A 144179-nucleotide genomic window follows, 5' to 3' on the forward strand; every position below is an offset into this window, starting at 1 on the left:
AGGAAAGAGGGACACATTAATGAAGAGTCTTATAGGTCTGGCTTATGGACCTATAGGAAGTATAAGATTTTCTGAGCCTGATATCACGTGATGGACTTATTCCTGAAAACTTGAGAAGTATTTGGGGAGTAACAAAATAGTAGGTCATCTATATGCTGCATTCATTGAATCTGGATTTGAAAGCAGAGGGGGAACTCTGTCTTCCTTTGTAAATGCATGTGAAATTCATGTTACAGAAATTCCTATGAGATGCGTAAGTAACTTCAAAACAGTTTCCATTCTTTCTTCCTTTGGGACTTAGAAGCTGAGTTCTGGGGGATGGTTTGGTGATCACTTTCAGCATAAATAATCAAGATCTTCTGGCCATTCCAGGGTTGAGAGAAGGGGACAGGCCATAATCAAGTTCCCACCAGGGGAAGGAATTATAGCTAGTGACTGCAACCAGGGCATCAAGTGAGGGAAATTATGAGCACAGTATTGTAAAGGGAGCTTGGCCCCTATCTACAATGAATTGTACACTCCAGAACCCATGATATTTCAATGATGGGAGTGACTTCGTGTGGTACCACAAACAGAGGTTAAGGAAGAATGGCCCTTCTATGGGGATATGTGGAGTGTGGCACTCAGATAATAACACTGATCACTAGAATCTCCTAACCAGGAAGATGGCAATCCAGTTTGTCTAATCTCCCCAAGAGTTGAGAGGACCAGGACTAATATATTTTGGTTATGGAAGTTGGAGCAGAAATTTCTTCTCATTTTGCAAAGCAGAGTATGAAAAGACTAAGTGGCTAGACATGAATTGATTCTCCTCCTACAAGTATGTTGAACAAAAGCAGTAAAAAAGCAATACACACTAATGAGAACTTAATCTGAAGGCTACCTTAAAAAGTGGATAGGGATGCAGATTCCACGTGTACCAGTTGGCTGTAAATTGCATTTTGCAAAAGAAATTTGACACCAAGATTCTGAGGAAGAAAACTGTCTCAGGGTGGTTAGCCTGAGATAAAAAAAAAATTGGTGTTGGAGAAGCTAATGCCACTTTTGCTCTCAAAGGGAAAAAATAGAGCTATAGTCTATGCCAGGAGTTTTTCCTATCATATAAGCTAAGAACAGAACTTCCCAAATGTTGTACCCATCAAGGATCATTCCATTTATAAATCCCTTAGATATAGTCCATGGAAAAGTGATGTTCTCTTCTCTGAACAAAGCCCTTGGTACAATATTGATTCAAACCTGAACTTTAAAGGTTTCTTTAGGTCATACAGGGGATAGAGCATTGGACTTAGAATCAGGTAGACTCATGTTCATGAGTTCAAATCCGGCTTCAGAGGCTTATTTACTGGGTGACCCTGGGTGAGTCCCTTAACCCTGATTACTTCAGTTTTCTGATCTGTAAAATGAGCTGGAGAAGGAAATGGCAAAGCACTCTAGTATCTTTGCCAAGAAAACCCCAAATATAGTCATGAACTGTAAGACATGACTGAAAAGGTCTCAAAAAGAACACTAACAGTTTATGAAGTTGATCTTTTCAAACTATACTTGGTTCAAGTTTTTTTATGATTTAAAGCTTTATTAATGTTCTATTTTTAGATTACAAACATTTATTTACACATTATTCTCACTTCATGAGAGGATTCATAACAAAATAAAACAAGTGAAATGATTAATAGAGTGACCTCATCTGAAAGGACAGGTGACATTTCACATTGGTAGCACCTCCACCTCTAGAAATTCATCACATCTGTCAGGAGAGTATGTTTCATGTGGAATCACAAATGGTCATTGAACGGATCATAGGTCTTACAGCTTTTTAAGGTGTCTATTTTTGCAGTGTTATATATATTTCTGCTGGTCCTGCTCATTTCCTTCATCAGTTTCTAAGAGTCCTCAAAATTGTTTATATTTTTATAATATTGATGTTATAATATAAATTGTTTTTTTTGTCTCTGTTTGCTTCATCTGGCAACAATGCACATAAGCATTTGCATGTATTTTTGAGAAAATTTATTTCCTCATTTCTTACAATACAATACTATTCCATCACATTTATATACTACAACTTATTTAGCAGTTCTTCAGTTTATGGGCATCCCTTGTGGTTGCTAGTTTGTTTTTTTTGGGACAACAAAAAGCTCTTCCAAATATTTGCATACATATAGGGCCTTTTTATCTTTCTTTGATCTCTTTTGTGTGTAGGTCTAGAGGTGGTATAGCTGGGTCAAAGGGCATGAACTGCTCAGTAACTTTTGTATATAATTCCAGATTGCTTTCCAGAATGCTTGTCCCATTCAGAGCTCCACCAACAGTGCATCAATACCTGTTTTCCACAACACTTTGTTCATTTTAGTCATAATTTTTTCATTTTAATAATTATTTTCATAATTTTTACCTTTTTTCAATTGAGGAAAAACTGAAGTTAAATGAAAAATGCAAACTAGTTCCTCTGAGACTTTGAATGGCAAGAGAACCAGTACCAAAGTATGCCACCAATCAAGGATGATAGACCGGCTGCCAAGGTTGCCAGGTACACTGATACTCCCTTGTACTTACCTGCAAGTTGTCTGTATCAATTCTATCATTTCATGGCATCAATATTAATTCAAGTTATGACATTAGCTGGTCCAATATCCATAACAGATAGTATTAAAACAGTGATAACTAGTATGGAGTGAATGGGGATTTGTTCCAGGGCACCAACATGGTTAGTGGGAAAGGGAGTGGGGTTCATCTTCCTCCATAGAGTAACTTCTCTCCCATTCCCACTAGACTCTATCCACAATGTACAACCACCTAATACTCTTAGGATCCTAACACTACGAAACCCTTGTCCAGGGATTCTCTCATTGGCCCCTCTCCCCCAACACACTCTAGGAGTCAAATCTCCCACTGTGGATGAACTGTCTTTTCTTTCACCTCCCTCCCACCCCCATATACCTCAGATAGCCTTTCTTTTTATACCATAGGAAAATAAAGATTCCTTGTTATAGCCATTGTGTATACTATAAATTGTTTTTAACCCTATGAGATACTGCAGGGAATTACCCCTGAAGATGATGGCACCCCCTTCCCAGCCCAGGTAGTGCAATATTAGATTCATTGTCTGAGTCCTAGTAGGTATAATCTCATCTTAAATTCCTTCAAAGGAGAGCTCAGGAATTTAGATTGAGCTTTTAAAGTAGTATTTATTCAATTTGCTGCCCCCCTCTTTCCTGGCAGGCTGGAGGTGGCTACCTTACTTAGGGAGTCCGAAGAGCTGAACACCTTATTCTTCTGTGGCATCAGCCATAACAGCCAGCTATACAGTGAGGGAGGGGATGAAAAGGCAAAGAGGGGGTACAGAGGATGGCGATAATGATTTGACCAATATCATTTACCTGCTTCCTCAAATCAAAATGAAAGCCACGTTCGATAAATACCCTCCTTTGAGATCTTATTCCAGAAATAAAAGAATAATAGGACTATGTACCCATCCAGGAAGGATGGGAACGCTAAGTCTGAGGGAACGCACCTTTACTAAAAGCACAGAATCTGTAGTCTCTATCCCAGCTGGATACAACTTGCTTTTGTCTGGCCTAGCAGCTTGGAAAGAATTACCAACCAATTTTGAAAAAGCCAGGGGAATTAATAATTTCATGAAAATGCATTTATTAGGTACTTGCTGTGTGCCAGGCACTGCAGATAAAAATACAAAAGTGAAATAGTCCCTTAAGGAATGGACATTCTTTTAAAACATTTTATTATTATCTTTTGTTTTTACATAACTTACATTTCCCATTAATCCTTCCTCCTTCCCCTCTCAGAAGGAGCATCACTACGTTTGTGGTACAGAATTTTCAAAAACAAGCAAAAATTATTTCAGAGAAAATGAAAGAATAAATAGAAAGAATATGATATTTTATACAGTATTCCATTCCTTGGGTTCTTCACCTCTTCAAAGAAATTGGAGAGATGTCTTTTCATAGCTATTCTCAGGGACCAAACTTAGTTATTATAACTTCATAGAATCAAGTTTCAGATATGGGTGGGGCCAGCTTAGACAGTTATCCCACCTCACTTAAAGTTAATGACTGGATAGCGGGTTGTGGTGTTACATTCTTATAATCCATGTTACCAGGGAAGGCTGAGGCAAGTGGATCATTTGAACTTGTAGGGGGATTCTGAGATGCAGCAGGGCTAAAACTGATTGGATGTCCATACTAAGTCTGGCACCATTATGGGAAGCCCCAAAGACGAAGGGGCTACCTGGTTGCCTTAGGAAGGACAAACCAGCTCAGGACAAACAGAACAAGTTGAAATTCCTATGCATTTCTATGCCTTGTATGCACTCAGCCAGCAGCTGGCATAAATGGCCAATGCACTTCCCTCTTGGACTTGTAAGGATGGTTCAGTCTCAAAGAAAAAATGACAATTTGCTACTTCTAATGCTGTAACTATGTGAGAGTGTATATTGATTGATCACTAGATGTGAACAAGGTCTGACACCTCTGCTGAATCAATAAATTAATCATAGGCTTTAGATTACATGTAAAACATCCTTGATTATTTAGATGTCATTGAAAGTCATAGGATGAACTGGAGTGATATTACATTGGAAGTCTATTTGTTTGGTTGAAAAACATTGTTATACCTTGTGGGGCTTGTTATAAAATCACCATGATAGCTAGAATTGGGATTGGAATGTCTGCTGATGGATTGGAAAAAGTAGAGACCTCAAGAGATGATCTAGAAAGAATAACAACACAGGGACAACAAATAGGAAAAAAAAAAGAAATAGTGAGATTAAGTTCTGACAGAGAAAGGAGAAATCAAAGATGACCATTGATTCAACAGGCATTTTGGAGAAGATTTGTTATCATAAAGCATCTTTTGAATCCATTTCCTCAAGGAGTGAAGGAATTTCTAAGAAAAGTTCTACTTTTTCCCAATTTTATCCATTTGGTGCCTATCTATAATATGCTTTATTTACTTCTTTACCCAAATGTTCCACATGAATTTTGTCTCAACAATAAAGAAACTAGGGGTTAGCTAGAGAGAGCAAAATAACCAAACCCCAACTCTAAATGTTAGAAATTTTCCTGACTGAGGACTGAGCAATTGCCTTTGTACTACTGGTTTTTCCTTTAATATAAGTTCCTTTAAGCAGCAGAGAGGAAAACAATACCAACCTGTAGGGGCATTATGCTGTAGCTAGTATACATTTTAATAGATTATAGCTGATTGGATCTCTAGAGACAAAGGGAAGAAGGGAGGGATGGTTGAAAGAATAGTGATGACTATCTCTGGTCTCCAGCACTAACACCCCCCACAGTGATAGCCATATCTACTGCTATTACATGCATATTATTTTCCAGATCTTACATTATATAAATTCATATAAATCTTGGTATGTTTCAAGGGAAGCTCCATGTATTCATGGAGCTAAATTCATAGAAAGAGACAGCAAATATGCTGAAATGTTTACTAGAATATTGAGTTTTGTTCTGGGGAATCAAAGGGATGAGGAGTTAAAGGAATGGTTCTATAGGTGTCCACTGTTACCATCTTTCCAGAAGCAACATTAGCATTGATTTTATTTCTTTTTCAGAGCAAAAAGTGAAAGCAAAGTGAGTAAGGGTATAAGAGGAAAGGCTGTTGGGAGTAGGATATATGTTGGGTACCAGTAGAGATTGAAAGATATCCAGATGGATATAAAGAATGGTCATAGTCAACCAGGATGGGAGACAGAGTCTAGTCTGGCTGGTGCAATTCTAGGCATGTTGAGCAGAGATAAGGGGAAGGAGGCAGTAGAAAGGCAGATTTGCAGATATACAAATATTTTTAAGATGAATGGATTAAAATATGGTCTGGGGCCAGCTAGATATGGTCAGTTAGATGATATTTAACTCATTTTCTAATCAAGCAGTTGGCAATACCCCTACTAAATGAGAAGATGAATAAATTGTCCAGATGATATGGTTCAGATCCAGGGGATAGGAAAAAAAATAGGAGTAGGCCCAAGCTAGAATTTCCTAACAACTCAAAGCTCTCCAAATATTGAATTGGTTGCCTTGAGGGAGGCAATGAATTCCTTATAATAGGAGTAAAATCCATGGTTCCAAGGTCATCTTTTGGAAGCACAGAGGCATGAGGAAAATGCCAGAAAAAAAACTACCTCCTATCCTGGGACTAAAGTTCATGTTTTGGATTTTCTGTTTGCAAGTCACTCTTATTGGCTCTTTCTGACTTTCTGGACTTTAGAAATATGCAGGCTTGTTCAGGGTGCGAAGCCAAGAAGCCAGCTGGAAAGCAGGGACTTGCTTAAGTTGCCGCCTAAATCCCTCCAAACACCTGTAAAAATGTCTCTGAATAAATTCTAGAGTAGCACAACCAACAAAATAGTAGAGGGAAACAGGTATCCACCCCAGGAGAGCCTGGATGGTTGCTAGGAAGGGTCTATCAAGCAGTGTTGAGAGCAGGGGGCTGCCCCGTGGGCCAGGCTAGAACAGACCAGATCCTGAGTCAGCCAGCCTGAAGAGGCCTTGGGGCCATGAAACAGTGAGGTGTGGCAGTTACCAGACTTTTCAACCCACAAACACCAAAGAACAAGTTGGGGGAAACTGTGGGATCAAGTTCAGAGCTGTCAGGCCGCCAACTCTGGGGGGAGAGGAAGTGGTGCAGTGGTGGCCATAGCAGCAGCAAGAAGCTCCTGAGGCTGCCTCTAGAACACCAGCATCAGCGGCTTCATGAGTCCCTGGCTTACACTGTGGGAGGAATCTAGCAGCAAATCAGAGCGGGAGTACAAGGAACACTTTGTGGGCACAAAGGCAGATTCTCTTGCAGTTCCCTGCTCCGATATGTATTGTGGTCCTGGTTGGCGGTTCTTGTGGGAGGAGGAGCATGCTGTGACAGGGCCTGGGGTGACTGTGGAATAGACGAAGCTCTGAAAAAAAGCAGTGTTTGGACCCTAAAGCTTGGGACAAAGTACTCTCTACTCTACAAGCAGTCATATCCAGATAAAAAAATTCAAGGGTCAAGTAGTTGGCTGGGAACATGAACAGGTAGTGAAAATGAACTCTGACTCAATCTCAAATTCTAGATTCCTTTTCTGGTGACTAAGAAGACTAAAACATACATCCAGAAGAAGTCAACAAAGTTGTGGAGCTTACATCAAAAGCTTCCAAGAAAAATATGAACTGGGCTCAGACCATGGAAGAGTTCAAAAAGGATTTGGAAAAGCAAATTGGGAAGAGAAATGAGAGTGATGCGAAAAAACCATGAAAAACAAGTCAATGACTTGCTAAAGGAGACCCAATAAAATACTGAAGAAAATAACGCCTTAAAAAATAGACTAACCCAAATGTCAAAAGAGCTCCAAAAAGCCACTGAGGAGAAGAATGCCTTGAAAGGCAGAATTAGCCAAATGGAAAGGGAGGTCCAAAAGACCACTGAAGAAAATACCAACTTAAAAATTAGATTGGAGCAAGTGGAAGCTAGTGACTACATGAGAAAACAAGATATTATAAAACCTAAACAAAGGAATGAAAAAATGGAAGACCATGTGAAATATCTCATTGGAAAAACCACTGACCTGGAGAATAGATCCAGGAGAGACAATTTATAAATTATTGGACTACCTGAAAGCCATGATCAAAAACAGCCTAGATATCATCTTTCAAGAAATTATCAAGGAGGGAGAACTGCCCTGATATTCTAGAGCCAGAGGGTAAAATAGAAATTGAAAGAATCCACAGATTGCCTCCTCAGAAATATCCCAAAAAGAAAACTCTTAAGAATATTGTCACCAAATTCCAGAGTTTGCAGGACAAGGAGAAAATACTGCAAATAGCCAGAAAGAAACAATTTGAATATTGTGGAAACACAATCAGGATAACGCAAGATCTAGCAGCTTCTACATTAAGGGATTGGAGGGCTTGGAATATGATATTCCAGAGATCAAACGAGGTAGGATTAAAACCAAGAATCACCTACCCAGAAAAACTGAGTATCAAGCTCCAAGGCAAAATATGGATTTTCAATAAAATAAAGGACTTTTAAGCTTTCTCAATGAAAAGACTAGAGGTGAACAGAACATTTGACTTTCAAATACAAGAATCATGGGAAGCATGAAAAGGTACAAGAAAGAGAATTCATAAGGGACTTACTAAAGTTGAACTGTTATGTTTAAATTCCAAGATGATGTGTGCAATTCATGAGACCTTTTTCAGTTTTAGGGAAGTTGAAGGGAATATAGACAGAGGGCACACAGTGAGTTAAATATGAAGGGATGATATTGAAAAGAAATGAAATAAGTTTAAGGGGTGAGAGAGGTATATATTGAGAGAGGGAAAAAGGGAGAGATAGAATGGAATAAATTATCTCACACAAAAGTGGCAAGAAAAAGCAATTCTGTTGGAGGGGAAGAGGGGCAGGTGAGGGGGAATGAGTGAATCTTACTCTCATCAGATTTGACTTGAGGAGGGAATAACATACACACTTAATTGTGTATCTTACTCCACAGGAAAGTAAGGGGAAGGGAATAAAAAAGGGGGGATGATAGAAGGGAGGGCAGATGGGGGAGGTAATCAAAACTAAACACCTTTGAAAAGGGACAGGGTCAAGGAAAAAAACTGAATAAAGGGGGACTGGATAGGATGGAAGGAAATATAGTTAGCCTTTCACAACACCAGCATTGTGGAAGTGTTTTACATAATGATACATGTGTGATCTATGTTGAGTTGCTTGCCTTCCCAGAGAGGGTGGGTGGGAATGGAAGAGGGAAGAGAATTTGGACTCAAAGTTTTAAAAGAAGATGCTTAAAAAAAATTGGGTTTTTTGCACGCAGCTGGGAAACAAGATATTTAGGGAATACAGCATAGAAATCTATCCTGTCCTATAAGAAAGTAAGGGGAAAGGCGATGGGGGGAATGGGGTGAAAGAGGGGAGGGCTGACTGGGGAATGAGGTAATCAGAATACATGCCAGCTTGAAGAGGGGGGAGCATAGAAATGGGGAGAAGATTTGTAACTCAAAATCTTGTGGAAATCAATGTTGAAAACTAAATATTAAATTAAAACTAGAATATTAAAAATAAATGCTTCTTCAATTTATAGACTATATCAAATTGCTTACCATCTGGGAGGTGGGAGGGAAGGGAGGGATAGAATTTAGAACTCAAAACTTTTAAAAACATTTTAAAATTGTTTTAACATGTAATTAGTGAAAAGAAAATATTACATTTAAAACCTAAGCCAATAAATAAATGGAGGATTAAGAAGCAAAAAAAAAAATGAAATATGCAATGCTCCTCTCTGTCTTAACTTATTTCCAACAATTTGGCCTATTGTCTGCCTAGATCCTCAATAATTTCTAGTCCTTTCTTGCCAAGTTTTGCCTCCTTGTTACTTACAACACAGTATGACAAAGGCATTTCAAGCTGTATATTTCAAGATCACCACTGGAGAGAAACAGTGAAGAAAAGAAATATTCATCCTTCTAAGGAAGGGAACTAATAAGTGGTCACTATAATTACTTTCAGAAGCCCTATTTATTATGTTAGGTCTTAATGAATTGTGTAAATAACTTAGCCTAATAAAGTCAAACCTTATGTATCCTTTAGGACATTCCTATCAGGCATAATTAAAAAACACTGTTTGTGTGTATCCATACAACAGGAATCATGGGGGCAAAGCTGGCCTACTCTTCTAACAATCAGGAAAAAAAACATTGGAAAGCTGTCTGATGAATAGAACCAGCATTTAAAATGAATGCTGAGCCTTTGAATGAGAGCTTATACCTATATTTCTCCCTATTCTTATTCCTCTCTTTGAAATTCTGTTCCAGAGGAATACAGGTGCTCTCTTCATTTCTGTAAAGAGTATCTAAACTGGGAAAAAAAGAAAGCTTCCTTGATCCCACAGGAAGAAGTCACAGAATCACAGAATTTGAGAGTCAAAAAGAATCTCAGAGGCCATCTAGCTTCACTCACGGTTAAGAGGAGTGTCTCCTGTCACATAACTGAAAAATGGCCACCCTGTTTGTATCTGAAGATCTTTAATGAGGTGGAAGCCACTACCGCCCAAGGCAGCCCATTCCGCTAATGGATAGTTCTAACTGTTAAGAAGTTTTTCCAAACATTGAGATCAAAATCTCCTCTTTGCAGCTTCTGTCCATTGCTACTGACTTGATACCTTTTCTGCATGACACCCCTTCACATATTTGAACACAATTGCCATGTATTTTTTTTTCCTTCTTCCATCCCCAATTCTCCTGCAGATAAAGCATTCTTTTGATCAGTCATAAAATGAAATAGACTCAAGGTCCTCGTGATCTTAGTTGCCCTCCTCTGGACCCTTTCTACCATAAAAATGTTCTTTGTAAAGTGTATCACCCAGAACTGAACACAGAACTCTAGATATGGGATAATTATAAGGACTTTCAGCTAAGATGGCTGACTGGTAGATCACACACAAACACAATTCTCCTGCTCGTTCTTCAGTAATGTTTTAAAAAGATGGCCAGATTAAATAACAAACAAAGAATTCAAAGAGAAACATCAGTTTCTTTCTTCATTCTCCCCTCCCCAGCCCAACCTAAGGCCACACAAAAAAAGTGAGAAAGCATCGATACTAGAAGGAGTACCTTGACAAATAAATCAGTAAGAGAATAGGTAAGCAGACCTGAAACTTTTCTAAAGGAGAGCTGAAGAAAGAATCCTAAGGTAGAACTCATTACTTTGAGTATGGGATCTCCAAAGGAGACAGAAAATGAAATACTCCACCATCCAAGAGTGAAGGAGGGGGCAAAGTCTGGTCCTGGCACTATTTCAGTTTAGGAAATAAAGTTCGAAAAATAATTAAGAATGTGAAAGCATTACTGATAAAGAAATCTTATAGGCCAGAGATGTTCCAGAAACAAAGCCATAAGAAAAGAATAACTCCCCAACATTCATAAGCAAATACTAAATAAAAATCATAAACTTGACATACAGTCTACTGGAGTTTAGGGAATGAACATAGTGTGTTTAAAATAATCATATAATAAAATGAAAGCTCCACAGGAAAGAATGGGAAAGGAGATGAGAGCTCTGAGGGAAATAATTGGAAAGGAAATAAAGACAAATTCATTAAAGGCAACAAAGAATTGGACAGGGAGAGAAGTATTAAGTATGTATTGCTGCACAGTGGCTAAAACTTTGACATTGATCCACACTGTCAAAGAGGAATGGTCCCAATATATTGCATTATCTTGCTACTACTTTTGTTTAAATCAATGGATTGCCTTAATGGAGGCAATTCTAAAACTGCAGAACCCACAAAACAGCAGAGGGAAGCAGGGATCCAGCCCAGGACAGCCTGGATGGTCACTGGATGAGGTCTATTGAGCATGGAGCTGGGGGCAGAGGAGAGCTGAGCCCAGCTTGGGTGGCAGCAGGACCAACCAGACCAGGAGCCAGGTGGAACAGGCCCTAGAACCCTGAATCAGTGAGCTGTGGCAGTTGCCAGACTTCTCAACCCACAAACACTGAAGATAACAGAGAAAGTTAGTGGGAAAAGCTGTGGGAGACAGAGTTTGGGGTTCGGCCACCACCCCAGGAGCAGCGGGAGTGGTGCAGCTACAGAACTACAGCTGCAGTTACTTCTAGAGCCAGAGAGGAAAATAGAAATTGAAAGAATCTACAGATCACTTCCTCAAAAGATCACCTCCCAAAAAGAAAACTCCTATGTATGATACATGAGACCTCAGTATCATAGTAGCTGAAAGGAATATGCATATGTATGTGTATGCATATATGTATACATATGTGTGTGTCTATGTATGTACATGTGTAGGTATGTATATATATGTATAGACAGAGGGCACAGGGTAAGTTGAATATGAAGGGATGATATCTAAAAAATAAAATCAAATTAAGGGATAAGAGAGGAATATATTGAGAGAGGGAGAAAGGGAGAGATAGAATGGGGTAAATTATCTTACATAAAAGTGGCAAGAAAAAGCAGTTCTGTTGGAAGGGAAGAGGAGGCAGGTGAAAGTGAAGGAGTGAATCTTGCTCTCATCCGATTTGACCTGAGGAGGGAATACCATACACACTCAATTGGATATCTTACCCCACAGGAAAGAAGGAGGAAGAAGATAAAAAAGGGGGGATGATAGAAGGGAGGACAGATGGGGGAGAAAGTAATCAAAAACGAACACTTTCTAAAAGGTACAGGGTCAAGGGACAAAATTCAATAAAGGGGGATAGATTAGGAAGGAGCAAAACATGTTAACCTTTCACAACATGAGTATTGTGGAAGGGTTTTACATAATGATACTCATGAGGCCTATTTTGAATTGCTTGCCTTGTTAGGGAGGGTGGGTGGGGAGGGAAGGGGGGAGAGAATTTGGAACTCAAACTTTTAAAAACAGATGTTCAAAAACAACAATAAAAGATGTTTTTGCATGCAACTAGAAAATAAGATACACAGGCAATGGGGCATAGAAATTTATCTTGCCCTACCAGAGAAGAAGGGAAAGGAGGATGGGAGGGGAGTGGGGTGACAGATGGGAGGGCTGACTGGGGAATGGGGCAACCAGAATATATGCCATCTTGCAGTGGGTGGGAGGGTAGAAATGGGGAGAAAATTTGTAATTCAAACTCTTGTGAAAATCAATGCTGAAAACTAAATATATTAAATAAATTAAATATAAGAAAAAAGCAATTTAAGTACATAGGATTTAAAGCAATGCCATTTGTATTTTTAAAGTATTGCCTTGTTAAAACACATATGCTGTGTAATAAAATAAAATTTTAGGAGAAGAAAAAAAAAGTTTGACCGAGGCATAGATGGGGGAAGATACCAGTAGTAGTGCACTGGAAGTACAATCCATAAAATATACATCACCAGTATTGAGCATATCTCTCTCAAAATGCTTTCTTGATTGATGAAAAGTCTCGTGAAGAAGATAGAAGGGTGAAATAAGGGAAAAATATAGAAGGAAAAGAGAAAAGAAAATGAACAATTAACAAGTATGACTCTATGTGAATGAGACAAATTTAGCCACAAAATAGAGGAGGTTAGTAAAGTGGATTAGAAAACACAATTCCTAAATACTGAGTACATCCAAAAATACTTGTGTTTACAAGAAACACTTAAAACAAAAATTATGATGGAATATTAATATAAGGGTCTAGAAAAAAATCTACCATGCTTCTAGTACACTCAAAAGATCAGAGGTATGATCTCAGACAATAGTAAAAATAGAGTTGATTAAAAGAAATAAATAGGGAAATCACATTATGCCTAAAAGTACCATAGATAATAAATTACTCAATACCTGTGCATCAAATAGCATAGCATCTAAAAATATTTAAAAGGAAAATTAATCAATTTGTAGGAAAACAAAACTTTAAATCCACAATGATTGAGGATCTCAAAGGTATTCTCTTAGGCTTAGACAAATCTAAGAACAACAGGAAATAAGGCCCTAAATGTAATTTTAGAAGTACTAGGTATGATAGATCTCTGATAGCTATTGAATAGGAACAGAAATGAATATTCATATTTACCTGTGTGCAGCATTAAAAACAACCTGACCATATATTAGCTCATGGGAGCTTTATAAAATTATTTTTAATTATGTTTGGCATTCTGTCCACTCATCTACAAGTAAAATCTCAACACATTTCCATGATTTCCCTTGGTTCTAACTTAATAAACATAAATCACAGAATTATAGAGTTTATAGCTGGAAGGGACTGAAGAAATTATCTAACCTTATCATTTTCTTTTTACAAAGGAAGATGCTCTGAACTAGAGACTAATATGGGCATAAAATGAACACCCTAGTGTTTTGACTTGCTTCTCTTCATCTTACCAAATTTAAGAGATTTCTTGTCTTGGTCAGAAGATTTTCTCACAATCAATCTCCTTCCAGCCAAAACTGAATAATTCCCTTCAATATTAGTTATTTTAGTTTACTCCTTGAGGACCTGATAGGCTCACTCACAGTTAGAGCAGTAAGAGATCATGTTCATTATCTAGTCATTAGTCATATTTATTATTATTATCTAATGATCTAGTTCAGGGGTTAACCTTTTGATGTCATGAACCTCTTACATAATCTGGTGAACCTATGGACCTCTGTTAAGAATAATGTTTTTAAATAGGTAAATTAAAATACATAGAATTACAAAGGAAAGCAATTATATTGAAATAAAGATGTAATTGTTTTTGTATTGAGGTTCATAGACCTCTTAAATCTATACATACTCTTGGGTTCTCTAGACCAACTGTTCTAATCCAACTTCTTTCTTTCATAATCACTTACTACACATATTTTCTTTCTCACAGTATCAGAGAGAGATCAATGGTTCTTTTGAACTACAGTCTAGCAGGGACCTGAACACCTAGGTGTTCCCTCTATGATAGCCAACTCCATGTGAACAAATATACAAAGGGAACTGAATCATCCAAGTGATACTTAATATATCCACATAATGGAAAATTACAAGATCTAGATAAATCAAGTGCAAACTTATTTTGAATCTACATAAGGTATGGGTTTGCCATCTCATTTACATTCCTAATCTAGCATGAAAGTTTTTACCTCTTTTGTATTTTTAAGCCTGTTCCTAACTACCTACTCCCACCTCCAACTCTGAACTCTGATCACTCCCCAGAAAATGTTTTTGCATATGATCTAGAGCTTATCAATCAGCAGGAGGAATCTCTTCACCACTTATATATAGCTCACTCTTCTCCTTCATGCCTCTCATCTTTCCTACCTATTGAAACCCATTATTTGCTGTGAGCAGAGTCCTCACCCTTGGGCACCTTAATGACCCTCTGACTCTACCTTTATTTGCCATACTGATCAAGACCATTTCAACCTTCAGCTTTAGCACAGACAGGTAGTTTTGCTTATGAGAAAGGTATAACTTTTCAACAAAATCTCTAGAATAACAATGTAAAGTTATACTGGACCAGACACTTAACTGTGTCTTTTATTGATTCTGCCATCTGATGATCTTGAACAAATCATTTCCCCTTTTTTGGGCTCAGTTTCATTCATGGGATGACAAGGTTGACCTAGATGATCTCTACAATCCCTAGCAAATTTCAGTATTCTCTGATTTGGAGTATCCAAATGATTTAGACAAATGAACGAAATACTAATATGTAAATTTTCTAGCTAGTTTAGAAAGTATTTTTTCTTTTCTCTTTTCTCTGCCATTAGTGAGTTGCCTATTTCCCACTGCTTCTGTGATTGAGATTCCATTAATTTTATTTTAAAGTAGGGACTGGTTTGTTTTTAAGAGGCTCACTTTCTCAGATACTTATTCTGGCTTATCTCAAGACAGAAACAGTACCTTGACTTCCTTAAGTAGGACACTAATGAGCCTAGAAAGAGGTGGCCCACAGTGTCAGCTTTCTCAAACAACTACTACCTTAATAAAATCTCTTCTAGTAGAAAGTTATCTAATGGCAAGTTTCAAGCTGTATCAGGAAAAACAAAACAAACCCCAAAGACATAAAATTTAAAAACCCCAAGCCTAGTCCTCAGTTTTCTACAAAGATAACACTACATCTTTCTTAGTTTTATAATTGTTCTTGGTTGGAAATTAAAAGAAAAGAAAAACAAAATAAAGGAACCCTTACCCTGCACAGAAATAGCAGCAAGAGAGCAGAGGACCAGGAAAAGTAGCCACATCTCGTTGGGAGCACTGTGTTTCCAACTGCTTGATACAGGTATCTGAGTTGTCCTGCCGGGCTCCCTGTGCTGTGAGCTGCACAGGGCCTAGCTGACTAACTGGCTGGCTGGCTGACTGACAGATCTATAGCCCAAATGGGGCAAAAGCCAAATTAGTAAAAAATTATTTACTTTTTTTTTCCAAAGATCTTGGTGAGAGCCAGGGTTGGTTGGTTGAAACTCTACCCACAAATAACTTCTCTTCTTCATTTGTGTGGCTTTTATCCCAAAAACACTCAGATTACAGTCTCAACACCCACATCAGTACACAAGGTCAGGGTTATATAACTATGCACTATAACCCTGAAAACTAGTCTGGATTTTTGATCTTTCTCTGTGGCTCAGCATGAGAGTCAGCAGGGTCTGGAGGAAAGACAGTAAGCTAGGAGAAGTCTAGGGCTGATTCCCATGCCCATGTACACTTCCTGTCTGCATGACTTTATGTTATATGAACTCAATGAAAAGTGAAGTGAGGAGTGGGACATTTTTCTGTGCAATAACAGCAATGTTTCAATGATGATCAACTTAAAAGATCTGGCTACTCTGATGAATGAAATGATCCAAGACTGCTCCAAAGAGCCCATGATGAAAAAAAATGCTATTTAGAACAAGAGAGAACTACTGAACTTTGAGTGCAAATTGAAGTATAATTTTCTCTCTTCATTTTTTGCCTTTTTGTTATATGTTTAATATTTAAAGATATTTTACATGATTTTACACGTATAATCGTCATTTTGCTTGCCTTCTCAGTGTTTGGGATAGTAATGGAAGGAAGAAAATTTATAACTAAAAACTTAAAAAGAAAAGAATACCAAAAAGAATAAATATGTGTTTTATTTTTAGAAAAGCAAACCTCAAGAAATAAACAAAACAGAAAACAACTTATTGATAATGTAAATATACAAAAGTGAAGAAAGCCATGGAAGAAGAGAAGCAAAAAACAATAATGTTGTAAGAACACATAATCTCCATATACGTAAAACATGGGGATTTTGAAAGCAGGTTGGGTAAAAAAACTGAAAACCATAATGAAGAAAGATAATACAAGAAATTTTATAGAACTGAACACAGAAGACAAAGGACCAATTGAAAAAAATCCATGAAAAAAACCTATAAAAACGGCTCTGAACCAATTCTAGAACAGCAGAACCCACAAAATAGGAGAAGGACGCAGGGCTCCAGTCCAGGACAGCCTCGATGGTCTCTGGGTGAGGTCTATCCTGCACAGAGCAGGGAGCAGAGGGGAGCAGAGTGGAAGTAGAGCCCAACGTGGGCGGCATGGACCAACCAGACCAGGAGTCGGGCAGAGCGTGCCCCAGCGCCCTGAATCAGTGAGCTGCAGCAATTACGAGACTTCTCAACCCACAAAAACCAAAGAAAACAGAGAAGGTTAGTGGGAAAAGCTGCGGGAGTGGAAGGAGTTTGGGGTTCGGCCACCCCCTGGGGGCAGTGGACGTGGGGCAGCTACAGAACTAGAGTTGCAGTTGCTTCTGGCCCCAGGCACACCTGCTGGCAGGAATTAAGTGGCGGATCAGAGAAGGAGTGAAGAGCCTGCTGAAGATCTAAGTCCAGTCCGGGTGGGGGTTCTTGGGGAAGGAGGATTGCTGGTGTGGCAGAGCTGGCGCATCCTCCCAAGCTTGGAACATGGTTGTCTTAACTCTACAAGCAGTTATACCCCACTGAAAAACTGAAGGGTCAAGTTAGTTGTCTGGGAACATGGCCAGGCAGCGAAAACACACCCAGATTCAGTCTCAGACTTTGGAAGCTTTCTTTGGTGACAAAGAAGACCAAAACATACAGCCAGAAGAAGTCAACAAAGTCAAAGAGCCTACAACAAAAGCCTCCAAGAAAAACATGAACTGGTCTCAGGCCATGGAAGAGCTCAAAAAGGATTTGGCAAAGCAAGTTAGAGAAGTAGAGGAAAAATTGGGAAGAGAAATGAGAAGGATGCGAGAAAACCATGAGAAACAAGTCAATGACTTGCTAAAGGAGACCCAAAAAATACTGAAAAATATACTGAAGAAAACAACGCCTTAAAAAATAGACTAAGTCAAATGGCAAAAGAGATCCAAGAAGCCATAGAGGAGAAGAATGCATTGAAAGGCACAATTGTCCAAATGGAAAAGGAGGTCCAATAGACCACTGAATAAAAAACTACCTTAAAAAGGTGATTGGAGGCCAAGATGGTGGCTGGTAAGCAGGGACTAGAGTGAGCTCGGTACCGAGTCCCTCCAAAAACCTATAAAAAATGGCTCTGAATCAATTCTAGAACGGCAGAACCCACAGAACAGCAGAGGGTAGCAGGGCTCCAGCCCACGATAGCCTGGATGGTCTCTGGGTGAGGTCTATTCCACATGGAGCTGGGAGCTGGGAGCTGGGAGCTGGGAATGGAGTGGAGCAGAGCCCAGCCTGAGCAGCGTGGAACAACCAAACTTGGAGTCGGGCGGATGGGGTCCCTAGCACCCTGAATAAGTGAGCTGCGGCAGTTACCACACCCCTCCACCCACAAACACCAAAGACTGCAGAGAAGGGTAGTGGGAAAAGCTGCGGGAGTGGAAGGAGTTCGTGGTTCGGCTTCCAGCCCCGGGGGCAGCGGAGGTGGGGCAGCTACAGTTGCTGCTGCCTCTCGCCCCAGGCCCACCTGCTGGGAGGAATTAAGTGGAGGATCAGAGCAGAAGTGCACAGCCTGTTGAAGATCTAAGCCCAGCCTGGGCTGGGGGTTCTTGGGGAAGGAGTAGTGCTGGTGTGACAGAGCTGGCACCTCCCCCCCCAAATGTGGAACATTGAACTCGTTAGTCTACAAGCAGTCATACCCCACTGAAAAACTCAATGGTCAAGTTAGTTGGTTGGGAATATGGCCAGGCAGCGAAAGCATACCCAGATTCAGTCTTAGACTTTGGATTCCTTCTTTGGTGACAAAGAAGACCAAAACATACAGCCTAAAGAACACAACAAAGTCATAGGGCCCACAACAAAAGCCTCCAAGAAAAACATGAACTGGTCCCAGGCCATGGAAGAGTTCAAAAAGCATTTGGAAAAGCAAGTTAGAGAAGTAGAGGAAAAATTGGGAAGAGAAATGAGAAGGATGCAAGAAAACCATGAAAAACAAGTCAATGACTTGCTAAAGGAGACCCAAAAAATACTGAAAAATACACTGAAGAAAACAACACCTTAAAAAATAGACTAAGTTGAGCAATTCAACCTAGGCCACATGTGTATCATTATGTATAACCCTTCCATAATACTCATGTTGTGAAAGACTAACTACATTTTGCTCCTTCCCAACCCATCCCGCTTTATTGAATTTTCTCCCTTGACCCTGGCCCCTTTCCAAAGTGTTTGTTTTTGTTTACCTTCACCCCCATCTGCCCTCCCCTCCATCATCCCCCCCTTTTATTTTTTTTTTCTTCCTCCCTCTTCTTTCCTGTGGGGCGTAGAAATTTATCTTGCTCTACAAGAAAGGAAGGGAAAAGGAGATGAGAGGGGAGGGGGGTGATAGAGGGGAGGGCTGACTGGGGAACAGGGCAACCAGAATATACGCCATCTTGGAGTGGGGGGGGAGGGTAGAAATGGGGAGAAAATTTGTAATTCAAACTATTGTGAAAATCAATGCTGAAAACTAAATATGTCAAATAAATAAATTTAAATTAAAAAAAAATAGACTAAGTCAAATGGCAAAAGAGCTCCGAAAAGCCAATGAGGAGAAGAATGCCTTGAAAGGCAGAATTAGCCAAAGGGAAAAGGAGGTCCAAAAGATCACTGAAGAAAATACTACTTTAAAAATTAGATTGGAGCAAGTGAAAGCTAGTGACTTTATGAGAAATCAGGATATTATAAAACAGAAACAAAGGAATGAAAAAATGGAAAACAATGTGAAATATCTCTTTGGAAAAACCACTGACCTGGAAAATAGATCCAGGAGAGATAATTTAAAAATTATTGGACTACCTGAAAGCCATGATCAAAAAAAGAGCCTAGATACCATCTTTCAAGAAATTATCAAGGAGAACTGCCCTGATATTCTAGAGCCACAGGGCAAAATAGAAATTGAAAGAATTCATCAATCACCTCCTCAAATAGATCTCAAAAAGAAATCTTCTAGGAATATTGTCGCCAAATTCCAGAGCTCCCAGATCAAGGAGAAAATACTGCAAGCAGCCAGAAAGAAACAATTTGAGTATTGTGGAAACACAATCAGAATAACCCAAGATCTGGCAGCTTCTACATTAAGAGATCGAAGGGCTTGGAATGCGATGTTCTGGAGGTCAATGGAGCTAGGATTAAAACCTAGAATCACCTACCCAGCAAAACTGAGTATCATGTTCCAAGGCAAAATATGGACTTTCAGTAAAATAGAGGACTTTCAAGGTTTCTCAGTGAAAAGACCAGAACTGAATAGAAAATTTGTCTTTAAGACACAAGAATCCAGAGAAGTATGAAAAGGTAATCAAGAAACAGAAATTGCAAGGGACTTACTAAAGTTGAACTGTTTTGTTTACATTCCTACATGGAAAGATGATGTGTATGATTCATGAGACTTCAGTATTAGAGTAGCTGAAGGGAATATGCATATATATATATATATATATATATATATATATATATGTTTATATATATAAGTGAATTTGTATGTATGTCTATATCTATGTGTATATGTATGTATGTGTATGTATGTATATATATATATATGTGTGTGTATATATATATATATGTATGTAAAAGAGAGAGAGCAGACACAGGGTGAGTTGAAGATGAAGAGAAGATATCTAAAAGAAATAAAATGAAATTAAGGGATGAGAGAGGAACATATTGAGAGAGGGAGATAGGGAGATATAGAATGGTGTGATTATCTTGCATAAAGGTGGCAAGAGGAAGCAGTTCTGTGGGAGGAGGGGAGAGGGCAGGTGAGGGGGGAATGAGTGGACCTTGCTCTCATCAGATTTGGCCTGTTGAGGGAATACCATACATACTCAGTTGGGTATCTTACCCCACAGGAAAGAAGAGGGAGGAAGATAAAAAAAAATAAAAGGGGGGGATGATGGAGGGGAGGGCAGATGGGGGTGGAGGTAAACAAAATAAACACTTTGGAAAGGGGACAGGGTCAAGGGAGAAAATTCAATAAAGCAGGATGGGTTGGGAAGGAGCAAAATGTAGGTAGTCTTTCACAACATGAGTATTGTGGAAGGGTTATACATAATGATACACGTGTGGTCTAGGTTGAATTGCTCAACTTCTTAGGGAGGGTGTGTGGGAAAGGAAGAGGGGAGAGAATTTGGAACCCAAAGTTTTAAAAACAGATGTTCAAAAAAACCAAAAAAAATTTTTGCATGCAACTAAAAAATAAGATACACAGGCAATGGGGTGTAGAAATTTATGTTGCCCTACAAGAAAGGAAGGGAAAAGGGGATGAGAGGGGAGGGGGGTGATAGAGGGGAGGGCTGACTGGGGAACAAGGCAACCAGAATATATGCCATCTTGGAGTGGGGGGGAGGGTAGAAATGGGGAGAAAATTTGTAATTCAAACTGTTATGAAAATCAATGCTGAAAACCAAATATGTTAAATAAATAAATTTAAATTGGAATAAAAGAAAAAGAAACCCACAAAAAATGTGATTGGAGCAAGTGGAAGCTAGTGACTTTATGAGAAATCAAGATATGATAAAACAAAATGAAAGGAATGAAAAAATGGAAGACTATGTGAACTATCTCATTGGAAAAACCACTGACCTGGAAAGCAGATCCAGGAGAGATAACTTAAAAATTATTGGACTACCTGAAAGCCATGATCAAAAAAAGAGCCTAGATATCATCTTTCAAGAAATTATCAAGGAGAACTACCCTGATGTTTTAGAGCCACAGGGCAAAATAGAAATTGAAAGAATCTACCAATCGCCTCCTCAAATAGATCCCAAAAAGAAATCTCCTAGGAATATTGTCACCAAATTGCAGAGTTCCCTGACCAAGGAGAAAATACTGCAAGCAGCCAGAAAGAAACAATATGAGTATTGTGGAAACCCAATCAGAATACCCAAGATCTAGCAGCTTCTACATTAAGAGATTGAAGGGCTTGGGATACGATATTCCGGAGGTCAATGGAGCTAGGATTACAACCAAGAATCACCTACCCAGCAATACTGAGTATCATGCTCCTAGGCAAAATATGGATTTTTAACAAAATAAAGGACTATCAAGCTTTCTCAGTAAAAAGACCAGAGCTGAATAGAAAATTTGACTTTCAAACACAAGAATCAAGAGAATCATGAAAAGGTAATTAAGAAAAAGAACAAGAACAGAAATTGCAAGGGACTTATTAAAGTTGAACTGTTTTGTTTACATTCCTACATGGAAAGATGATGTGTATTATTCATGAGATCTCAGTATTAGGGTATCTGAAGGGAATATGCATATATATATATGTTTATGTATGTATATATATGTATATATGTATGTGTATATATGTATGTGTATATAAAAAAGGAGGGATGATAGAAGGGAGGGCAGATGGGGGTGGAGGTAACCAAAAACAAACACTTTCAAAAGGGGACAGGATCAAGGAAGAAAATTCAGTAAAGAGGGATAGGTTAGAAAGGAGCAAAATATAGTTAGTTTTTCACAACATGAGTATTGTAGAAGGGTTACACATAATGATATGAATGTGGCCTATGTTGAATTGCTTGACTTGTTAGGGAAGGTCAGTGGGAAGAGAAGAGGGGAGAGAATTTCGAACTCAAAGTTTTAAAAATAGATGTTCAGAAACAAAAAAAAAAGTTTGTGCGTGCAACTAGAAAATAAGATACACAGGCAATGGGGCATAGAAATTTATCTTGCCTTACAAGAAAGGAAGGGAAAAGGGGATGGGAGGTGAGTGGGGTGACAAAAGGAAGGGCTGACTGGGGAACAGAGGAACCAGAATATATGCCATCTTGGAGTGGGGGGGAAGGTAGAAATGGGGAGAAAATTTGTAATTCAAATTCTTGTGAAAATCAACGCTGAAAACTAAATATATTGAATTAAAAAAAATTAAAAATAAAAAAAAGAAAAAATCCGCATATTGATTTCAGGAAAAGCAAACAAAGAATGCTTCAAACTCAAAAGACACCACAATTTCTGTAAGCAATCAATAGAAAGGTCTTCAAATCCAAAAATATGGAATATGAATAGCTCATAATTATTTTGCACTTACAAGATACCACAGCAGTTAAAGAAATAATGTGTTGGACCAACTGTCAGGAAAGCTGCAGGTAAAATCCAGTCTCAGTCACTTGCTAGTTCGGTTGTACTTGGCAGGTCAATTAACCTTGGCCTCATTTTCTTCATCTTAACTAGAAATATGTTTAATCCTTTGAATGTGAAAGGCTGGCATTTGAGGATTGTCTAGGGCAAAAAAAGTACTAAGCACTGTACTTAATTTCCCTAACAGAAATACCTCATTGACCATTTCCTAAGTCTCTTCTTTCCTACTCTACCCTAAGATATTTAATTGTTGAACATTACTCAGAGTTTTGAACCACCTCCTATAGATTAAAGTCTAGAGCTCAGTTGATAATTCATTATCTTATTTATTATTGTGTTTTATAATCATTATTTTTGCTATGCTCCACAAACATGAGAGGAAGAGCTACATTCTTTGACCAGAGTTCTTGTAAAACTGTGGGTCATTCTTTTTTCTCTTCTTACTACTTAGAGTCATAAAATGTGTAGCTAAGAGGTCCTGAATGACAGAATAACAGAGTTGAAAATGACCCCACAAGTCATCTAATTCGCCCCAGCATGCATATGAATACTGATAACAGTATTCCAAACAAGTGATAAGTCAGTCTTCTCTTATTTTTAATTTAATATTTTTAGTTTTCAGCATTGATTTTCACAAGAGTTTGAATTACAAATTTTCTCCCCATTTCTACCCTCCCCCCACTCCAAGATGGCATATATTCTGATTGCCCCATTCCACCGTCAGCCCTTCCTTCTGTCACCCCACTTCACCCACCCCCTTTTCTCTTACTTTCTTCTAGGACAAGATAGAATCCTATGCCCCATTGCCTGTATATCTTGTTTCCTAGTTTCATGCAAAAACACTTTTTTGAACATCAGCTTTTAAAATTTTGAATTCCAAACTCATTCCCCTTTTCCCTCCCCACCCAACCTCCCTAAGAAGGCAAGCAATTCAACATAGGCCACATATCATTAAGCAAAACCCTGCCACAATACTCATGTCGTGAAAGACTAATTATATTTTGCTCCTTCCTATCCAATCCCCCTTTATTCAATTTTCTCCCTTGACCCTGTCCCTTTTCAAAAGTGTTTGCTTTTGATTACCTGCTCCCCCTATCAGCCCTGCTTTTTATTGTACCCCCTTTTTATTTCACTCCTTCTTTCTTGTTGGGTAAGATACCCAGTTGAGTGTGTGTGTTATTCGCTCCTCAGGTCAAATCCTATGAGAGCAAGATTCACTGATTCCCCCTCACCTGCCACCTCTTCACTTCCAACAGAACTGCTTTTTCTGGCCACTTTTATGTAAGATAATTGATCCCATTCTATCTTTCTCTTTTTTGCTCTCTCAATATATTCCTCTCTCATCCCTTAATTTAATTTTAGTTTTTAGATATCATCCCTTCATATTCAACTCACCCTGTGCCCTCTCTCTCTCTCTCTTCATATATATATATATATGTATATATATGTATATATATATATATATACATATATATATATGTATAGAGACAGACACACACACAAAGACGCACACACACGCATATATACAAATATGAATATATATATATATGTATATATATATTCATATATATGTGTATATACACATATTCCTTCAGACACCCTAATACTGAGGTCTTATGAATTATATGCATGATCTTTCCATGTAGGAATGTAAACAAAACAGTTCGACTTTAGTAAGTCCCTTATGATTTCTCTGTCTTGTTTATCCTTTCAATGCTTCTCTTGATTTTTGTGTTTGAAAGTCAAATTTTCTATTCAGCTCTGATCTTTTCATTGAGAAAGCTTGAAAGTCCTGTATTTTATTAAAAATCCATATTTTGTATTGGAGCATTATACTCAGTTTTACTAGGTAGGTGATTCTTGGTTTTAATCCTAGCTCCTTTGATCTCTGGAATATCATATTCCAAGTCCTTTGATCTCTTAAAGTAGAAGTTGCTAGATCTTGTATTATCCTGATTGTGTTTCCACAATACTCAAATTGTTTCTTTCTGGCTGCTTGCAGTATTTTCTCCTCCATCTAGGAGCTCTGGCATTTAGCAACAATATTCCTAGGAGTTTTCTTTTTGGGACCTTTTTCAGGAGGCAATCTGTGGATTTTTTCAATTTCTATTTTACCCTCTTGCTCTAGAATATCAGGGTAGCTCTCCCTCCTTGATAATTTCTTGAAAGATGATATCTAGGCTCTTTATTGATTATGGCTTTCAGGTAGTCTAACAATTTTTAAATTATCTCTACTGGATTCTTTTTCCATGTCAGTGGTTTTTCCAATGAGATATTTCACATGGTCTTCCATTTTTTCATTCCTTTGGTTCTGCTTCATCATATCTTGTTTTCTCGTAAAATCACTAGCTTCCACTTGCTCCAATCTAATTTTTAAGGTAATATTTTTTTCAGTGGTCTTTTGGACCTCCTTTCCCATTTGGCTAAATCTGCCTTTTAAAGCACTCTTCTCCTCACTGGCTTTTTGGAGGTGTTTTGCCGTTTGAGTTAGTCTATTTTTAAGGTGTTATTTTCTTTAGTATTTTTTTGGGGTCTCCTTTAGCAAGTCATTGACCTGTTTTTCATGGTTTTCTCACATCACTCTCATTTCTCTTCCCAATTTTTCCTCTCCTTCTCTAACTTGCTTTTCCAAATCCTTTTTGAGTTCTTCCATGGCCTGAGACCAGTTCATGTTTTTCTTGGAGGCTTTTGATGTAGGCTCTTTGGCTTTGTTGACTTCATCTTCCTGTATGTTTTCATCTTCTTTGTCACCAAAGAAAGCTTCCAAAGTCTGAGTCTGAATCTGAGAGCATTTTCGCTGCCTGCTTGACTACTTGACCCTTGAATTTTTTGTCGGGGTATGAATGCTTGTAGAGAGTACTTTGTCCCAAGCTTGAGGGGCTGTGCTGTTGTTTTCAGAGCTATTTCTACACAGCAAGCTCTGCCACAACAGCACTCCTTCTTCCCCAAAAACCGCCAAACAGGTCCATGACTCACATCTAAACAGGATCTGCACTCCTGCTCTGATCTGCCACTTTATTCCTCCCACCAGGTGGGCCTGGGGCTGGAAGTAACCACAGCTGTAGCTCTGTAGCTGCACCACCTCCACTGCTCTGGGGTGGTGGCCAAACCGTGAACTCCGTTCACTCTGTCCCCACAGCTTTTCCCTCTAACCTTCTTGTTGTCTTTATTGTTTCTGGGTTGAGAAGTCTGGTACCTGCCACAGCTGAGGGTGCTAGGGCCTCTAACACCTGGCTCCTGAGTCTGGTTCATCCAGGTGTGCCCCCAAGCTGGGCTCTGCTCTGCTCCCAGCTCTGTGTGATAGACCCTACCCAGAGACCATGCAAGCTGTCCTGGGCTGCAGCCCTGCTTCCCTCCACTATTCCGTGAGTTCTGCAGTTCTAGAATTTGTTCAGAGCTATTTTTATAGGTGTTTGGAGGGTCCTAGGGGAGAGCCCTAGGTAAGTCCCTGCTTTCTAGCCACCATCTTGCCTCTGCCCCCACTCAGAGTCTTCTCAAAGACCTCCAGGTAATGGAACTCATTATTTCCTGTAGTGGTGCTTTCTTTTTTTGTGTTAGTTGTCATTATTAGGAAATTCTCCCTTAAATCAAATCTAAATTTGCGACTTTGCAACTTCCATACATTGTTCTGAGTTCTGCTTTTGGCCAAGCAAAGTAAATCTACTCTTTATTTTCCAAATAGGAGGCTTGGTCTTCTTCTCTCTAGCTTACATATCCTCATTTCTTTCTACCAGTCATCATATGGCATGATCCTGATGCTCTTTACTATCTTATTTCTCCTCCTTTGGATTATTTCTAACCTATCAATATCTTATTATTATTATGCAGTGTCCAGTACCTAATTGATTTCAGGTATGATTTGACTAGGACAGAGACCAGTGAGCCATTTTCTTCACTAGTCCTGGTCATTATTCCTCTTAGATTTTGTTAGCTGTTTTGGTTGTCATTATATTTTCGACTTATGTTGACCTTTCAGGGCCCTACAACCTCAGATCTTTTTCAAATGAACTGCTATCCAGACAAAACAAACCAATTTTGTATCTTTAACACTGTTTTTTTTAACCTAAGTATGAAAATTTTCATTCATCTCTATTAAATTTAAAATAATTAAACATGGTTAAATGCTTTAAACTAAAAAGCTCTTTTTTTGGATTCTGATTCTGTTGTTCAAGTAACCTGCCAGATTTATATAATCTGAAAGACAAAGGTGCCTTTATGATTAATAAATTCATTGATAAAAAAAGTTAAACAGCAATAGAATGGAAACATAGCTGAGAAAAAAATTTTGCAATGAGTGTTTCTGATAAAGGTGTTATAGTCAAGATACATAAAGAAATAATTCAAATTTTTAAGAATAAAAGCCATTCTAAAAATAGATTATGATAAAAGCATATAAACAGAAAGCTTTAAAATTAAATCTATGGTATCAATGACAGCTGAAAAAATTCTCCAAATCTTTAATAATCAGAGAAATGAAGATTAAAGAAACTCTGAGTTTCTACCTTTCATTCATCAGGTTACCAATGATGACTTTCCCCCCACCACACACAAATTTAGAAAAAGTAAAAAAAAACTGAAAATGACCAAATTTGAAGGGGCTGTAGGAAAACAGGAACACAAATACACTATTGGTAAAGATATAAATTGATCTAGATGTTAAGGAAAGCAGTTTTGAACTAAGTTTAAATGGTCACTAAACTGTACACCCTCTTATCCAGCTATACAACTACAAGGTATATATCCCAAAGAGACCAAAGAAAGAAGGAGACAACCCATACATACAAAAACAGTTACAGGAGCATTTTCACCTACTAAGAACCTTGAAGCTAAGGGAGTGGCCCCTCTATTTGGGAAAGACTAAGCAAATATGAATATAATTAATATTACTGTACCATTAAGAAATTTCAAAATGGACAATTTCGGGAAAGGGCTATAGGAACTGATCCAGAGTGAAGTGAGCAGAATCAAGAAAACAATTCATAAAATAATAGTATAAAGGAAAAGAACTTTGAAAATGACAATAATTCTGATAATTGTAATGACATACTACAATTTGAGAGGACCAAAGATGAAGCATGCAAACTACTTCCTATCAGAGGAGTGATGAAGTCAAAATGCAGAATGAGATGTACACTTTTTGACGTGGACAATAAAGGATTTGCTTTCCTTGATTATGAGTATTTGTTACTAGTTGTTTTTTTTTTCCTTTGCTCGTTTTGTCTTTGTTTTATTTTGTTTGTTTGGCTCCCATCAGTCCCTTCATTGATCCTGTTCTTATCTGCTCAACAATTGCCACGTCTGTACCAAGGGGTAGAGAAAGAGAGAGACCCCTATGTTTCCTACCAGTGTCTTACCTTCCTCACCAAATGCAGCCAAAAAGGAGGAGGAAACTCAAAGACTAAAGTGCAAAGATTTTCAACATAGTATGCATCATAGATTGGGGCGGATGAAAACAAAGAACAGGTTTGGGTGGGTTGACAGTTACAATTGATCCCAAAGTTATAGGTGTGGGGTGGGAAAAAAAGTATCCGTCATGAGCAAGTCTGTAGAATGCATTCACCTTTGCCCAGGGGCTATTGAACACGTTTTATCTTTGCACAGACATTGCCAATTCTATCGAAGAAGGGCAAATGTTGTGAGCCACATGAGGAATATCTCAGTCCTAAAAATGTGACCCAAAAGGAGAGAAAACTGGCATGCTCACCCCAGTAGTAGTGGCTATGGTGAGTAGAAAAGACCTGCAGTTGGAGGGGGAGGAGAGAGAAAGAGGACTGGATTTTAAATGAATGAGTTTCCTTTTTCAAGAGAAGAGACAGAAGAAAAGTCTTAGATGTAGTACCTCTCACAAAGAGGAGTTGGTGAAGACACTTGCGACATCAAAACTAAGTGCAATAAGAAGGGAGCTCCTCTGCTTATAGGGGGAACAAAGCTATGAGGTCAGGGAAATAGGGTGCTGGACAGAACCCCAGCCAGCCACATTATCGTGTGTAGGCTGGGGGTGGTTGGAACTGATTGATGACCTCACATTTGGTTGGATATGGCTCATTCTCTTCCATCTCTGATAGCAGCTCCAGTGCCTGCTCCTCTTCTTCAGTGGAATAATGGCTCAGAAGGTTGGCAGCAGTGGTTAGGATGGAGGCCTTTCCTGCTCCTGCAACCAAACAGAAGCTGACAGCAAAGGCGGTGTAGACCTGGAAGCCATGGTACTTCTTGTGTTGCTGCTGCTGAGCCAGGATGAGCTCTGAAGCCCAATAGCAGAAGCCGATCACTGTGGCACACTAAAGAACTGTGAGGATGTGGGCGAAGGCATAGTGGCGGGTGATCTTCAGAGTGGGGTGCTCGAGACCAAAGACATCAATTAGAAAGGCAGAGAGGCTACACAGGATCCCCAAGAAGCAAAAGGAGTAGTAGCACTGTCTGGAGATTCATGTAGAAATCTTTGAGCAGGTCAGGGTCCACATACCCCAGCACGTCGGCCACTCCCAGCTTCTGGCAACAGCAGGTGCCCCCATGGATGTACAGCCAGGCCAGCTCAGCCAGCGCGGTGCACAAGGCAGTTATGGAGAGGGCTCCCGGCAGCGCCGAGGCCAGCCTAGGCTCTGGCTGCTTGGGCAGGGCGCTGCCCCCTGGGCCTCTCTGCCAGCGCTCACCAGAAAGCCCTGCGCCTCCTGGGGCGTACATGCCAAGAAGCCCGCCGGGCTGGGCCTGATCCTCTGTGACTGCTCATTCGCGGCTCGCGTGCTGCCTACCCTCGGGTGACCGTAAGCCTCTGATCGGGAGTCGCACCACGGAGCTCCGGGCTGTAACCTCCGCTCCCCACCCTGGCCCGCCCGCCAGTTTCCCCGGCAAAGCGCTTCTGGAGCCCGAGCGACCAACGCTTTGACTCTGCCAGAGCCCCGTCCACTTCTGTCTTCCTTCCTCTGCTCCCCCGCAAGCATACATTTTGCATTCGAAAGTGGCCAGCCCATCGGAGTTGCACTGTCCAAAGTAGAGTTTGAATGCTTGGCTGTTTAGTACAAAAAGGACCTCAGTGTCTGGTACTTATCCTGACAGGTGATCTTCAGAATCTTCCTAAGACAGTTCAAATGGAAGGGATTCAGTTTCCTGTCATGGTACTAGTAGACTGTCCAGGTTTCACAGGTATACAACAATGAGGTAACCACAACAGCTCTGTAGACCTTCAGTTTGGTAATCAGTCTAATACCTCTTCTCTCCTGTACTCTCCTTTGAAGCCTCCCAAACACTGAGCTAGCCTTGGACATGCATGCATCAGTCTCATTATCAATCTGTACCTCCCTGGAAAGTACACTACCAAGGGAAATGAACTTACTTACAGCATTCAGAACTTCTCCATTTGCTGTAGCTGATGGTTCCACATATGAATGGTGTGGTGGTGGCTGATGGAGCACCTGGGATTTCTTAGTGTTAATTGTTATGCCAAAGTTACCACAAACAGCAGAGAATTGATCCATACTTCATTGCATCTCAGCTTCAGAGGTTGCATTGAGTACACAATCATCTGCAAACAGAAAATCATGCACTAATACTCCCTCCACTTTGGTCTTGGCTTATAGTCTTTTCAAGTGGAAGAATTTACCATCAGTGTGGTAGCTGACCTTGGTGCCTGTGTTCATCCTCATTGAAAGCATTTGGGTAGGCCTGTACCACATACTGCCTGCCAGCTGTGGACAGCTTTGGTATGCCAAAAGCAGCCTATGGGCTATATGTAAAAGGGTGTCACCATGAGCAAAGTATAAGAGCAAGGAATAGTCTTCCTGATAGATCTATGGGGAGGGAAAGAATTCATAACAAAGCAAGAGCTAGAGAACCTTACAAAATGTAAAATAGATAATTTTGGTTATGTTATACTATGTTGTATTATATTACGTTACATTATATTATATTATATTATGATATTATATTATATTAATATTATAACTTTTTTTTTAATTAAATGGCTGTCTCTATCTTTAATATGTTTTGCACCTGCAAAGAATCACAGGTCTCTTTTTAGCAGATTCCTATTTTAATCTTATTGGAATTATTTAAAACATTCCCTTTCTTTTATTTTTTTTATTTTATTTTTTTTATTTTTTTTTTAATTTTTTTTTAATTTTTTTTTTATTTTTTTTCCCTTTACTTATTTTTAATTTACCACACACGGTTCAACATAGTTTTGAGTTCCAGTTTTTCTCCCCTCCCTCCCCCCTCCCTCCCCAAGACGGCATGAAGTCTCATATAACTGTCATGTATAACTTCGCATTGAATTAATTTATGCTCTAGTCAAGTCGTGGAGAAGAATTTTGACCAATGGAATGAATCATGAGAAAGAAGAAACAGAACCAAAAAACAAAACAAAACAAAAAAAACCCCAAAACCAAAAACAAAAGAGAAGCAGAAAAGGCGAGCATGTAGTGTGCCTCAGTCTGTATTCAAACTTCGCAGTTCTTTCTCTGAATGAAGATAGCATTCTCCATCGTGAGTCCCCTGGAGTTGTCCTTGCCCCTTTAGGTTGCTGAGAGAAGCGCAGTATGTCAGGGTTGGTCCTCACGGAATCCACATATCTGTGGCTGTGCACAACGTTCTCCTGGCTCTGCTCCGCTCACTCAGCATTATGTCGTGTAGGTTTTTCCAGGTTGTTATGAAGTCTGCATCATCCCCATTTCTTATGGCACAATAGTATTCCATCACCTTCATATACCACAGCTTGTTCAGCCATTCCCCAATTGATGGGCATCCCTTTGCTTTCCAATTCTTGGCTACCACAAAGAGAGCTGCTATAAATATTCTTGTACATATGGGTCCTTTTCCCGCTTGCGTGATTTCTTTGGGATACAACCCTAGAAGTGGTATTACTGGGTCAAAGGGTATGAACATTTCTATAGCCCTTTGGGCATAGTTCCACACCGCCCTCCAAAATGGCTGGATCAGCTCACAACTCCACCAGCAATGCAACAATGTTCCAATTTCCCCACATCCTTTCCAGCATTTATCATTCTCCTGATTTGTTATTTTAGCCAATCTGACAGGAGAGATGTGGTATCTAAGAGTTGTTTTGATTTGCATTTCTCTAATCAGCAGCGATCCAGAGCATTTTTCCATATGCCTGTAGATAGCTTTAATTTCTTCCTCTGAAAACTGCCTGTTCATATCCTTTGACCATTTCTCAATTGGGGAATGGCTTGTATTCCTATATATTTGGCTTAGCTCCCTGTATATTTTAGAAATGAGGCCTTTATCAGAGATACTAGTTGCAAAGATTTTCTCCCAATTTTCTGCTTCCCTCCTAATTCTTGTTGCATTGGCTTTTTCTGTACAAAAACATTTCAATTTGACATAATCAAAATTATCCATTTTGCATTTTGTAATGCTCTCTATCTCTTGTTGGGTCATGAATTCTTTACTTTTCCACAAATCTGATAAGTAAACTATTCCTTGCTTTCCCAAATTACTTAGAGTATCGACTTTTACTCCTAAATCATGAACCCATTTTGACTTTATTTTGGTATATGGTGTAAGATATTGGTCTATGCCCAGTTTTTGCCCTACCATTTTCCAATTTTCCCAACAGTTTTTGTGAAATAGTGAATTATTAGCCCAGAAACTGGCTTCTTTGGGTTTATCAAAGAGTAGATTGCTAAACAATATTATAACTTTTGCACAAACAAAATCAATGCAACCAAGATTAGAAGGAAAGGAGAAAGATGGGAAATAATTTTTACAGCAAGTTACTCTAATAGAGGCCTCATTTCTCAAGTATACAGAGAACTGAGTCAAATTCATAAGAATACAAGCCATTCTACAGTTGATAAATTGTCAAAGGACATGAACAGGAAGATTTTAGATGAAGAAATCAATGCTATTTTTAGGCATATGAAGAACTGCTCTAAATCAGTTTTGATTAGTGAAATGTAAATTAAAGTATCTCTGAGGTACCATCTCATACCTTTCAGATTGGTTAACATAACGGAAAATGAAAATTATAAATGCTAGCAATGTAGGAAAATTGAGGCACCAATGCACTATTGGCGGAGTTGTGAAGTGATCCAATCATTCTGGAGAGCAATTTGGAACCATGCATGAAGGACTGTAAAATTGTCCATACCCTTTCATCCAGTACTACTTCCACTTGGTCTGTATCCCAAAGAGATCATCAAAAAATGAGAAGGATCTACATGCACAAAAATATTTATATCAATCCTTTTTGTGGTAACAAAATATTAGAGATTGAGAAGATGCCCATCAATTGGAGAATGACTGGACAAGCTATGGTATATGAATGAAATGGAATACTATTGTGCAATAAGAAATGAACAGGTAGATTTCAGAAAATCTATCCACTATTTTTAGCCAAACATCTGATAAAACATCTTATACTCTTCTTGTGGAAAATATGGGGAGATGTAGACCAGATGACAATATAATTAGATTAATTTGGAACTGATTGACCAGACTCAGAGCATTTGCTCAATGTTTACTTGGCAGTAGATTTCCAGTGGAGTATCAGATCTGTGTCTTATTCTGTGCTACTCATTTTTTATCACTGATTTAGATAATGTGATATATGACAAGGATGTCAAATTTGCAGATGACCATAAGATAGGAGGGAAAGCTAGATGATAATCTGTATTGGGAATCAGGATGGGCTCTTAGCACTCAGTTCAACCAAGTGCCATTGAAGAGTTTGGCCTTGGTTTCCTTGACTAAATTAGAAGTCCTTGATGACCTCCTTGCCTCAAGGGAAAGCCTAGTTTACATGGGTTTGAGTGACATGTTTGTGACATCAGAGGTTTTTAGACCACATTGGTTTAAGTGGCATCTTTTTGACAATTTTAGGTCACATGGGTCCTAAGGGGAATTGCTAATTCCAGAGCCAATAGTAAGAGCTTAAGTTCTTGTCACTCAGATGATGTTTGATGATGACTAAAGAGTGCATAAAAAGAGAAGACAGAGCTATTTGCTTAGGGGCTCTCACTCTTGGTGGTGTGCTGATGTGGAAACTGTAGTTAAGAGGTCTGTCTGTTGATGTTTGTAATTTCTGTGTATTCACTCTGAAGTTCAGGGTGCTGGTTTTTCCCCTGAACTAAGTGAATGAATGATATTTGTGTACTGGATTAAAGTAAGATTGCTAAGCCCTTAGCATTGCTTTCCTTAGTAAAGCAGATCAAAAGAACCTGGGCTTGCAGCGTTCTGTGAGCTAGTTGTTGTTGCTAGCTAGATTGTTGAAACACAGTAAAGGATTCAAAAGATATGTTGAGAAGTTAAGCCATGGCACGCAATGCATTTAACAAAATGAAATTTAGTAGGGATAAATGCAAAGTCTTACAGTTGTTTTCAAAAATAAATTTCAGAATACAGTTTGGAGAAGGTATTTTCAGACAGCAATTGGTCTGCAAAAAGTCCCAGGACTTTTTACAAGATCAATAGAAGTTGACTGAATTATGCAGAAAACAAAAGCTAGTGCAATCTTGGACTGCACTAAGAGAGGCAAAGTTTGCAGGAATAGGGAGCTATACACTCATCAGACCTCTTCTAGAGTATTTTGTTCAGTTCTCCATGTTGTAGTTTACAAAGAGAATTGATGAATTGAAAGGCAGATAGAGGTATGCAACAATAGTTGTAAAAGATCTTAAGTCCATGTCACATAAAGATAAGTTGAAGATACTGGAGATGTTTAGTTTGCAAGAGATAGGATTCTGAAGGAGTATAATGACAGCTATGTTCACGTATATGAATAACTGGTAGAAAAGGACAGTACAATCTGAAACAAGTGGAAGTTACAAAGAAATCTTTTAGAAACCATGTCAGGAAAAACTTACTAATGAGAGCTGTTATTATGTTATACAAATTTATTGTGTTCAATATCAATAGCTCAGAGTCTAGTTCAGAAAATTCCGAATATTTAGAGAGGTTTGGTTCTCCTCATTTAAATATTTGCTTATTTCCAGCTGACCCCTAAGTTTTCTGTTTTAGTCAAAAATTGGTATATATAAAATTCTTACATAAAAGAAGTAAGCGGAATATATTACAGTCTCTGTTACTACACAGTCATGAGAAGAGGAAGTTGGGAAAAAAACAGATCTCTTTCCTTATTGTTCAAGAGTTGACCACAACTGATAGTTTCAGAGTCTTCCATCCTGGGGTAGCTAGGTGGCACAGTAGATAGACCACTGGCCTTGGAATCAGGAAGATTTGAGTTTATATTTGGAAGATATAATTACTAACTGTTCAACCCTAGGCAAGTCATTTTAATTTCTCCCTGCCTCAGTTTCCTAAACTAGAAAATGAGGTTAATTATAATAGCACCTCCCTCCCAAGTTTTGTGTAAGGATCAATTTAGATAATATTTGTAAAGTGTTTAGATCATAAGGAGGTACTAAATATGTTTTTAATCTTCCTTATTTCTTTTGAAATGTCTTTGAAATAGCCCTCCTCCATCTCTTTGCTCTCTGTGGCAATCCAATGTTTCTTTCACTCTTGGTTCAGCTTCTTCTGGATTTTGGCTGTTGCCCCTGTTCCAGATTCTTTCCAGCTAAGTTCATAGCCTGGGCTGGCCTAAGGAGACTGGATTCCCATTTCTGTTCCTCAGCTTTTGAAGTGTCTACACACACCTTTCTGTCCATGTTTCATAGACTATGTGTGCCCCTTTTAAAATTCCTGGGTATGACTCAAGTATACTTTGAATACTGTACTTGAGTACTTTGAAAGATGAAAAAGTCTGCATTGGATCTGTTATCCAACATTTTTGGTGATACTGGCCACAAAGTTTTAATTACTTTACCTGTGAGATTACACAAGGTAGCTTATCAGACAGTTTTGTTCCTATAAAAATATTAGCAAGTGATTTCCATTTATCCCTAAGGATTTTTATATTATAGATTCAATTTTCACATCCTTTAGAGTTTGTTAAGCATCCACAAAACCAGAAGGGCTGGGGTCAGTATTTTAGTCTATAGCACTTTTAATTTGTGATACTTAAATAATATTAAATAAATAGTATTTAATAATATTGAAATATTTAAAAAAATAAGTAAAATACAATATAATGTTTATATGTAGTTTTCTAATTTAGTATGTGGCCCATAAGGATCTTTATGTATGGCTTAGTGACCTTATTTCTATTTGAATTTGACACCACTGATGGAGACTGTACAGGTTAAAGGAAAAGTGGCACCCACCAGAGGAGAGAGTTAAGGATGCCTCTCATAAAGGGAAGCAGAGATTTCCCGACTGTCAAGGAACTTGAGTACAACACAGAGAAGTAGTTTGCTATTTTATTCCTTAGCTTTTGTTTGTTTGAGTTAATAAAACTTGTCCTGAAACCAATGCAAATACTCGATGCTTACAGGGGAAATGTGTTCATTTGGGGAGAGTTTTGAGTCAACAAGATGACCAGGGAATCCCTGGATGAGGTCAAAGTGAGACTCCCAAATTGGGCGAGGGCCCAAATCTCTGTCTCTCTCTTTCTCTGTCTTTGTGTCTATATCTCTCTGTCTCTCTTTTTCTCCTCATCAATGCATAGAGAAAATAATATCAAATATTTCATCAAGTTGATGTCTGTCCACACTGACATGCAGGACAACAGGTTTATGGTTTAGTAAAGAAAGGATTTCCTCTGTGGAACTCACTATGGTTATTATATTGCCCAAGAATGCTTGGGATAATGAAGGATAGCCAAGTTTAGACATTGCTGTGAAAAGGAAAGGAAGAATTAGGCAGAAAGGGTGTTGACAGCTCTACTTACAGAAAAGAGCAAGTTTTCTCTGACAGTGATCTTGTGAGGACAGACAGAAGTAAGGTGCCATTCATTACCCTGATTAAAAAAGGAGAACCTTATTTTAAGAACAAACACTGGTACTTTAGCAACATCTTCCTCACTCATCCTCCTTTAAAACAGCAACAAACAACAATGCTGGGAGTCCCTATCTCATCCATGTTCAAGTACAGGGGGCACTCACAGCCCCAATACCACTCGACCTTTGCTCTGTATTATTTCCATACCTGATCCTGGTCATGTAGTTTCACCATTGACTTAGCCCATTGTAGTACATCAGAGCTCATGAGATCAGCCAAGACTTTCCTCCCCAGTAACAGGGATTACAGGTGTGATACACCACTCATAGCCCTTTCTCTTATGGAAGTCATGTGGGAAAACTGTAGAAGGGCAATACTGTAGAAAGCAGTTTTTTTTGTTTATTTTTTGTTCAGGCAAAGATTAGACTAGATGGCCTCTAGGGACCCTTCCAACCTCGAGATTCTCTGACAACTCTGAGTTTAACACTTCAGCGGGCAATACTGGCCCAGGTAGAAGAGAGGAATAAGGTCGTAACTTTCAGTCCAGAATGAATGAATGTGGAGCTATTAGAACAGGCCAAAAATGTAATGAGCTACCTTGTGAGCTTCTCATCATTGGAAGTGTTCAAATAGAAATGGGGTGATATGAGTATGATATGATATAAATGATATGATATGACTTGTAGATGAGATTTCTGTACTGAGAAGGTCAAACTGGACAGTCCCTCATTACTCTAATGTTATATGATTCTAAGAGAATTATGCAGAGTTCTTTCTAGTTGTCTGCTACTAAAGTCATGGCTTTGGGCAAAGACATGTATGGAAAACTTTTTTTCCTTGAGGTTAATATATTTTAAAATTATTATAAAATTCTAGTTTGATACTGAGAAAGAAGATGAAATAAGATTTAACTTTGGTTCTTAGGACTTCTCAAAGAAAAAAAACTTGATAAAGTAATTGTGTTCTAATATTTTTCAAATTTGTATGAAAAGTAAGCATTAGTTTTTTTCTGCTACTAAAGTATAAATCACTTCTGTTTCCAACTGCTGAAACAGATTTCTTTCAAGGGTTGTGGTATAGAGGCCAGAGAATTAGATTTTGGTCAAAGGACAGATGTAAATCCAAATGGTGCTAATTGCTACATTTGTGACTTTGGGCATGCCATTTCATTTGTTTGAGAGGTTTTCAGTTGAACTGAAAGATTTCCAATATTTCTTCTAGGCCAAAAGAGGGATATGGAACACAGAAGTCCTCTAAATAGTCAGAGCAGGAATGCTGAGACTGAATGGTTTTATCATGTTTATTGAGATGTACACCAGATCACCTGTAAAAGGGGTGATTAAGAAGGGAGAATTTCCTGTAAGTATATTTCTAATTTGTTGATTTGTCTAATGGCTATTTTATCTATTTAAAATACTTACTTAAAAAGTAGCATTATAGATGTAGAGCTGGAAGGGATCTCAGGACCCCTCTGATCTGACCCTCTCATTTTATAGATGGAGAAACAGGTCCAGAGAAGTGAAGTGATTTTTTCAAGGTCACAGAAGTAGTAAATATCAGAGGTGAGATTTCAACCCTGGTCTTCTGATATAGGAGTCATTTTATTTCTAGTGAATTCTAAGTAAAGGCAATCAACATTCAAGTAGTATTTCTTAAATATCTATAGTGCCTAGAGCAGTAGATTGGGTTCAAAGAAAAAGATGTTTTAAGTAAAATATGGGCATATCCTCTTAGAGCCTACAGCATAGGAAGAGCATAAAACACAAATTCAAATAATGTTAATAAAGCAACATTATATAAAGGAATTAAAGAATCATGAAACAAAGAGCTATTTAGGGCCACGGGGCAGCAGGAGAGTTGGGTATATACTGAATTGTTTAGGTAAGGCTACTTAGAGGAGGTAATATTTCCTTTGAATTTTAAAAGACAGTTAAGAATTTAACAGAACAAGAAGGGGAGAAAAAATATATAGGTATAGGAATAAAGAAACAGAGCCAAGAGAGAGTCCATAATAACAATGATAATAACAGTAACAGTTGGTGATCCAAACATTCTGGAAAGTAATTTGGAACTATGACAGAAGGCTATAAAACTGTGCATACCACTAGTAAGTCTTTATCCCAAAGAGATGTTTTCTTTAAAAAAGGAAAAGGATATACTTGTACAAAAAATATTTATAGCAATTCTTTTTGTGGTGGCGAAGAATTAGAAACTGATGGGATGCCCATTAATTCGTGAATGGCTGAATGAGTTGTGGTATATGATTGTGATGGAATGCTATTGTGCTATAAGATGATGAGTAGGATGCTTTCAGAAAAACCCGGAAAGACTTACATGAACTGACGCAAAAGTGAACAGAACTAGGAGAACATTGTATACAGTAACAGCAGTATTGTACAATGATTAATTGTGAATGACTTAGCCATTCTCAATGATCTAAGAATTCACAATGAAAAATGCTGTCCACCTGCAGAGAAAGAACTGATGGAATATGGATGCATAACAAAGCATACTTTAAAAAAAAACAAAAAAATTCTTTATTTCACTTTTTTTTTGGGGGGGAGGAGGTCTGTGTTTTCTTTTATAACATGACTAATATGGTGGTATATTTTGCATTTCTGCACATGTATAACCTACATAAAATTGCTTGTCTCAATGTGGGTGGGGAGGTAAGAGGGGGGAGAGAATTTGGAACCCAAATTTTTAAAAAAATGAATGTTAAAAAAATTATGTGCAACTGGGAAAAAGTAAAATATTACATAAACCAGTTGGCATTTATTATAAGCATTATCTCATTTGATCCTTAAGTGGTAGGTACTATTATTGAGCCCATTTTACAAAGGAGGAAATAGACCCAAAGTGGTTAAGTGACCTGTCTAAGGTAATACAATTAGCAAGTATTTGAGGCAGAATTTAAACCTAGGTCTTCCTGGGACCTACACTAAAAACAACAACAACAAAAAACAAACAAACAAACAAAACTCTACTACAATACATTGCTTGTAACAATGGCACATTCAAAAAAATCAGTTGCTTACAATTAAACATATTAGCATATCAGATGTTATACTAATTATAATTGGGTTACTCTTGAAAGCATTGTTCAGACAGTCTAGGAAAGGATTATAAGCTCTCAAATAGCCTACCTGTTCGATTAATAAGATGTAGCCACCATCTAGAGGCCAAACAGAATAAATATGTATGAAGTGAGTTAATTGTTAAAAGAAAGCACAAGCTGAAACAAAGCTTGTTGTCCAAGGAAAGTATCCATTGCGAATTCAAATATGGCCTGAAACACTTAGTAGTTGTATGTTTCTGGGCAAGTCACTTAACCCTGTTTGCCTCAGTTTGTCATCTGTAAAATGAGCTGGAGAAGGAAATGGCAAACCACTCCAGGATCTCTGTCAAGAAAACCCCAAATAGGGTCACAGAGAGACACAACTGAAAAGCAACTTAACAACAATAACAAAATTGCAAATGTATACTTGTCCTTCCCATTGGAATATAAGTTCCTTACAAGTGGCGAATATTTCATATTTGTATCACTAGAGCTTATCATGGTGCCTGAATATGGTAGGCATTAGCAGACTTCTCACAGTATGAGCATAGTACAGAATTTGGGGTTTGGAGAGTCACCGATAGAGAGACACACAAAATGAAATGAGTCATTGACAGAGAAAAAGAGGCATTTTGTGATTGAAGTCAAGAGATTGGAACATAGCATTGGGGTAGTCCAGCTGCCTGAAGTTCTGGAGACAGAGTTGCTTCCTCTATCAGGGCCAGAAGGGACAATTGAAAGGTGCTGATGACATCTGAACTACCAGTGGTTGCTGACTTTGCACTCTGGAAAATATCCCTGCAGGAGTCCTCTAAAGATTTTTCCATAAGTTGATTGACATTGTCATTAAGGGCTGCTTTGGGTCCATATTTGAACTTATTCTGAATAAGCTACTCTTTGGATATATTCATGCAATTTTTCATCCATGCACTGAGCCAAAGTTTCTTTCCCTGTCAAATGAGGAGAGAGATAAATAGTGTGAAGGGACTGTGGCTTTGCCCCAGGAATACCAGCATTCCTTCAGAAACAAAAGTTTAGCATCTAATTATCAAGAATAATTAGTTAAACTAGGAAGCTATCAAAGGATTTTTCCCATTCTATATCTAAAGTGAGTTCCTCCTTAGGCCTATTGACATTCCAGGCACCTTTCCAATTCCTTTTCCCTGAGCAAACTTCCCAGCCTTACAATATCCCACCTACAGGGGCCAGTGACCTTGGCAATCTGCTGTCCGTCTTTCTCCTGTTCCCCAGCCCCACCAAATGTAGTGTGGGTCTGTCTCCCAGAGTTTTGTTTTTGTTCACTTGGGCATTTAGGAGTACATTTCTGTATTGTATGGTTCTACAAGTAAGCATGATAATCTCTGACCAATCTTAGTGAACTAGTACTCGAATTTGAAGAAAACAGAGGTAAAAGTATTTTAGAAAGTCATAAAACATAGAACAAATGCACCTAAATAACAAAAGGTTGTTCAGCTGCAAAGCCTTTGTCATGGGATGGGGTAGGCCCTTTTGGAGCTGAGAAAGATAAGAAAATAGTCTCTCTCTCTCTCTTTTTTTTTAATAACCCAACTCTTTATGGAGCATACATGGCCAGGTAGTGGATAACATCAAATGGAATAAGTGTAAAGTACCTTTTAAATCTTAAAAGTAATAAATATTAGCTATTGTTTTGTAGAGGCTAGGGGCATATTGTAGACATGGAATTAGGGAATCAAGAGTTCAAATCCAGGCTCAGATAACTTAGTAGCTATATGACTCTGGACATGTTCCTAAAACTCTCTGTGACTCAAATTTTTCTCCTGTAAACTTTGAATAATAATAGTACCTACCTGATAAGCTTATTGCGAAGATGAAATGAGATAATATTTGTGAAGAATTTTGCAAAACTTAAAGTGCTCTAAATGCTAATAGCACATAAATACAATTAATTCTAACGCAATCATGGGTTGTAAGATATGGGTACAAATAACTCTAATATAAGACACTCAGCAATCACTTGTTAAGAATTTATTATGTTCCAGGCATTGCACAACCTTTGGGGTTTAGAAAGGAAAGACAATGCAAACTTTCCTTGCCCTCAAAGGACTCATATTCTAAACAATCTAATCAAACTCACATTCTTGTTAGAGAGAGAACATATAGGTAACTATGAACATATATACTATGTACAGAGGAGATAGAAGATAATCACAGAGGAAAGTCACAAAGGTACCAAACTGTCTTTATACATAATTATACATAATTCAGAAATAAAAAGTCATTTGGTAATTATGATTAGGTGAAGAGTTCTTGACTAAAAATAAGTTATACAGAGAATCAAAAATGATAAAATAGACAATTTGATAGTGATAATCACTGATTATCTTCTTTATCAATATTGTCATTTTCTTTGATGAAATTTTTGTTTTTATTATTTGTTTGACCTATCTACCTATCCTTTAGAATTAAGGTGTTTCTTTTTTAAGTTTTGAATAGGTTAAGAATTTTTTTATGGCATCATGATCAATCAATGATTGGTGAGGTCTTTATACCCCAATATCTGGTCCACTTTTCCAAATGTATCATGTACAGCTGAGAAGTATGTAAATTCACTTGTATTCCAACTGCAATCATTTAAAAAGATTCATTTTCTCTAAGTTTTCTTTGGGTCCTTAATTGTTTTCTGGTTTATCTTTTGCTTAGATTTGTCTAGGTCTGTCTAGGGTATTTTTCTTTAGATCATTAAGGACACTCAATATTTTGCTTTCGGTGTCATTGTCTCTTTCCAATATAATTAACTTCTCCTTTGAGTATTCAGATGTTTGTTCTTAAGTGCATTACACATTAACTATTGATAGTAATTCACTATCTATGCTTTTATCATAATGCAATTCACCTGCTTGCCACTTTTTCTTTTTTTTCCTATATTTACTATAGCCTTTTCTGAGCTACCTTCATAATTGTTGCCTTTATTCTTATTTTTTACTATAACTGAATCATAATAGATTTTGCTCCTTCCCTTTGTTTTAGATTTATGCTAATCTTTGTATATTTCTTGTTAAAAATATTGTCAAATTCTATTTTCCAGTCTACTCTGCTGTCCTCTTCCACTTGTTGGTGAGTTAATCCATTCATGTTGTGTTATGACTGTTAATTGAATTGTTTTGTTTTTTATTTTCCTCAATCCTGTTTTTCTTTCTTTTGTATTTTCTCCCATTCTTTGCTCCCACCTTCCTCACTAGAAGAGAGGAAATTTGCTTGACATGTGGGATTTTATAAGTGAAATAACCTGTTTCCTCCCTTTTACAGATCTTCTCTTCTTTTTATTCTGCCTATAGGCTTTTTTTTCTTCCTTTCCTTTTAATTCCCACTTCATTTACCTCTTTTCAACATTGAAGACTGTTTTGCTTGGAATTATTTCTTTTCTTTCTGGCCCTTTCTCTTAGACTCTTTTCTTCCCCTTCTTTGTTGTGAGCCCCTCCTTTTTTTCTTTTGAGTTTAATGTATCCTGTATAGAGATTTGTATATATGTGTAGAGAGGGCAGTGTGTGTGTGTGTGTGTGTGTGTGTGTGTGTGTGTGTGCGCGTATTCAATCTTTCTTTATCTGTTTCAGTTGAAAGTGAAGTTCATGGACTGATCATTCCTTCCCACCTTTTGATCAATAGCAATTTATCAGATCAACTAAATAAAAATTTAAAAAACACACTAGGCCAAATGGTAAAATTATTATGTAATAACAATTTCCCTCCCTTTCTTCATCCTTTCCTCTCAAGTATAGTTCACTGTCCTTCTGTATCATGAAGACAATAAATGCAACATCTATGCCTCTATAGTTTGGAATCACAAAAAAGAGACTCTGTATAGAAGGCAGAAGTAAAATGTTTATTTAGACATCAGAGGATCAAATCCCAGAACAAATGACTCCAATCTGACCTGGTAGCGATTGTATTCCAAAACCAGTAAATCCACCTCATCATACAGCAAAGAACTTAAAGCACAATATCACAGCAGGGAGCCAAGTCTTACTATAACCTTTCCCCTGCTAGGGCCTTCCCATAAACACTCATGAATCCTAACTGTCTGCCTGTCTGCATCTTCTCTCCTTGCAGTTCTCAGAGTCTTTGCAGTCTTCTGGATATTCCAATCTCCAATCTCTTGATTCTATAGATTCTCAGTTCTTGGAAGCTTTCTGAGTTCTGTAGCTTACTAGTCTCTGAGCTCTTTACAGACTCTGAATTCTGTGGCTACCTTCTGGGTATAAATACATGCTTTTTAGGGCCCAAGGGCTTCATGCCTCTCCTGACCTAAGTAGTGAAAGAGTATGGGCCTGGGGCTTGGCAACCTAATAAATAAAGGGTGTAGGCCTGCCTACAATCAACCCTCTCCTAATCAAATTTCCCTTAAATGGCCTCACCTGAGCAGTTTCCTTTAACTAACTCCACCTGAAGCCTATTGAATTGGTGGGGAAGATCTTTAATCACATTAACACCACACATTCCTATTTTTTTCTTCTCTTAAGATCATTGAAACATAATAAAACCATCTACAGAATCCTCTGTCATTTTAATTTTTCTCAGTAACCCTTAAACATGTTGTTTCTGAAAAGACATTTATTTCTTCTTCTATTAACATATAAACAATTCATCCCCACATATTCCCTTTCAATTATACAAATATACATAACTTTCTCTTTTTCTTTTGGTGTCTATATTTCTATTTCCAACAAATGTCTACTGCAAGCCGTTGAAGCTGCCACCCCACCCTTTGTAACCTAGATGTCAGTGCTTCTCTGGTAACTATGAATTGTGATTTGATCAGACAAGGTCTGTGATGTTTGTAATTTGTGTTTATATTTGCCCTGAAGTTCAGGGACCTGATTTGTTCCCCCTGAACTAAGTGAATGCTATATGTTTGTTTGATTAAATTGAGATTGTCTACCCCCTAAAGTTGCTTTCACTAGAAAAGCAGATCAAAGAACCTGTGCTGGTGTCCCTTCCTGTGTGCTGTTGTTATTGGTCTTACACAGCCACAGTAGCTACTCTCACCACAGGCTCATGTGACTCAGGCTTCCATATGACTCAAGGGCTCTAAGCAGTTCATATAGGTCTACTAATGGATGGGAAAGACCTTCCTATAGCATTAACATTACAGACGCTCTCAGAAAAATCTGGAAAGACTTTATATGGACTGATGCCAAGTGAAATGTACTGTAAACAAAGTAACAGCAATATTGTGAGATGATCAGCTGTGAATGACTTAGCGATTCTAAGCAATACAATGATTCATGACAACTCTGAAGGCCTTCTGATGAAAAATGATATCCATCCCCAGAGAAAGAACTGATGGTGGCCCATTTAACGCTCCCTCTTGGTGTACATAGACCCCTCGGTCTCTGTTCTCTGAGCCCAGGGGAGGAAACCCCATCCAGAAACTCAACATGTCTATTTTGAAGATCCAAGCAAGAGAGATCTTCGACTCTTGTGGAAACCCCACTGTTGAAGTTGATCTCTACACTGAAAAAGGTCTCTTCCAAGCTGCTGGGCCCAGTGGGGCTTCTACTGGTATCCATGAGGCCCTGGAGCTCTGTGACAATGATAAGACCCACTACAAGGGGAAGGGTGTCTCAAAAGCGGTTGAGCACATCAATAAAACTATTGCCCCGACCCTGGTTAGCAAGAAAGTGAATGTTGTGGAGCAGGAGAAGATCGACAAATTGATGATAGAGATGGACAGCACTGAAAATAAATCTAAATTTGGTGCAAATGCCATATTGGGAGTGTCTCTGGCTGTTTATAAGGCTGGAGCTGCTGAGAAGAGTGTCTCCCTGTACCGCCATATTGCTGACCTTGCAGGCAATGCTGAAGTCATCCTTCCAGTTCCAGCCTTCAACGTGATCAACGGTGGCTCCCATGCTGGTAACAAGCTGGCCATGCAGGAGTTCATGATCCTCCCTGTTGGAGCAGCAAACTTTAAGGAGGCCATGTGCATTGGAGCTGAGGTCTACCACAACCTGAAGAGTGTGATTAAGCAGAAATATGGACAGGATGCCACCAATGTAGGGGATGAGGGTGGCTTTGCTCCTAATATCCTGGAGAATAAAGAAGCTCTGGACCTGCTAAAGTCTGCTATGAGTAAGGCTGGCTACACTGATAAGGTCGTAATTGGTATGGATGTTGCTGCCTCAGAATTCTTCCGATCTGGGAAATATGACTTGGACTTCAAGTCTCCTGATGATCCCAGCAGATACATCTCCCCTTCTGAGCTTGGGGACCTCTACAAGAGCTTCGTCAAGGACTATCCCGTGGTGTCTATTGAATATCCCTTTGACCAGGATGATTGGGGAGCTTGGAAGGATTTCACTGCTACTGCAGGCATCCAGGTGGTAGGGGATGATCTCACAGTGACCAATCCCAAGCGCATTAAAAAAGTTGTGAACGAGAAAGCCTGCAACTGCCTCCTCCTCAAAGTGAACCAGATTGGCTCCGTGACTGAATCTCTCCAGGCGTGCAAGCTGGCCCAGTCCAATGGCTGGGGAGTGATGGTTTCTCATCGTTCTGGGGAGACTGAAGATACCTTCATTGCAGACCTGGTGGTGGGCCTCTGCACTGGGCAGATCTAGACTGGTGCCCCCTGCCGATCTGAGCGTCTGGCCAAGTATAACCAGCTTCTCAGAATTGAGGAAGAGCTGGGCAGCAAGGCTAAATTTGCTGGAAGGAACTTCAGAAACCCTCAGGCCAAGTAAGCTCTGTGGCCAGGAGGCCTATGAGCTCGTAGGTGCCAGTCACCTCTGTAGAAGTCTGCTCCTGCCCTAAGAGTGAGCAGCACCAAGTACTAGACCAGTTTTGTTTTGGGTGCAGGGGCCTCTGCTGCTCAACTTCCCTCTCCCTTCCACCTTTCTGTGATGTTCTCACTGCTTTGTTAGGACTGTCTTACACCAGAGATGACCTGATGTTTGGTTCTCTGTCAGAAAACCCTTATCATCTTGTGACTGGGATAGAATCACCTGGTCTCACCCCCAACACTGGTGTTGATGTGTGGAGCCCTGTCCTTGTGATGCAGTCCTGATGAGCCCACAGGCCAGCTCCTTAGTGGCTTCTGTGTGCAGAATAAAAGTATTCAGTAACCCACTGGAAAAAAAAAAAGAACTGATGGTGTCTGAATACAGATAGAAGCATACTTTTTAAACTTTATTATTCTTGATTTTTTTCTGGTCTATGTTTTCTTTTACAACATGACTATTATGAATGTTTTGTATGACTATACATGTAATACTTATATTAAATTGCTTTTCCTTCTCCATGAGGAAGTAGGGTGGCAAGGGAAGAAGGGAGAACTTGAAGCTCAAAATTTTAAAAATGAATGCTTAACATTCTTTTTGCATGTAACTGGGGAAAAATAAAATACTGAATAAAAGCTTAAAAAAAAAGAAAATGTTAAAAAAAATTGAATGGTGAGGAAACAATGGTATAGGCAAGGCCTGATGGGTCCTAAGTATTATAGACTATACTAGGCTTCTCCTTTAAAAAAACTTCGGGCCTCTGCCTAGGGGCTCTTTCTTATTACCAAGTTCTGAGACTTTTGCTTACTGTAGGCTATGCATGTGGCCCTTCTCACTGCTGCTGGGCTCAGGGATTACTGCTGTGCTGGGCTTGTACCATAGACTTAAGGAGCTTGTTGGACTGGATTTCGCAGAAGGTTGTGTAATTCCACTGGTACCACATTGGATCTTGCCTGAAATACCCTGAGGCTACTTTCTCAGCTAGGTTAGGTCTGGGTTGGAGTCGGTTCGATCTGAGCCAGCCTCTGTTTCTTGGAGGTTTCCATTAGATCCAAGGGAATTCCTGAAGTCTACTCCCTCCCAAGCAGAGCTTTTATAAGCCAGTAGGTAGGCAATTAGGCCCCTGCCAGATATGAGCAGGAAGCATCATGATGGATCTGCATAGAAATCATCAATTGCTTTCCCCAAATCCCCCCAGAGTCTTGTGTAGGCTGGGACTGGATGTTTCAGAACTTAGGTTGGGAGTGCTATGACCACTCTGAAGGCTATTAGTAGGGTATGTGTTTGGGGGTGGGGTGGGGGTGTTAATCTGCCTGTGCTCTGTCCTCTGCTTGGTTCTCAATCTACACTGGTTGCTTATCTATCCTAGATTCTCTATAGAATTCTAGCTGTCTTTCCATGGATTCCTGGGTTGAGTGGGGGTATATAGCAGCAATGATTCCATCTATAGTCTAGTAGACTGCTGCCTCTCTAAGCACTCAATGAAGTGCTTGAGTGAAATCTGGAAGGTTCTTTAACCAAGCATGCCTCCATTTCTTCACAATCCTGGAATTTTGCACTGTTCTCTGTAACTCTATTATGAAACCTCCTTTAACTCCTCAAGCCATATGAATTGATTAAACATGAGGAAATATGCTCAACACATCAAGTAATAAGACATTACTTCATTTTGAGATTGTATCAAATCCCTATTGAATTGGCAAACATAATAAAAGATAATCAAATTCAGTGCTGGCATAGTGAAGACAAAAGACGTAAATTGCTACACAGTAATGTTGAGTTATGAATTGGTTCATCCCTTTTGAAAGTCATTATGGAATTAAACAGTGAAATTTAAAAAAAATGTTCAGTGGTCCCACTACTAGGACTACAAGCAGATGAGTTGGGACCTGTGATGTCATTGTTCTATGCCAGTGGTGTCAAGCTCAAGTAGAAATAGAGACCACGAGGGGGCGGAGCCAAGATGGCGGCTGGTAAGCACGGACTAGAGTGAGCTCCGTACCCGAGTCCCTCCAAAAACCTATAAAAATGGCTCTGAATCAATTCTAGAATGGCAGAACCCACAGAACAGCAGAGGGAAGCAGGGCTCCAGCCCAGGACAGCCCGGACAGTCTCTGGGTGAGCTCTATTCCACACGGAGCTGGGAGCTGGGAGCTGGGAGCTGGGAACGGAGTGGAGCAGAGCCCAGCCTGAGCGGCGTGGACGATCCAGTCCAGAAGCCGGGCGGAGGGGGCCCTAGCGCCCTGAATACGTGAGCAGTTACCAGACCCCTCGACCCACAAACACCAAAGACTGCGGAGAAGGTTAGTGGGAAAAGCTGCGGGAGTGGAAGGAGTTCGCGGTTCGGCTTCCAGCCCTGGGGGCAGCGGAGGTGGGGCAGCTACAGCTGTTGTTACTTCTGGCTCCAGGCCCACCTGGTGGGGGGAATTAAGTGGCGGATCACAGCAGGGGTGCACAGCCTGCCGAAGATCTGAGCCCAGTCTGGACTGGGGGTCCTTGGGGAAGGAGGAGTGCGGCTCTGACAGAGCTGGCACCTCCCCCCCAAACGTAGAACATAGAACTCTGTAATCTACAAGCAGTCACACCCCACTGAAAAACTCAAGGGTCAAGTTAGTTGGTTGGGAATATGGCCAGGACGCGAAAACGCGCCCAGATTCAGTCTCAGACTTTGGATTCTTTCTTTGGTGACAAAGAAGACCAAATCATACAGCCTAAAGAAGACAACAAAGTCATAGAGCCTACAACCAAAGCCTCCAAGAAAAACATGAACTGGCCCCAGACCATAGAAGAACTCAAAAAGGATTTGGAAAAGCAAGTTAGAGAAGTAGAGGAAAAATTGGGAAGAGAAATAAGAAGGATGCGAGAAAACCATGAAAAACAAGTCAATGACTTGCTAAAGGAGACCCAAAAAAATACTGAAAAATACACTGAAGAAAACAACACCTTACAAAATAGACTAACTCAAATGGCAAAAGAGCTCCAAAAAGCCAATGAGGAGAAGAATTCCTTGAAAGGCAGAATTAGCCAAATGGAAAAGGAGGTCCAAAAGACCACTGAAGAAAATACTACTTTAAAAATTAGATTGGAGCAAGTGGAAGCTAGTGACTTTATGAGAAATCAGGATATTATAAAACAGAACCAGAGGAATGAAAAAATGGAAGACAATGTGAAATTTCTCCTTGGAAAAACCACTGACCTGGAAAATAGATCCAGGAGAGATAATTTAAAAATTATTGGACTACCTGAAAGCCATGATCAAAAAAAGAGCCTAGATACCATCTTTCAGGAAATTATCAAGGAGAACTGCCCTGATATTCTAGAGCCACAGGGCAAAATAGAAATTGAAAGAATCCATCGATCGCCTCCGCAAATAGATCCCAAAAAGAAATCTCCTAGGAATATTGTTGCCAAATTCCAGAGCTCCCAGATCAAGGAGAAAATACTGCAAGCAGCCAGAAAGAAACAATTTGAATATTGTGGAAACCCAATCAGAATAACCCAAGATCTGGCAGCTTCTACATTAAGAGATCGAAGGGCTTGGAATGCGATATTCCGGAGGTCAATGGAGCTAGGATTAAAACCTAGAATCACCTACCCAGCAAAACTAAGTATCATGATCCAAGGCAAAATATGGACTTTCAATAAAATGGAGGACTTTCAAGCTTTCTCAGTGAAAAGACCAGAACTGAATAGAAAATTTGACTTTCAAACACAAGAATCAAGAGAAGCATGAAAAGGTAATCAAGAAATGGAAATTGCAAGGGACTTACTAAAGTTGAACTGTTTTGTTTACATTCCTACATGGAAAGATGATGAGTATGATTCATGAGACCTCAGTATTAGGGTAGTTGAAGGGAATATGCATATATATATATGCATATATATATGTTTATGTATATATATAAGTGAATGTGTATGTATGCATGTATCTATATGTATATGTATGTATGTGTATGTATGTGTATATATATATATATGTAAAAGAGAGAGAGCAGACACAGGGTGAGTTGAGGATGAAGGGAAGATAGCTAAAAGAAATAAAATGAAATTAAGGGATGAGAGAGTAACTTACTGAGAGAGGGAGATAGGGAGAGATAGAATGGGGTGGATTATCTCCCATAAAGGTGGCAAGAGGAAGCAGTTCTATGGGAGGAGGGGAGTGGGCAGGTGAGGGGGGAATGAGTGAACCTTGCTCTCATCAGATTTGGCCTGAGGGGGAATACCATACATAATCAGTTGGGTATCTTACCCCACAGGAAAGAAGAGGGAGGAAGATAAAAAAAAATAAAAATAAAAGGCAGGGGGATGATGGAGTGGAGGGCAGATGGGGGTGGAGGTAATCAAAACAAACACTTTGGAAAGGGGACAGGGTCAAGGAAGAAAATTCAATAAAGCGGGATGGGTTGGGAAGGAGCAAAATGTAGTTAGCCTTTCACAACATGAATATTGTGGAAGGGTTATACATAATAATACATGTGTGGCCTAGGTTGAATTGCTCAACTTCTTAGGGAGGGTGGGTGGGAAGGGAAGAGGGAAGGGAATTTGGAACTCAAAGTTTTAAAATCAGATGTTCAAAAACAAAAAAACCTTTTGTATGCAACTAAAAAATAAGATACACAGGCAATGGGGCGTAGAAATTTATCTTGCCCTACAAGAAAGGAAGGGAAAAGGGGATGAGAGGGGAGGGGGGTGATAGAGGGGAGGGCTGACTGGGGAACAGGGCAACCAGAATATACGCCATCTTGGAGTGGGGGGGAGGGCAGAAATGGGGAGAAAATTTGTAATCCAAACTGTTGTGAAAATCAATGCTGAAAACCAAATATGTTAAATAAATAAATTGCATTAAAAAAAAATAAAAAAAAAGAAATAGAGACCACTAAATGATTTAGTTTTAAAATGTATCATTATCTTTGTTTTATAATATTTTTATTTATTTGGTAAATATTTCCCAACTACATTTTAATTTAGTTTGGGTTGAACTTGGGTGTATTGTGGGGTACATGTACCATGTGGGCTGCACTTTTGACACCTCTAGTTGAGGCAACTGTCAGAGTGTGTGTTTCCTCTACTGATGTGTATTAGCAAGGCATGTATAACTTATAGATTTAGAGAGTTACTTGAAGCACTGGGAAGTTAAGTGACTGGCCTGTGGTTACACAGCCAGTATTTCTCATAATCAAGACTTGAATGTAGGTCATCTTAACTCAAAGGCCAGCTCCCTATTCATGATGTGAAACCTTCTGGAGATTCTTGATAGAGGAAAGAAAAAGACCTATCTGTAGAAAAAATATTCCATGAAATGATATTTGGATTAACATTTAAGAATTCAAAGACATATGGTAAGACTTAAATTGTTTCAGAATAAGGAAAAGCAGAACAGAAAACAATATATACTTTGACTACAATTAAGAAGACGACAAAAATAGTAACAGATTCTCCTTATACAACACATTAAATAAGGACAACAAAGAAAACCAAAAAAAACAAGAATAATATAGGAATTACTATAGCAATGTGCAGGTTATATATTTTTATCTTCTGAATTATATATATATATATATATACATATATATATATATATATATATATATATGTATATCCATATATGTCAAGAGAAGTTAAAATAAAATTTACATTAAAATCCTCACAAATACAAGAGGGGCAAAAGTGTAAGATGGGCAAAGGCGTAGACAGCAGTTAGTAGGAGAAGATTTATGGATTGTTCCAAGTGAACTGCAAGGTTAACATCATTTGGAAGTACTATACAGCAGTCAACAAGGGTAATATATTTGGAAGATAACAGTCTCACTGATCTTCCTATAGTCAGGTTAACTTTTGAAGTGTTGTGTTTAGTTATGGGTACTATACCACTGATAGGCTAGAACATGTCCAGAGAAGACTGTCCAGGGTGGTGAGGACCATTAAGGTTCTGTTATTAAAAATCTTTTGAAAAAACTGACCTTGTATGACCTATTATGTTGGCCTGAGTTTCCTCATCTGTGAAAGAGATAAAGTAATCTGCCTCAGTACCTCACAGGGTTGTGATAGAGATTAAACTTTGCAAGAGATATGGAAGTGCTTTAAAAAACTTGAAAGGGCCATGAGAGATTATTATTTCACTTTGGCCTATATCTATTTCAAGGTTTTCCATTCCATTCTGAATAAATGAAGCTTTGAGCAGTTGGGTAAGAGACCTGCCCCCAAACCAGTCTGGCCTGTCCATAGGACTTAAGGCCAATGCTTCAGAGAGACAGGTCCAATGTCTCAGATCTCATTTGGGCTATAGAATCATAGGATCATTGATTTAAAACTAGAAGGGACCACAGAGACAACATCATCAAAATCTCAATAATAATAATAATGGCTATCATTTATATAGTGCCCACTATGTATGAGGCATTATGCTAAATATTATCTCATTGGATTTTCACAACAGCTGTAGAATATAGGTGCTGTCATTATCCCAATAGTTGAGGAAACTAAATCAAATAGATGTTTAGGGACTTGCTCAAAGTCACACAGCTAGTAATTATCTGAGGCCAGATTTGAACAAAGGTGTTCCTGATTCTAAGCCCTGTGCTCTATCCACTGAACAATCTAGCTGCCTCAACTGTGCCATCTCTATCAACTCTCTCATTTTACAGAAGAGGAAACTACTAGACCACATAGTGATATAAAAAGATTAAGAGGGGCAGGGGCAGCTAGGTGGCGCAGTCAGTAGAGCACCGGCCCTGGAGTTAGGAGGACCTGAGTTCAAATCCGGCCTCAGACACTTGACACATGTACTAGCTGTGTGACCTTGGGCAAGTCACTTAACCCCAACTGCCCTGCCAAAAAGCAAAAAAAAAAAAAAAGATTAAGAGGGAATAGAACATTTAAATAACTACTGTATCTTAGAAAAAGAAATTGAAGAAGCCATCAATGAAGTCCCTAAGAAAAAATCCCCAGGACCAGACAGATTTGAAAGAGAATTCTACCAAATATTTAAGAAACAATTAATACCAATACTATATTAGCTATTTGAAAAAAAAATAGGTAAAGAAGGAGTACTACCAAATTGCTTTTATGACACAAATATGATTTTGATACCTAAGTCAGAGAGAACCAAAACAGAAAAAATACAAAACTATTTTGTTAATGAATATAGATGCAAAAATTTTAAACAATTAATACCAATACTATATAAGCTATTTGAAAAAAAAATAGGTAAAGAAGGAGTACTACCAAATTGCTTTTATGACACAAATATGATTTTGATACCTAAGTCAGAGAGAACCAAAACAGAAAAAATACAAAACTATTTTGTTAATGAATATAGATGCAAAAATTTTAAATAAAATTTAAAATCTCAAGGAAATTACATAACACAAAGATCATACTCTATGAACAGGTGAGATTTATACCAGGAATGCAGGGCTGGGTTAATATTAGAAAACTATCAGCATAATTGAACATATCAATAAGAAAAACAACAAAAATCATATGACTTTATCAATAATGAAGAATAAGCCTTTGACCAAATACAACACTCATTTTTAATAACACAAGAAAGCATAGGAAAAAATTCAACTTTTCTTAAAACATTTACTATTACCTGTCTAAACCAAGAGCAAGATTTATTTGTAACATGGATAAACTTGAAGCCTTTCCAGGAAGATCAGGGGTGAAGCAAGGATATCCATTATCACCACAGTTATTCAATAGTTGTATTAGAAATGATAGTTGTACCAATAAGAGAATAAAAATAAATTGATGGAATAAAAATAGGCACTGTGAAAACAAACTCTGAATTCAGATTAAAGCCTATTTTTAACTTTACTTTTCCCATAACTTGGCTAATATGGAAATATGTTTTGAATGACTTCAAATGTCTAATTGATATAAGGTTTCTTGCCTTCTCAAGGAAGAGGAAATGACAGGAGGGAGGGAGAGAATTTGGAACTCAAAATTTTTAAAAAATGTTAAAATTGTTTTACATGTAATTGGGAAATAATATTTTTTTAAAAAGTCTACTTGGGGGACACATTATATAAACATAAGTATAAACCTAACAATTTGAGTGGGGAGAATACACTACAAGGAGGCAGTATTTGACCTGAACCTTGAAAGGAGATATGGATACTAAAAAGCTAAAGTGGACATTTAATTCCTTTATGGCATGAAAGATTGTGCAAATGCACAGAAGTGGGCAATAGAATGGTAAGTTCAAGAAATTTCAATTAGAAGGTAAAGTACTTAAAGTGGAGTGATATGTAACAATCATATAAAAGTAGGCCTAGGGTCAGATTGCAAAGGACTTTAAATACCAATATGAAGAGTTTGTGCTTTATCCTACAAACAACAGTGAATCAATGAAAGGTTCTTGAGCAGTGTAACTTGCCTCTCTGTTAAGATTATTTTTGATAATTAAGAAAGATGACTTGTAGAGAAGGGAGAATTGAAGCTAAAAGTGTAGAAATGAATGAAAGAAAGAAAGTAAAAAGATTACTCTGTATAAAGCACTATGCTAAATCCTGGGGATTCATGTAGATAAGCAAGATATTCCCTGCTGTAAGGAGCTCACATTTTAATTGGGGCAAAAAAAATACAGGAAGTTCCAACTGCAAATAAGACAGAAAGGCCTTGTGATTCTTATAATAAGATAGCAAATGATTAGTTCTTTAATATCACTACCACTGGTAAAACTGAACTGTTTCTTATTGTGAAGCATTTAACAGAGGCGTGATGAGCAGATGAATTAGGCTGATGGCCATGGGAATGAAGAGAAAGAGACCAATGTTAAGAGATGCTTTATGGAAGCAAAATAAACAGTACTTGGTCACTGATTGGGTGTGAGGGTCGGTAAAGGGAACAGCAAATGTGAGGAGTGATTTGGGGGTTGCAAACCCAAATGACTGGAAAAGTGGCATTGACTATGAGAGGTAATGAATTTTATTTTAAGCATGTTGAATTTACACCTAAAAAACCCCATTAGAATATCTATCCCCATCCCAGGTCAAGTCCACAGAAACAATTCTGACTGTGATGGAAACATAAAAGTAGAGTTTGGAGGATGACTCATTTAGTCAACTTACCCACACATATCTGACTTCCTCTTTTTTAAAATTGTTATTATTTACTTAATATTTTTGGTTTTCAGCATTGATTTCCACAAGATTTTGAATTACAAATTTTTTACCCCATTTCTACCCTCCCCCAATATCTTCTGATTGTCCCATTCCCCAGTCAGCCCTCCCTTCTATCACCCCACTCCCCCCATCCACTTTTCTCTTACTTTCTTCTAGGGCAAAATGGATTTTTATTCCCCATTGCCTATATATCTTATTTCCTGGTTAAATGCAAAACAACTTTTTTTTTAACATCTGCTTTTAAAACTTTGAGTTCTAAATTCTCTCCCCTCTTCCCTCCCTACCCACCATCGCTAAGAAGGCAAGCAATTCAACGTAAGTCACACCTGTATCATTATGTAAAACCCTTCCACAATACTCATGTTGTGAAAGACTAACTGTATTTTGCTCCCTCCTATCCAGTCCCCCTCTATTCAGTTTTCTCCTTTGACCATGTCCCTTTTTGAAAGTGTTTGCTTTTGATTACCTCCTCCCCCTATCAGCCCTCTCTTGTATCATACCCCATTTTTCATCCCCTTCCTCCTTCTTTCCTGTGGAGTAAGCTAACAAATTGAGTGTGTGTTATTCCCCTCTCAAGTCAAATCCCATGAGAGCAAGATTCACTCATTCCCCCCCACCTGCCCCCTCTTCTCTTCCTATGAACTGCTTTTTCTTGCCACTTTCATGCAAGATAATTTACCCCATTCTTTATCTCCCTCTCTCAATATATTCCTCTCTCATCCCTTAGTTTGATTTTTTTTAGATATCATCCCTTCATATTCAGTTAACCTTGTACCCTCTGCCTACATATATATATATATATATATATATATATATATATATATATATATATATATATATATATATATATATATATATATATATATATATATATATATATATGTATATTCCCTTCAGATACCCTAATACTGAGGTCTCATGAATTATACACAACATCTTTCCACATAGGAATGTAAACAACACATTTCAACTTTAGTAAGTCCCTTATGATTACTCTTTCTTGTTTACCTTTTCACGCTTCTTATGTTTGAAAGTCAAATTTTCTATTCAGCTCTGGCCTTTTCACTGAGAAAGCTTGAAAGTACTCTATTTTCTTGAAAATCCATATTTTTCCTTGGAGCATGATATTCATTTTTTCTGGGTAGGTGATTCTTGGTTTTAATCCTAGTTCCATTGACCTCTGGAATATCATATTCCAAGCCCTTCGATCCCTTAGTGTAGAAGCTGCTAGATCTTGTCTTATCCTGATTGTGTTTCCACAATACTCAAATTGTTTCTTTATGGCTGCTTGCAGTATTTTCTCCTTGATTTGGGACCTCTGGAATTTGGCAACACTATTCCTAGGAGTTTGCTTTTGGGGATCTTTTTCGGGAAGCAATTGGTGGATTCTTTCCATTTCTATTTTACCCTCTGGTTCTAGAATATTAGGGCAGTTCTCCTTGATAATTTCTTGAAAGATGATACCTAGGCTCTTTTTTTGATCATGGCTTTCAGGTAGTCCAATAATTTTTAAATTGTCTCTCCTGGATCTATTTTCCAGGTCAGTGGTTCTTCCAATGAGGTATTTCACATTGTCTTCCATTTTTTCATTCCTTTGGTTCTGTTTTATAATACCTTGATTTCTCATAAAGTCACTAACTTTCACTTGCTCCTATGTAATTTTTAAGGTGGTATTTTCTTCAATGGTCTTTTGGACCTCCTTTTCCATTTGGCTAATTCTGCCTCTCAAGACATTCTGCTCCTCATTGGCTTTTTGGAGCTCTTTTGCCATTTGAGTTAGTCTATTTTAAGGTGTCATTTTCTTCAGTATTTTTTGGGGTCTCCTTTGGCAAGTCCTTGACTTGTTTTTAATGGTTTTCTCACATACTTCGCATTTCTCTTCCCAATTTTCCTCTACTTCTCTAACTTCCTTTTCTAAATCCTTTTTGAGCTCTTCCATGGCCTGAGGCCAATTCATGTTTTTCTTGGAGCCTTTTTATGTAGGCTCTTTGATTTTGTTGATTTCTTCTGACTGTATGTTTTGCTCTTTTTTGTCACCCTTAAAAGATTTCAAAGTCTGAGTCTGAATCTGGGTTCATTTTTGCTACCTATACATGTTCCTAGCCAACTACTTGACCCCTGAGCTTTTTGTCAGGGTATGACTGCTTGTAGAGTAGAGAGTAATTTGTCACCAACTTGAGGGGCTGCACTGCTATTTTCAGAGCTACTTCTATACAGCAAGCTCTGCCACAGCAGCGCTCTGCCTCCCCCAAGAACAGCCAACCCAGACTGTGACTCAGATCCAAGCAGGCTCTGCCCTCCTGCTTTGATCTGCCACTTAATTCCTCCCACCAGGTGGGCCTGGGTCCTGAAGTAACTGCAGCTCTAGCTCTAGAAGCAGCTTCAGATTGGCACCACCTCCACTGTCCCCAGAGCAGTGGCCGAACCGCAAACTCCTTTCACTTTGTCCCAGCAGCTTTTCCCACTAACCTTCTCTGTTGTTTTTGCTGTTTGTGGGTTGAGAAGTCTGTTAACTGTCACAGTTTACTGATTCAGGGTGCTATGCCTGTTCTGCCTAGCTCCCAGTCTCATTGGTCTTGGCGTGACCCAGGCTGGGCTCTGCTCTGGTCCACTCCCAGCTACTTGCAATAGACCATTCCCAGCAGCCATCCAGGCTGTTCTGGGATTGAGCCCTGCTTCCCTTTGTTATTTTGTGGGTTCTGAAGCTCTAGAATTTGTTCAGAGCCATTTTTATAGGTGTTTGGAGGGACCTGGCAGGGAGCTTAAGGGAGTCCCTGCTTTCCAGCTGCCATCTTGGCTCCACCCCCCCGTCTTCCTCTTCGATTCAATTCTCTCATGTTGCTCAACATACTCTTTAGTTGGAGCTCTTCCCAAGTAGAGAGTCAACTCAGTCAGCTCTGCTTTTACTGAGGCCTCTACTGGCCCTTTGTGTCTCCTTTGTTTTCTTCCTTTAACATTGACCTTATGAGCATCAAAGTATCCTCAAACATCTGCAAGTGCTTGTGAAAAACTAGCAGTGTATTCCATGGCAAATGTGGTTGCTGTTTCACCTAAGTTAACTTTCAAAACGGGCAGCCCCTTGGACACCATTATATTAGGGTAGATGAAATTATTTCTTCCCTGATGGAGTCACATATTATCCATGTTGCTGCAACCAAAGAGCATCGCTAGTCATTGATCACTTATTTTATTAATCACCAAAATGTTTTCCCAATGTTGGGTTAACAAACGGTGGTGCTAATAGAATTTTAAATGTAGTCTGCACAGGACTGCTCCCTAACCTGCGAATACTCAGAGATGCACAAACTTGGCCTAGAGATAGGAGTGCCAGTAATCAAGTTGAAGTTTAATTAATCAGTTTCAGAATGAGGAATTCTCTCTTTATGGGAGTAAAGGTACAGTTTATATACATAAATCGCAAGTAGGGAAGGGGAGGAGGTGGATTACAAAACAATCATTTCTAGGCCCTGAGTGTTTTCCCATGACAAGCCGATGAGTCCACAATACAGTTGTTCTGGAGTCCTGTGGGAACAGTATTGTTTTGAGTCTTCGGGGATCATTACTTGGTGGGGTGCAGGACCAAAGTTTTGTGCTGGGAACAGGTCCTACAGTCTTTGATTCTTTGATTTCCTTCACTTAGATGTACTCAGACACAGGAATTTGTTGATTTTGATAGTGTTGTCAAGGGTTTGATTGATCATTTCAAGCTGCATTGTAAGCTTCTGACTCCCAAGCCAGAAGAAGAAGGAATCTAAATTATTAGCATGTTCACTCCACATATCATATAGATTAATGTGAAAATCATAAATCCCTTCACATTGGACAGTAGTGTATCACCTCCAAAGGCCCAAGGAATTGTAACCTTATCCTTGGGGTCATTGTGGGTTTCCAGTGAAGCTTTGTGCATATATGCTCCAGAGGATGGAAATACCTTTTATTACTAGGCATAACATCAAAAATACATCCTGATATATTGTAAGTATTTAATAAATGTTTATTGATTAAAGAAAAATAGAAAAAAATATAAAATAGAAAGAAAAATAGTTATAGAAAGGAAAAATGAAGTAGAGGAATGGGAAGAATAGGAGGAAAAATAATAAGCAGAAAAAAGAAAGAAGAAAGACAGAAAGCTAAGCATCAGTGTGCTATAGTGATGGTAAGACCTGATGAGGGTCTGCAGTATGAGAGCTCTGTCTTTATATGTAGAGGGTTTGGGGGGGGGGTGGCTAGGACAGAAAGATAATACAGGAAAGAAAGAATAAGATAATGCATCATAAACAAGGAGTGATCCATATGACCTCAAAGGAGGTAAGTTGGATTGTAAGCAGATGGGACTATTTGCAGCTTTTGACTGTTTTACTTTGCATAATAAAGATTCTTTGTTGTAGCTTTGACAATCTCAACCTCCACATTATCCTTGAAAAGAAAGTAGTAGAGAGAATTCCTAATTGGAATACGGACTAAATCTTATTTTAAATATGGACTTATTTATTTCCATGGATAAGACTATAATCCTAGCATAGGAAGCAAGAGTCACAAATAAAGTGGATTTTGTTTAATACAACCCTAGGTAAACTCCACCCAAGGAAAACTGTTTCTTTCAAGCATTCTGAAAAGAAAGCAATTGTATAATGTCCCCTTGTGTAAGCACTCTTAACTCGTAATAATTGCCTAATGTGTTGAGGTTTGGCTGGTTCCATTTGTCCCCTCCACCTTCATGTTGAAAAGTTCTCCCACCACCAAATAACCAGACATCCATCTCAAGTCTGAAAGAAATTCTCATCAAATTTTGAAGAGGCTTCTTATGAAAGAGAAATGATTTTCAAATTATAACTCTGTGATCTCTCTTTTTGCTCCAACTGGCTTCTTTGCCAAGAGCTTAGTCCAATATGTCAATTCCTTCTCCTTTAGCTTTTTGGCTGTCTTCATGGTGGTGTCAATTTGAAGATACTCTTCATTCTGATCATACAAAGGCCACTTTAGTAGACCTTCACCATTCGGGTTTCTGGAAAAGTAACAAAAAAAATTTAAAAATACATTAATCATTTAAATGATGATGGTACTAGTTTTAAAAAAAAGGTAGGAGGTGAAGAACTCACTCTTCAGTCATACAAAGCCAAATTCCCTAGGATTGTGGCATTACTGTTGCTACCTTCTCAATTATACTTCAATTTCTCACATGATGCAATAAAGCAATAATCATCAACCATCTGTACTGATTATAAAACAGAAGAGTAAATCAGTGGAATAGAATTATAAACAACTGAACACAATAACTGAGTATTTGATAAACCCAAGAACATAAATTCATAAATTACTTGGGGACAAATTCCATATTTGACGGTGGAAAAGGTATGTGAGGGACAATTGTTTCCTTCCACTTCTGCTCAGTTAATGCAAATAAAAGATATAAGCAGAGTTGACAAAATGTTAATGTGTGAACAAGGTTCTAACACTTTCAAATCTGTTTCAGAAAAGTGAATACCTGTCTCTAATTGAAATGTAAGAGGCACCTATTTGCTGAGAAAAAATTGGCAGGGCTTTTTAGGTACATTAAAAGTCTGAGTTGCTAGCTCTGCAGTCCCACAAAGAACCTAACCCTTAAGAGATAATGGAGGCAGAGGGAGTAATTTCTTTCTCCTTTCCCACCTCTGACTAAGAGAAATAATTGCTTAGAAAGAGAGACTCCATCTAGTAGTTATAAAAATAACTTTAAGGAATTTTCAGACAAACAAAACAAAAAAATAAATTTTTAGGCCTATTTGATGGAGATTGACACAGAAACATTCTCTCAAGACTAGAAGGAACATGGACTAGCAGAACCTCTGGTAATGAGAGAGAGAGAGAGAGAGAGAGAGAGAGAGAGAGAGAGAGAGAGCACTTGTTAGAGACTCAAGATAGAATTAGTTCTGTATATTTAGAGCCATTCTTCAGTGAGAAATTTAGACTCTGGAAGTCAAGATGAGAAATTATGCTGTCTTGGGTATAATGAAGTGGATTGGGGTGATTTACAATAAGTGGAGGAGTTGGAACTTGGTAACAATTTGACAGGAGACTAAGGACTTCAGGACCTCATGGTCTTGGAGTAGTGTGACTAGCCTTATCCTTATGTATTCCCCATATGTGTGCCTCACTACCAATGGATTCTAAATTGATATCCATTCTTCCTACATAGGTTATGAATATTTTTGGGAAATTATGCCCCAAGTTCAAAGGGGGAATGTTTTGTAGCCACTCTTATCATGTGATCTTGTTAAATGCTTTTGTTTTAAAGCTAATTTTGTCTACTGGCTGATCATTATTTAGAAGTACACTGGGAAAAGGGGAGCCTATGAACTATACAGTTTTAAAATTTATAGCCTCAAAGGGTAGAGCCTGGAACCTCGGAATAGAAGGTGCCCTCTTGAAAACTAATCTGTGAGCACAAATTGGGAAGAGGCCCATAGGTGTTTTTTCAATAACAACAACAAAAAAATATTGGTTAAACTGGAAAGTAGCTTGGTAGAAATTACATCTAGATTAACAACTTCAATACTGTACACCTCAGCAAATTTAAAATGGATATATAAACCAAATATTTAAAATACCACTAATGATTAGTTAACTAGAAATGTTACCTTTCATAATTATGGCTAGGGGACAAATCCTTAGCTAAAAGATAAATGCAATCACAAAAGATGGACTAGGTTATATAAATGGCATGAAATTGAAAAGGTTTTGCATGAACAAAATTAATGCTAATAAGATAAGAATGGAAATGATCTGTTGGGAGAGGGGAACTTTGCATAAACTATCTTTGGTATGGGTCTGACAGCCAAGTTATTTTTTTTTCTTTTTTCTCTAGGATTTTGTTTTTTCCTAGTTACATGTAAAAACAATTCTTAACATTCGTTTTTAAAACAGAGTTCTGAATTCTCTCCCTTCATCCCACCCCATCCAACACCCCCACCAACTACATTGAGAAGGAAAGCAATTGGATATAGGTTATAATTGTGTAGTTGACACAAAACATTTCCCTAAAAACATAGCCCAAAATAAAAGAAAAACCCTGAAGTAAAATAATGTAAAAGACATATGTTTCAATCTGTATCCAGACACCATCAGTTCTTTCTCCAGGGACGGATAGCATTTTTCATCATAAATCCTTCAGAATTGTCTTGGATGATTGTATTGCTGAGAATAGCTAAGTCCTCTATTTCATATTACATTATTGCTGTTACTTTAAACACAGTACATTTCACTTTGCATCAGTTTGTGTAAGTCTCTTTAGGTTTTTCTGAGAGAATTCTGCTCATCATTTCCTATAGCACAATAGTATTTCATCACAATCATATACCACAATTTGTTCAGCCATTCCCCAGCTGATGGCCATCCCCTCAGTTTCCATTTCTTTGCCATCAGAAAAGAGCTCCAAATAAATATTTTTTCCATATATATCCTTTTCCTTTTTGTTTTTTTTTAATCTCCTTTGGGATATAGACCTAGTAGTGGTATTGATAGGTCAAAAGGTATACATGGTTTTATAGCCCTTTGGGTTTAGTTCCAGATTGCTCTACAGAATGGTTTAATCAGTTCACAACTTCACCAACAGTGCATCAATGTCTCAATTTTCCCAAATCCCTTCCACCATCTTTTTCCTTTTCTTTTCTGTTAGCCAATTTAACATGTATGAAGTAGTACCTCAAAATTGTTTTGATTTGCATTTCTACAATCAATGATGGGTTAGAGTATTTTTTCATATGGCTATAGATAGCTTTGATTACTTCATCTGAAAACTCCTATCTTTTCAGCATTTATCAGTCGGGGAATGCTTATTGGTTTTATAAATTTGACTCAGCTGTCTACATATTTGAGAAATTAGGCTTTTGTCAGAGAAACTTGCTTCAATTTTTTTTCACAGTTTCTATTGCTAACTGTATTTCCCTCCATTCTGTCTCCTCCCCATTAATTCTATTCTCTCTCTCCTTTTACTCTGTCCTTTCTCAAAAGGGTTTTGCTTCTGACTACCCCCTCCCAAATCTTCCCTCCCTTCTATTACTCTCCTCCTCTTCTCTTATCCCCATCCTCTTCTACTTTCCTGTAGGGTAAGATAGATTTCTATAATGAATATACTGTATATATTCTATAATGAATATATTGAATGCATATGTTACACTCTCTTTGAGCCAACTCTGTTGAGAATAAGGTTCACTCACTTCCCTTCACTTCTCCCATCTTCTGTAAAATCTTCATCTTGCTTCTTTTATGTAAGATAATTTACTCCTTCTCCCTTTCCCTTTCTTCCAATACATTCCTCTATCATCCCCTTAATTGAAAAAAAATTAGCTATCATCCCTTCATATTCAATTCACACCTGTGCCCTCTATCTATATATACTCATTCTATCTGCCCTAATAATGAAAATGTTCCTGTGGGTTGCAAGTATTATCTTCTCAGGAATACAGTCAGTTTAACCTTAGTAAGTCCTTTATGATTTCCCTTCCCTGTTTACCTTTTTACACTTTTCTTGAGCATTGCATTTGAAAGTCAAATTTTCTATTCAGTTCTAGTCTTTTCTTCAAGAATGCTTGAAATTCTTCTATTTCATTGGATATCCATTTTTTTTTTCATCTGAAGGATTGTATTCAGTTTTGCTGGGTAGGTGATTTTTCATTGTAATCCTAGCTCTTTGTCCTCCAGAACATCATATTGCAAGCTCTCCAGTCCTTTAATGTAGAAGCTGCTAAATCTTATGTTATTGACTGTGACTCCATGATAAACTGTTTCTTTCTGGCTGCTTGCAATATTTTCTCCTTGACCTGGGAATCCTGGGATTTGGTTATAATATTCCTGGGAGTTTTCATTTCAGCATCTCTTTGGAATCTCTTTCAGGAGGTGATGGGTAGATTCTTTCAATTTCTATTTCTATTTTACTCTCTAGTTCTAGAATATCAAGGCAGTCATCCTTGAGAATTTTGTGAAAGATGATTACAAAGCTCTTTTGTTTTTTGATTATGGCTTTCAGGTGGTCCAATCATTTTAAAATTATCTCTCCTGGCTCTATTTTTCAGGCCAGTTGTTTTTCCAATAAGGTGTTTCACATTGTTCTATTGTTTTCATTCTTTTGATTTGGATTTATTGTTTCTCAATTTCTCAAGGAGTCACTAACTTCTATTTGCTCAATTCTAATTTTTAAGGGATTATTTTCTTCAGTCAGCTTTTGGACCTCCTTTTCCATTTAGCCAGTTCTGCTCTTTAAGGCATAGGCTTTTTGGAACTTGTTTTTCAATTTGTTCTACTCTGTTTTTAAGGTGTTATTTTCTTCAGTATTATTTTTTCTGTGTCCTTTACCAAGCTGTTGACTCCATTTTTGTGATTTTATTGCATTCTTCTCATTTCTCTTCTACCTCTGTTACTTGAGCTTTAAAATCTTTTTTGAGCTCTTCCATGGCTTGAAACAAATTCATATTTTTCTCAGAGGATTTGGATGTAGTATCTTTGACTTTGTTATCATCTTCTGAGTGAATGTTTTCATCTTCTTCATCTCCATAATAACTTTCTATGGTCAGAATTTTTTTCTGTTGTTTCTCATTTTCCCAGCCTATTACTTGAATTTTAACTCTTGTTAAAGTAGGGCTCTTCTTCCAGGGTGGAGAGTACATTGTCACAAGCTTCTGTGATTCTGTGTAGCTTGTTTCAGAGATACTTCTAGGGACCTGTAAGTTCTCAGTTCTTCCAAGGTGGTATGATCTAAGGCAAACTGCTCTGGTCTTTGAACAATTGCAAGCTCTCTTTTCTACCTTGGAACTATGACAAAGTGGCTGCAAGCTCTGGTGTGCTAGTGCTCTTCCTCACCCTGGGATTGTCACCCAAGACTACAACTCAGATCTAAGCATGGGCAAAGCAACTGAGTCCTGCCTCTGTGCTAATCTCTTTGTGACCAGTTGTTTGACCTCCTTACTATCTGTAGGCTTAGAGCTCTGGAAGCAGCTGCTGCAACTGCTGATTCAGTGGCTCCCAAGGCCTCCACTTGTTTTGCTGGGGCCAGGGCTCTGTTGGTGTGGCATGTGTTGGACTGTGCTCCACTGTCACCCAGGTGCAACAGACTTTTCCTTTTGACCTTCTAAGTTGTCTTTGGCATCTGTGGGGTGAGGTCTGGAAACCACCACCACTGATTTAGTCACTCTGAGGCCTGCTCCTGGTTTTCTGGGGCCCTGTCTCCACTGGCATGGCCTGAGCTGGACTGTGCTCCTCTCTCACTCTGGTACAACAGACCTGTCCTGTGGAACTTCCAAGTTGTCTTTGGCTTGAAAATGTTTTCACTCCATCTTCTTGTGGGTTCTGCTGCTCTAGAATTTGCTTAGAGTCTTTATGTAAAGGTATTTGGAGGAGGTTGGGAGAGAACTCAGGCAAGTCCCTGGCTTTACTCTGCCATCTTGGCTCCACTTCTCAATAGCCAAGTTATATTAGAAAATAATGTAAATATATAAAATTTTTGTTATTCTCCAATAGAGTAATCTTCAAATAATATGGTTCTCAAAAGAAACTATTAACATCAGAAAATAGTGCTCCAAATTGCTCTTAAAGGAGAAACAAATATTTTTTAAAAATGAGGTTTTACCTCATACCTAATGTATCTACAAAGGTGACAAAGGACAAAAGAATAAACATTAAAGGGATTATGAAAAGACGGGCACACCAGTAATGCCCTCTTGGCAGAACCATGAATTGGTTTTACCATTACGGAAATTAATTTGTAGTTAGGAAAGCAGAATAAATTGTCCATACCCTTTGACACAGACAGCTCATTGCCAAGAATATACTCCAAGAATGTCAATGACAAATTATAAGAGGGCCCTTATATGTCAAAATGTTTAGAGTGAACTTTTTGTAGCAGTAAAGAAATAGGAATAAAGTAGATGCTCATATTGGGGATTGGTTACATGTGTTGTAGTATATGATGGGATATCACTGCATTAGAAGAGAAGAAATATGATTACAGAGAAGCATAGGAAGACTAATGTGAATTAATATAAAGTTAACACAACCAGGAAAATCACATGTACAATGACTACAATAAGAACATCTCAAAATTTTAATGAACAAGCTTGGCCCCAAAGAAGAAATATGAAAAGCTACCTCTTTCTGAATTATGAGATGGTATATGTAAAAATTCACATATGTCAGACTTATTTGGTGAGTAAATCAGTTATGATGAACTTTCTCCCCCAGTATACATGCAAACACACAAATATAAACATGCACGCACTTTTTAAAAATCTTTCATTAAGATAAGAGAATCTCTAGGAGAGGGAGGATGGAGGGATACATAATAGAAATGTAGGTGATAGGAGAAATAAAAGATAGTGGAAACATTTTGGGGAAAAAAGTTTCCATCTTCTCTGTTACTAGTCTTACCCATTCCGAGCAAAGTTGGCCCAATATTTCATCATTGTCCTGCTAAGCTGCTTCTCCTCTTCTGGGGAACTCTCTGAAAATTAGAGCAGAAGAAGGAATGCAACTAGATGTTAAGGATCAATACCTGTTATTCTTCGTGGTTCCCTACCATTTTTGCCTTCAGACTGTGCTTCCTTTAGGGAACTTTCCTATTCAAAAACTTCCAGTTTTCTATTTTACCCAGTGCCCACCCTAAGCAATGCTCTAATTTTTTTCCATGAAATTTAAAAATGGTTTTGATTTCTATGTATCCTACCTCCCAGGGGAATTTACTTATTATCAGGAGATAATAACTTAAAGAAATTTAATCCCCAGTGACAGCATTTTAAATACTAGTGAGTTTTTGGGAAGGATGCTGACAATATCTGATAAATATTATTTAGTAGCATAAGATTTTACAGCTTGTGGGAAGACCCATCTAGTCAAACCTCTTTATTTTACAGATTGGGAAGCTGAGGGACAGAGTTGTACAAGATCATACAAATATAAGTAGCAAAGCTGGGATTTGTCTATAGGTTCTCAAACCTCAAACCCATTGTTTTCGCTATGCCAAAATCCAACTTTGCATCTAAAACCGGAGTTTCCTTAGTACTAACATTCTACTTGAACATCTCTAATACATTGCTGCTACTAGAAATGGAAAAGAAAAGAAAAGAAAAAGGGAAAATGGGCTCAAATTTTCTTTCTAAATCTTCAAGAAGCCCCATGAAGCCAGCTAGCATGTACAATACTTGAATGGAAAAATGGAAAAAAAAATGGCGAAGCCTGATGGGAACAGGTAAAATTATGGGGCTGTAGTGTAAACCTCCAGAACACACATGGATTCTCTGATTCTGATACACAAAGTCTTTTTCAAAGTATGGCATCATGAGCTCTCCTAACATTTTTACCAAGGGCATGATCCAGTGGATAGGGCACTGAGACTCTGGTTAGGAAGACTCATCTTCTTAAATTCAAATCTGGCCTCAGATACTTACTGGTGATGTGACCATCAGCAAGTTGTTTAATCCTGTTCCTCATCTCTAATCAGTTCCTCATCTATAAAATAAGCTGGAGAAGGAAATGGCAAAACACTCTAGTATCTTTGCCAAGAAAACTTCAAATGGGTTTCCCCATTTGGAAAATGTCTGATGAAAAGTTGAACATGACTGAAACAACAGAGATGAACCTCATTGCCAACATATTTTAAAGCCGGGCAGTCATCCAAGGAAATCAAGGACTTAGAGCAGAGTTGTGTGGAATAATATTCTGCCTATAGATATGCTCTCAGATTATGCTATACTTCACAATGCATTCTAAATGGATACACAATTTAAATATTAAAAAGATAACATAACAAAAATTAGAAGATAAGCAAATCATATACCTTTCATACCTATAGATATGCGATGTATCTTTAACCAAACAGTGGATAGAGGCAATTACAAAAGATAAAATTGATTATTCTGATTATATGAAACTGAAATGCTTCTGCACTAACAGAATTAATGTGCCTTGAAAAAACAATGGAAATGGTTGAAAGGAGAAAAATATTTTTATTCAATTTCTCTGGTAAGCATTTGGTATTAAAGATATATAAATTACTAACAAATTATATATACATGCATATACATATGTGTATATGTATGTATATGTTATATATGTATTTATGTGTGTATATATACATATATATACACATATATATATATATGTATATATACATACATATATATGTATGCATTCCCCAGTAGATAAGTGATCAAAGAATATGGACAAACATTTCTCAAATGAAGAATTGCAAAGTTTTTACAGCTACATGAATGAATGCCCCAAATCACTAATATTAAGAGAGACATAAATAAAAGGAATCCTGAGGTTTCACCTCATACCCTGCAAATTGGCAAAGATAACAAAGAATGGAAATAATTAATGTTGGAGGATGATAGGCACACTATACATTGTTGGTGGAGCTGTGAATTGTTATAAATAAAGAATGCAATTTGGCATTATGGAAATAAAACTACTAATGTGTCCATGCCCTTTGACCTAGCTACTGCACTATAGAGAATACACCCCAAGGAAGCCATCAACAAGAACAAAGTCCACATATGTACGAAAACATTCATAGCAGTATCTTTGAGTGATACCAAAGAAATTGAAATAAAGTAAATGGACATTGATTAGGAAATGGCTAAAAAAAATTGTGGTACATGAACGTAATGGGATCCTACTCTGTTGTAAGAATTGACAAATGTGATGAATACATAGAAGCATGAAAAGACCCTCATGAGTTAAGATCTACATAAAGTTAACAGTGCCCTGGAAATCCCAATATACAAAATGGTTATAACAAGGTAAATAGAAAGAACAATCACTCCAAAAAAATGAATATGGAAAAATCCAAGGAAAATTCAAAAGAACTATGAGAGGACACTCATAATCCTCTCCTTTGCAGAGGAGGGAGGCCCACAGGTTCTGCACATTGAGCATGTTTTGGGACTTTTTCAATATATTGTGCTGATTATTCCCCTTTTTTATTTTTCAAAATATTATTTGTTACATAGACAGGTCTCAGGGAGGGGAAGATGCAGGAATACTGGGGAAAACTGCTGTGATATTTATAAAAAGACATGACTAAAAACATATTTTTTTAAAGAAATGAACTTGAAATCCTAGACTGTCTGAACTGGAAGGGGCCTCAGCTAGCATCTAGCCCAATCCACCTTGAACAAGAATAGCCTTTCCAACTCTCCTAACAAGTGGCCATATAGCTTTGACTTGAATAGCCAAGTAGTGGGGAACTCATTACCTTAATAGATAGAATAAGGATATTTTCGAACAGTCAAAATATTTCTTACATCAAATCAAAATCTACATCTATGTAACTTTTATCCATGATTCTTAATTTCACCCAACAAAACCAAGTCTACTTCCAAGTAGTAATCTTTTCTATAGTTGAAGATAGCTGGTATCATGGCCATGCAGTCTTCTCTTCATAATAACTTTCCTCAACTTTTTTCAACTATTCTCTTTCAGCATGGTCTCAAGTGGCTCCCCAGTCTATGTACTTTTCCTTCAATCACTATCACAGGATACTCCAGATGTAGTCTGACCAGTACTTAGGCAGAACTTGTGACCTTCCCAAATACTAGACCACTGTAAATGCAGCCTAGCATCACTTCCTACTGTAAATAAGGGGTCCTTACTCAGTTTTGACACCTTGTTGTTATATTTATGGGACTGGAAATCAAATGATGATAGTTCTAGTTCTATTTGTGTCACCAATCTTAACGGAATCACTTCGCCTGTTTCTTCATCTCTAAATTGGGTATAGTAAAATAAAGTTCTTTCTACCCAACAGGGCTGCTATGGTTATCGAAAGAGATAACAAGGAGGGAGACAGTTTGTTAAGTTAAAAGGGCTATGCAAAGGTTAATGATTAATTTCCAGAAATGAGTGGTAGGTGACAATGTTTATGAAGCTTTTGTAGCAAGCAAAGATTCATTACCCATTAGCAATGGAGTCCCAAAGACAAAGAAAAATTCATCCCCATGGTCTGCCTTTATTGTCACTGGTTTCAAGTTTCCCCAAAAGCTTGGTCGATGCTGAAAATGGTACATGTAGGTAGGTGCCCCTGATGCTGGAAGTAAAGAAAATGGTGGAAAATTTAGAAATTTACGTCTCTTACCATTGATGGAGCTCCTTGGAAACCATTTAAAAAGTAACAAAAGCTTCTGCTCTAGGACATTCAGCTATTTTAAATAATGAGAGATGATAGGTCTTGGGCACAATACCTAGATTTACCAACAGAGGCATGCAGAATGATATTGCACGTTATTTATTTTCTCTAAAGTTGTTATTCATATCTAAGGTAATTTAGTAAGGTACTTATGCTCTCCTTCCTTGGTTACAGAATCTTAGGTATGGGTAGGATATTCAAGGTCATCTTGCATAATCTCCTATGGGTATCCTCAATATGTCATCAATTTTTGCTTAATAAAGGCAGGCCATTCGAGATCTCCAGGTTATCAAGTGTCATTATGGTGCTGTCCCCAGCTGACCAGTGTCACCTGCTCATAAACTGTTGCTTTCTCCTCTACCTAAACCTTTATATCCTTCCTGTTCAGATTTAGAAAATATTAAAGCCAGGATTTGAACTTAGGTAACCTATCACTATCTTATTTTTATATACAGTTATCTACTTTGCCTCTGGGTAGAATGAGTTAGCATCCTTGGCTACAAAGTGGAAGGACTAATTCTGACTGTATCACTACCCTCCTATTTGGTATCCTTGTGAACTCACCTCTATGAAGTTGAGCCACTATTATAGATGGAATCCCAAACATCAAGTCTCCCATCATGTCCAGAAATAGGCCTTTCTTTTTGACAGGATCTTCTGTCACTCCAAGATACTCTTCAGTTATCACAGCAGTGAGTTCTTTGGGGATTTTCTGAATGGGTCATAAATGAAAAGCATGTAGTAGTTCATTCAAAGCTTCCATTTTGTCATCCATCCATACATTATTTCATCTATTCATTGACTTTATACCCTACAAAAGATTGGCCCAAGCAACATTGTTTCTCAATAACATTGTCAATCCATTGTAGCCAAGCCTCCCCATAAAATTTTTAAAACTTGCTGTAAATTGTTTAGCCAATAACCCATTTATAACATTACTTATTAAGGCTAATTGCCCACTAAAAATATCATTTCATTTAAAATCACATATTTATGGAATTATGCTATTGTTCAGTTGTTCAGTTACATCCTATTCTTCATGACCTCATTTGGGATGTTCTTGGCAAAGATACTGGAGAGGTTTGCCAAATCCTTCTCCAGCTCATTTCACAAAAGAGGAAAATGAGGCAAACACTCAAGTGACTTGACCAGGGTCACACAGCTATTAAGTGTCTCATCTCAATTAGTGTTTTGCAGATGCCAGGCCCTGATCTCTATCTGATGTGCCACTGAGCTAACTATGGAACCATTAGAGTTCAGTGGATAACCTTGGTTCATAATTTGGTTCTTCCATTGAACAATCATCCAGAGGGAAATCATTTTACTTCTCTGGGGCTCAGGTACCCCATTTTTACAATGAAGGTATTGATCTACTTTGTTTCTAGGTCCCTTTAGTTTTAACATTCTGCAATCTAAAATTCCCCCCTCACCCATCCATCTGCCAATTTATATTGTAAATTTTTTCTCAGTCCTGAAATTCTATGATTCTTAATCCCTTACAAGAAGTGGGTAGGAACTCCACAATAGAGCTGTTGCTTTCTCTTGGTCCAGCCTGTCTCCTGATAGAGGATATCCCAAGAGCTGCAAAATAAATAAACAGAAAAGCAAGTATTTATTTAATAAAATAAAAGTAAAATTTTAATAGTATTTAAATTTTTTTCCCCAAACTTCATGTCAAGACAATTTTTAGCATTCACTTTTTACAAGATTTTGAGTTCCAAATTTTTCTCCCTCCCTCCTTCCCCTGTCCTCTTTCTAAGTTGGTAGGCAATTTGACATAGGTCATACATATGGTATTGTGTAAAATATATTTCTATATTAGAAACTGTGAAAAAAGAAACAGATTAAAAGGAACTTCAAAACCATGAAAAAGAACAAAGTAAATGAAAAAAATATGCTTCAATCTGCATTTAGAGTCTTTCAGTTTTTCTTTTGTTTTGTTTTGTTTTGTATTAACATGGATGTGGATTGATTGCATTTTCCTTCCTGAGTCCTTTGTACTTGTCTTGGATCAATGTGTTGTTGAGAAGAGTTGAGTCATGCATAGCTGGTCATAATATGATGTTGCTGATACTATGTACAAAGTTTTCCTGGTTCTGCTCATTTCACTTCACACCAGTTTGCATGAGTGTTTCCAGGTTTTTCTGAAATCTGCCTGTTTATCATTTCTTATTGCACAAAAATAATCCATTACATTAATTTACCACAGCTTGTTCAACCATTACCCAATTGATGGGCATCCCCTCAATTTCCAATATTTTGCCACCACAAAAGGGCTACTATAAATAGTTTTTTGCTCATGTGTGTCCTTTTCCCTTTCTTATAATCTCTTTGGGATACAGAACTAGTAGTGGTATTGTTGGATCAAATGGTACATACAGTTTGGTTGCCCTTTGGATGTAGTTTCAAATTGCTTTCCAGAATGGTTGGATCAGTTCACATGTTCACCAACATTGCATCAGTGTCACAATTTCTCCACATCCTCTCCAGTATTTATCATTTTACATTTTTGTCATATTGTCCAATCTGATAGGTATGGTAGGTACCTCAGAGTTGTTTTAATTTGTGCTTCTCTAATCAAAAGCAATTTAGAGAGTTTTTTTCTTATGTCTATAGATACCTTTGATTTCTTCATCTGAAAATCTTTTCATATCCTTTGAACATTTATCAATTGGGGAATGGCTTGTATTCTTATAAATTTGAGTCAGTTCTCTAAATATTTGAGAAATGAGGCCTTTATCAGAGACACTTGCTATGAAGATTGTTTCTCAGCAAGATATATAGGGAATGGGGCATAGAAGTCTATCCTGTCCTACAAGAAAGCAAGGGGAAAGGGGATGGGGCGGAGTGGGGTGACTGAAGGGAGGGCTGTCTGGGGAATGAGACAATCAGAATATATGCCATCTTTGAATGGAGGAGAGGGTAGAAATGGGGAGAAAATTTGCAAATCAAAATCTTGCGCAAATCAATGTTGAAAGCTAAAATACTAAATAAAAAAAGAAGAAAAAAAAGAAGACTGTTCCTCAGTTTTCTGCTTTCTTTCAAATCTTGGTTGTATTGATTTTGTAAAATCTTTTTAATTTAATAAAATGAAAATTATCTATTTCACATTTCATAATACTCTCTACCTTTTGTTTTGTCATACATTCTTCCTTTCTCGATAGCGCCGACATGTAGGCTATTCCTTGCTCTTCTAATTTGCTTATGGTATAAATTTTTATGTCTAAATCATGTACACATTTTAACCTTATCTTGGTAAATGGTGTGAGATGTTGGTCTATACCTAGTTTGTGCCCTATTGTTTTTCAATTTCCCTGGCAGTTTTTGTCAAACAGTGAATTCTTATCCCCAAAGCTGGGGTATTTGTGTTTATCAAACACAAATTACTATTACTATGGTCCTTTACTGCTGTGTCTTGTGTACCTGATCTAGTCCATTGATAGACCACTCTATTTCTTAGCCACTACTAGATGGTTTTGATGATTACTACTGTTTAATATAGTTTGAGGTCTGGTATTGCTAGGCTACTTTCCTTTTTATTTTATTTTTTCATCAATTCTCTTGATATTCTTGACATTTTATTCTTTCAAATGACTTTTGTTGTTTTTTCTAGCTCTATCAAATACTTTTTAGTAGTTTAATTGGTATAGCACTTAATAAGTAAATTAGTTAAGCAGAATTGCCATTTTTATTATATTGGCTTGCCCTACCCATGAACAAATGATGATTTTTCAATGGCTTACATCTGTCTTTATTTGCTGGAAAAATCTTTTTAATTGTGTTCATAAAGTTCCTGGGTTACTTTTGTCTGGTAGACTCCCAAGCATTTTATATTGTTTACAGGTATTTTGAATGAAATTTCTCCTTGTATATCTTGCTACTGGGTTTTGTTGGTCATATAAAGAAATACTGATTATTGGAGAAAGTCAGGAACTTGCCTGAGCTCTCCTCCAAACTTCTCCAAATACCTTTAAAAATGATTCTAAACAAATTCTAGAGCTCCAGAACCCACAAGAAGATGGAGTTAAACAAATTTCCAGCCCAAGACAACTTGGTAGGTAGGCAGGAAAAATCTGTTGCACCAGGGTGAGGGAGGAGCACATTCTAGCTCAAGCTATGCCAGCAGAGATCAGGCCCCAGCAAACCTGTAGCAGACCTCAATGTGACTGAAGTACTGCCAGCAATGGTGGTTTCCAGACCTCTCAGCCCATAGATGCCAAAGACAACTTAGAAGGTAAGCAAGAAAGGTCTGTTGGATCTGGGTGAGAGTGGAGCACAGTTCAGCACAAGTAGTCCAAGTACAGCCCCAGCCACAGCAAACCGGGAGCAGGCCTTGGAAGTGACTGAATCAGTAGCAGCAGTGGCTACTTCTGGACCTCTCAGTGCATGGACAGAAAGGGGTGCAAACAATTGTTCTGAAAGAGATTAGAGGGATCTTTTTGCTAGCACTGAGGCAGGACTTTGTTGCTTTGCCCATTCTTGGATTTGAGTCACAGTCCTGGTTGGCAGTCCCAGGGTGAGGAGGATCATGGCAGAGCTTATAGCCACAATGGAGGAGAGACTTTCATCACAGTTCCAATACAGAAAAGAGTGCTTGTGGTCACACACAGACCAGAGCACAGGAAAATAGTAACTTCTACTTAGCTCATAGCACTATGGGAAGAACTAAAAACTTACAAGTCTCTGGAAGTATATCTGAAAATAGCTGCAGAAAGCCCCTGCAGCTTGGGACAGCCTGCCTTCCACCCTGGAAGCAGAGCCCTGTTTTATAAAAGAGTTAAAAATTAAGTAATAGGTTGGGAAAATTAATAAACAATGGGCAAAAAAACTCTAACTATAGAAGGTTCCCGTGGTTACTAATGGTAACATACATTAAGAAGAGGACAACAAAGTCAAAGATACTATATCCAAAGCCTCCAAGAAAAATATGAATTGGTTTTAGGCCATGGAAGAGCTCAAAAAAGATTTAAAAAATTTAGTAAGTGAGGTAGAGGAAAAATTGGGAAGAGGAATGAGAGGGATGCAAGAAAATCATGATTAATGAGCCAACAACTTGGTAAAGGAAACAGAAAAAAAACTGAAGAAAACAACACCTTAAAAAAAAGCCTAGGGGGATTCCAGGGGCGGAGCCAAGATGGCGGCGGGTAAGCAGGGACTAGAATGAGCTCCGTACCGAGTCCCTCCAAAAACCTATAAAAAATGGCTCTGAACCAATTCTAGAATGGCAGAACCCACAGAACAGAAGAGGGAAACAGGGCTCCAGCCCAGGACAGCCTGGATAGTCTCTGGGTGAGGTCTATCCCACACGGAGCTGGGAGCTGGGAGCTGGGAGCTGGGAATGGAGTGGAGCAGAGCCCAGCCTGAGCAGCATGAAACAAACAAACTTGGAGTCGGGCAGATGGGGCCCCCAGCGCCCTGAATATGTGAGCTGCGGCAGTTACCAGACCCCCTCAACTCACAAACACCAAAGACTGTGGAGAAGGTTAGTGGGAAAAGCTGCGGGAGTGGAAGGAGTTCGCGGTTCGGCTTCCAGCTCTGGGGGCAGCGGAGGTGGGCAGCTACAGTTGCTGCTGCTTCTGGCCCCATGCCCACCTGGTGGGAGGAATTAAGTGGCACATCAGAGAAGGAGTGAAGAGCCTGCTGAAGATCTAAGCCCAGTTCGGGCTGGGGGTTCCTGAGGAGGGAGGAGGGCTGGTACCTCCCCGTCAAACATAGAACATAGAAATCGTTAGTCTACAAGCAGTCATACCCCACTGAAAAACTCAAGGGTCAAGTTAGCTGGTTGGGTATATGGCCAGGCAGCGGAAGCACACCCAGATTCAGTCTCAGACTTTCGATTCTTTCTTTGGTGACAAAGAAGACCAAAACATACAGCCTAAAGAAGACAACAAAGTCATAGAGCCTACAACAAAAGCCTCCAAGAAAAACATGAACTGGTCCCAGGCCATGGAAGAGCTCAAAAAGGATTTGGAAAAGCAAGTTAGAGAAGTAGAGGAAAAATTGGGAAGAGAAATGAGAAGGATGCAAGAAAACCATGAAAAACAAGTCAATGACTTGCTAAAGGAGACCCAAAAAAATACTGAAAAATACACTGAAGAAAACAACACCTTAAAAAATAGATTAACTCAAAAGGCAAAAGAGCTCCAAAAAGCCAATGAGGAGAAGAATGCCTTGAAAGGCAGAATTAGCCAAATGGAAAAGGAGGTCCAAAAGACCACTGAAGAAAATACTACTTTAAAAATTAGATTGGAGCAAGTGGAAGCTAGTGACTTTATGAGAAATCAGGATATTATAAAACAGAACCAAAGGAATGAAAAAATGGAAGACAATGTGAAATATCTCCTTGGAAAAACCACTGACCTGGAAAATAAATCCAGGAGACATAATTTAAAAATTATTGGACTACCTGAAAGCCATGATCAAAAAAAGAGTCTCGATATCATCTTTCAAGAAATTATCAAGAAGAACTGCCCTGATATTCTAGAGCCACAGGGCAAAATAGAAATTGAAAGAATCCATCGATCGCCTCCTCAAATAGATCCCAAAAAGAAATCTCCTAGGCATATTGTCGCCAAATTCCAGAGCTCCGAGATCAAGGAGAAAATACTGCAAGCAGCCAGAAAGAAACAATTTGAGTATTGTGGAAACCCAATCAGAATAATCCAAGATCTGGCAGCTTCTACATTAAGAGATGGAAGGGCTTGGAATACGATATTCTGGAGGTCAATGGAGCTAGGATTAAAACCTAGAATCAACTATCCAGCAAAACTGAGTATTATGCTCCATGGCAAAATATGGATTTTCAATAAAATAGAGGACTTTCAAGCTTTCTCAATGAAAAGAACAGAACTGAATAGAAAATTTGACTTTCAAATGCAAGAATCAAGAGAAGCATGAAAAGGCAATCAAGAAACCAAAATTGCAAAGGACTTACTAAAGTTGAACTGTTTTGTTTACATTCCTACATGGAAAGATGATGTGTATGATTCATGAGACCTCAATATTAGGGTAGATGAAGGGAATATGCGTATATATATGTATATGTGTGTATGTGTCTATGTATATATAGAAGTGAATGTGTATGTATGTATATATCTATGTGTATATGTATGTATGTGTGTATATATATATATATTTAAAAGAGAGAGAGCAGACACAGGGTGAGTTCAAGATGAAGGGAAGATATCTAAAAGAAATAAAATCAAATTAAGGGATGAGAGAGGAACATACTGAGAAAGGGAGATAGGGAGAGATAGAATGGGTGGATTATCTCACATAAAGGTGGCAAGAGGAAGAAGTTCTGTGGGAGGAGGGGAGAGGGCAGGTGAGGGGGGAATGAGTGAACCTTGCTCTCATCAGATTTGGCCTGAGGAGGGAATACCATACATACTCAGTTGGGTATCTTACCCCACAGGAAAGAAGAGGGAGGAAGATAAAAAAAAATAAAAGGGGGGGGATGATGGAGGGGAGGGCAGATGGGGGTGGAGGTAATAAAAAACACACTTTGGAAATGGGAGTGCGTCAAGGGAGAAAATTCAATAAAGCAGGAGGGGTTGGGAAGGAGCAAAATGTAGTTAGTCTTTCACAACATGGGTATTGTGAAAGGGTTATACATAATGATACACGTGTGGCCTAGCTTGAATTGCTTCACTTCTTAGGGAGGGTGGGTGGGAAGGGAAGAGGGAAGAGAATTTGGAACTCAGAGTTTTAAAAACAGATGTTCAAAAACAACAAAAAAAAACATTTTTGCATGCAACTAAAAAATAAGATACACAGGCAATGGGATGTAGAACTTTATCTTGCCCTACAAGAAAGGAAGGGAAAAGGGGATGAGAGGGGAGGGGGTTGATAGAGAGGAGGGCTGACTGGGGAATAGGGCAACCAGAATATATGCCATCTTGGAGTGGGGGGGAGGGTAGAAATGGGGAGAAAATTTGTAATTCAAACTGTTGTGAAAATCAATGCTGAAAACCAAATATGTTAAATAAATAAATTTAAATTAAAAAAAAAGCCTAGGGAGGGCAGAGCCAATATGGTGGCTTGTAAGCAGGAACTAGTGTGAGCTCTGTACTGAGTCCCTCCAAAAACCTATTAAAAATGGCTCTGAACCAATTCTAGAACAGCAGAACCCACAAAACAGCAGAGGGAAGCAGGGCTCCAGCCCAGGACAGCCTGGATGGTCTCTGGGTGAGGTCTATCCCACACGGAGCTGGGAGCTGGGAGCTGGGAGCTGTGAATGGAGTGGAGCAGAGCCCAGCCTGAATGGCGTGGACCATCCAGACCAGAAGCCGGGCGGAGGGGGCCCTAGCCCTAGCAGTGAGCTGCGGCAGTTTCCTGACTCCTTAACCCCAAAACACCAAAGACTGCGGAGAATGTTAGTGGGAAAAGTGGGAAAAGTGGTGACAAAGAAGACCAAAACATACAGCCTAAAGAAGACAACAAAGTCATAGAGCCTACACCAACAGCCTCCAAGAAAGACATGAACTGGTTCCAGGCCATGGAAGAGCTCAAAAAGGATTTGGAAAAGCAAGTTAGAGAAGTAGAGGAAAAATTGGGAAGAGAAATGAGAAGGATGCAAGAAAACCATGAAAAACAAGTCAATGACTTGGTAAAGGAGACCCAAAAAATACCGAAAAATACACTGAAGAAAACACCACCTTATAAAACAGACTAACTCAAATGACAAAAGAGCTCCAAAAAGCCAATGAGGAGAAGAATGCCTTGAAAGGCAGAATTAGCCAAATGGAAAAGGAGGTCCAAAAGACCACTGAAGAAAATACTACTTTAAAAATTAGATTGGAGCAAGTGGAAGCTAGTGATTTTATGAAAAATCAAGATATTATAAAACAGAACCAAAGGAATGAAAAAAATGGAAGATAATGTGAAATATCTCCTTGGAAAAACCACTGACCTGGAAAATAGATCCAGGAGACATAATTTAAAAATTATTGGACTACCTGAAAGCCATGATCAAAAAAAGAGCCTAGATACCATCTTTCAAGAAATTATCAAGGAGAACTGCCCTGATATTCTAGAGCCACAGGACAAAATAGAAATTGAAAGAATCCATTGATCGCCTCCTCAAATAGATCCCAAAAAGAAATCTCCCAGGAATATTGTCACCAAATTCCAGAGCTCCGAGATCAAGGAGAAAATACTGCAAGCAGCCAGAAAGAAACAATTTTAGTAGTGTGGAAACCCAATCAGAATAATCCAAGATCTGGCAGCCTCCACATTAAGAGATCGAAGGGCTTGGAATACGATATTCTGGAGGTCAATGGAGCTAGGATTAAAAACTAGAATCACCTATCCAGCAAAACTGAGTATCATGCTCCAAGGCAAAATATGGATTTTCAATAAAATAGAGGACTTTCAAGCTTTCTCAGTGAAAAGACCACAACTGAATAGAAAATTTGACTTTCAAACACAAGAATCAAGAGAAGCATAAAAAGGTAATCAAGAAAAAGAACAAGAAAAAGAAATTGCAAGGGACTTACTAAAGGTGAACTGTTTTGTTGACATTCCTACATGGAAAGATGATGTGTATGATTCATGAGACCTCAGTATTAGGGTAGCTGAAGGGAATATGCATAATATATGTTTATGTATATATATGGGTGAATGTGTATGTATTTATATATCTATGTGTGTGTGTATATATACATATATATGTATATATATATATGTATGGGGAGAGAGAGAGAGAGAGAGAGAGAGAGAGAGAGAGAGAGAGAGGGAGAGAGGGAGAGAGCGGACACAGGGTGAGTTGAAAATGAAGGGAAGATATCTAAAAGAAATAAAATCAAATTAAGGGATGAGAGAGGAACATACTGAGAGAGGGAGATAAGGAGAGATAGAATGGGATGGATTATCTCCCATAAAGGTGGCAAGAGGAAGCAGTTCTGTGGGAGGAGGGGAGAGGGCGGATGAGGGGGGAATGAGTGAACATTGCTCTCATCAGATTAGGCCTAAGGAGGGAATACCATACTTACGCAATTGGGAATCTTACCCCACAGGAAAGAAGAGGGAAGAAATCAACAAGTTTAGCAATCTACTCTTTGATAAACCCAAAGAGGCCAGTTTCTGGGCTAATAATTCACTATTTCACAAAAACTGTTGGGAAAATTGGAAAATGGTAGGGAAAAAACTGGGCATAGACCAATATCTTACACCATATACCAAAATAAAGTCAAAATGGGTTCATGATTTAGGAGTAAAAGTTGATACTCTAAGTAATTTGGGAAAGCAAGGAATAGTTTACTTATCAGATTTGTGGAAAAGTAAAGAATTCATGACCCAACAAGAGATAGAGAGCATTACAAAATGCAAAATGGATAATTTTGATTATGTCAAATTGAAATGTTTTTGTACAAAAAAAAGCCAATGCAACAAGAATTAGGAGGGAAGCAGAAAATTGGGAGAAAATCTTTGCAACTAGTATCTCTGATAAAGGCCTCATCTCTAAAATATACAGGGAACTGAGCCAAATATATAGGAATACAAGCCATTCCCCAATTGAGAAATGGTCAAAGGATATGAACAGGCAGTTTTCAGAGGAAGAAATTAAAGCTATCTACAGGAATATGGAAAAATGCTCTGGATCGCTGCTGATTAGAGAAATGCAAATCAAAACAACTCTTAGATACCACATCTCTCCTGTCAGATTGGCTAAAATAACAAATCTGGAGAATGATAAATGCTGGAAAGGATGTGGGGAAATTGGAACATTGTTGCATTGCTGGTGGAGTTGTGAGCTGATCCAGCCATTTTGGAGGGCGGTGTGGAACTATGCCCAAAGGGCTATAGAAATGTTCATACCCTTTGACCCAGTAATACCACTTCTAGGGTTGTATCCCAAAGAAATCACGCAAGCGGGAAAAGGACCCATATGTACAAGAATATTTATAGCAGCTCTCTTTGTGGTAGCCAAGAATTGGAAAGCAAAGGGATGCCCATCAATTGGGGAATGGCTGAACAAGCTGTGGTATATGAAGGTGATGGAATACTATTGTGCCATAAGAAATGGGGATGATGCAGACTTCATAACAACCTGGAAAAACCTACACGACATAATGCTGAGTGAGCAGAGCAGAGCCAGGAGAACGTTGTGCACAGCCACAGATGTATGGATTCCGTGAGGAACAACCCTGACAAACTGCGCTTTTCTCAGCAACCTAAGGGGCAAGGACAACTCCAGGGGACTCACGATGGAGAATGCTATCTTCATCGAGACAAAGAACTGCGAAGTTTGAATACAGACTGAGGCACACTACATGCTCGCTTTTTCTGCTTCTCTTTTGTTTTTGTTTTTGGGTTTTTTTTTTGGTTCTGTTTCTTCTTTCTCATGATACATTCCATTGGTCAAAATTCTTCTCCACGACTTGACTAGTGCATAAATTAATTCAATGCGAAGTTATACATGACAGTTATATGAGACTTCATGCCGTCTTGGGGGGAGTGGGGGGAGGGAGGGGAGAAAAACTGGAACTCAAAACTATGTAGAACCATGCATGGTAAACTAAAAATAAAAATAAAAATTTTAAAAAAAATGGGGTGGATGATGGAGGGGAGGGCAGATGGGGGTGGAGGTAGTCAAAAACAAACGCTTTCGAAAGGGGACAGGGTCAACGAAGAAAATTCAATAAAGGGGGATGGGTTGGGAAGGAGCAAAATATAGTTAGTCTTTCACAGCATGAGTATTGTGGAAGGGTTATACATAATGATACACATGTGGCCTAGGTTGAATTGCTTAACTTCTTAGGGAGGGTGGGTGGGAGGGGAAGAGGGGAGAGAATTTGGAACTCAAAGTTTTAAAAACAGATGTTCAAAAACAAACAAAAATGTTTTTGCATGCAACAAGAAAATAAGATACACAGGCAATGGGGCGTAAAAATTTATCTTACCCTACAAGAAAGGAAGGGAAAAGGGGATGGGAGGGAAATGGGGTGACAGAGGGGAGCACCGACTGGGGAACAGGGAAACCAGAATATATGCCATCTTGGAGTGGGGGGGGGGAGGGTAGAAATGGGGAGAAAATTTGTAATCCAAACTCTTGTGAAAATCAATGCTGAAAACTAAATATGTTAAATAAATTTTAAAAAAAGACAAAAAAAGCCTAGGACAAATGGTAAAAGAATTTCCAAAAGCCAATACCTCATAAAACAGAATTGACCATGTGGAAAAAGGAGGTCCAAAAGCTCACTGAAGAAAATAATTCCTTAAAAATTAGTATTGAGGAAATGGAAGCTAATGACTTTATGCAAAATCAAGAAACAATGAAACAAAACCAAAAAAACATGGAAAAAAAGAAGACAATGTGAAATACCTCATTGGAGAAACAACTGACCTAGAAAATAGATCCAAGAGAGAGAATTTAAAAATAATGGGACTACCTGAACACCAGCACCAAAAAAATTTAAAAAAGAGCCTAGACATCAACTTTCAAGAAATTATCAAGGATAACTGCCCTGATATTCTAGAACCAGGGGGTAAAATAGAAATTGAAAGACCCCACCAATCACCTCCTGAAAGAGATCTCAAAATGAAAAATCCCAAGAATATTGTAGCCAAATTCTAGAGTTCCCAAGTCAAGAAGAAAATATTGCAAGCAACCAGAAAGAAACAATTCAAATATCATGGAGTCACAGTCAGGATAACACAAGTTTTAGCAACTTTTACACTACATATGATATTCTAGAGGGCAAAAGAGCTAGAATTACAACCAAGAATCACCTATCCAACAAAACTGAGTATAATCTTTTGGGGGAAAAATGGATATTCAATGAGATAGAGAACTTTTGAGCATTCTTAATGAAAAGACCAGAACTGAATAGAACATTTGGCTTTTATATACAAGACTCAAGAGAAGCATAATAAGGTAAATAGGAAAGGGAAATCATAAAGGACTTCATAAGGTTAAAGTGTTTGCACTCCTACATGGGAAGATGGTATTTGCAACTCCTACAGCCTTTCTCATTCTTGTGGTACCCAAGAAGGAGTATATATAGACTGAGGGCACAGGTATGAGTTGAATATAAAGGGATAATAATTAAAGAAAAATAAAATTAAAGGGTAAGAGAGGAACATGCTGGGCAAAAGGGAAAGGGAGAGGTAGAATGGAATAAATTATCTCACATAAAAGAGGCAAGAAAAGTTTTATATTAGAGAGCGTCTGTGAAGGGATGTGAGTGAACCTTGCTCTCATGGGAACTGGCTCAAAGAGGGAATAGCATACACACCAATTGGGTATAGAAATCCATCTTACCCTGCAGGAAAGTAGGAGGGGAATGGGATAAGAGATAAAAGGGAGGGCAGATTGGGGAAGGGGGTAGTCAGAAGCAAAACTCTTTTGAGGAGGAATAGAGTGAAATGAGAGAGAGTATAGAATAAATGGAGTGGGGGGAAAGATAGGATAGATGGAAATACAGTTAGCAATAGTAATTGTGAAAAAAATTGAAACACGTTTGTCTGATAAAGGCCTCATTTTTCAAACATACAGAGAATGGAGTCAAATTCATAAAAATTAGAATGATTCCCCAATTTACAAATGATCAAAAGGTATGATAAGTTTTAAGATAAAGTAATCAAAGCTATCTGTACTCATATAAAACTACTGCAAGTCACTATTGATTGGAAGAATGCAAATTAAAACAATTCTGAGGTGATACCCCATACCTGTTAGACTGAGTAGTAGAATAGAAAAGTTAAATGACAAATGTTGGATGGGAGGTGGCAAAAACGAAACATTAATGCATTGTAGGTGGAGTTGTGAACTGATTCAACCATGTGTGTATGTATATGTGTGTGTGTAGGGTGTCCTCTCCAATACTTGAGGGGTTCTGTGCAGCTGTTTTCAGAGATACTTCTAGGTGCCTGTAAATTTTCAGTTCTTTCAAAGAGGTATGATCAAAGGAGAGGGGTTTACTCCTTTCCTGGCCTGTGCTGTGTTCTGTGAGTGAATACTAGCATTCTCTTCTGCCTTGTAAATGCGAGAAGTATTCCCTCTCCACCACAGACACAAGCTCTGCCACACCAGCACTCCTCCTTACTCCAAGACTGCTACTCAGGACAGTGATCCAGATCCAAGCAGAGAAAAGCAAGAGAATCCTGCCTCAGGACCAGCCAAGAGATCCCTGCAATCCCCCTGTGATCACTCACTTGATTCCCCCACCATCTGTGGACTGGGAGCTTTGGAAGTAGCCACTGCTGCTGCTGCTGCCACCACCTCAGGCTCTGCTGCCCTGGGCTGGGGCCAGACTGCACTCCTCATTCACCCAGGTCTGACAGACCGTTCATACTGAACTTCTATGTTGTCTTTGACTTTTGTGGGTTCAGAAGTCTGGAAACCACCACAGTTCCCAATGACTCAGTTCCCTGGGGCCTGATTTACCTCATCTGTGCTTGGTTGTGCTCCTCTGCCAGCTTTCCTGTCAACCTTCCAGGTTGTCTTGGGTTGAAAATTTATCTCACCCTGTCATTTTGTGGGTTCTGTAGCTCTAGAATTTGCTTAGGGTCATTTTTCACAGGTATTTTGAGGAGTTTGGGGAAGAGCTCAAACAAGTCCCTGCTTTTACTCCACCATCTTGGCTCCACCCCAGTCCGAGCTATTTTTCTTTCATAATTATCTTGCATCACTATTGTTTCTTTTCCTAATTTTTCTTCCACCTCTTTCACATGATTTTTAAACTCCTTTTTGCAGTCTTCCATGAGTTCTTTCTGGATTTGAGACTACTTCTCCTTTTTGTTTGGCGCTTTGCCTAGTTGTTTTGACATTGTTGTCTTCTTCTGAATTTATGTCTTAATCTTCCCTACCACCATAACAACTTTCTATGATCAGATTCTTTTTTCAGTTGTTTGTTTGTTTGTTTACTCACAGTTATGGCTTTTCCCCTTTCTTTTAAATTTGAGTTCTACTCCTGAGGTGGAAGGGGCACTGCCTGAGGCTTCTTGTGCCAAGGACTGCAGTACTGCTGTTACCCTGAGGTTCATGGGGGGACGCTTGTATCAGGTACTACACTGAGGGGCTTCTTTGTGGGTTGGCTGGCACTGCTGGAGGCTGTAGGGGTCTGGCAACTTACCTGGTGTTGAGAAGGGTCCTAATGGTGGTGTCTGGCATGTGCTGAGGCTGATGCAGTGTTTCTGCATTTTCCTGGGGCTGTACTGAATCACATGGTGGAGGCCCAGCTTGGAGCTGCCTGTATGCTTAAGTACCCCTGGATTGGGGTCCGCTTGTTTACCCAGTACCACACTGAAGCACATGGTGGTTCTAGGCATTGGAGTCTGCCCATTCCCCTGGCTATTCTGAAGCACATGCTGAAGCGCATTTGCCTGTTCCACTACATTGGGGCTCAGGATCTCCCACTGGTTTGCTAAGGTGGGATTGCTGTTGGCTTGTTGGGACACTTCCTGTCCTGTATTGTACTCCTCTTTTACCTGAGTGAGACGCATCTTTCCTGCTGATCTTTCAAGTTTCTTAGGCTGAAAAGTTGTTACACCCTGCTGTTTTGCTGGTTCTACTGTTTCAGTATTTGTTTTGGGGTACTATTTTATGCTTGTTGGAGGTGAGAGGAAAGTTACAGTGATTTACTGCCTACTCCACCATCTTGGCTCCTGGAAGTCCCTTTCATTCCTAAAAATGAAAATTTGCAAAATGCAATAGCAGTCAACAAATGAAGTATTCCTTGTCAAACAAGTGAAGAAAATATTTTCTTTTTATCTTTGTCATTGAAACAAGATTTTCTAAGTTGAATTAGATGAATTAATTCATTTAGTCTATAAAATATCTCAAGAAACCACAAAATAAGATTTTTTTTAAATTATGAAAGTAATAGTTGCCTCACATTTATCCAACTGATAAAAACATCCTAGGGTTCTTATTGTGTTTAGGAGGCTGGCCAATGGGCCACCTCCTTACCATTAATATATCTTTGACCCTGTACTATTTCTCTCCCACCATAACCAAACTGTTGCCAAGGTTCTGTCCATTTCACCTTTGTAACAACTCTCAAATATGCCCCCTTCTCTTTTGCCACCACTCTGGTGCATGTCCTGATCAACTCATGCTTGGACTATTCTAATAGCCTACTGGTGGAATTGCCTGCCTCAAGTCTCTCGCTACTCATCTTCCAATCATCTGCCCAAATGATTTTTCCATAAGGCAGAGATCTTATCATGTCCCCCTAACCCCTCCACCCTCACTCAATAAACTCCAGTGACTCCCTATCACCACTAAGGTCAACTAGGAAGTTGGAGGGAACATGAGGGTCCTATATTCTGGGTTGTGGGACTAGTACACCAAAAGGGAAAAGGCCTAAGTTTTAATATTAAGTCTGCCACTAACTCATATATGACCCCCGATGATCCCTTCCTTCTTTGTACCTTAGTTTTCTTATTTACAAAATGAAGTGTTTAGATTAGATGATCCCTAAGGTCACTGATCTTTGAGTTAGGGAGTACTAAATAAAAGCTTTACACCTCCAATGACTTAACCACTGTCTAGAACCACTGGAAATATAATCCTATACTGAGGGAGAGAAGTACAGTGCTAAATCAACAGAGTGTTCTCATCACAATGAAGATTTTTTTTTCTTTAGCCAACAAGTAGGGTATTCCTGATCCTGGAGACCAAAAAAACAACCATAAGAATAAAGAAGAAACACAATGTTCTCACAGTTGGAAGAATCCAGCCAAATTCATCACTGTTGAATCCCACAATATAGGGGATATGAGTGAACTGCTTTTCAGTGAGGAGCTCTTTGGGACTTTTGGGGAAAAATATTCCATCCACAACTGTAGGAGGCAATACAATTTTCTGAAAGGAAAAAAAAATTACAAACACTTTCTCATGCTAACCCAAAGAGAATTAAACTATGCCATATTTTTAATGAACTTCCTCTATGGACTATGGAGTGACACATTCTCTCCCTCCATTGATAAGATCAGCAGGGACAAAATCCTGGAACTTTATTCTAAACCACAAGGGCTTTTATGGGTACTATCTTGATCTCACCAATGGATTATTTGTGAATCAATTACTTTTTACTCTCTTAGAACTGATTTGAATGTAATGGATTAGACAACCAGTTAAGTAAACTTAATTCAGCTAATATGGACAAATGTGTAGAAACATATGAGGTTACAAAAACTAATCCCTAATAAAAGGTTGTCTTGGTTGCACAGATGGAAAGTATTGAATGGTTTCCTGTCTTGTTTAGACCATGTTTAAGTATTACATTCTCTAAGGAACCTTCTCCGGTTACTCTAATCCAGGGGTTCACACTTTTTTGTGGCATGAACTCCTCAAAATGGTTTTAAATGCATTAAATAAACAGGGTTACAAAAGAAAGCAGTGATATAGAAATATATCAATATGGCAGCTTTCATTTTCATTTATAAACTTAACATTTCTATATCTCCTTCACTTGGAGAGGAGGAAACCAAGGCTTAGGAGGAAGTGAGGTGCTTAAAGTATAATTATTATTAAGTGTCAGAGTCAGGACTTATACCCTGATTTCCTTAACTCTTAATCCAGGGTTCTTTCCACTACATCATGATGCCCCTAGTGCGAGACAACTGCAGGTCCTCAGTTCAGCATGGCAAGTAGGGTAAGAAGAGAGGGAACATTTGTATACCTGTGTGTGTGTGTGTGTGTGTGTGTGTGTGTGTGTGTGTAGATACATTATATGTACACATATATATGTATAGCTATCTATCTATATCTATGATAGATAGATATAGGTCTATCTATCTATCTATCTATCTACTTATACTGTAGCTGTTTGGAGGGGGTAAGAATCTGGGAAGATTCAAAAGTCCAAACTTAGAGATGGTGGGGCTGTAGGGAAATTATTTTTTCCTCTTTTGATTATTCCAAGAGGATTTATTGGAACAGGTGGGATTTAAGGGATAATTTGAATTGAAAAGTGGTCCTAGAATCTTCTACAAATATTGTAATGGGTACTAACTTTGTAGTGATAGGAGCTATGGGCCTAGGGAGAAAGTTTAGTATTACAGAACTGAGTAGAAAATATTGGAATCTCAAGTGGGCCAATTAACCCCTCAAGATTTTTACTTAACAATTAGCCTAGAGCAAAGACTTACAGGCATTATCCTCACAAGGTATATAAGAGGTGGTTGGCATTAGCAATCATAGCCTTCCTTGCCTGGAGCCTTGGCAGTATCTCTTACAATTTCTGAAATAATTTGTAAGTCCAGGTCAGCTGTTTCCCTAGGGTGCTGCTCTGAAAATGAAATAGAACAACCTTGGCCTCTTGAAGAGCTGAATGATAAATCATTAGAGAAGATCCTCCATATTACAGTGTAAACTCAGCATGTATGTGTCAAGTTCCTTGCCCCCTTTTGCAAACTCTTCCGCTTGGAGACTGATAACAAGAAACTTCAAAGACAAAGAATAGGAAATAACTCCTAAACATTCCTGAAGAGGCAGTTCTCAGGAATGGGGGTGGGGCGGGGTGGCAGGGATGGATCCTCTCCCTAGCAGGAAAAACTTTCTTTGTTCAGGACCCTATAAAAGTCACCACCTGGGACAGGCACATTGGAACCTCACCCATGGGGAGGACTCACCAAGGTGGCTGTAAAAAACGAGGTTCTCCAGCTTAGGGATGGTGAATGTATGTATGTTGTATGTTGTATTCTGTATATGTGTCCTTTGTCGGTGTCTCTGCCTTTGTAGAGAAGAGAGGGATTCCCCAGCTTGGAGAAACCTGGGGTGGTTTGCCTAAGAACAGGTGTTGCCTCTGTGTGTCTGTGTCTCTGTCTTTGTCACTGTGTTAACTGTGTAGTAGGAATTGTTAAATAATGTGGTTGCGGGGTTAATAGAACATTTCCTCTGTCTTTCAATAAAAAAACTTTGTTCTGTTGGGAGTGTGCCTTATTGCCAGTGCAAATTGGAATCCGAACCTAACTTAGCTTAATCGAACAAAAGGGCAGTTTCATTAGTGGTTAATATGGTATATTAATCTGGCAGTAGCACGTGAATGGGGTAGACTGTTCCACAAGGCTATGGGTCTGAAATGACTCCATTCAAATAGGATTGCCTTCCTTGTATTTAACTGGAGCGTAAAGAAATCAAGACTCGAATAATTAAAACAGAACAAAACAAAACAAGATTGTCTAACCTGTGTGGGGTCTCCCACAAAATCCATGCGGAGTAGTTCCTGTGAAGATAGACAAAAGATGGGTGAGAAAAAAAAATCCCACAAAGTGCTCATCTTGCTGTTTCACCTGAATTTTTCATACTTTGTCAAGATTAGGTTCAGGTATGAAGTATACAGAATTTCTGGTCCCTGTGCTTCACAGCAGTATTAAAGTCAGGCTATGCAATCCATGAAGAGAGTCATAAGGTCTCTTAGAATTCCAACTTAGAGCAACCACCTGAGAATCTAGAGCTCTTTGCTCTCCTACCTACACTTTCCCCAAGCTAGACTTCTGGAAGAAAAGCCAGAAGAGGCATATATGCCTACAACTAGGAAGAGGGACATTTTGCCACAGATTTTTGAATATCTAATCTAACCTTGAAATAACTACAAAAATAGCCACTTAGCATTTTGAACACTTCTGAAAAAGCTATGCCCTTGTTCTGAATTTATAGAATGACTGGATTCCTCAAAACTTAATTATTAGTCCCTGATAAACTGGGTTCATATGTACAAAGGAATAAATCATGGAAATTATACAACAAACTACTTTGACTTCACTTATCTGGGTGTGTCTCATTGTCAATTTGTTTGGGGCCTTAGTAGTTCTAAATAAGTATCCTATTTTGTTTTGTACAGTTTAACACTAACTTAGTCTTTGCTCTTATCGGCCTCACTGTGAAAGGTAGATTAATCTTTAGGATGGCTTATTCTATGAAGCTCCATCTCTTCAGGCAAAGCAAAAACATACCAAGTTCCCTGTAGTTCCAGAGAACACCTCCTCACCATGCCAACACTTGCATACGCACTTTAGTCTTCTATATAAGAACAGTTTCCCAGAAATACTGACTATGGTATCCTGATGTGAAGAGGGCCATCAAGAATCCTTCTGGTCAAGCCCCTTATGTGCAGGCAGGTGGGTATCAGAAATGAAACTTGGAAAACCCTTTACTAGATCATGACATGGATGATTTTCAAATTAAACAAAGTGAGTTGGAGAGACTTTTGTGAAAGTCAGAGTTGCAAGTAAGATAAGGAAATCAAGGCTTTTCTCCAAGTCACTAAAATCATATAATGTCAAATATTATAAATACGAACATTATAAATTCTTGTATCTTTCAGGACCAAAGGAAAAACTGAATAGCTTTGGGTTAACAAAAATAATTGATGTAATGCTTAGTATTAGGGGTGGGGAACCTGCAGCCTTCAGGCCAGAAGTGGCCTTCTAGATCCTTATGTTCAGCCTTTTGACTGAATATAAATTTTACATAGCAAGGTTGGTTCCCTACCCCTGGCCTTAGTTTTTGGGTACAAGTTGAGCTCTTCCCCAGCTTTCCCACCAGTATCAACCTCTTTTCCTCACACCTTGCTGCCAAAATCAAGGCACCCTGTAGGGATGTTCAAGTGAACATTTTGTCACACCTGAAACCTTGCATAAAAATGGCTTATTATGTTTCTGGTGAAGATAAATGTTCCTTCCCAACTCACTGATCAGCAGTTCTGCAGGTCAATATTTCTCACCCATGGCAAGCCATCTAAGTTGCCTAGCAAAACTTGCAGGTCTGAAGAGACCATGTAAATTTATTCTTATTAAAGGGAAAAGGGGTCAGAACTCTCATGTCACCTACCATCTTTTGAGCTATGTTCAGGATCTCTTCTTCTGTCTTCTGCCGCAAACAGTGAACCATGCTGGCTGAAGTGGTTGTTTTACACCCAGCAATGCCTGCAATTTTCTGTAACCAGATTTAACAGGGACAATCTTATGTTCCTGAAAGTGTGACATGAAAAATTCTAGAACAGAAGGCAGAAGAGTGAAATTCAAAAAGCCTTGCTCCTTCCTGTGTGATTTGTGATCATAGAAATAGATTAGGTACACTACTCGATGAAGACCTCAAGTAATCGATAAGCACTTACTATTTGACCAAACTGCCAGAAAAAGGAGACAGCAGTATGGCAGATACTTGGTTTAGATCAATTCCTTATATGATGTACCAAGATAAGTTCTAAATGGATTCATGACCTAGATAAAAAAGGCTATATCATAAACCAATTAGAGGACAAGGAAGAAATTAACTTTTTAGATCAATGAATAGGGGAATAGTTCATGATCAAACAAGGTACAGAGATGATCCCAGAAGGTAAATGAAGAATTTTGATTATATATATGAAAAATTAGAAAAAATCCAGTTCAATTAAGAGTAAAAGAGAAACAGTAAAGAGATAAAGACTGCATTTCTTTTTCTTTTTTAAAAAAATTCATTCTATACATACTTTTTATTTGTCAATTTTTTCTCTGGATGCTGATAGCACCTTCTTTATATGTCTGGTGTAGTTAGTTTGAGGATTTATAATAGTCAGAAAGACTTATTTGCTCAAAGTTGTTCTTAAAACAGTATTGCTTTTACTGTAGACAACATTCTCTTGGTTCTGATCAATTCCCTCTTCATTATTTCATCCAAATCTTATCTATTTTTTTTTTACTTTTTCTTTTATTTATTCAATATTTTTGATTTTCAACACTGATTTCCACAAGATTTTGAGTTACAAATTTTCTCCCCATTTCTACACCCCCACCCTAAGATGGCATAAATTTTGATTCCCCCTTTCCCCAGTCTGCCTTCCCTTCTATCACCTCACTCCCCTCACCCCCCATCCCCTTTCGCTTTACTTTCTTGTAGGGCAAGATAGATTTCTATATCCCATTGCCTGTATATCTTATTTCCCAGTTGCATGTAAAAGCAATTTTTTTAAACATTTGTTTTTAGAACTTTGAGTAAGGCTGTGCTCTGCTCCCAGTATGGTGTGATAGACCCTCCCCTACAACCATCCTGGCTGCCTTTGGCTCGAAACTTATTTCCCTCTGCTATTTTGTGGGTTATGTAGCTCCAGAATTTGTTTAGAATAATTTTTACAGGTGTTTGGAGGGATTTGGGGGAGACCTTAAGCGAGTCCCTGCTTTTAAGCTGCCACCTTGGGTCTGCCCTCTAAAGACTGCATTTCTAAGATATAGCAGGAACTGATTCAAATTTATAAGAATAAATATCATTCAACAATTGATAAATTATTAAATATGTGAAAAGTTTGCTCTTAAGTAAAAAAAAAAAAAACCTAAGCTACTTAAAAATGTTTGAAATCACCAAAATTATGTAAGGCAAAGATATTTCCTGCCCATAGAATGGGCCTCATGTAGGACCAACAAAGGGAGGCCTGATTAGAGGCAGGCCCAAACCTTTGTGATGCCAATCAGGGATTAAAGACCCTTCCCACCCACTCAATAGACCTCAAGTGGGCCAATTAAGGGAAGTTTAGTTAGAGGTTTAATTGTAGGCAGACCTAATCCCTTTACTTACTAGCCACTAAGTCTCAGGCCCAAACCCATTGGGCATTAATCCCTTGGGTCCCGAAAAAGAGTACATACACACAGAAGGTAGCCATTGAGAGCTGAGAATCAAGAATTCAGAAATCATAAGAGAAACCAGAATTGAAAATTCAACCCAAAGGGAATGAGATGACAGAGCTGCAGAAAGAGTGCAGAGTAGGGAGTGAAAACCAGGAAACTGCAGAGACCAGAGAACTGGGAGGGGAGAGAATACAGGCAAGCAGATGGTTAGGATTTGTGAGTGATTATTTACAGGAAGGCCCTAGCAGGAGGGAAGGTTACAGGATGACTTGACTCTTTGCTGTAATACTGTGTTATAATGTCCTTGTTGCTACATTGAGGTAGGCTTACTAGTTTTGGAATATAAATACTGCTATATCAAATTGGAGGTATTGGTCCTTGGATTTGATCCTCTAGAGTCTAACTAAATGTCATACTTCCTCTGCCTTCTACCTAGAGAGTTTCTCAAACTTTGAGATGCTGAACCATACAGGCACGTTCATGCTCATCCAATCTTGCCTTATTGTTACAAATTAGAAAAAATGAAAGCATCTCTGAGATCATTAATCAGATTGGAGAAACTGACAAAAAAAGGAAAATTGTGGAAGATGGAAGAGATTCAGGAAGAGGATATTAATGCAGGTGATGGAGCTATGAAATGGTCTAGACATTTTAGAAATGACCTTGAAACTACTGCTAAAACATTACTAAACTAGACGTACCTTTTGACCTAGAAATAACTCTTTTGGGCCTATATTTCCAAAATGATCAAAATAAAAAGGGAAAAGGTGGTATATGTACAAAAATACTTAGAAAAGCTTTTGGTAAAGTCAAACAAATAGGGAATAGTAGACAAATTATGGTATACAAATACAATGGAATATTATTGTACTCAGGGAAATGATCCAGGAGATGGTTTCAGAAAAATCTGGAAAGACTTGTATGAACTGAACATAGACTGAGATGAACCAGGAGAACAATTTGATAGTACAACAGAATTTTAAAGACAAATAATTTTGAAGGATTTAAGAACTCAGATCAACAAAATGATGAAGCATGACACCAAAGGACTAAAATTTAAGAATATTGCCCACCTCCTGAGAGAGATATGCTGGGCTAACATGAAAAAGAAGAAAAACACTCTTTAACTTAGCCATTCTGGGTTTTTGTTTGATTATGCATGTTCATTACAAGACTTTTGGTGTGTGTGTGTGTGTGTGTGTGTGTGTGCGCACGCGCGTGTGTTTTCTAGTGGGGGAGTTGGAAGAAAAAAAAACAGATGTTTGCCAATTTAAAAAGTAGTAAATTAACAAAGACCTTCCTATGTGACTTAGACAAGTCAACTCTTTATGCAGGGATTGCATTTTTATTCCTGCAAAATGAGAGGGCATCCCTAAATTATTTCTAATATTCCTGATAGCTCTAAATCCCATAAGTTTGCAAACTGAATCAAGTTTTTGGAGAGTCATATAACATCAAAAACCAACCTCAGCTGTTGATGTGATGTTAGAAATGAATATGGATTCCATAATGGCAACTCCACTCTGAGAAATGGCTCGGTGGAAGAGGTTTGTTGTCAAAGGAGAAAGAACCTAAGAGGGAAAAAAGGGAAAGAGAAAGTGAGATTATGATTTAGAACCAGAACCTTAACTAGGGTAAGAAAATTTGCAGCTTTGTCTCAGGATATTTGGAGGATGCTGACAATACTCATTCACTAACATAAAAATGGAGGCTTAGCATCCTGCTACAAAAAGTAATTAGTTAAAATGGAGACAGCAGGACCAGTTGTGGTATGGATAGCCTTGAAATTAGGAAACCTGAGTTTAAGTCCTGTCACTGACATATATTGGCTATAGAACCTTGGACAACTGACAACTTATTACAATCTCTGTTGTTGATTTGCTTTTAAAGAGGGAGTTTCTCATCAGGAGTTCCCTAAACTATTGAAATCATACGTATATTTCTCCAAAGAGTTAAAGTTGGAAGATACCAGAAAGCAAAATTTCTCCTCTTGGCCAACCCTCCTCAAGGGAGTTCCTCCCTATCTCAGGTCTGTAAGTCTCCCTTGCCCTACCCAATGGAGGCTTTCCTAGGAGCAGACTATCAATTATATCTGCAGCTGTTTTTTTTCTTTCTTTCTAGTGGTATACAAACATCTTAAAGGCAGAAATTTTCTATTTGACTTTATATTCCCAGAATCTAGAACAAACTCTCTCTGTTTCTGTCTCTGTCCCATTAATATTAAATTTTGATTTCAGTGCATATTTCTAGCTGCTTGCCCCTGATGCCAAAATGGCTACTTTTAGCATTGTTCCAGTACATTGATTGGGTAGGCCAAGGTAGATCCCCTTATGATCAAAGAAATTACTATCTTTCATATGATCCTAGAAAATGTGTATTCCCTTCAGCTTCAGCTTTTCCACTTTGCATTATTTTATAACTGATTTTCAAGATTTGTTTGTGTTCCTCATATTTGTATTGGTTTTTGTGTAGATTCTGACTATACGCATTTATAAATGAGCATGATGGCTCCCTGGAAATAATGTAACTACTTTGAAGGGAGGTTTGATTTTATTTTTGTCTTTGCCTTCCTGGCATTTGGCACAGTGCTTGGTAAATGGTAAGCACTTTGTAAAATCTGGTTGTTTTACTAATGATCTCATAAATTTACCTATGCATTTAACCTTTCCCTTACAGCTGGACATTTATGAACTTTCATGTTGCTCTGGAAATCTTTGAACACATTGATTATTTGCTTCTTTTTTATAACACTTCAAAGGAAATATTCATTACAGTTAAAAAAGATAGGAAATTGGCTGAAAAATTATGTCACATGAATGTCAGAGAATATTGTTACTAACATAGAAAGCAATTAGTAGAACCAAGATGAACAATGATTCTAACAATGTAAATGAGATAACAAAAATAAATAACTGGTTTTTTTTTGTTTTGTTTTTCAGTCATGAGACCACACTTTTTTTACCCACAGCCAGGATGACTTGTCTTGCTCCTCAGAAGTAATATTCTGTAAGTACCACACCCACACCCACACCCACATATACACAGCCCTACACCACCACCACCATGAGTTATTGCATTTGTGGCAACATAGAGCATCCTCAGCAGTGGCTTCTCAGAATTGCTCATTCCTTCTGGTGATTTTAAGTGAGATTCTAATAATAATGGGCAGCTGCTAGCCAAACAGAGGGGAATCTGAGCATCTATATACATGGCAGGCAGAGACAACAAAGAGATAAACATGTCCCAATGATGACATATGTGGAAATAATTTATTGGCCAGGGCCAAGGCAAAATTTTCGAAGATACAGGCTTCTTGGTAGCCAGATGACCAATGTGAAGGCCAATAGTTTAGGAATATGGTAGAAATCATAAGCAGATGTTATACCAGAATTAGCTATTTTTAAGATTTAGAATGAGCTAGTTCTCAGCCTGTGTGAAATAGTAATTAAATTATCTGTTTGTCATTTGCAAGGGATATAGAACTCCATGTAAAGCTGGCCCCAATACATTCTTTTTTTAAAAACAAAGCTTGGTAGACAAAAAAAGTGAGCAAGAAGTCAGGCAGAACTAAGGCACAGAGAAGTCTATATATGATAGCCCAGATTGCTGGCTGCTGAACAAGGTCTTTTGGCAGAAGAGAAAATATCCTAAATAATCATACAAAAGTAGTCCAGTTATTTTTTCATAGAAACACAGCATTAGTAAGAGCCATAAAGGTCATCTAGTCATGCATTCTCCACCTAAATCATGAATCCTGCTATAAGACCTCTCATAAGTGGTTATCCAGTTAATAATTAAATACTATAGACACAGGGAACTAACTAAATGGCAAGGCAGCCTTTTTCATGATTCATCAAATTGGCAGTTCCCACTCTTAATTTTTCTTAAGTTAGGCCCTCAGTCATCATTTCTCCCCACCCATATATGAATATATGGTTATAGATATACATGATACAGGTAAACATGAAATAGATACAGAACTATAGATATTTCCTTTAGACTAATTATGATTTATTCCTTTAAGCCATGTATGGCTTAACATATAGACCTTAAATGCTATAAGGATGTTATATTTTAATAAAATTATCACAGTTTCCACCCTAGATGCTTTCTGGCTTGTCAGCATCCCTTCTAAATGATGGTGTCCAGTGGAAAGAGTACTCTAGTACTCTGAAACCTCTTTCTGATCTCAATCTATGATTTTATGTTCCTATAATTTGAGCATCATATTCCTAATATTGTCTGATAGAAGTCTGAATGTTGTTTTCCTCAGATTTTTTCTTACCCAGGCAACTTCTTGCATATGAGTACAAATATTAATGATGTACCGTTGCCCAGGTTCCATCTTTTGGCAACTATGAAGTGGACTGTGAGGTCCCCTGAAGGGAAATATACTACATAATCTCCCACATCTTCACTGGGATAGAAATGAGGCAGTCCATTGGCCATCAGAGAATAAAAAAATGATCTCAGAGGCTTGTTCCAGATCCTGTATGTTTATCATCATATCACTGAAAAAGATTGATCTAGTAATGTGAGTAAATTTTCCCTGTCCCAAAGTTTCCTATTGGATCCAGCTGTAGATTACCTACTTTCCAAGTACCTCCTCACTCTTACTGCTGTAATGGCAAGCAAAGTGAGACTTTTTACTGTTTTTCTTCTTTTGGAGAGTTTCTCAGCACAAAGGCAATCAAGTGCCTTTGACTGAGTCTTGTCTTTGTTTGAATTGAGTCTTTGATTGAATCAAAAGTCCTCAATTGGAAACAGTATATATACTCTGAGGTTAGCATTTTGCTTTGAGGCTCACTCATTGGAAGAGTGTTTGTGTGATTTGGCCAGACAAAACTCTGGGTAGCCATTAAGGAGCCCACTGCCTTTGAAAACCTAGATGTTGGTGCTTCTTTCTCTGGTAACTATGCATATGTTGCTTAGGGCAGACAGTTAGAAGCCTATTGATTTGTGCTATTTTCTGTTTCTAATTTCTGTTTGTATTTGCTCTGAACTTCAGGGTGCTGACTTTCCCCCCCCAAACTAAGTGAATGATGTATGTATATTTAATTAAAGTAAGATTGCTAACCCCTTAAGGTAGCTTTCCTTCAGAAAAGCAGATCAAAGAACCTGTGCTAGCAGCCCTCCTTTATGTTGGTGTTATTGGCCTTACACCTCTACAGTAGCTGCATGTAACATTTTTGTTACAACCCGAAACAATTCATTTTCTGGAGAGAGGATGAGGATGAGAGATACCAAGGAAAGAATCTTTCCCCAAAGCATTGTTGGCACTGTCCATACTTGGGAGAAATATCTCTTATTAATGACATATTCAGAAACAAATATGAGAATATTTGCTGCCTGCGTCGCTGCATCAACTTTGTGACTGGTGTGTGTGTGTATGTTTCTGTGGTGTGTGTGTGTGTGTGTGTGTGTGTGTGTGCGCGTGCGTGTGTGCGTGTGTGTGTGTGTGTGTGTGTGTGTGTGTGTGTGTAAATGTGCTCTGAACATGAGTATGGCAGGAACAGTATTTCAAAGTATTTTCCTAAGGAGAGCTAGTATGGCCATCTAGGTGGTACAAAAGATAAAATGCCAGGTCTACAGTCAGGAAGACTCATCTCCCTGGGTTCAAATCTGGCCTCAAACACTCACTAGGTGTATGACCCTAGCCAAATGACCCAACACATTGCTCTCAGCCTTTTCTTTTTTCTTTTTTTTAATTAAGTGACTTAGCAACTGAGATCTTTTTATTCTAAGTCCATTGTTCCTTCTACAATACCAAATGAGATTTACTTCAGATTGAGGTTAGATGACCTCTGAGGTACGTTCCAATCCTAAGATTCTGTATTTCTGTGACTTGATTATCTAGAATAATTTTTCCCTAAGCACCATAGATAGTAAGACCTTTATAGCAGATACAGTGGGTATGGTGTTTTTGTAGATGTACAAATATTTTGTGTTAAAATTATGTCCATTTTAGGGTCTTCAAGGAAGTCCAGGCACTCCAGGAGCCCCAGGACCTATCAGACCTGTTATAAGTATTTGGTGTTACTATGTTTTGTTTCATGAGCTATTTCCTAAAGCATATAGACATGTATATAGTATGGGGCTATGAAGGAAGTAGCCCCATACTAGTTTTCAGTCATCATTATTTGCCACCCTTCTGAGCATTAGGGACTCTCCATTACATTCATAGAATAAACGTTTTGCCCATAATTCAAGAACATATTCAACTTAGCACTTCAATAAGCTCTTGTTAAGTACCTGATATGTGCAGAGCACTGTTCAAGTCCTAATCAGGAAAAGGATTCTTAGAAGCCAAGCCAGGAGTGCCTTGGTAGTCATCAGTCAACCTGGGAGTGATAGTTGTCTCTCTTGTAAGTCTTTCTCAGCCCTCAAGGCAAGTTGCTTTGGGAGTGACTTTTCCTCTCTCCGTACCTGTCCTTTCAGGCTTGCCTAATGTCCTTCATTTTACATGAAGTCTTTCCCATTGATTATTTAATCTTCTCTGAACCATTGTACTGCTAATTGCTGATCCCAATTCAACTCTCAATTGTATACATTTTTCTATAGTGTAAGTTAATCTTGACTCTAGACATCACTTTTGGGAACAGGGACTGTACTTTGTGCATCTTTTGTGGTCCCCACAGTGCCCAGCACATGGGCAAATAGTGGGTAAGAGATTAATGATTGTCTGACCAATTTCTACTCATTCAGTTTCAGTGTTCAATTCCTCATTGGGTCTTTAACAGTCACAGCTGCAATGTGACTCAACTGATTTTACAAGTTAAAAAAAAAAAACAAAAACAAAAACTTGACTTGGTGCTGACCACAGGACAGGTGTTCCATCAAGGCTTCTTGAATTGAATTCCCACAATCCATAGCTTCAGCTCTCTCCCGAGACTTAGTGCTCCCTATGCAATATCCATAGCAATGGGTACCACTTTTCTCTCACCATAATGCAAAAAGTCTTTAATCTAGGCATTATCCCTGTTCTTCAACAGCAAAGTTACTGCATTTTGAAGATAAACTAGTAATTGGATTAGGCTAGCTGGGGAGAGAATTTTTCTTTTTTATTCTTAAGACATTAAATGAGAAAATTTTTTCTGTGTTAGCACAATCCCAGTAGACCCTAGAAACTTTGTTCCAGGTCTATACAACCTAAGCACGGTCCAGCAGTTCTATGGGAATTATTTTTCTTGTGCATAGATGTGATCATGTCATTCCTTAGCTCAAAAATCTTCAGTGGATTCCTATTGACTGTCAAATAAACTTCAAACTAGGGGGGCGGAGCCAAGATGGCGGCTGGTAAGCACGGACTAGAGTGAGCTCCGTACCCGAGTCCCTCCAAAAACCTATAAAAATGGCTCTGAACCAATTCTAGAACGGCAGAACCCACAGAACAGCAGAGGGAAGCAGGGCTCCAGCCCAGGACAGCCCGGATGGTCTCTGGGTGAGCTCTATTCCACACGGAGCTGGGAGCTGGGAGCTGGGAGCTGGGAACGGAGTGGAGCAGAGCCCAGCCTGAGCGGCGTGGACGATCCAGACCAGAAGCCAGGCGGAGGGGACCCTAGCGCCCTGAATACGTGAGCAGTTACCAGACCCCTCGACCCACAAACACCAAAGACTGCGGAGAAGGTTAGTGGGAAAAGCTGCGGGAGTGGAAGGAGTTCGCGGTTCGGCTTCCAGCCCCGGGGGCAGTGGAGGTGGGGCAGCTACAGCTGTTGTTACTTCCGGCTCCAGGCCCACCTGGTGGGGGGAATTAAGTGGCGGATCACAGCAGGGGTGCACAGCCTGCCGAAGATCTGAGCCCAGTCTGGACTGGGGGTCCTTGGGGAAGGAGGAGTGCGGCTCTGACAGAGCTGGCACCTCCCCCCCAAACGTAGAACATAGAACTCTGTAATCTACAAGCAGTCATACCCCACTGAAAAACTCAAGGGTCAAGTTAGTTGGTTGGGAATATGGCCAGGACGCGAAAACGCGCCTAGATTCAGTCTCAGACTTTGGATTCTTTCTTTGGTGACAAAGAAGACCAAAACATACAGCCTAAAGAAGACAGCAAAGTCATAGAGCCTACAACCAAAGCCTCCAAGAAAAACATGAACTGGCCCCAGACCATAGAAGAACTCAAAAAGGATTTGGAAAAGCAAGTTAGAGAAGTAGAGGAAAAATTGGGAAGAGAAATAAGAAGGATGCGAGAAAACCATGAAAAACAAGTCAATGACTTGCTAAAGGAGACCCAAAAAAATACTGAAAAATACACTGAAGAAAACAACACCTTACAAAATAGACTAACTCAAATGGCAAAAGAGCTCCAAAAAGCCAATGAGGAGAAGAATGCCTTGAAAGGCAGAATTAGCCAAATGGAAAAGGAGGTCCAAAAGACCACTGAAGAAAATACTACCTTAAAAATTAGATTGGAGCAAGTGGAAGCTAGTGACTTTATGAGAAATCAGGATATTATAAAACAGAACCAGAGGAATGAAAAAATGGAAGACAATGTGAAATATCTCCTTGGAAAAACCACTGACCTGGAAAATAGATCCAGGAGAGATAATTTAAAAATTATTGGACTCCCTGAAAGCCATGATCAAAAAAAGAGCCTAGATACCATCTTTCAGGAAATTATCAAGGAGAACTGCCCTGATATTCTAGAGCCACAGGGCAAAATAGAAATTGAAAGAATCCGTCGATCGCCTCCGCAAATAGATCCCAAAAAGAAATCTCCTAGGAATATTGTTGCCAAATTCCAGAGCTCCCAGATCAAGGAGAAAATACTGCAAGCAGCCAGAAAGAAACAATTTGAATATTGTGGAAACCCAATCAGAATAACCCAAGACCTGGCAGCTTCTACATTAAGAGATCGAAGGGCTTGGAATGCGATATTCCGGAGGTCAATGGAGCTAGGATTAAAACCTAGAATCACCTACCCAGCAAAACTGAGTATCAAGTTCCAAGGCAAAATATGGACTTTCAATAAAATGGAGGACTTTCAAGCTTTCTCAGTGAAAAGACCAGAACTGAATAGAAAATTTGACTTTCAAACACAAGAATCAAGAGAAGCATGAAAAGGTAATCAAGAAATGGAAATTGCAAGGGACTTACTAAAGTTGAACTGTTTTGTTTACATTCCTACATGGAAAGATGATGAGTATGATTCATGAGACCTCAGTATTAGGGTAGTTGAAGGGAATATGCATATATATATATGCATATATATATATGTTTATGTATATATATAAGTGAATGTGTATGTATGCATGTATCTATGTGTATATGTATGTATGTGTATGTATGTGTATATATATATATGTAAAAGAAAGAGAGCAGACACAGGGTGAGTTGAGGATGAAGGGAAGATAGCTAAAAGAAATAAAATGAAATTAAGGGATGAGAGAGTAACTTACTGAGAGAGGGAGATAGGGAGAGATAGAATGGGGTGGATTATCTCCCATAAAGGTGGCAAGAGGAAGCAGTTCTAGGAGAGGAGGGGAGTGGGCAGGTGAGGGGGGAATGAGTGAACCTTGCTCTCATCAGATTTGGCCTGAGGGGGAATACCATACATACTCAGTTAGGTATCTTACCCCACAGGAAAGAAGAGGGAGGAAGATATAAAAAAAAAAAAATAAAAGGCAGGGGGATGATGGAGTGGAGGGCAGATGGGGGTGGAGGTAATCAAAACAAACACTTTGGAAAGGGGACAGGGTCAAGGAAGAAAATTCAATAAAGCGGGATGGGTTGGGAAGGAGCAAAATGTAGTTAGCCTTTCACAACATGAATATTGTGGAAGGGTTATACATAATAATACATGTGTGGCCTAGGTTGAATTGCTCAACTTCTTAGGGAGGGTGGGTGGGAAGGGAAGAGGGAAGGGAATTTGGAACTCAAAGTTTTAAAATCAGATGTTCAAAAACAAAAAAACTTTTTGTATGCAACTAAAAAATAAGATACACAGGCAATGGGGCGTAGAAATTTATCTTGCCCTACAAGAAAGGAAGGGAAAAGGGGATGAGAGGGGAGGGGGGTGATAGAGGGGAGGGCTGACTGGGGAACAGGGCAACCAGAATATACGCCATCTTGGAGTGGGGGGGGAGGGCAGAAATGGGGAGAAAATTTGTAATTCAAACTGTTGTGAAAATCAATGCTGAAAACCAAATTTGTTAAATAAATAAATTGCATTTAAAAAAAAAAATAAACTTCAAACTATTTTGGATCTTAAGGCCTTAGAGAATCTGAAACCACCCTTCCTCCTTTCCAGGCTCGAATCATATTATTTCTCTTCATTCACTCCTTGCTTCAGCCAAACTAGACTTTTCTTTGCTCTCCAACCTACCCTGCACTCTCCAACCCACCCTGCCCTCTCCCACCTCTCATTTTTCCTTATGCCTAGAATATTTCCATTTCCCTTATTACCTGTTCAATTCTCACTCATATTTTATTTCATACTCATTTAATTCATAGTCATACTTTAAAGTCCAACTCCAATGCTGCTCCCTTCAGGAAGCTTTCCTATATCTCTACCTCATCTCCTGGGTTGCTAATATATTCTCCAATCAGATCTCACATTGTTTTATAACTCTCTTAGCTTGCAATATTGTGTTACTGCTATGTTTTTTTTTTTTACTTTACTCTTTTTCTTTGTTTTAATTTATTTAATATATTTGGTTGTCAGCATTGATTTCCACAAGAGTTTGAACCCCAAATCCTCTCCCCATTTCCACCCTCCTGCCCACTCCAAGACCTCACACATTCTGGTTGCCCCGTTCCCCAGTCAGCCCTCCCCTTCATCACCCCATTCCCCTCCCATCCCCTTCTTCCCCACTTTCCCATAGGGCAAGATAAATATACCCCATTACCTGCACAACTCATTTCCTAGTTGCATACAAAAACATCCTTCTTGAACATTTGCTTTTAAAACCTTGAGTTCCAAATTCTCTCCCCTCCTCCCTCCCTTCCCACCCCGCCACCAAGAAGGCAAGCAATTCAACATAGGCCACATGCATATCACCATGCAAAACTCTTCCACAACACTCATGCTGCAAAAGACTCACTACACCTTGCTCCTTCCTAACCCATCCCCCATTTTCTCCCTTGACCCCATCCCTTTTTGAAAGGGCTTGCTTTTGACCATTCCCTCCCCCTATCTGCCCTCCCTTCCATCATCCCCTCTTCTCTATCCTCTCCCCGACTCTTTCCTATGGGGCAAGACACCCAAACAAGTGTGTATGTTATTCTCTCCTCAGGTAAAATCCAACGAGAGCAAAATTCATCCATTCCCCCTTACCTACTCCCTCCTCTCCCCCTGCCCAGAACTGCTTTTTCTTGCCACCTATATGCAACGTAATTTACCCCACTCTATGTCTCCCTCTCCCAATACACTCCTCCCTCATTCCTTAATTTGACACCATTTTTCTAGATATCATCCCTTCACATTCAACTGACCCTGTGCCCTCCATCTATCTGTTTATATACATATAATACATATATACATACACATACATATATGTGTGCATATACATACATACATACATATATATATATAATATATACATACATACATACACATACATGAATGTTCCCTTCAGCCACAGCAACACTGAGGTCCCATGAATCACACACATCATCTTTCCATGTAGGAATGCAAACAAAACAGTTCAATCTCAGTAAGTCCCTTGTGATTTCTCCCTCTCGTTTACCTTTTCATGCTTCTCTTGATTCTCATATTTGAAAGTCAAATTTTCTGTTCAGCTCTGGTTCCTTCAATGAGAAAGCTTGAAAGTCCTCTATTTCACTGAAAATCCATATTCTGCCTTGGAACATGACACTCAGTTTTGCTGGGTAGGTGATTCCTGGCTTCCAACCCGAGCTCTATTGACCTCGGGAGTACTGCATTCCAAGACCCTCGATCCCCCAATGCAGAAGCTGCTTAATCTTGTGTTATTCTGATTGTGTTTCCATAATATTCAAGTTGTTTCCTTCTGGCTTCCCATAGTACCCTCTCCCCAATGTGGGAGGTCTGGAACCCGGCGACAACATTCCTAGGAGTTCTCTTTCTGGGATCTTCTTGAGGAAGCAATTGGTGGATTCCTCTAACCTCCATTTTACCTTCTGGCTCTAGAATGTCAGGGCAGTTTTCCTTGCTAATTTCTGGAAAGATGATATCTAGGCTTTATTTTTGATCATGGCTTTCAAGTTAATTTTGAAATTATCTCTCCTGGATCTATTTTCCCAATCAGTGGCTTTTCCAATAAGATATTTCACGTTGTTTTCCACTTTTTCATTCCTTTGGTTCTTTTTTTATAATATCTTGATTTCTCATAAAGTCACTAGCTTCCACTTGCTCCAATCTAATTTTTAAGGTGGTATTTTCTTCAGTGGTCTTTTGGACCTCCTTTTCCATTTGGCTAATTCTGCCTTTTAAGGCATTCTTCTCATTGGCTTTTTGGAGCTCTTTTGCCATTTGAGTAAGTCTATTTTTTAAGGTGTTGTTTTCTTCAGTATTTTTGGGTCTCCTTTAGCAAGTCACTGACTTGTTTTTCATGGTTTTCTCTCATCCTTCTCATTTCTCTTCCCAATTTTTCCTCTACTTCTCTACCTTGCTTTTCCAAATCCTTTTTGAGCTCTTCCATGACTTGAGACCATTTCATGTTTTTCTTGGAGGCTTTTGATCTAGGCTCTTTGACTTTGTTGACTTCTTATGGCTCTTCTTTGTCACCAAAGAAAGATTCCAAAGTCTGAGTCCGTATCTGAGTCTGATTTCGCTGCCTGTTCATGTTCCCAGCCAAGTACTTGACTCTTGAGTTTTTTGTCGGGGTATGACTGCTTGCAGAGTAGAGAGTACTTTGTTCCAAGCTTATGGGAATGCACTGTTGTTTTCAGAATTATTTCTATACTGCAAGTTCTGCCACACCAATGTTCCTCCTTCCCCAAGAACCACCAACCTGGACCAGACTCAGATCTTAAGCAGACTCTGCACTCCTGCTCTGACCTGCCACTTAATTCCTCCCACCAGGTGGGCCTGGGACCTGAAGCAACTGCAGCTGTATTTCTGTAGCTGCACCACCCCCACTTCCCCCAGGGCAGTGGCCAAACCACAAACTCCATTCACTCTGTCTCCTGCAGCTTTTCCCACTAACTTTCTCTGTTGTCTTTGGTGTTTGTGGGTTGAGAAGTCTGGTAACTGCCACAGCTCACTGATTCAGGGTACTAGGGCCTGTTCTGCCCAGCTCCCACTCTGATTGGTCCAGGCGCAGCCCATGCTGGCCTCTGCTCCACTCCACTCCCAACTCCATGTGCGATAGACCCTAACCAGCGACCATCCAGGCTGTCCTGGGCTGAAGCCCTGCTTTCCTCTGCTATTTTATGGCTTCTGCAGTTGTAGAATTTGTTCAGAGCCATTTTTTATAGGTTTTTGGAGGGACCTGGGGGGAAGCTCATGCAAGTCCCTGCTTTCCAGCTGCCATCTTGGCTCTGTGCCCCAGCTCTCAGCCTTTTCATGTGCAAAATGAGCCAGAGAAGAAAATGGCAAACCACTCCAATATTTCCGCAAAGAAAATCCCAAATGAGGTGGCAAGGAGTCGGGCTGAAAACAACTGAACAACAACAGCAACAACAACAACAAAAAACCAAGCACTGTCATCAATAACATTGCCTTAGACACTTCTCACAAGGAAGGCTCAGTTTGGAGAGCAAGTTTTAAATGAAAGTAAGAGAAAATCAAAAGTCAACAATGAAACATTTTAAAGAAATGTTTTCTCTATAATGCAATAGTGCCTGATGCAACTATGATTTAAGTATTTGGTTTGCCTTTCCTTTCTGCTTCACAAAGGGATAAACCACATCTTAATATAAACTTTGTGAGTTCCAGAGCTCCTGTTGTTGTTGTGTTTGTCCTTTGTTCTCGAAGAGGACCATGACATCAGGGAAAGGATGACATGACTTGCAGTTGACTTGGCTTTGAGTGAGGGAGGGCTGTGCAACATCATCAGCCTCACTTCCTCCTCCAGAGCCATCTGGGTCCAGTGGCCTGATATGCAACAGGATGACTGGAGGTGGCCCAGGATACATTGGGGGACCCTGGCCCTTTTAGGCCAAGGTATTTTCAGGAGCTGACTGTGGGTGAGGTAACACCGATTCAGTTAATAGGCCTCTTTAAGAAGTTAATCAAGGGAGGGCCCCTTTAATCAAAACTCCATTTCCAGAGTTTCTAAAGCAACATTGAATATACAATAGGTACTTAATAAGTGTTTCCTGGAAAAAATTAAAGTAAAAGAGGACTAGGCTGAGAGGAGAAGAAAGGAAGAAACAAAAGGAGGTAGGGGAGATGGGGTCCCAGGGACACACTTTGCTTTCTTTCCAAGTTTGCTCAGAGTTGACCTTGTGTCAAGAGAAAGGTAGGAGGATTTGGGTGTCAGGGATCACAGGAGTTCTCATCCACTCAGAAGGGAATACAATCATTCAGTAAAGGGCTTTCTAAGTGTTCATCGTGATGATGCTCTAAGTCACTTTGTAGAGTTGCTGAGAGAGGGCTAGGTGGCCCAGTGAATAGAGTGCTGGACTTGGGCTCAGGGAGACTCATATTTTTCAGTTCAAATCTGGTCTCAGAGACTTATGAGCTATGTGAACCAGGGCAAGTCACTTAACTTTGATTGCCTCAGTTTCCTCATCAGTAAAATGAGCTGGAGAAGGAAATAGCAAGCCACTACATTCCCTTTGCTAAGAAAACCCCAAATGAGGTCATAAAGAGTCTGATACCATTAAAAACAACAGAGCAACAGAGATACTGTGAGTGGAAAGAGGATTGGGTCTGGAATATGAAAACAGAAGTATGAATCCCAACTCAGATTCTTCACGACTGTATAATTTTAAGCAAGCCACTTTATCACGCAGAAATTTAGTTTCCTCATCTGTACAAGTATGAATAATAATGCTTTTATTACCTAACTCATAGAATAGCTGTGAGGAAAGTGATTTTAAGTGCTTTTTAAATGTGAATTGTTATTGTTATTATAGAAGAAACAACATATTACAAAACTGAATCAACTTTTTAGTGGCACAGACCTTTATCATTAAATTTTAGTCAGTCTTGGGGCATGGTAAGCTCTACTTTTTCATCCTTTCTTCTTTATTACCTGATTAGGAAAGAAACTCACTGCCTAGAATCACACATGGTTCTGTGGAAGAACAAAGCAGCTAGCAGTCAATACCAACAACATCTACATGTGTCTGGGGCTCACACTCTTTGTTAGCTGACATTGCTAGAACACCTGAATCTAAGAAGGGTACCCTGAAAACTTACCAGTGCTGAAACACTGATACTTCCTGCTGACACACCAAAGATGGTCACCGAGTTAGGGTCTCCTCCAAAATTGACAATGTTTTGCTGGACCCATTGGAGTGCAGCCACTTGGTCTAAGTAACCCCAGTTCCCTCGGGCATGTTCGTCTCCAGTGCTGCAAGGAAGAAAAAAGGAGGAAGATATGTGGTTAGAAAGGAAGTGACCATTGGTTTAACAGTAGCAAGGAATGAAATGGGAGGAAGCATGATGCAGTGGAAAGACTGGCTAAAGGTTAGGAGATATTCAGATTAAATGTGGCCTGGGAGACACAATTTGTGACCATGAATGAGTCACTTAATCTTTCTTATCTAGTTTCTTAATTTATGAAATGGAACAGCACTTACCACATATGGTTGTTGTTATGCTTGAACTTCATAGGAGGTATAAAACATAGGAATTACTTTAAGAACAAGTAGTTTTATGGGAAATTTGGAATAATGCCAAGTTTCCTACTTCCCGACTTTTATTGTTGCTGTTGTTCACTCACTTTTCAGTCATGTCTTTGTTTTCATGACCCCATTTTAGATTTTCTTGGCAAAGACACTGGAGTGGATTGACATTTCCTTTTCTAGCTCATTTTTTACAGATGAGGAAACTGAGGTAAACAAGGTTAAGTGAGTAGCCAGGGTAACACAGATATTATATGTCTGAGGGCAGACTTGAACTCAGGGAGATAAGTCTCCCTGACTCCAGACTGAGCACTCTAAGGATTGTGCCACCTAGATGCTGGCCAACTTTTCACCTTACTACTATTAAGTTTAAGTGTGGGTCCTGTTTTCTGTTTTAGATATACTTCAATGAGGGTAGGGATCAGGTCTTCCAATTTTCTTCTGTTACCTTCATGATCCTACCAAGCCCTTGGGCAACTAGATCAGTATTAGTGATCTCCATCCCCAGGAGGCCTTGGGCGAAACCCCTGTTTATTTGGCGCTCATCTCCTTGCTGTCCTCACAAATACCATGCTAGTGCCTTTTTTTGCTGTTTTCTTCTCCTGATTGCAATGCCTTTCTATCCTATCTGTCCATCTGAATGGCTCAGTTCTCCACCTATCTCCCCAGGAAGTTTGAATTTGAGCTAAGCAATTGTGATTGATCCTTCTTCTGAACTCCAATATCTAAGAATCCTTAGCACCTATAATCCTCATTTGGTATTTGGCCAAAAATAGTCTTATTAATACTAAATTTAGGGAGAGAACGTTTATGTGCTGGACAGAGGTTAACAAGAGAGGATCAATTCCCACCCCCACACTCAAAGCCCAGAAGATGTGTACAGTAAAGGAAGGAGTGTGGCTCAAAGGCTTCACTTAGCCTTTTATTTTGACCTAATTCATTTGTATGCATTTTTTCCCAGTCATGATCTTGGGAGTTATTGGGACTTTGTCCACCTCACCTCTACATACTTTTTGTGACATTATTTTAGGTTGATTCCCTGAAATGTCCCCAGTCTTGGACATAAAAGAGGTTAAAAGGAAGTTGCTAACCCATATATTATCTAGGATTATAGACTATAAATTTCCCTCAGGGCATTTGACTCCATGATCCAGAAAGAGAAAATCAATGTTAACCTGAGCACTTTCTGCTGGATTTTGTTGCTTGTCTGGCTAGACGTATTGGCTCATAGACTCAGCATCTATGCAATTAAGGAGGTTGAGCCTATACTTCTAAGAGAGAGGCTTACTAGGAATTGTATGATGGTAGATAAGACCAGAGAGTCTAGTAGATGGCACTGAAAAGGCAAAGCCCACAATATGGTATCAGAGTAGAGTTGAACAACCACAAAAAAGAGTGGAAATGTATGGCAGAGTCAATGTTATACCCAGCAAAAAGAATATAGACAGCATCTAGAAGAGACAATGCAGCATTTGGTAGTGATTTGATATTCAATCAATCAACAAATATTTTAAAATGCTTACTATATACTAATTAGTGAAAATACCAGGGCAAGATCCAAGTAATCCTTCTCCTCAAAAGGATTATATTTTATTATGGGAAACAGTATGTACACAAATAATTAAGTATAAAACATGTACAAAGTAAATAAATATGATTTTAGAGGAGTGAGGAGGCAATAGCATGTGAGGGCTACAAAAGGTTTCAAACCAGAGGTGGTGCTTGAAATGAGCTTTGAAGGAAAATAGAGGTTCTAAAAGATGTTAATGAAGAGATAGTGCATTTTAGACATAAGAACACAGGTTCCCAACATGGGCAATACTACTTCTTGGGGTGGGTGCTGGAAAGATCCAGGGGAATGGTAGTAGCCTAGGGTGCAATTGGGGGGGAATTGAATAAAAATAATGGGGTGCTGGAAGCATAAGGAAAGAAGAGAAGAAAATTTTGAAAAAAAACATTTGTACATGTTTCATCTGGTATGTGACAGAGTTAAAGGCATAGTGATTACATTATTTTCCAAATAAACACACAAAATGCAAGTTATAACTGTTCCAACAAATTGGCTAGCAGCTGTTGTGGGGGTGAAAGATCAGCACAAGCCCAACAACAAGAATGCTGCCAAAGCCCAGGTTCTTTTGATCTGCTTTACTAAGGAAAACAATGTTAAGGGGTTGACAATCTCACTTTAATCCAGTATACAAATACCATTAACTTAGTTCAGGGGAAACTGAACTTCAGAGCAAATATAACAAATAACAAATATCGATAGACGGACCAAATACAATTCATAGTCACCAACATCTAAGTTCAGCCCGGGAGCTCATAACAAGGACTTGTCCAGAGCCACGTGCACCATCACAACTGTGGGAAAGAGCTCCAAAAAAGAGAAAGCCAACCCCTGGTTTTATATCTTTTTCAGGGTCAAGGGTGAGTCACACATGCGACTCACCCATGTGACCTAAAATTGTCACAAAGAGGCAACTTAAACCCACGTGGTCTAAAAGCCTCTGATGTCCCAAACATGCCACTTGAACCCATGTAAACTAGGCCCTCTCCCAAGGCAAGGAGGTCACCAAGGACTCCCAATCTTATCATGGAAACAAAGGCCAAACTCTTGGAGGGCACTTGGTTGAACTGAGTGCTAAGAGCCCATTTTGATTGCCAACACAATAACCTATCAGTGGTCAAGACTGCCAATAGGTCTTAACAAGCAAATATTGGCAGGTGAGTCTGTCATGCATTGTTGGGAAGTTCAGCATGCATTGGCAAGAGTATATGTATTTAATGATTTGTTTACAATACCATAGTATATGGTTACATGATGCAATATCATCTCATCAGAATTTCAATGCAGGGGGCAGCTAGGTGGCACAGTGGATAGAGCACCAGCCCTGGAGTCAGGAGGACCTGAGTTCAATTCCAGCCTCAGATCAGACACCTTACACTTGCTAGCTATGTTACCCTAGGTAAGTCACTTAACCCTGATTGTCTTGCCAAAAAAAAAATAAAATCATTGTGGGGAAAACCCTCAACAAATTTTCAATGAATTATTAAGTTTAAGATCTGCTTTTAAATATATATTATTTCTAAATATATATTATATATTTGTATATGATTAATATATTATATATATTTTTATAATTTATATATGTATATATATTATTTTTTTAATTCAAAGATTAAAGAAAGTAGATTTAAAGGGGGCCACCGAATAATTTTTCTTTCTGAAAAGGGGTGGTAGGCCAAATAAATTTATATAGTGACACAGTGATGGAAAATGGAAGGTTATGTGGGATGAACATTAATTCTTCCTCTTTATTATATGTGTATTGTGAAAAAGGGTGCACAAGTTTATGGGAAGTGGTGATTTCTTATTACTGATATTCTTACTATGTTCTATATTACTCTATTATTATACTCTACTACTTTATTACTATACTCTGCTACTATATTAATATTACTATATTACTCTAGTTCATTGAATGCCTTTGCTTAAAATGCATTCTGTAATCTGGCTAACTAGTAAATAAAAACATTTCAGTGGGGGCTCATGAGCTATGGTCTTAAGCAGATACAGACTCACAGATCAGAATAATCAGATCATTCATTTGGAACGACAGGCAACTTCAGAGATCATGTGGTCCAACTGCCTCTCTTTTAAGCTGAGGGAAGTGAGGACCAAAAGGATGAATTGAGTTGTCCAAGATTACTCAGAAAACAAGTGGAGAGTGAAGTTATTATCCCATGTCATCTGACACTAAATTCAGCACATTTTCCATTTGTTCCTACATTGAATCTGGAGTACAAAGTGTGTGGTATGCCAATGTACTGTATTTCAAAAAAAGACATGATTTCCAAAGATGTGGATACTTCCTCTGCCAACATGGATCACAGCTCCTCTTCCTTTCCTGTACACACATACACATGTGTGCACAAACACACACACACACACACACACACACACACACTACCTGGAATAATCTTACCTAGAGACAAGCCTCTCTGAACACTTAGTTTTGTCCATAAATGATAGACTTATTTAATGTTAGTTCTGCACTTGATGTTTTTCTACTCTCGTAGAAACTGCCAGAGATTTTATTTGACCAGCATTCAAATTATTTAAAAATTATTATATGCCTATGTAGCTTACTTGCCTCCTGTCTATCACCTTTCTAGTTCATCATCAGCACTTCTGCCTGAAAAAGCTTCCTAATGCACCCTTAGGGTCATGTTACTCTGCTAGTAAAACAAAACAAAACAAAACAAAATGAAACATCAACAACAAAATTTCAGTGTTTCCCTTTTTCAGGCAAATAAATTCCTGATCCTGGCACTAGAGGCTCTCTACAAACTGACTAAGCTTACTTGTTGTTAGCCATTTCTCAAAGTAATCCCTTTGACATGCTCTATGTTGTAACCAGACTTAGATGTACTATTGTCTCATCTTGACTTCTCTGTCTCCTAGACTTTACTGACACATCTCCATGTCTGGAATGGACAATTCCCTCCATTTACTCTATTAAAATCCTACCTTTCTTCAAGGCCCAACACAGATGCTACCTCCTCCATAAATCATTCCCTAATCCCCCTTCACTCTCAGGTAAGAGTGATCTCTCCTTTCTCCATTTTCTCATAATGCCATTACCTGAACCTTCCCTTGTCATTAATCTTCCTCTTCTTTGTAGTCTTTGTTAGAGTATTTGGCCTTCCCCAATTGACTGTAAGTTCTTTGAATGAAAGATGTGCATAAAACATATCCCTGTATTCTACTCTTAAATCCTGAGTTGAGTGCATATTTTACATTTAATAACTGCTTCATTGAATTAAATAGTTTTAAAAGAAGGTAATAAATACTCACTGAATACGACAATACATAAAAGTTATTCACCCCATGCTTACTGAACTAGACTGAGAAGAATTTATATCCCTTATTTATAGATAACCAACTGTAGGTTTGCAATAATATTAGCTATATTTGTTATGTTCTCACAGTGCAACAAGCACCATACTTGCTTAAATCCTTGAACACAAAAAGACTACATTATAGAAAAAATTCCAATAAATGCACATACATCCCTAAAGAAATAAGAAGAAAGACAAATGTCTTCCAAGGGCAGATAATTAATTGTATACTTTTAGAACTTCTTAAGAGAAGTGCCACAAAAATAAAATGTCAGGGTTGGAACCACCACAGGCTACTTTGTGTCAACTAAGTTCCCATTCTCCAGGTCTTACCTATAGAATCCAAAGATTCCCAGACGGTACTGAATGGCCACCACAACAACATTCTCAAGAGCTGAGAGGTATGTCCCCTCCAAAGTTGAAGCATCACCTAGCAAAAAAGCTCCTCCATGGATCCACACCATCACCTTGGGAATGAGACAAGAATCTTATTGGTAACAATATCCCTGAATTAAAAGGAACCTCAGAAAGTACATGCTTAAACCACTCAGCCCAAGTAGTCTCTATTCTAGAGATCTCTTTGGAGATGATAGGGTACAATGGAATGGGAAGTGGACTAGAGGCCAGAAGAACTCAATTTTAATCTGACTTCTACAATTAACTTGCTCTACGAATTGAGGAAATTCACTTCTATTTTCCAAATCTCTACTTGCCCAACTGGCTAAAAGGAAGGGTTTGGAGTAGATAATCTTTAAAGTCCTTTCTTGTTTTGATTTTATGACTTTGCATTTCCTTGGATAGTGTCCCACGCATAGGGAGGGGTGAAGTCAGGATGGATCAGGCAGCTTAAGGGAGTCATTATATACTCCCTGAACCTCTATCCTTTGGGTTAAACTCCTTTATGACCACTCCACTCCATTGAGATTGTCATAAAAGCAACAAACCAGATAAACAATGCATATCTCAATGCTCTAACCATCTAACTGATTTGGAAAATCTATTGTTATTGAGAAGAAAATGGAAGTATCTTAAACTTCCCAGATTTGAGTCAGTTGAATAAAGTATTTTATTTAAGCCAGAAAAAAGAAGGTCTTTGGTGGAACATGATAGCTTATCTTAGATTTATTTGAAGGGCAGTCATGAAAAGGGAACTTTGGACTCCTTTGGTTTGGCCCGTTGGGCTAAAAAAAAAGCTGCAATGAAATTTGAAGAGAAGAGCAGACTTTATTTCCTCATCAGAAAACTTTCTAACAAAATTCCCAAAGCAGAAGTAGGTAGTTGTTCTCCCTGCCCCCCCACCCCCGCCCCACATATACGCCCACACACATACATAAACACACACCACCACTGGAAGTCTTCAAGCAGGTAGTGAGTAACTACTTATCTGGTGTGTTACAGAGGGGATTCCTGTGGAAATATGAGTTGTATAAGATAACTTCTGAGGCCTTTCCATCCCTGAGAAATTGTACCTACACATTAATGGGGATTTCTTAACTTTTTTGTGTATCAATTTGGTAGAGCTCATGGAATCCTTCTCAGAATAATACTTTTAAAAGGATAAAATAAAATACATAAAATTACCCATCCACCCAAAAAAGAGAAACCAATGATTTGAAATAAAGATGTACTTTCCCTCATTAAAGGTCACAGACCCCCTGACAATTTATCTACATATTCCTTGTGAGAGAGGAAGGGAAAGCATCCTGCACTAGAAGAAAGTAGTCAAGATGACTCAAAACTGTCTTATGAAGACTGATTGAACAAAGAATACATAAGTTATTGAAGGAGGACTTAAGGGCTGGGCCAAGGTGGCAGAAGGAATTGAGCATTTCTGTTGAGATCTCCCAAATCAATTCTTTAATCAACATTTAAAAATGTCTCAAATCATATTTTGAGTAGGATAATCAAAAATGTCACAATATCTCATTTGTCTACTTCAGAACAGCCTAGGAGGACTGGAAAAGAGGGCTGCCTACAGACACTGAATGGAGAGACTGTCCAGGAACTTGAGCCATGAGGCCTGGAGATTGTGGCAGCAGCAGTAGTAACACTAAAGCCAGTAAAGGGACTATACACCTGATCAGAAAGATATTATACAAGACCTCTGTGCTAGTGATAGAAGCAGGGCCAGGCACCATTTGGCAGCACCTTCTCTTATTACTCAGGTCACAGTTGTAGTTGCAGGGGGGAGAGAAGTGATTACAATCTGGTTACAAGGAATTGAAGACTTTCCTAGGTAAGGACAAGAGTATATACCAGGAGGACAGTGATTAGAACTCTCCTTCGGTCATACCACCTTGGAAGCACCAAAAACCTACAGGCCCCATATCTAGCCACATACTAGACTTACACCTGTGTCCTGTGCATATGTAGATTCCTTCTAACTGCCCTAATAATGATAATTTCTTAGAAGTTAAATGTAACAGCCAAGATAGTAGTGTTGATTGAGCATTCTAGCCAAACTCTATCAAAATTCCCCTTCAAAAAACTTTAAAATAACCTGTCAATTTGAATGCTACAGTGGCTTGGCCAACAAAAGGTTAGGCTGAGGCATTTTTCCAGCCCAAGATAATATAGGAGGTCAGAAAGATAGGTCTATGGTACAGGAATGGGGCTTGCCTGGAGTACAATGTAACAACAACACCAGTTATGGGCCTTACGGCTGTAGCAATGATTATAACAGCATTTTGGGGAGCTCTCACTACCCAGAGATGATAATGGGACTTGGAAACTGGTTAGAAAGAAAATACAGGGGGCCCCGATGCTATAACTGGGCACAGAATTGGACATTGTTTGGCAATTCTGTTGCTCATTATTCATTCTGATATATAGGTCCAGGCATGGATGGGATTCAAATGACTTAACAACTGGTTCTGAGCCAAGGTGCTGACCCTGCTGCTGTTGTGGAGGGTGCAGGCCCTGCCCCCAGTAGCAACCCTTCCTTGGAACTCAATCTAAAATTAGATACCTGCTCTACTGAACCAGTGGGAGCCAGCTGAATCCCACCACTGGTTCCAGGGCTGAAAGGAATGCTTCTGGTTGCAAGGGAGTTGGGTCCCTGTCTAGGTAAGGACCAGAGCACAGACTAATATAGCAATGACCACACCTCTTCCCAGATACCCTAGATTTCACCAAGTTGGAGGAACCAAAAATCTTATAGACCTCACCGCAGAACTAGCTGTGAAAACAGCAGAGTAAAAAAAAAAAGACAGAAGCTTGGAAGAGTAATTGCCCACCCACCAATCCAGGTAAGCAAAGCCCAACTCTAAAATGAAATTCAAGGTCAAGAAATAGGCTAGGAAAATGAGTAAACCACAAAAAGGAATCTGGTCATAAAAAGCTACTATGGTGGCAGGCAAGCCTAAGACACAAATTCAGCAAAAGACAACATGAAAATATCTACAAGCAAAGAATCAAAGAAAAATACAGATTGAACGAATAGAAATTTGACATTAAAACACAAGAATCAAGAAAAGCCTAAAAAGGAAAACATGAAAGAGAAATCATAAGGGAATTAATAAGATTAACTCATTTATATTCCTAGTGGGAAGATGATATATCTAACTCCTAAGAACTGTAATTATTAGGACCCTTTGAGTTCCCATACACAGAGGTCAGAAGTGTGAGTAAATTATTTTGTGATAATCACAGAAAAAAATGGAGGAGTAAGAAAGAGGAATGGGAGAAGGAGGAAGTAAAAGGAAGAAGGAAGCATATAAGGAAGAGGTTTTACAGTGGAGAGTGGCAGGCAATGTTTGAAGATAGATACATAGAGATGGATAGAGAGATAGATGGATAGATAGATAAAACTATAGACACATATATTACCCAACAGGGAAATAAAGGAGGAATGGGCTAAGAGAAGGGAAGGACTAACAAGAGGGAGAAATAATTAAGGGAGGTAAAATTATTTCTGCCTTTCCTCATCTTCTATAGATGCAAGAAGGAACCACAACCCATCAAATCCAAAGCTAAAATCAACCCAAACCATAAATTGCTTACAGGTAACTTAGTCTTTGTTTCCAGGTCAGCTGAGGTGTAAATGTTCAGGTACAAACAATCTTCAGAATTTTTCGAGGAAGTTGCATTCTGACTGCCAGAAAGTGTCACTATAAGCTCTCGTGCAATTGGATTCTGGGCACACCTGTGCAATGAAACATGGCAAATAACTTCTTTTTAATAGCATCTCAGGAAAGTATATTTGGGGTCACAGAATCACTGATTAGAGGTTTTGGAGCTGGTGGGGTTCTTAGAGATCACCTAATTAAAAACATTCTTTTTACGTGTAAGGAAACTGAGGCCCAAAAAGGGAAAGTGATTTTCCCAAAGTCACATTCTATGAATAAACTACATATTGTTCTTAGGAAAATAAGGAGGAAAAAGGTGAGAGTTATAAAGCAGATGGTCCATAGAAATTATTCTGATTTTTGAAATATTGGTGTACCTTCATGGATGGCCAAATGCAAAACTATGACCCCCGAGCTGCTCCTAACTGCACTAGGAGTCTTTCCGGCTCTCACTCTCTGGACCTTCTGCTTTTAGGTTAAGTGGAATAGCCAGCCTTATCCCCACTGAACATGTGAGAAAAACAGAAAAGTTAAGTGAATAACCAAAGGTCAGAGTTATGAAACAGAAGAATCTTTGCTGAAATAATGATTCTTATTCTAAGGCTTTTTTTCCCATACTATCTATTGTAAAGTCATTGAACCCATGGATGTGAATAGAGGGGCTGCTTTATAACTAGATGTGATCCTGGAACAAATGAAGGATGGAAGCAAAGGAAAATTGTCATCTTGCTATGCAATGTGTTCCCAGAGATTTGTTTGATTGTAATCAAATACAGCAGTCCCATCTATTTATGATGTGCACTGCAGCAGGTCCTTGCTTTCTTCATTGTAGAAAAGTCAGGAGTGGGGAATCTGTGGCCTCAAGACCACATGTGGCTCTATAGGTCCTCAAGTGTGGCCATTTGACTGAATCCAAACTTCACAGAACAAATCCTTTTATTAAGGGGAGGCTGCAGGTTCCCCACCCTTGACTAAGGTTTCCAAGGAAGGTGGATCATTTTTATATCTCAGGACCATTTCACCATGCATACCTGAGATGTAGGAAAGAGAAGAAATATGAATGGTAAAATACATAGGTAAAACAAAGAATTATGGAATTATTGGAGAGTTCTGGAATAGCAGAAAACCAAGAAAAGAATTAGGAGATAATTCTCTTAAGAGATAATTATTTTCTCCATTTGAAGTCTTCTACTCTCCAGAAAAACCTAAAGTCTGATGACTTACATGGGTGGGTATGTAATGGTGTTCTTCACATAGTCCCAGGGCTCAGGGGGCTGGGGTGGAGCAAACCTCAGGTCTCCAAGAGGAGCTTTGGCAAAGGGGACTCCCAGGAAAATATTGACAGATTTGTCAAGTTCTTGAAGTATCACTTGTTTGCCTTGGACTTTCCCATATTTAGTGTCCACTACAGGTGTTGAAGACTGTGGCCCTGTGCAACATTGAGAGAGGGAAAGGTGATTTCACTTGAGGAGGCAACATGACAGAACAGAATCAGCACTCAACTAGGAATCTGGATTCCTAGGTATGTATATATACCTAGCTCTGTTTCATACTAACTGGGTGACCTTGGAAAATAATGAAAGCTTTCTGGACCTTCTTCTCCTCACCTATAAGGGGGAAGCAATAATAGTTCCCTGTAGATTGTTTTAAATATCAAATGAGAGAATGGAAATAATATTGCTCCACAGACATTGTAATAAGAGTAAATCACATTTCTTGTTTACAAAAAAATTTCCTCACAAGTTAACAAGATAACCAGTAATGTTTATGGATGAGGAAACTAAGGTATGTAGAACTGGCTTACTCAAAGTAACACAGCTCTAAGTGTGTACCTTTTAAAAAATAAATTTTCATTGACCTTCTTTGTTTTAACATCAACAGAATTTCTACCATTATCCTTCCTCTATTTCCTCCCAGCCATACCTCATAATAAATGTTTAAAATAAAGCATAAAAAAGAAAAATGTCAATCAACAAAACTGATCACTACATCAAAAAAGCCTGAAAATATATGCATAGTGCCACCCCAAGATACTTTCATCTCTTCAAAGCTAGCAGCCTAGTAGTGAAATTGCTTGGTCAAGAAATTTAGATATTTTAGATGCTTTGTTAGAAAAATTCTAAATTTGCTTTCCAAAAGTGTTATACTGATTCACAGTCCAGCAAAAGTACAATAATGTGTCTGTCTTCTCACAACCCCTCCAACATTGATTATTCCAATATTTTATCCTCTTTGCCAATTTGCAGCATTTAAAGTAATATTTCAGAGTTGTTTTGTTTTGAATTTCTTTCATTTGGAGTCTTCCTTCATATTATTGTTAAAAACTTTCAATTCTTCTTTTGAGAAATATTTATTCATCTCCTTTGACCACTATAAAGGAATAGTTTTTGGTTTTATGTGTATATCTGTAATGCAAAGATAATTTTTCCCCATTTACCTACTTCACTATTTATGTTAGATGCCTTATTTGTTGATAATTTAATTCACAATAAAATGTATTTTTTCTAAAAAGATTGACCAGGCCCTGCTGACTTTTAAGCTACAATACTACCAAAGAGTGTTAGTAGCTTTTCCAGTTTTTTATTTGTTTTGCTTTGTTTTGGTCCTGAAAGACTTAAAAATACACAAAAATCTTACCTTGAGTCGTGAATGCAAGGAAGGAGCAGATCATCAGGGAAATCAGCCATATCTTCTTGGGAGCAGTTCTTTGCCACATGTTCAATGCAGGTATTTGAGCTGTATTTAAGGCCCAAACTTGCTTCTCAGCTGCACAGGTGTAGACTTGTTGAGTGACTCACGCTTGGATTGAATAAGCGAAAGTCAAGTCACTCGAAAACAAAAGAATCCATCTCTTTCCTGATGAGAGCTGGATTTAATGTCTTGAGAGTCTTCCTACAATTAACTAACCTTTGCAGAAATCTAATCATTAAACATTCTGTTATAAAACTGAATACCCATATCAGTAAACAAGGCCAAGTTTACTAAAGGTGCACTTTCACCCTGAAAGCATGCTGAATTTTCACCCTCTTTCTAGGGCCCACAAAGTCAGTCACACAATGTGATTTGATGAGAGCCTTTGGGGGTCTGATGGATATGAAGAGAATTATGATTTCCATATTAATCAATATGATATGTGTAATGAATGCACTAATAATTTAGATTTCTCAGGAGAATCTGACTTGGGAGGAAGAGTCTTACAATGCAATTTGAAATGATCAGTCAAACCCTTGACAATGCTCTCATAATCATTATATTCCTGTGCCTATGTATATTAAGTGAAGGGAATCAACGATTGTAGAACCTGTTCCTATCATAGAACTCTGGTCCTGCACTCCACTAATTAATGACCCCCAAATACTTGAAACAACACTGTTTCTACAGGACTCCAGAACACCTGTATTATGGCTTGTCATGGGAAACTACTCTGGCCCTGGAAATGATTGTTTGTAATCCACCTTTCCCCCCTACCTCATTCCCCACTTGTGATTTATGTGTATATATATATATATATGCTGTGCTTTTACTCCAGCTTAGAGAACATTGACCATTCTGAAATTGATTAATTAAACTTCTACTTAATTACTGGAACTCCTGTCTCTAGGCCTGCTTTGTACAGCTCTGAGTATTTCCAAGTTAGAGACTGGCTCGGTAAAATTCTGCCATGGGTAAATTATACTCTTGTGGGTTTACTGATACTACCACCCATTATATTACTGGTTATTCTTGAAGAACTCCTCCAACTTCTTGTCACATGTATTTTCTCATCAGGGCAAAAGACCTTTCAAGTCTGAATTCTTTAAGAATCTCTGACTTATCAAGGCACTCTAAGTGCTGATTGCAGACTGGGTATATATTATATGGGGAGATGGGAAGGAAAGATAAGAGCAAGAACCTAAAATAAAGGAAGCTAAAGTTTACTGATGAAAGACAGACTCACTTTGAGAAACAAATAGAAATTATAACAGCATAGTAGAAATAATAATTCATATGTCTCTAGCACTGTTTATAAACAAACCATTTTCCACACCACTCTTTAAGATACATAGGGAAAACATTATTGCACTCATTTTGCAGGTGAAAAAACTGCCTATTGGAACAGTTAAATCATTTACTCAAACCCACATAGAAAATATTGGGGCTGAGATTTGAATTCAGGTCTTTTGGCTTGAATCAAGGTCTCTCTTTTCTGCTTCAACATATGGCCAGCCTAAGGGGCAATGATGAGAAGCTTTTGGGGGAAATTCTAATTAAAGATTGAGATTAAATTTCTAACTCTCTGAGTCTCACTTATACAAGAACAGTGACTTTCTTTTTAAGGTCAGCAGAAGTATGCAGTTTCAGTTTGTTAGTCTCTGAATCTGAAGTTATTGGATGTCACTCTGAGAAAATGGTTTTGATTTTAGTATAGATAACAAATTCTTTAAAAGTTATACTTAAAAGCTGTACTTAATGGGAACATGAAATTTATTGCAGGATAGAAATGTGTTTTTTTCATTAGAAGGCATAAGAGGAAAAATTTTACATCACCTTCAGTCTTCAAAAGAATAAAAGTAAGTAAAGCTGGAATTTATTTACCCTTGTTTTTCTTATGGTTTTTAAACAGCCAACCAGAAGACACTAAGCAAGCCCTGTTATAAGTCCTACATTGCAACTCTCAGATTGAAAGTGAATACCAAAGTGCTCCCAGAGGGAGAAAAAACTTTTTTTAGAATCAGGAAGCAAATGAAAAGTAAGTAAAATATAATATATTTCTATGATGGATACATTGTTAGGGTAAGAAAACAGAAGAAATGTACTTAGTCTTTGAGCAATTTCCAAGGAAATAGAGAAAAAGTTATACATTGAGCACTTCAGAAAATTACAGTCTCTATCAGACATTTTTGGTACAATTTCTGTTAACTAATGAATATATCAAGTTTAAATAAAAGCAGATACTTCAAATCAAGAAATTATTGTGATACAAATCAAAGGATTATTTTAATACAGTCACTGTTGAATATTTGACAATGAGGCAAGTTTTTATTACACATCATAAAGGATAATAATTCACTTTGCTATCAAAGAGTTGGTAAAAGTGGTATAAAGTCCATAGGGAAGCTTATATGAAGGGTATATTATTCTCTTTAAATGTCAAAGGATTTGTTTAAGTGTACTGTCAAAGCTTTAATTTACATTTAATAAAACGAATGTGATGCCGAAAATTACATTCTAACAATTGTAGTCTCGCCATCACTTTTCAACATGAGTTAATTTTGAAAAGTTAAAGTATTAGCTGGTAACAGTGGGCCCTGAAACTTCAAAACAACTCTTAGATATCTTATCTCTCCTGTCAGAATGGCTAAAATATCAAAACAGGAAAATGATAAATGCTGGAGAGGATGCCGGAAAACTGGAATACTGTTACATTGCTGATGGTGTTGTGAACTGATCCAGCCATTTTGGAGAGCAATTTGGAACTATGCTCAAAGGGCTATAAAAATTTGTATACCCTTTGACCCAGCAATACCACTTCTAAGGTTGTATCCCATACAGATCACACAAGTGGGAAAAGGACCCATATGTACAAAAATATTTATAGCAGCTCTTTTTGTGGTAGCTAAGAATTGGAAATCAAAGGGATACCCATCAATTGGGGAATGGCTGAACAAGCTGTGGTATATGAAGGTAATGGAATACTCTTGCGCTACGAGAAATGGGGATGATACAGACTTCATAACAACCTGGAGAATCCTATACGACATAATGCTGAGTGAGCTGAGCAGAGCCAGGACAACATTATATACAACCACAGATATATAGATTCTGTGAGGACCAACCTCGACAGACTTTGCTCTTCTCAGCAACACGAGGTACAAACACAACTCCAAAGGACTCACGATGGAGAATGCTATCTACATCCAGAGAAAGAACTATGAAGTATGAATGCAGATTGAGGCACACTTCATGCTAGCCTTCCCCCACCCCTTTTTTTTCTTTTTCTCTCTTTTGTTTTTGTTTTTGGCTCATTTTTTGGTCCTGTTTTTTCTTTCTCATGATTCATTTCATTGATCATAATTCTTCTTCATAACTTGACTATTGTATAAATTAATTCAATGTGAAGTTATATGGGGAAGTTATGTGGGATTCCATGCCATCTTGGGGATGGAGGGGGGAAGGGAGGAAAGAAAATTTGGAACACAAAATTATGTGGAACTGAGTACTGTAAACTAAAAATAAAAAAATTAAATTAAAAAAATGTACATAGGACACATGGCCAATAAGATGGAAGGCTAAATACTTTTTCACGACTTACAAAACATCTCCAAAATAGGAAATATATTCAAGAGACAAAATAATTTCAGTTGCCTCCATAGTCTAAAACATCAAGAATGATAACAGGTAAAAACCTGATAAAATAACATGACAGAAAGCTAATCCCTAACCTCTAACTTATTCACTCAGCACCTTTTTCTCCATCAGGCACCACTCTGGAAAGGCTACGCAAGCTTACCCACAAGCTTGCAAAAAATGTCAACTTTGCTCCCCTACTTCTTCCTTCCTCTCTGGAAAAGGCAAAGGCTTTCTCAGGCTGGTAGTGAAGAATGGTAGCATTCTATTCTATAAGAGGACTTGGCTAGAGAACTGAGAAGGAACTGAGGCAGGTCACCTATATGTGTCTGTGCAAATATGTCTATATGTGTTTCTGTCTGTGCACACACATAGATACAAGAGGCATGAAGCAAAGTGGATTGGCATTGAAGCTGGAACCCATTCTATTCTCCCAAATTTCACTTGTAGCATAGACCAAAACCAACAAAATATGAATTCCTTAGCTCATGAATTCCCTAGGCTGAGAAAAGTATGAAATCTAACCCTAGGGGAACTGCCATGAAAGGGGAAGGCAACAGAGAATTAACAAGGGGGAATTATAAAGGAGAAAAGACTGAAAAGATCAAAGGTCTCAGGGAGAAAATTTCTCAGTTAAAGACCTTGAGAGTAAACAGATAAACCAAGAGGGAAGAAATTAACAGCAAAGAAAATGTGACTTCCAGAGTAACTACCTTAATCTAGTTCACCTATGAATAGATATTACAACAGAAAGGAAAATGAATAAACACCTAAAAAAGTAAGGGGTCCTAAGGATTCACAAGAGAGCATAGAACCACTGCAGTAAGTTCCTGATTTGTTTAAAAGAGAAATGAGAATTGTGAAAACAATATTTATCGTCTGTATACTAGAAAAAAATGAAGAATAGGGGAAAAAAAACCTTACATGATAACAAACCTTAGGGATAGTTGGCCAAGATGGCTGAGTATAAGCAGCAGTCCAGCTGAACTCTTCCAACACTGCCCTCCAAAAACTTTCAATTAATATCTCAAATTGAATTTTGGAATGGCAGAGCCAACAAATGGTCAGACTGAGGCATTTTTCTAGTCAAAGATAACTTAGGGTGGCAGGAGAGATCTGTGACACAAGGTTAGGAGCTAACCTGGAGAACACATGACAGCAGCACCAGTGGTGGGCCTTTGAGCCAACTATGATAGTGTAAGCCATAGTAACAGCTTTGGGAATACTCAGCTCAGAGATAGTAAGGGGAAGGGAAAATTAGAAAGAGATTATAGCAGACCTTCTGGTAACACTAGGTGCAACTGGCACTGATTGACAACACTATTGCCCCTAAACAATTGTAGGTCATCTTTCCAGGGTGGAGAGGACCACTTCTTGTCAGTTACAAGGCCGTGGGTCCCTGGTCACAGCTCCAACGTAGAAAGGAGTGCTAGTGCTTGTGGCTGCTGGAGAGTAGGTGACCTGCTTACAGTTCCAGAGCCAAGAGGAACACTAGCACCTGTGGCTGCAGGGGATCAGGAGCACTTTCTGGGTAAATACCTGTGTGCATACTGTGAGAGCAGTGACCACACCTCTCACTCAGAAGCAAAGAAAACTTGCAGACCCTCCAGAACTAGATCTGAAAACATCAGCACAAAAAAAGCCCAAAGCTTGCAACAGTGTCTCCCATATCCCCAGTGAGCAAAGCAAAACATTAACATATAAAGTTCAAAGTTAAGAAACAAACTGGAAAAATGAGCAAAGAACCAAAAAAAGTGAACTTGACTATAAAAATTTGCTATGGTGACAGAGAAGACCAACACATAAACTCAGGAGAAGACAACAATGTGAAAACAACTAAAAGCAAAGATAGAAAGGAAATGCTAATTAGACACAAGCCCAACAAGAATTCCTGGAAAAGTTCAAGGAAGAGATAAAAGGACAGAGAGGAAAATTGGAAAAGAATTGAGATCAAAGCAAGAAAATTATGAAAAGAGAATTAATAGCTAGTTTTTTTTAAAGGCACAAAAACACTGAAGAAAACAACACCTTAAAGACAGAATTGGCCTAATGGTAAAAGAGGCACAAAATTCACCAAAGAAAAGAACTTCATAAAAAGTAGAATTGATAAAAAAAACCCTCTTAGCTAGCATCCCACACCTATCACTTTGGCTTATTTGACAGAAAAGGAAGATGTCAAATGTTGCAGGGGGTGTGGGAAAATTAAGACAATAATGTCTTTTGGTGACATTGTATACTGAATCAACCATTTTGTAGAGCAATTTGGAACTAGGCACAAAGGGCTATAAAAACCCTTTGTCCCAGAAATAACACTACTAGGTTTGTATTCCAAAAAGATGAAAATAAAGCAAAAGGACCTGTCTGGACAATAATATCTGGAGGAATCTTTCTTTGTAGTGGTAAAGAATTGGAAATTGAGGGGATGTCCATCCATTGGAAAATTGCTGAACAAGTTGCTGTATATGATTGTGATGGACTGCTATCATGCTACAAAAAATGATGAGCAGGATGCTCTCAGGAGAACCTGGCAAGATTTACATTAACTGATAGAAAGTGAAATGAGTACAGTATACAGTAACAGCAATAATGATTTATCTATTCTCAGCAGTACAATGATCCAAGTCAATTCTGAAGCACTTGTGATGAAAAAGCTATCCATCCCCAGGGCAGGGGGTGGGGGGGCTAATGGATTCTGAATGCAGATGAAAGCATCCTTTTTCTTTACTTTCTTTCTTTTTTTTTCTTTTTTGTCTGTATTTTCTGTAATTACATGACTAATGTGGAAATGTTTGCATCATTGCAAATTTATGACATATCAAATTGCATGCCCTTTCAATGATGAAAGGATGAGGGTAGAGAGGGAAGAAGGGAATTTGGAAGTCAAATGTTTTAAAAGGAGAATGATAAAAAACTGTTTTTACCTGTAATTTAGAAAAATCTAATTTAAATATGGAGTTATTGGGCTACCTGAAAACCGTGATAAAAATAGAAAGAGCTTAGAACTCATATTTCAAGAATTTGTAAGGGTAAATTTTACCAATGTATTATATCCAAAGGGTAAAAAAGAAATTGAAAGAAATCCAGGATCCCCCTAAAAATGTAAACTCTCAGGACTATCCAGAGATCCCAGGTGAGGGATAAAAGGTTGCAAATAGCCAGAAAAAAATACCATGGAGCCAGTCAGGATCACACAAGACTTAGAATACTCCATGTTAAAGAATGGAGAATTTGGAATGTGATGTTTAGAAGGCAAAGGAGATAGGATTACAACCAAAAATGTCCTACCCAGCTAAACTTGGTATAAACCTTCAAGGGGAAAAATGGATATTTAATGAAATAGAGGACTTCTCAGCATGCCTGATGAAAAGATCAAAGCTGAATGGTAAATCTGACAGTCAGACACAGGACCCAAGAGAAGCATAAAAAGGTAAACATGAAAAAATATCATAAAGGATTCAATAAGGTTAAATTACTATATATTTTAATAAACTATATATTATAATTTGGTATTATTTATTTATTATAGTATTTTATTATATTATATCATACACATTATATATAGTACTATATGATAGTATTATATGATATTATATATGATAAAATATATATAGTACATATTATATTATAAACAATATTATTTACTATAGTATATAGAGTGTTCCATTAAAATAGTATGTTTTAATATACTATATATGTTATCATTTATTTACTATATGGAAACATAATGCGTGTAACTCTGAAGAACTTTATCATTATTAGGGCATTTAGAGAAAGTCTACATTGACATATGTATATAAATATATCACGTGAAATGATCTCCAAAGAAATAGAGGGATAAGAAAGAGGGATGCACTAGGGTGAGGGAGATATAGAAAGGGAAATTTTCCTCACATAAAAGAAGAATGTAAGAAAGGGCTTTTATAGTGCAGGGGAAAATAGGAGTGTAGGAAAATGCTTGAATGTCACTCTCATCAGAATTAGTTCAAAGATGGAAGAACGTAAATACATACTGAGTTTGGTATAAAAATCTATCTTACCCAGCAGGGAAAGGGGATAAGGCAAGGGGATAAGAAATACATAGTTGGGGGGAGAAAGGTGATAAGTGAGAAGGTCAACTAAAAGAGGCAGTGGTTTGAAGCAAGACAGACTTTTGAGGAAGCAAAAGATAAAAAGACACATAGAAGGGTAAATAGAAGGAAATAGGATAGAGCAGAAAAGACCATTGGTAAAGATAATTTTGAATGTGAATACGATAAGCTCTCCCAGAAAATGGAAGCAGATAGTGAATGGATTAGAAAAAAATCAAACAATATGTCATTTAGAAAAGAGACTTACTTGGAAAAAAAAGACAGTGAGAGGTAAAATAAAGGGGTTGAGCAGAACCTAGTATGCTTCAGCTGAAGTCAAAAAGGCAGGGGCAGCAATCACAGTCTCAGACAAATCAAAAGCAAAACTTCACCTAATTAGAAAACATAATCAGGGAAACTACATTTTGCTCAAAAGTACCTCAAACGATGGAGTAATATCAGTTTTTATAGCAAGTTTTTCTGATAAAGGCCTCATATCTCAAATACATAGGAAATTGAGTCATGTATTTAAAAAAAAGCTATTGCCCATTTGATAAATAGTCAAGGAATATGAACAGGCAGTTTTCAGAAGAATAAATCAAAGTTATCTATAGTCATATGAAAAAATGCTCTAAATAACTATCAATTAGAGAAATGAACATTTAAAAACTCTGAGGTATCTCCTCACACCTATCAAAAATGCCATGTTGGAGGGGACAAGAGAAAATAAGCAGACTAATAGGTACTGGTAGAGTTGTGAACTGGTCTAATCATTCTGTAGAACAATTTGGTACTATACCCGAAGGGCTATAAAATTGTGTAATCCTTTTATCCAGTAATAAAACTATTAGGTCTATACCCTAAAGTCATCAAAGATAAAGGAAAAGAACTTATGTGAACCAAAATATTTATGTCAGCTCTCTTTGAGTAGATGCTCATCAGTTGGAGAATGGCTAACCAAGTTAAGGCATGTGATTATGACATAGCACTATTGTGCTATCAGAAATGACAAGGGAGTTGGTTTCAGAAAAATTCATAGCAAAACCTATATGAATTTATGCAAAGTGAAGTGAAAAGGTCTGGGACACGTTTCAGTACAATAACAGCAATGTTGCAATGATTATCAACTGTAAAAGACTTGGTATTTTGATCGATAAAATAATCCAAGGTGCTACCAAAGAACCTGTGATGAAAAAATGCTATTTACTGCCAGAGAGAAAACTGATGAACTTTGAGTGCAAATTGAAGTGTATTTTTTTCTTCTTTTGCCTTTTTTGTTATATACGTAATATTTAAAGATGTTTTGTGTGATTTGACGTGTAAAATTGATGTCATTTTGCTTGCCTTCTCAGTGTTTGGGATAGCAGTGGAAGGAAGAAAATTTGTAACTCAAAATTAAAAAAAGAAAAGAATGTTAAAGACAATAAAACATAATTTATTTTTATAAAAGCAAACTTTAACAAATAAACAAAAAAGAAAACAACTTATTGATAATGCAAATATACAAAAGTGAAGGATGACCTGGAGGAAGAGGAGCATATTGTAAGAAAGCATGATTTCCGTGTACGTAAAACATGTGGATTCTGAAAACAGATGGTTAGAAACAACTTAAGGATCTGAGACCTCCAAAAATAACATTTCAAGGGGAAAAATAAAAACCACAAGGCAGAAAAATAATACAAGAAATTACAGACATGAACAAAGAAGATGAAGGGCTGATTGAAAGAATAAACATTGAATTCAGAAAAAAATGACAATAAACAATGCTTCAAACTCAAAAGACACATGAGAAAGACCTTCAGATACAAAGGATATGAAATGTGAATAAATCACAACGATTTTGCACTTAACAAACCACAGCAGGTAAAGGAATAATGTGTTGAACCAAGTGTCAGGATAGCTGCAGGTAAAATCCAATCTCAGCAACTTGCTAGTTCTTTTACACTTCCAGGTCAATTAACCTTTGCCTCATTTTCTTCATGTTACCTAGAGAAGTGCTTGATTCTTTGAATGTGAAAAGCTGGCATTTGAGTATTGTCTAGGGCAAAAAAGTATTAAGCATTTAATTTCCCCCAAACAGAAACACCTCATTGACTATTTCCTAAGCTGCCATTTCCCACTCCACCCCAAGATACTTAATTGTGGAACATGATTCAGAATTTTGAAGCCCCACCTATAGAATAAAGTCTAGAGCCTGGTTGATAATTTGTTATCTTATCTGTTATTATTGTTTTATAATCAATATTTTTGCTATGCTCCAAAAACATGGGAGGAAAGGGAGCTATATTCTTGACCAGACTTCTTGCAAAAGGGTGGGTCATTTCTTGTCTCTCCTTATTATTTAAAATGATAAAATGTAGAGCTAGAAGGTCCTGAATTAAAGAATAACCCAGTTGAAAGGCGCTTCACAGGCAATTTAATTCACCCTCAACATGAATATGAATCCCCATAACAATATTCCAAACAAGTGATCACTCAGAGTCTTCTCAAATACCTCCAGGTAATGGAACTCATTATTTCCTGAAGGGGTACATTCTTTTTTTGTGTTAGTTGTCATTATTAGGAAATTTTCCCTTAAATAAAATCTAAATTGGCCAATTTCAACTTCCATATATTGTTCTGAGTTCTCCTTTTGGCCAAGCAGAATAAATCTACTCTTTTTTCCAAACAGGAAGGTGGGTCTTCTCTCTAGCTCAAATATCCTTAATTCTTTCAACCAGTCATCATATGGCATGATCCTCATACTCTTTACTATCTTATTTTCCCTCCTTTGAATTATTTCTAACCTATCAATATCTTTTTTTTTTAATTATGTAGTGCCTATGACCTAACCTATTCCAGACATGATTTGTTCAGGACAGGCACCAGTGGGCCTCTTTCTTCACTAGTTCTGGTCATTATTCCTCTCTTAGATTTTGTTTACTGGTTTTGGTTGTCATCATACTTTTGACTTATGTTGAACTTTCAGTACTAAAACCCCAGATTTTTTTCAGATGAACTGCTCTTTAGTCAAGCCACACCCGCTTTGTATCTATAACATTGTTTTTTTTTGAAACCTAAGTTTTAAACTTCATTCATCTCTATTAAATTACAAATAATTAAACATGGTTAATTTCTCTAAAGAAGAAAGCTCTTTTTTTTTGGTTTCTGATTCTGTTGTCTAAGTAACCTGTCAGATTTATATCATGTGAAAGACTAAGGCATTTTTATCATTAATAAAGTTATTGATTAAAAAAAAGTTAGATAGCAATGGGAATGGAAACAAACCTGAAATAACTTTGCAATGAGTGTCTCTCACAAAGGTATCATATTCAAGATACATAAGGAAAGAATTCAAATTTTTAAGAATAAAAGCCATTCCAAAAAATATATCCATGATACAAGTACATGAACAGGAAGTTTTCAAATTGAATTCAGGCTATCAATGACAGATGAAAAAATTCTCCAAAGCTCTGATAATCAGAGAAGTGAAGATTAAAGCAACTCTGAGTTTCTACCGCTCATTCATCAGGTCACCGGTGATGAACTCCTCCCTCACACAAAAATTTTAAAAAAGCAAAAAATAAAAAATTACCAATCTTGAAGAGGCTGTAGGAAAACAAGCATGAAGATGCACTATTGTTGAAGACATAAATTGATCCAGACATTAGGCAAAACAATTTTGAACTAAGTTTAAAAAGTCACGAAACTATACATACCCTCTTATCCAGATATGCAACTACTAGGTATATACCCCAAAGAGACCAAAGAAAGAAGAAAACTTACATGTAAATATATATACAGGAACTTTTTCACCTAGTAAGAACATTGAAACTAAGTGAGTGTGCCTTCTATTTGAAAAAGACTAAACAATTTGTGTCATAAGACTATAATCAGTATTATTGTATGATTAAGAAATTACAAAATGGACAGTTTCAGAGAATATCTATATGAAATGATCTAGAGTGAAGTGAGTGTAATCATGAAAACAATCTGTAAAATGACAACATTATGAAGAAAAAGAACTTTGAAAGTGACTATAATTCTGATTTGTGATTTATATGACATACTACTTGCTGTATAATGTAATGATACACTACAGTTTCAGAAGACCAAAGATGAAGTATGCAACCTACTTCATAACAGAGGGATGATGAAGTCGAAATACAGAGTGAGCCATACACATTTTGACATGAACAATGAAGGATTTGCTTACCTTGATTATGAATATTTGTTATTAGGGTTTTTTGCTCTTTTTATCTTTGTTTTATTTTGTTTAATTGGCAAGGGGAGTAGAAAGGCAAGAGGTTAAAAGCTTATTAATTTTAACAACAACGGGGGGCGGAGCCAAGATGGCCGCATGAAGGCAGTGTCTTACCGGAGCTCTCTCACAAGGTTTGTCAGATTCCCATAAAAAAGTGAATTTGAGCAGATTTGAGAGAGTCAGAAACCGCGAGCAGTGTGCGTGGGGCAAATTTCCGAGCCGGGAGAGTCTGAAAGGCCGGGGGAACGAACCTGCAGGCTCGGAGAGTGCTCGGTGCGGAGCTGCTCCAGACCAAGGCGGAAGTGGCCGGCTGGGAAATCCACGTGGGAGACGGGCTGGGAGAAAGTTGGGCGCCCGAAACCGGCAGAGATCCCCAGGCCTCCCAACACAGGACGGCAGTCTGTGGGAGCGACGAGAGGCAGCGCAACGCCACCAGCCGTGAAAACACCCAGTCCGGACACTTGCAAAACCCAGGAACTCGGCTTCTTGAACTTCCGGAAGACTCAATGGCCAGGTAAACGGCTCTAACCCCTCCCCCCCTCACCCAGAGAATTCCTCGGGGGAAAAAAAAAAAAAGAGAACTGAAACAGAGGAGAGAGTAGCGGGGCTTCACAGGACAAATACTAGAAGCTCATTAGTCCCAGAGGGGAAGAGTCGGCAGGGGGCCAAGCCAGGAGCCCAGACATAACCTTGCTCCCCCAGGGGAAGCGCCAGTCATCAGCTCAAACAACAAACAGCTGAGACCATTGCTGAAAAGCAAGTGCTGGAGAGCACCCACAGGGAGTGAGACGCCAGGGAGCCAGACCCCTCCCCCACACCTCAGGAAACTGAAGGTTATAATTCTAGACTCACAACCCCCAGAATAAGAAAGCTGGGACAGAAAGCCCTGAGACTCACAGACAGAAATTCGTTGTAAAGCCAGCAAAAGGCAAACCAACATGAAGAAGAACACAAAAAAAACCGAGGACAATAGATTCTTTTTATGGAGACAGGCAGGATCAAAATATCGACATAGAAGAAGATAGCAATGACACGGTAGATACATCAGATACCTCAAAAGCTAATATGAACTGGTCTCTAGCCCAAAAAGCACTGCTGGAAGAGCTAAAAGAGGATTTTAAAAACCAAATTAGGGAGCTAAAAGAAAATATGGAAAAAATGGAAAAAAGGGAGAAAAAATCCACTGACGAAATCAAGTCCCTAAAGAATAAGATTGGCGAAATGGCTATGGAGATTCAGAATCTAGAGAGAGAAAAGGACACCCTGAGAGGTGAAATCAACCAATTGAAAATGGAGGCTCAAAAGCAAAATGTAAACACTAACTCATTTAAAATTAGACTTGAGCAAGTGGAAGCTAATGAATCTATGAGGCATCAAGAAGTAATAAAACAAAACGTAAAGAATGAAAAAATAGAAAAAAATGTGAAATATCTGATTGGCAAAACAACTGACCTGGAAAATAGATCCAGGAGAGACAATTTGAGAGTTATTGGTCTACCGGAAATCCACGATGAAAAAAGGAGCCTTGACAGTATCTTCGAAGAAATTATCAAAGACAACTGCCCAGAGGTCCTAGAACCAGAGGGCAAAATAGTCATTGAAAGAATTCACCGATCACCCCCTGAAAGAGATCCCAAACTGAAAACACCAAGAAATATTATAGCCAAATTTCAGAGCTATAAACTCAAGGAGAAAATACTGCAAGCAGCCAAAAAGAAGCAATTCAAATATCGTGGAACTACAGTAAGGATCACGCAGTATCTCTCAGCTTCCACATTAAAAGACAGGAGAAATTGGAATATGATATTCCGAAGGGCAAAGGAGCTGGGACTACAACCAAGGATCAACTACCCAGCAAAACTAAGCATAATTTTCCAGGCAAGGCGATGGACATTCAATGAAATAAGGGAATTCCAGACCTTCCTGATGAAAAGGCCAGAACTCAATGGAAAATTTGATCTCCAAATACAAACCTCAAGAGAGACATAAAAAGGTAACCAGGGGGAAAAACCCCACAAACTTCATTAACCAATAAGCTTAGGTTGTTTACATTTTTATGTGGGATTATATCATCTTATGTATGTTTTTTATGTATATATATATATATATATATATACATATACATATATAAGTCATTCTTGTGAATGGTATAACTATTGTGACAAATTAAAGGGATATACATAGGTTGTGAATGCCTGTATAAATTAACTGATGTAAAGATATAAAATATAAATAAGAGATATAAAGGGAGGGCTATGAGGGAAGTGGTAAGGAGGTTGTTGAAAAGGGTAAATTACACCAAAGGAAGTGGAAAAAAAACATATTATAGTAGAGGGAAAGAAGGGAGGGAGAAGAGCAGTATTTGAGCTTTACTGTCATCTGATCTAGTTCAAGAAGGGAATAACATACTCTGATAAGTTTAGAAATCTAACTTGTCCTACGGGAAGTGGGAGGGAAAGGGGGCAAAAAGGGAGGGGGGAGGGCAGAAGGAAGAGGAGAAGTAGCAAGTAAGATAAGGGAGGGGAATAAAGAGGGAGGGTTAACTGAGGAAAGCGGCGGTCAAAAGCAAAACTTTGTTGTGGAGGAGAAGGGGAGAGGGAGAAATAAAAGCATAAACAGGGGGAATTAGGATGGAGAAAAAGACACAGATAGAAATCATAACCCTGAACATGCAGGGGATGAACATTCTCACAAAACAGAAGCAGATAGCAGAATGGATTAAAAACCATAATCCTACAATATGCTGTTTACAAGAAACGCATCTGAAACAGGGGGATACACATAGGGTTAAGGTAAAAGGCTGGAGTAAAATATATTGTGCCTCAGCTAAAGTAAAAAAAGCAGGTGTAGCAATCCTAATCTCAGACAAAGCAAAAGTAAAGATAGATCTAATTAAAAGAGATAAGGAAGGACATTATATCCTGCTAAAAGGCACAATAAACAATGAAGCAATATCATTGCTTAACATATATGCACCAAGTGGTAAGGCATACAAATTCTTAGAGGAGAGGTTAAGGGAGTTACAGGAAGAAATAGACGGCAAAACTATAATATTGGGAGACCTCAACCTCCCCCTTTCTGAACTTGATAAATCTAACCTCAAAATAAATAAGAAAAAAGTTAAGGAGGTAAACAGAATTTTAGAAAAGGCACATATGATAGACCTCTGGAGAAAACTGAACGGGGATAAAAAGGAATATACTTTCTTCTCAAAAGTACATGGCACATACTCAAAAATTGACCATGTACTAGGGCATAAAAACCTCACAATCCAGTGCAGAAAAGCAGAAGTAGTCAATGCATCCTTCTCAGATCATGATGCAATAAGAATCATTTTTAATAAAGTACCATGGAAAAATAAGCTAAAAACTAATTGGAAACTAAATAATTTAATTCTAAGGAGTGAGTGGGCCAAAGATCAAATCAGAGAAACAATTAATAATTTCATTCAAGAGAATGACAATAATGAAACAACATACCAAAACTTATGGGATGCAGCAAAAGCAGTTCTTAGGGGAAGTTTTATATCTCTAAATGCCTACATGAATAAAATAGGGAAAGAGGAGATCAATGATCTGGGCATACACCTGAAAAAGCTAGAAAAAGAGCAAATTGAAAACCCCCAATTAAATACCAAATTAGAAATACTGAAAATCAAAGGAGAGATTAATAAAATTGAAACCAAGAAAACTATTGAATTAATAAATAAAACAAAGAGCTGGTTTTATGAAAAAACCAATAAAATTGACAAACATTTGGCCAATTTGATTAAAAAAAAGAAAGAAGAAAATCAAATTACCAGTATAAAAAATGAAAAGGGTGAGGTCACCTCTAATGAAGAGGAAATCAAAACAATAATTAGGAATTATTTTGCCCAATTGAATGCCCATAAATTTGACAACCTTAGAGATATGGATGAATATATACAAAAACATAAACTGCCCAGACTAACAGAGAAGGAAGTGAAATTTCTTAATGACCCCATATCAGAAAAAGAAATTGAGCAGGCCATCAACGAACTCCCTAGGAAAAAAACTCCAGGGCCAGATGGTTTTACATGTGAATTCTATCAAACATTTAAAGAACAACTAATTCCAATACTCTGTAGACTATTTGGGAAAATAGGTGAAGAAGGAGTCCTACCAAATTCTTTTTATGACACAAATATGGTACTAATACCCAAACCAGGTAGAGTTAAAACAGAGAAAGAAAATTATAGACCAATTTCTCTAATGAATATTGATGCAAAAATTTTAAATAAAATATTAGCAAAAAGATTGCAGCAACTCATTACGAGAATAATACACCACGACCAGGTAGGATTTATTCCAGGAATGCAAGGCTGGTTCAATATTAGGAAAACTATTAGCATAATTGACCATATCAACAACAAAACTAGCAAAGACCATATGATCATCTCAATAGACGCAGAAAAAGCCTTTGACAAAGTACAACACCCATTCCTATTAAAAACACTAGAAAGCATAGGAATAAGGGGAACCTTCCTCAAAATTATAAATAGCATCTACCTAAAACCATCAACAAGCATTATTTGTAATGGGGATAAACTAGATGCATTCCCAATAAGATCAGGGGTGAAACAAGGATGTCCATTATCACCCCTATTATTCAATTTGGTTCTAGAAACATTAGCTGTAGCAATAAGAGAAGAAAAAGAAATTGAAGGAATTAGAATAGGAAAAGAAGAAATTAAATTATCACTTTTTGCAGATGATATGATGATTTATCTAGAGAATGCTAGAGAATCAAGTAAAAAACTACTTGAAATAATAAACAACTTTAGCAAAGTTGCAGGATATAAAATAAACCCACATAAATCCTCAGCATTCCTATACATTACTGACAAAGCCCAACAGCAAGAGATAGTAAGAGAAATTCCATTCAAAGTTACTGAAGGCACTATAAAATATTTGGGAGTCTATTTGCCAAGACAAACCCAGGGCCTATATGAACATAACTATGAAACACTTTTCACGCGAATAAAATCAGATCTAAATAAATGGAGAAATATTAGTTGCTCATGGTTAGGCCGAGTTAATATAATAAAAATGACAATTCTACCTAAATTAATCTATCTATTCAGTGCCATACCAATCGAACTACCAAAAAATTTTTTTACTGAGCTGGACAAAATAATAACAAAATTCATTTGGAAAAACAAGAGGTCTAGAGTATCTAGGATATTAATGAAAAGACATGCTAGAGATGGTGGTTTAGCCACACCAGATATTAAACTGTACTACACAGCAGCAGTCATCAAAACTGCCTGGTACTGGTTAAGAAACAGGGGTGTGGATCAGTGGAATAGGATAGGTACACAAGTAGGTGAAATCAACAAGTTTAGCAATCTACTCTTTGATAAACCCAAAGAAGCCAGTTTCTGGGCTAATAATTCACTATTTCACAAAAACTGTTGGGAAAATTGGAAAATGGTAGGGCAAAAACTGGGCATAGACCAATATCTTACACCATATACCAAAATAAAGTCAAAATGGGTTCATGATTTAGGAGTAAAAGTTGATACTCTAAGTAATTTGGGAAAGCAAGGAATAGTTTACTTATCAGATTTGTGGAAAAGTAAAGAATTCATGACCCAACAAGAGATAGAGAGCATTACAAAATGCAAAATGGATAATTTTGATTATGTCAAATTGAAATGTTTTTGTACAAAAAAAGCCAATGCAACAAGAATTAGGAGGGAAGCAGAAAATTGGGAGAAAATCTTTGCAACTAGTATCTCTGATAAAGGCCTCATCTCTAAAATATACAGGGAGCTAAGCCAAATATATAGGAATACAAGCCATTCCCCAATTGAGAAATGGTCAAAGGATATGAACAGGCAGTTTTCAGAGGAAGAAATTAAAGCTATCTATAGGCATATGAAAAAATGCTCTGGATCGCTGCTGATTAGAGAAATGCAAATCAAAACAACTCTTAGATACCACATCTCTCCTGTCAGATTGTCTAAAATAACAAATCAGGAGAATGATAAATGCTGGAAAGGATGTGGGGAAATTGGAACATTGTTGCATTGCTGGTGGAGTTGCGAGCTGATCCAGCCATTTTGGAGGGCGGTGTGGAACTATGCCCAAAGGGCTATAGAAATGTTCATACCCTTTGACCCAGTAATACCACTTCTAGGGTTGTATCCCAAAGAAATCACGCAAGCGGGAAAAGGACCCATATGTACAAGAATATTTATAGCAGCTCTCTTTGTGGTAGCCAAGAATTGGAAAGCAAAGGGATGCCCATCAATTGGGGAATGGCTGAACAAGCTGTGGTATATGAAGGTGATGGAATACTATTGTGCCATAAGAAATGGGGATGATGCAGACTTCATAACAACCTGGAAAAACCTACACGACATAATGCTGAGTGAGCGGAGCAGAGCCAGGAGAACGTTGTGCACAGCCACAGATATATGGATTCCGTGAGGCCCAACCCTGACACACTGCGCTTCTCTCAGCAACCTAAAGGCGCAAGGACAACTCCAGGGGACTCACGATGGAGAATGCTGTCTTCATTCAGAGAAAGAACTGCGAAGTTTGAATATAGACTGAGGCACACTACATGCTCGCCTTTTCTGCTTCTCTTTTGTTTTTGTTTTTGGGGGTTTTTTTTGGGTTTTTTTTTTTTTTTTTTTTTTTTTTTGGTTCTCTTTCTTCTTTCTCATGATTCATTCCATTGGTCAAAATTCTTCTCCACGACTTGACTAGAGCATAAATTAATTCAATGCGAAGTTATACATGACAGTTATATGAGACTTCATGCCGTCTTGGGGAGGGAGGGGGGAGGGAGGGGAGAAATGCTGGAACTCAAAACTATGTACAGCTGTGTGTGGTAAACTACAAATAAATAAAGAAAAAAAAATTAAAAAAAAATTTTAACAACAACAATAGGGCTATTAAAAATCCCTTAGATTCTCTACTAGAGGCCTCCTTCCAAGTAGAAATAAAACATTAATAGTTACTTTTTGGATCTAGTCATTAAGCTAGTTCTACATTCATTAATCTGCATGTCATGTTATTACTTACACGATATCTCTCCTATTTTACAAAGAAGGAAAATGGGACCTGGGGATGGAAAGATCATTGGTTGGGAACCAGAGGACCCCAGATTCAGGCCTGTCTTCACTGTTTACTATGTGTTTGATCTTGGGGAAATCACTTCAACTCTTGAAACTTTTACTTTCTTAGGCTGTAAAATGAAGAGGCCGCACAAGATAATCTCTGAGTTCCATTTCAGCTCCAAATGCCATCGATATATGATCCTAAATAGTGATAAATATGGCCCTCAGAAGGTACCAGAAGTAGAATATTCAAAAGGAATATCCCTTCCAATTATAAATCCATGATTCTATGCTCCTTTTCTCCTAACACAATGCCTGTCCCTTTGTAGATGCTCCATTATTGAGTTAAATTCAATAGATGACCATTTCTGCACTTCCCACTCAGGTCTTTCAAGAGCAGACACATATAAGCAACTAATGGGCCCTATATTTGAAACTTTCAGCTTGATAGAAGCTACCAGATTTTCATTCTGTTGGCATTACCTTCCAGACACCAGGCACAATGAGACAATCAGAGGAAGATCTTTGTGAGAATGTTTACCAGGTCAGCAAGTGAAAAATTTACAGTAATGTATAAATTTAAATTGTTTGTGATACCCAAATAGAGGAAAATTCATTTTTACTTTTATAATGAAATACAGGTGGGATCTGATTTCATCATTGTGGAAGCTACTTCCACCAAAAAATTATACAACTATCCTTGACAGGAAGTGTCTGAGCTCACATTTTTCAGATAGCAAGTTCAACTCTCTTACTATTACTCCACACTACTTTATTAAAAACAAATTTATATACACATCATCACCATATAATGCATGCCCTATGAGATTTTCTCTTCATGCCATGCACCTATTCTCAAAGACTAGCATTTTGGCAGCTATATATTGGCCAGAACTCATGGAGCTTCACTATTGAATTTGGTTTTGATGAGTAAGCTATTCCTAGTTTGTTGTTTCTACCCAGATGATTTGCCCGTGTGAGATGCAGACGTTTGCCATTGGATTCTAATGACTCTGGAGAGTGAAGCTTTACACACCTCTGCTTCACTTCAATTGAATTCACTTGCAAGTCAAGACATCATCCTCTTAATGTCATTGATTCTCTTCAAGAACAAAGGATGAACAAGAATAATCTGAATCCGGGGATGGAGCCAAGATGGCCACATGAAAACAGCATCTTACTGGATATCTCTCACAAGTTCTGTCAGATACCTCTAAAAACGTGAATCTGAGCAGATTTGAGAGGGTTAGAAGCCACTAGAAGACTGAGTGGGGCAAATTTCCAAGCCAGGAGAGTCTGCAAGGTTGACAGGACAGATTTGTAGGTTGGGAGAGCACCCAGCTCGCAGAGCTGCACCAGACCACACCAAAGCAGAAGCAACTGTGGAAACCAGCCAGTGACCCAGGCTGGGAGAAAGCTGGGAGCATGAAACTGGTGGAGATCCCCAGGCCATCCAGCACAGGACAGGAGTTTGTGGAAGCTACAGGACCTGCAGCACAGCACCTGTGACTGCAAGACATCTATTCCTGAGGCTTGTAGCCCAAAGGTTTGAAACTCGCCTTCTTGAACTTCTGGGAGCCATAATGGCCAGGTAAATAACTCTCATCCCTCCCTCCCTGGACACAGATAATACCTTAGGAAAAACCCTGGAATAGAGGAGGCAGAAGTGGGGCTTCAGTAGCCAAACAGCTGGAGTTCCTGAGTGATAAGAAAGGTGGAAACAAAAAAAGGTCTACACCAGGAACCCAGAGGTGCCTTTGCGCAGTCAGGGTAATTGGCAGACAGAAGCACAGACAATGGCTGAGACCACCCATGCTGGTGAGCAGCCCCAGGGGTAGAAGAGACTTCCTGCATCCAGATGACCCCTCCCCAACACCTCAGGAAACTGGAGGCCACAGCACCCAAACTGGACTCACAATTCCCACAACAAGAAGCCTGGGACAGAGCTTCCTGAGTCCAAAAAGCAGTAATCCACTTTAAAGCTAGGAAAAAGCAAACCAACATGAAGAAACACATGAAAAAACTGAAGACCATTGATTCTTTTTATGGAAACAGTGAAAATCAAAATTCCAATTAGGAAGTGGACAGCACGGACACTATACCCACATCTGATACCTCAAAAGGGAGTGTGAACTGGTCTCAAGTTCCAAAAGCATTCTTGAAAGAGCTAAAGGATTTTTTTGTGGTTGTTGTAGCTGAGTGGTTTAATTTTAAAATATTTTAAAGTAAAGTTTAAATTATTATTTATTTATCTAATATTTTTAGTTTTCAGCATTAGTTTTCACAAGTTTGAATTACAAATTTTCTCCCCATTTCTACCCTCCTCCACTCCAAGATGGCATATATTTTGATTGACCCATTCCCCTGTCAGCCCTCCCTTCTGTCACCCCACTCCCCCCATCCCCTTTTCCATTACTTTTTTGTAGGGCAAGATAGATGTTTATGCCCCATTGCCTGTATATCTTATTTCCTAGTTGAATGCAAAAACTTATTTATTTGAACATCTTCTTTTAAAACTTCGAGTTTCAAATTCTCTCCTCTTTTCCCTCCCCACACACCCTCCATTAGAAGGCAAGCAATTCAACACAGGCCACACATGTATCATTATGCAAAACCCTTCCAAAATACTCATGTTGTGAAAGACTAACTATAATTTGTTCCATCCTCTCCTATCCCCCTTTACCCAATTTTCTCTCTTGACCCTGCCCCTTTTCAAAAGTGTTTGCTTTCGATTACCTCCTCCACCTACCTGCCCTCCCTTCTATCATCCCCCCTTTTTTATCTCCTTCCTCCTTCTTTCCTGTGGGGTAAGATACCCAACTGAATGTGTATGTTATTCCATCCTCAGGTCAAATCTAATGAGAGCAAGATTCATTCATGCCCCCTGACGTGCCCCCAATTCCCTCCCACAGAACTGCTTTTTCTTGCCACTTTATATGAGATAATTTACCCCATTCTATCTCTCTCTTTCTCCCTCTCTCAATATACTCCTCTCTCATCCCTTAATTTTATTTTATTTTTTTTAGATATCATCCCTTCATATTCAACTCACCCTGTGCCCTCTTTTTGTGTATGTACATAGATACATATACATATGTATGTAAAAATATACATATGTGTGTACATATATATGTATATATGTGTGTGTATATATATATATATATATATATATATATATATATATTCCCTTCAGCTACCCCTATACTGAGGTCTCACAAATTATACACATCATCTTTCCATGTAGGAATGTAAACAAAACAGTTCAACTTTAGTAAGTCCCTTGGGATTTCTCTGTCTTTTTTATCTTTTTCATGGTTCCCTTGATTCTTATATTTGAAAGTCAAATTTTCTATTCACCTCTGGTCTTTTCATTGATAAAACTTGAAAGTCCTCTATTTTATCGAAAATCCATATTTTGCCTTGGAGCATGATACTCATTTTTGCCAGGTAGGTAATTCTTGGTTTCAATTCTAGCTCCATTCACCTCTGGAATATCATATTCCAAGCCCTTTGATCCCTTAAGGTAGAAGCTGCTAGATGTTGTGTTATCCTGATTGCGTTTCCACAATATTCAAATTGTTTCTCTCTAGCTGCTTGCAGTATTTTTCCTTGATCTGGGAGCTCTGGAATTTGGTGACAACATTCCTAGGAGTTTTCTTTTTGGGATCTTTTTCAGGAGCAATCAGTGGATTCCTTCAATTTCTATTTTATCCTCTGGCTCCAGAATGTCAGGGCAGTTTTCCTCGATAATTTCTTGAAAAATATCTAGGCTCTTTTTTTGATCATGACATTCAGGTAGTCCAATAATGTTAAAATTATCTTTCCTGGATCTATTCTCCTGGTCAGTGTTTTTCCAATGAGATATTTTGTTGTCTTCCATTTTTTCATTCTTTTGGTTCTGTTTTATAATATCAATTTCTCGTCAAGTCACTAGCTTCCACTTGCTCCAATCTAATTTTTAAGGCAGTGTTTTCTTCCGTGGTCTTTTGGAACTCCTTTTCCATTTGGGTAATTCTACCTTTTAAGGCATTCTTCTCCTCATTGGCTTTTTGGAGCTATTTTGCCATTTTAGTTAGTCAATTTTTTTAAGTTGTTGCTTTCTTCAGTAATTTTTAGGTCTCTTTTAGCAAGTCATTGTCTTGTTTTTCATGGTTTCTCGCATCATTCTCATTTCTCTTCCCAAGTTTTCCTCTACTTCTCTTACTTGCTTTCCCAAATCCTTCTTGAGTTCTTCCATGGCATGAGACCAGTTCATGTTTTTCTTGGAGGCTTTTGATGTAGGCTCTTTGACTTTGTTGATTTCTTCTGCTGTATATTTTGGTCTTCTTTGTCACCAAAGAAAGATTCCAAAGTCTGAGTGTGAATATGAGTCCATTT

At 38.4% G+C, this 144179-nt stretch overlaps 2 protein-coding genes and 2 pseudogenes across 3 annotated transcripts in view; 1 reads left to right on the top strand and 3 right to left on the bottom strand.

Annotated features, from left to right (window-relative positions):
* Positions 1-15852, bottom strand: part of LOC118841848 (liver carboxylesterase 1-like) — a 113298-nt gene extending 97446 nt beyond the window's left edge. Inside the window, exon 1 of one of the 2 annotated variants that reach the window (XM_036749514.1) lies at positions 15623-15852. In XM_036749514.1, coding sequence (XP_036605409.1) covers positions 15623-15674 — 52 coding nt within the window. In that variant the 5' untranslated portion in view covers positions 15675-15852. The remainder of the gene's footprint in view (positions 1-15622) is intronic. The other variant, XM_036749513.1, reaches the window with a different exon arrangement.
* A 13072-nt stretch (positions 15853-28924) lies between these two features.
* LOC118842262 lies at positions 28925-29627 on the bottom strand (annotated as a pseudogene).
* Positions 29628-45203: 15576 nt separating this feature from the next.
* Positions 45204-46589, top strand: LOC118841849 (annotated as a pseudogene).
* A 13922-nt stretch (positions 46590-60511) lies between these two features.
* On the bottom strand, positions 60512-120809 carry LOC118841851 (liver carboxylesterase 1-like). Its single transcript, XM_036749515.1, has 14 exons — positions 120713-120809; positions 119300-119504; positions 118011-118152; positions 114342-114475; positions 108679-108832; positions 94859-94963; positions 91621-91725; positions 89975-90013; positions 87508-87648; positions 72339-72419; positions 71403-71550; positions 70608-70739; positions 67082-67154; positions 60512-60689 (listed from the first exon to the last, which is right to left on the bottom strand). The coding sequence occupies exons 1-14, from the start codon at positions 120789-120791 to the stop codon at positions 60512-60514; spliced, it is 1716 nt and encodes a 571-aa protein (XP_036605410.1). The 5' UTR covers positions 120792-120809.
* Positions 120810-144179: the final 23370 nt, after the last annotated feature.

This window comes from Trichosurus vulpecula, chromosome 3 (genome assembly GCF_011100635.1).
Source record: "Trichosurus vulpecula isolate mTriVul1 chromosome 3, mTriVul1.pri, whole genome shotgun sequence".
Classification (NCBI taxonomy): domain Eukaryota; kingdom Metazoa; phylum Chordata; class Mammalia; order Diprotodontia; family Phalangeridae; genus Trichosurus; species Trichosurus vulpecula.

Bases quoted from the DNA above. Each gene is read 5' to 3' on its own strand.
- LOC118841851 (XM_036749515.1), bottom strand. From the start codon at position 120,791: ATGTGGCAAAGAACTGCTCCCAAGAAGATATGGCTGATTTCCCTGATG. The intron at 94,964-108,678 runs GTAAGTTTTCAG...TTTCCCTCTTAG, and splicing joins GTATCAGTGTTTCAGCACTG to GTTCTTTCTCCTTTGACAAC. The intron at 60,690-67,081 runs GTAAGACTAGTA...TTACTTTTCCAG, and splicing joins GCCAACTTTGCTCGGAATGG to AAACCCGAATGGTGAAGGTC.